The 142,836-nt window shown below is 48.7% G+C and overlaps 1 protein-coding gene, 1 long non-coding RNA gene, 1 other non-coding gene and 1 pseudogene across 6 annotated transcripts; all 4 read right to left on the bottom strand.

Moving 5' to 3' along the window:
* Positions 1 to 52,848: 52,848 nt before the first annotated feature.
* Positions 52,849 to 52,952, bottom strand: LOC115931824 (U6 spliceosomal RNA). The gene has a single exon (XR_004068268.1). It is a non-coding gene; the product is annotated as a U6 spliceosomal RNA (small nuclear RNA).
* A 28,028-nt stretch (positions 52,953 to 80,980) lies between these two features.
* Positions 80,981 to 94,971, bottom strand: TFAP2C (transcription factor AP-2 gamma). 4 transcript variants are annotated; one of them, XM_055372896.2, is made up of 7 exons: positions 94,864 to 94,971; positions 88,374 to 88,859; positions 88,208 to 88,259; positions 86,679 to 86,895; positions 85,982 to 86,100; positions 83,503 to 83,647; positions 80,981 to 82,529 (listed from the first exon to the last, which is right to left on the bottom strand). In XM_055372896.2, exons 1-7 carry the CDS (start codon positions 94,882 to 94,884, stop codon positions 82,244 to 82,246), a joined length of 1,326 nt encoding a protein of 441 aa, XP_055228871.1. In that variant the 5' UTR covers positions 94,885 to 94,971; the 3' UTR covers positions 80,981 to 82,243. The 4 variants fall into 4 exon arrangements, with proteins under 4 accessions (XP_055228871.1, XP_004062458.2, XP_063558425.1 ...); XM_004062410.5 differs by lacking the exon at positions 94,864 to 94,971 and adding an exon at positions 90,469 to 90,833; XM_063702355.1 differs by lacking the exon at positions 94,864 to 94,971 and adding an exon at positions 89,691 to 89,863.
* A 5,910-nt stretch (positions 94,972 to 100,881) lies between these two features.
* Positions 100,882 to 116,742, bottom strand: LOC101142151 (small ribosomal subunit protein eS4, X isoform-like; annotated as a pseudogene).
* A 5,359-nt stretch (positions 116,743 to 122,101) lies between these two features.
* Positions 122,102 to 140,735, bottom strand: LOC109024350 (uncharacterized). The gene is made up of 6 exons (XR_002003835.3): positions 140,686 to 140,735; positions 140,348 to 140,556; positions 138,742 to 138,904; positions 137,959 to 138,094; positions 123,163 to 123,230; positions 122,102 to 122,239 (listed from the first exon to the last, which is right to left on the bottom strand). It is a non-coding gene; the product is annotated as an uncharacterized lncRNA (long non-coding RNA).
* Positions 140,736 to 142,836: the final 2,101 nt, after the last annotated feature.

The following is a 142,836-nucleotide window of genomic DNA, read 5'->3' as shown; positions in this document are numbered from 1 at the left end:
ACAAAGCCTAGGGCCTCCCTTTATAGCACTTGTGCTGTCTTGGTTTGAGTATCAATATTAATATTATGTCTTCCTCAGCTGGGCACAGCTGCTCACGCCTGTAATCCCAGCACTTTGGGAGGCTGAGGTGGGTGGATCACCTGAGGTCAGAAGTTCGAGACCAGCCTGGCCAACACGGTGAAACCCCATCTCTGCTAAAAATACAAAAAATTAGCCAGGCATGGTGGCGCACACCTGTAGTCCCAGCTACTCAGGAGGCTGAGGCAGGAGAATTGCTTGAACCTGGGAAGGGGAGGTTGCAGTGAGCCGAGATCATGCCACTGCACTCCAGCCTAGGCGACAGTGAGACTCTGTCTCAAAAAAACCAAAAAACAAACAAAAAAACTTAATATCATGTCTTCCTTACCTTACTGATGGTATCATAGCCCCAAAAGACACACACATACCCAAGCACCACGCAGGCAGACAGGGCCGGCCTCATGGTCGTGAGACCTGGCAAGCGGCATGTGGCCCCGCATTCGTAAGGGCCCTGCACTGCATTCAATGCTCTGCTTTCTTGAAAGTCTGAATATTTGGCCTGGCGCGGTGGGTGGTTCATGCATGTAATCCCAGCACTTTGGGAGGCCAAGGCGGGCGGATCACAAGGTCAGGAGATCGAGACCATCCTGGCTAACACTGTGAAACCCCATCTCTACTAAAAATACAAAAAATTAGCCAGGCGTGGTGGCATGTGCCCATAGTCCCAGCTACTCAAGAGGCTGAGGCAGGGGAATCGCTTGAACCCGGGAGGCAGAGGTTGCAGTGAGCCGAGATTGCATCACTGCACTCCAGCCTTGGAGACTGAGCGAGACTCCGTCTCAAAAAAAAAAAAACCAAAAAAACAAGAAACAAAGAAAAACAAAAAAAAAAGAAAGAAAAGAAAGTCTTAATGTTTGAACAAGGAGCCTCACAAATCACGCGGACAGCCCTCCAGGCCACTGTGTCTTGATCATAGTGGCTGGCCCACAGCAGTGCTCAGAAAATATGGCTTGACCAACTACCCTGTCAAAAGGGAAGGCAGTCTGGGCCAAGCCCGTCCAAACTTCAATGGTGCCCAGAAGAAAAGGACATCGACTTTCAAGTCACACAACCCTGGCTTGAACCTCCGTCCCACCCTTCAAGCTTCGGGACCCCGTCTAAGCCTCTGACCAGCTCCAAGGCTCAGCTTCCTCATCTGCAAGATGGGGACAGCTATATGGTGAAGGCTGGACAAACAGTGCAGGGCTTGGGTCACAACAGGTGGCTGCCATCCTGCCACAGGTATGGAATCAGACATTTACTGCTTCACATGTCTTCTCCACTTGATTGAAATAATCAAATTGACATTTACTGGGGGCTTCTATATGCCAGACACTGTCTTAAATAGTGCACATGTGTTCACCCATTTACGTCTCACAGCAACCCACAAGGTGGAGACTATCGTTATCTCCTGTTTACAGTTTAAGAAACCCAGGCACAGAGAGGCTAGGTAAGGAGTCCAAAACACACAGCTATTAGGTTGGTGCAAGAGTAATTGCAGTTTTTGCCATTGAAAGTAATGTAAAAATCTGTTATTACTTTTGCACCAACCTAATAGAAAGTGGGTCTGGGATCTGAAGCCAGGCGCATGGGCTCCAGCCCCTCTACTCTTTTTTTATTTTTGTATTTTTTGTAGGGACAAGGTTTCTTCATGTTCTCCAGGCTGGTCTTGAACTCCTGGGCTCAAGTGATCCACCCACCTCGGCCTCCCAAAGTTCTAGGATTACAGGCGTGAGCCACTGCACCTGGCCCACCAGGCCCTATATTCTTAACCTCTGTTATGTCCCTGTTTAATGTGATGCCTAAATGATTTTCTCTCCTTCCTTTTTCTTTCTTGCATTAGAAAACTCCAATCTTTGATGAGAGGGAAGGACAGCTCCCCCTCACACCCACAAACACCCACCGAAAGGCAAACACTTTCCCTGGCCTGTAGCAGTGGCTGACCCTTGAGCACACCCCGATTCAACATCTAGAACAGGAGCCCAGGGTTTGGTTTTGAGCAACTTGGGCTTTGATGTGTATGGACCTTCCAGGTCTACAGCACAAGACACGAGGGCTGCAGAGGAGTGAAGACGGCCCGAGGGAGGCACGCAGGGTTTCCTGGATGGGCTGGTGGCTGGAATCCTATTCCAGAAAGTCCCAGATGGGCACCTCCAGGGAAGGGCTTGATGAGTGGGCCTTGACTGAGGCCCTAGGAACTCAGAGTGTTTACATCCATCAACATAAAAGCCATATGAGGCCGGGCATGGTGGCTCATGCCTGTAATCCTAACACTTTGGGAGGCCAAGGCGGGTGGATCACCTGAGGTCAGGAGTTTGAGACCAGCCTGGCCGACATGGTGAAACTCCATCTCTACTAATAATATAAAATTTAGCCAGGCATGGTGGCGCATGCCTATAATCCCAGCTACTCAGGAGGCTGAGGCAGGAGAATCGTTTGAACCCCAGGAAGTGGAGGTCATGGTGAGCCAAGATTGCGCCATTGCACTCCAGCCTGGGCAACAAGAGCAAAACTTCATCTCAAAAAAAAAAAAAAAAAGAAAGAAAAGAAAGAAAAGAAAAAGATCATATGAAGCCATGGAATAAAATGCGGTTATTGAGAATGTGGCCAACTTCCATGAATGTAAAATTAAGAGATTCCCTATAGGTTTTCTGACTCCCTCTCCCTCTTTCTGTGTGTGTGTGTTGCATGTGTGCACTGAGTGTGACCATGCTTTGCATGTGCAAAGTCAGCCCAGAACTCTCTCCCACTGACCACCCCGCCTTCTCTTGGAGAAGAACTTCCCACAACTCCCCACCTCATATGGCATATCCACTTGTTTACTGTCTGCCATCCGCCCCACTCAAATGCGGGAGCCAGAAGGCCAGAGCTTTGTCTCCTGTTCCCTTAAGGATCCCTTGTGGTAGACGTTTAATGTACATGTGCTTCTGAATGAATGAGACAGTCGGGGAATGAACAACAGAATGAACTGTCAGCACCTGGGACCTGTGTCAAACCCAAAGGGGATGGGAGATCCTGGGATGCTGAGCACGGTGGGGAGGGGAAGCCTCCCTACTTGCCCTTGAAGGGAAGACTTGAACCCCTTGGGCTGGGCCCTGGGTAGTGAGCCCCGTCACGATGCTGTGAGGGAAGAACGCTCATGCCTGACGCAGCCCTTCACACGGATAGGCCCACTTTTCAGTCCCATCAAGGCCCCTTACGGTCCTGGGTGACTGGTTGTTTTACTGCTAGAAGATTCTTCTTCCCCCAACTCCCTTAATTGCCCAGAAGCCTCTTTAGCACCTTTCCGAGTTTCAAACATCTGTGCATCCATCTGACTACACGCAGCACCAGTGCTGACAAGCTCTCGCCACCTGATGAAATCACAGCCCCGGGAGCAAAACTGGCTGAGTCTGGGCCTGGCAAAGGTGATACCTGCCTCTTGCTGGCTCCCGGAGATCCGCTGGGGGCAGAGCCTCTCGCTGAGATGGGTGCTCCTCGCAAGGGCTTGCAGTTGGCACCTGGGGCTCCAGCAGGGAGAGGCCGGGTCTCTCGCTGGTCAAGAACCTGAGCCCCCACCCCTGGAGGAGGGATTCACCCTGCATGTCGCACATCACCACCTCTCGTGCCTGCCAGCCCAGCTCCTCTCTGCACACAGGTGGCTAGACCAAGCTCCTGGCCCAAAGCAGGGCTCCACATTTGGCTTTGGGGGATGGCAACTGGCTGCTCCAAGCCTCTGTGGAGCTTGCAAAGCAGTGGCCCTGGGAGGACCCACCTCACAGATGTGTCCCTTTGGCCCAAGCAGTCAGTTGGTTACTGTTAATGGTGTTGTTACTATTAATTTATTGGCAACAATTTAAGTTGGAAGGAATTGCGCATTAACTTTGAATCACGTGGGATTAGTATTTCTGTGGGTTAAGAAATGATCAAATACTGGCAACTTTAGATGGTTATGCTAATGTAAGTTGAGATTTTTCTGCTCAGTCCTGAAAAACTGAAGACCAAGTAGCCGTGGGCTGGAGTGGGATGGCAGGTGCCTGCTGTAGACCAAAACACATTGGTTTACCCCAGGCCTCAACAGTCCCTTTTGTTCCCCAGTCTAGACTTGCTGCCTGCCAGATGCCACATATGCCAGGACAGCTTTGCTTATGGTAGAGTTCTTTCTTCCTTCCTTCCTTTTTTCTTTCTTTCTTTTTTTCTTCCTTCCTCCCTCCCTTCCTTCCTTCTTTCTTTCTCTTTCATTTCTTTTTCTTCCTTCTTTCCCTCCTTCATTTATTTTTCTTTTTTCCCTTCTTTCTTTCCTTCCTTCCCTCCTTCGTTTATTTTTCTTTCTTTCCTTTTTCCTTTCTTTCCTTCTTTCTTTCTTCCTTCCTTCCTTCTTTCCTTCCTTCCCTCCTTCATTTATTTTTCTTTCTTTCCTTTTTCCTTTCTTTCCTTTTTTCTTTCTTCCTTCCTTCCTTCTTTCTTTCCTTCCTTCCCTCCTTAATTTTTTTTCTTTCTTTCCTTTTTTCCTTTTTCTTTCTTTCCTTCTTTCTTCCTTCTCTTTCTTTCATTCTTTCCTTCCTTCCCTCCTTCCTTTATTTATTTTTCTTTCTTTCCTTTTTTCCTTTCTTTGTTTCCTTCCTTTTCCTTCCCTCCTTCCTTTATTTATTTTTCTTTCTTTCCATTTTCCCTTTCTTTCTTTTTTTATTTTCCTTTCTTTATTTTCTTCCTTCCTTTTTTCTTTTCTTTTTTTCTCTCTTTCTCCCTTCTTTCTTTTTCTTTTTTCTTTCCTTCCTTCCTTCCTTCTACTGCTTCCATTCACTGTTTATTTGTCTGGTCTTTCATCCACCCATTCATGGGTTGATTCATTCACTCATTCATTCAATAAGACATTTTGAGTGCTTCCTGCACATCAGGCGTTGTTCTTGGCACTGAGAATAAAGCATGGAACAAGACAGCAAAAACAGAAAAAAACAGATTGCAAATAGATATGAACACATAAAATGCATAGCTTGTGGCTGGTGATAAACGCTAACAGGAAAATTTCAGCAGGAAAATGGGTTAAGAGTGCTGTGGGCGGGTAAGGAAAGCCTCACTGGGAAGGTGGCGCTGGGGAAAACCTGCAGTAGGGGAGGGGTGAGCACGGGAAGAGCCCACCAGCTGGAGGGACCGGCAGAGACAAAGGCCCTGAGGCTGGAGCATGTCTGGGCGGTCCTGGTGAAGGGGAAGAGACTTTCTCACAGTGCTCTTGCCTCTGTGAAAGCCTGGGGAGGGAGGCAGAGCACTGGAGAAGAGGGCTGAGTGTCTTGGGAGAAAGGAGTGGGGGCATGTTTTCCTTCCATCACCATTTCTGTGAGCTGTCCCGCCCCCTGTCTATGCCTGTGACCCCTGCACTGTGATGATGTCTTTTAAGTGAAATAAAAGGTCCAGGAGGCTGAGAAGGAGAAGGCAGAGAAGGGTCTACTCCTTCCCCATGTCCTATCGGTAGGGATGTCACATAATTCTCCATCTAAACTGGGACCCTGTGCTGCAGAGCCCGGCCAGAGCGCAGGCCCCGTCCCCTCTCTCACTGATGCTCAAGTGGCTCCTCTGCTCTCTTCCCCTTTCTGTCCACTCTTAGCAGTCCTGGGCCTGAGATGAGCTTCAGGGGACGGGAGTTTTCTCCTTAAGAAAGGATGCAAGGATGTAGGGAGCCAAACTGTCTCCCTCACCGGCTGGAGGGGTAAAAATGAGAACCTTGCTTGTAGTGGGCAATTAGGTGAAACGCCTTTAAAATCTGGCGAGACCACTGACCCAGCAAGTCCAGTGCAAGGAACCTGTCTTAAGAAATAAATCCTTATACAAGTGTATACTCAACTTCAAGGATATTTGCCACAGCATAATTCAAAATAATGTTTAAGTGAAAATAACCTACACAGCAGGAGGGAGTTAAACACATTGTGATCTCGCTGTGTACTTGAATACAATCCTCACGCTATAGAACGCAAAATTACATGGAGACCCAAGGGCATTCTGCTGTGTAAAAAAAATCTGAAAAGGTTCTGTGATGTATAATTTCATTTATCTAACATTCTTTTGTTTGTTTTTTTGTGTGTGTGTTTGTTTTGTTTTCGTTTTTGTTTTTGAGATGGAGTCTTGCTGTATCGCCCAGGCTGGAGTGCCTTGGTACTATTTCAGCTCACTGCAACCTCCACCTCCTGGATTCAAGCTATTCTTCCATCTCAGCCTCCCAAGTAGCTGGGATTACAGGCACCTGCCATCATGCCTGGCTAATTTTTATATTTTTAGTAAAGATGGGGTTTCACCATTTGGCCAGGCTGGTCTTGAACTCCTGACCTCAGGCGATCTGCCCACCTTGGCCTTCCAAAGTGCTGGGATTACAGGCATGAGCCACTGCACTCAGCCTATCTAATATTCTTTTAGTGACAAAATTATAGAGGTGGAGAACAGATGAGTGGCTGTCAGGATGGAAAGGAATGGAAAGCGACTGTGGCTGTAGAAAGGGCAGATGAGGGGTGGATGTGATGGAGCTTGATACAAACAGCATGCTTCCGTTCACGCAGATTCACATATGCAAGCCTAATTCTCAGTGTGACGGTATTCGGATGGTATTAGGAGGTGGGGCCTTTGAGAGGTGATTAGGTCATGAAGGTGGGGCCCTCAAATTTGGGATTACAAGAGACAGCAGAGAGATGATTTTCCTTCTGGCCTTGGTGAGGACACGACCAGAGGGTGGATAGCTGCAAACCAAGGATCCAAGGTTAAGCACATTGTGATCTTGCTGGGTCATAGATACTGGGTCTGCCAGCACCTTGATCTTGGACTTCTCAGCATCCAGAACTGTGAGAAGTAGATACAGACTGCTGTATCCACCCGGTCTAGGGTGTTATTTGTTACAGCAGCCCAAACTGACTAAGACAGAACCGTCCTGCATCTTGACCTGTGGTGTGGGTCGCACCAACCTACATGTGTGATAAAATGATACAGGACTAAATACACACAAGCGCCTGCAGGAACAACTGGGGGCATCCAACTGGGTGGGAGGCTTGTATCGACGTCCACTTCCTGATTGTGATACTGCGCTCTGGTTATGCATGAACTTACCATTTGTGGAAACTTGGTGAAGAATACACGAGACACCCCCGAATTATTCTTTTCAATTGTATGTGAATCTACAAGTACCTCTAAAAAAAAAATTTTTTTTTTGTTGTTGTTGTTGTTTTTTTTTTTTGAGATGGAGTCTCACTCCATCACCCAGGCTGGAGTGCAGTGGCACGATTTTGGCTCACTGCAAGCTCCGCCCCCGCCCCCCGGGTTCACACCATTCTCCCGCCTCAGCCTCCCAAGTAGCTGGGACTACAGGCGGCTGCCACCACGCCTGGCTAATTTTTTTGTATTTTTTAAGAGACACGGGGTTTCACCGTGTTAGCCAGGATGGTCTCGATCTCCTGACCTTGTGATTCACCCGCCTCGGCCTCCCAAAGTGCTGGGATTACAGGCGTGAGCCACCGCGCCTGGCCAAAATTGTTTTTTTTTTTTGAAACAGGGTTTCACTCTGTCGCCCAAGCTGGAGTGCAATGGCTCACTGCAACCTCTGCCTCTGCTCCCGGGTTCAAGTGGTCCTCCCGCCTCAGCCTCCTGAGTAGCTGGGACTACAGGTGCACACCACCACGTCTGGCTAATTTTTGTATTTTTAATAGAGACGAGGTTTCTCCATGTTGCCCAGGCTGGCCCTGAACTCCTGCCCTCAAGTGATCCGCCCACCTCAGCTTCCCAAAGTGCTGGGATTACAAGTGTGAGCCACCATGCCTGGCCCAAAAAAAAAAATTTTTTTTTTTTTTGAGACCGAGTCTCACTCTGTCGCCCAGGCTGGAGTGCGGTGGCGCGATCTTGGCTCACTGCAACCCCTGCCTCCTGGGTTCAAGTGAATCTCCTGCCTCAGCCTCCTGAGTAGCTAGGACTACAGGCATGCACCACACCTGGCTAATTTCTGTATTTTTAGTAGAGATGGGGTTTCACCATGTTGCCCAGGCTGGTCTCAAACTCCTGGCCTCAAGTGATCTGCCCACCTTGGTTTCCCAAAGTGCTGGGATTACAGGTGTGAGCTACCGCACCGGGCCCCCAATTTTTTTTTAATATTACAAGAAGACACAGAGGGTCGTGCCCATCTACAGTATATTAGTTTGCATGTCTGGGAATATAGGGGTGAGTGGAGAGTGAACAGCAGGGTGCCCGGTGCTGGGGAGGGCTCCCGGTGGTGAGCCACGCCTGCTGCTGACCTGACAGCAGGAAGTCTCCGGTGGAGAAGCCTGCTCTGTGACTGTCTGTATATTCCACATTCCTCCCAGTGAATATGCATTCCGTTTACATAAATTAAAGAATGGCTGGGCACAGTGTCTCATGCCTGTAATCCAAGCACTTTGAGGGGCTGAGGCAGGCAGATTGCTTGAGTCCAGGAGCTCAAGACCAGCCTGGGCAACATGGCATAACCCCATCTCTACTAAAAATACAAAAGATTAGCTGGGTGTGGTGGTGCATGCCTGCAGTCACGCCTGCAGTCCCAGCTACTCTGGGGACTGAGGCAGAAGGATCGCTTGAGTCTGGGAGGTCAAGGCTGCAGTGAGCCATTATCATGCCACTGCACTCCAGCCTCGATGACAGAGTGAGACCCTGTCAAAAAAATAAAACAAAGCAAAACTTTCTTGGAAGAGAAAGAAACTCATAATCTCTGATTAAAAGGAGGAAGCATTACTTTGTGTAGACTCAAGATCCTCACCCCAGGACAAACGGTCCACCTCCTGATTTTCCAGCACCCCCAGCCTCCCAGCCATGCCCAGCTCACTCCGTTATCTGTCTATACACACCCTATCCATTCTCTGTGGCTCCGTTCAAATCATGTCTTCTCCAGGAAACCACCTCAAGCACCTGACCCCAACCAGTCTCCCAGCGCAGCATAACCCTTCCATGAGGAATTCCTCCAAGGTGCGGGTTGATCTTTTTCACCTTAGTATCCCCAATATTTATTAACACAGAGCCAGTTCCCTGTGCGGGCTCCATACATTACCATGGAAGGAAGCCCAAGTCAAGGGTAAGAGTTGGTTTGACCCCTGATTCCAACACAACAAGCTGTGGGACTGTGAACGGGCGACATCCTCTCTGATCCTCAATATCTTCATCTTTAAATTAGGGAATGATAGCTATGACTTTCGTAAAGATAACACAAGATTCAACATAATAATTTTACCTAGTAATTGCTGGAGAGTTTGGAAACAAGGCATGTTAAGTGCCCAGTGCAGTGGCTTGCTTAGTAATGCGTTGTTTTTATTACTAATAAAGAATGACTAAAAAAAGCAAGCTGTGGGTGTGGCGTGTGTAAACACACCGCCCAAGGAGCCCCTGAAACACTTGTCAGAGGCCGCATGCTGTCCCCAAGGTTGCCTGTGGGATCTGCAACCCCAGACGCAAAAGTAAAACAGCAGCAGCAGCAAGGAGGAGAGGAGGAGGGAGGGGAGGAGGAGAAGGGAGAGGAGGAGGAAGGGGAGGAGAGAGAGGAGAAGGGAAAGGAGGAGAGGAGGAGGGAGAGGAGGAGAGAGAGGGAGAGGAGGAGGAGAGGGAGGGAGAGGAGGTGGGGGAAGGAGAGGAGGATGGGGAGGGAGAGGATGGAAAGCGAGAGGAGGGGGACAGGAGAAGGAGGAGGGATAGGAGGAGGAAGAGGAGGGAGAGGAGGAGGAGGGAGAGGAAGAGGAGGGAGAGGAGGAGGAGGGAGAGGAGGAGGAGGGAGAGGAGAAGGGAGGGGAGGAGAGAGGGGAGGAGGAGGGAGAGGAGGAGGGAGAGGAAGGAGAGGAGGAAGAGGGGAAGGAGGAGGGAAAGGGGGAGGAGGAGGGAGAGGAGGAGGGAGAGGAGGAGGAGGGAGAGGAGGAGGAGGGAGAGGAGGAAAAGGAGGGAGAGGAAGAGGAGGGAGAGGGGATGGAAGGGGAGGGACAGAAAGAAAGGGAGAGGAAGGAAGACAGGAAAAGGGGGAAGAGAAGCCAGGAGGGGAGTGGGAAGAGGAAGAGGGGAGAACAAAGGAGGGGGAGGAGAAGGAGGGGAGAGGAAGAAAAGAGGTAGAGGGGAAGGGGGAAGGGGAAGAGGGGGAAGAAGGAGCGGTAGGGAAAGAGAAATAAGCCCCCATGGATCATGTGTGCGTGTCAGGCCCCTCCTCAAGGCTCCACGTGCGCCTCTTATTTAATCTTCATAAAAACCTATGAGGTGTTGGCCTCCACTCCCAAATTCACCTCATGGTCTAAGATGGCGGTCCCAGTCCTCTAAGCATCATGGCATAAATGAGGAAAGGAAAGGAGTAGGACCCTGGCCAGAAGCCCTACACATCAACCCCTGCTTACGTCCCATTGGCTGGACTTGGGCACGTGGTCTTGTGAAGCTGCAAGGGGGCCTGGAAAATGCTGTCTGTATTTGAACGATCTTGTGGCCAGCTAGAGATTGTGGGTTCTTTTGTTAAAAAGCGGAGTGTCAGCTGGGTGTGGTGGCTCACACCTGTGGGAGGTTGAGGTGGGCAGGTCTATGCACTCAGGAGTTGAAGGCCAGTCTGGGCAACACGGCGAAATCCTGTCTCTGCAAACAATACAAAAGGTAGCTGGGCATGATGGCATGCACCTATAGTCCCAGCTACTCAGGGGGCTGAGGCAGGAGGATCACTTGAGCCTGAGAGGTCAAGGCTGCAGTGAGCGGTCATCACACATCACTGCATTCCAGCCTGGGCAACAGAGCAAGACTCTGTCTAAAAAAAATAGAAAACAAAAAGCAGAATATCAGCTATTTTTATATGAGGAAACTGAGGCATGGGGAGGATAAGTGTCTTGCCCACACAGCTTGTAAGTGAAGGAGTTTGCAGGAAATAGAATAAAAGCCCCCCAAGACGTAGCAGGTCCTAATCCCCAGAACCTGTAAATGTTACCTTCTAAAAGAGGATCATTGCAGGCGTGGTTAAAGAGCTGGAGATGGGGGTGATCCTGGATTAGCCAAGGGGGCCCTAACTGCAATCACATGCATTTTAAGAAGAGGAGGGCAGAAGGAGAGATGGAGACGTGGGATTTGAAGATTGCAGTGGCCACAAGTCAAGTGACATCAAGAACCATCAGAAGCTAGGCCAGGCAAGGGGCCTCCCCTGGGGCCTCCGGAGGGAGCGCAGCCCGGCCCACACCATGATTTCAGCACAGTGATACTGACTTCAGGCTTCTGGCCTCCAGAACTGTGGGGCAATAGGTTTCTGTTGTTCTAAGCCACCAAGTTCATGTTAGTGTGTGCTAGGAGCCCCAAGAAATGCAACCAGATTCCAGGCAAACCCAGGCAGCCCAAGGTCAGCCTCTGTGGTCTTTATCTCTGAGTCGTCAGGAGCTCCGAAGGGAACTGCAATGGAGGAAACCCTCCCAGCATTTTGGGTCAGAGACCCTAGCCCTGAAGACCTGCCCCTGTCCCCGTGTCTGGCTGTGACCCCAGAGAGCAAGTGAGGAGGAGGAGGCTCATCACTGCGCCAGCGGTCCTGGCCCCTGAGCCACCGGATGCTACATTCGGCTATGTCCCCAGCAATCCCCCTGGTCCATGGGCCAGAGTGAGTGATGAGGAGGGGCCTGATTGAAGAATGAGCTCACAGGGAAGGTTATTTATTCTATGGAGGGCCGTCATCAACTTCTGAGTGGTGCCCACGCGCTGAGCCAAGAGGTTTAGGAGTGGCCAAGCGACTCCTGCAGCTCGTGGGCAAATCTCATGGGGTATCAGCAAGCTCAGGCTTTCTTCTCTCTCTTTTTAAAGAGCATTTCTTTCTTTGCCTCTGCCTATTTTCTATCATATCCTAAGCCTCACCAAATTTTATTCCCAGAAGATAAGGCTGATAAGCCACCCAGAAATCTGGGGAGTCTCCATTTTTTTCCTGTTTGAGACGAGGTCTCACTGTGTCACCCAGACTGCAGTGCAGTGGCATGATCACAGCTCACTGCAGCATTGAGCTCCTGGGCTCAACAACTCTCCTGCCTCAGCCTCCCATGAAGGTGGGACCACAGACGTGCACCCCATGTCTAATTTTTTGTTTTTTTGTTTTGTTTTGTAGAGGTGAAGTCTACGTTGCCCAGGTTGGTCTCAAACACCTGGCCTCAAGCAACCCTCCCTCCTCAGCCTCCCAAAGTTTTGAGATTGCAGGTGTGAGCCACCACACTTGGCCTGGGTAGTGTCATCACAGTCCACCTTTCACTCTGCCCCACATCCCACCCATCCTTTGGATTTTCCTTCCTCAACATCTTTCAATGCCATGCACTTTCCTCCCTCGTCACCACCCCCATCCTGGCCTAGGCATCCTCCACCTCTCTCCTGCCATCCCCATCCTGGCCTAGGCCTCCTCCACCTCTCTCCTGCCATTCCCATCCTGGCCTAGGCCTCCTCCCCCTCTCTCCTGCCTCCTAACTGTTCTCCTGATTCCAAACTGGCCTCCTTCAAGCCTTCTTCATGCTGCTAGAGTCCTTTTTGCCAAGTGAAAATCATATCTGGCCACTGTCATTGATGGAATGGTGTTCCCCCCAAAATTCATGTCCACCAGAACCTCAGAATGTGACTATTTGAAAATAGGGGCTTCCCAGACGTAACTGGTTAAGATGAGGTTATTTTGGATTAGGGCGGACACTAAACCCAATGAGTGGTGTCCTTATAAGAAGAGGAGAGGACACACAGAGATACACAAACAAAGCCCATTTGAAGATGGAGGCAGAGACGGGAGCAACACAGGTGCAAACTGAGGAATGCCAGGATGGATGGGAGCCACCAGAAGCCAGACCAGGCAAGGAAGGACTTCCCTTGGGACTTTGGAGGCAGCGTGGCTCTGCCGGCACCTTGGTTTCTGACTTGTAGCCTCCAGAAGTGTGAGAATAGATTTCTGTTGTTTTAGGGCAGCCTTAGGAGATGAACACAGTCCCCCTGACCCCCGCCCCCCAGCTTCACTCCCACCAAGCATCTGGGGGCTCTCGGGATAATGAAGAGGCTCATGTCCTTGGCTTCCAAACTCCTCTAAGTTTTGTCCCAGCTCACCAGCCCGGCCCATCCCCCACCTGCCGTCCTCCTCTCTGCTCTCTGCTTTTAGTGCCTTGATTCTTCCGTGCTCCAGGCCTCCACCGTCTATTTTCTTGATACTCCCTCTGCCTAGAATTCTCCATTGAGAGGGGTTTGCATGGCAGGGAGAGGGATGGGGACTGAGGCCACATGCCAGGTGCTTCAGTTCTCCCTTGGTCCACAGCTGCATGAACCCAGCAGAGTGAGGGCGGACCTGAAAGAGAACTTGGATCCCATTGCTCACTGATTTTTTCCAAGACCTTCTAGGTGCTTCCTGTTTCTGAGTACCCAGCCTAGTGTCCTTGACTTCACAAAGTGCATCTGAAATGCCAACCATATATGGATATTTTTTCAAGAGTGTGTCTGTTCCAGCTCCAATTTCTGAACATGACCTGTTGGGCATTTTCCATCTGGCACCTCGACAACCACATTCTGTGACTTCCAGGTCATCCCGCATCTACTTGCTTCACTTTCTCACTGTGAAAGGCCCTTTGTTGCTCCCAGGAAGTGTCACTAAAACAATGGACAGTTAATTTCACTCCTTTCCTGGGGCTGGACTCAGACCAGGAGGGAGAGGAGGCTCTGTCTCCAGTCTCCCCAGGGGAGGGAGAGAAGGGCCGTCGGGATGAGGCTGTTTCCTTCCAATAGAACGTAAGCTCCATGCAGGCTGAGGGCTCAGCTTGTTTTCTGTTGCCCCCAAAGCCCAGACCTAGAGGGTTGAGTGAATTCGTTATGGTGGACATCTCTTGTTCCATACCCATCGTCCACTCAGCTTTCTCCATGTTCCTTGGTTTCCTCAATTTGTTGACCCTTCAATTATTTTGTTCCTTAATTTCTTTGGCCCAGCCCGTGGGGCATATTGAGAGCCGGAGCCAAGCAGATCGTTCTGTTCCATGAGCTCGGGGATAAGCACGTGACCCAGTCTAACCCAAAGACTCACAAGGAGACTGACACCGGGATCCCCGGAAGGTTCTTGCTGCTCTCTTCTTCTGGAATCAGGAAGCCCATGTGGCCCTGGAGCTCCTGGCCGCCATCTTGTGAGATGGAAAAAGTGAGGCCAATACAGAGGAGAGAGAAATCTCATCCTTTTGTTCAGCTAGAGCCCTGCATCCAGCTTTCCCTAAAGCCAGATTTGATTCACCTCTGGCTTATGATTCTGTCACGTAAGTCATTAATTCTTTCCTTCAATTAGGTTTTTGGACCCATGCAGCCAAAATAGGCCTGTTGGATCTATCAGTGAATGAATGGATGGATGGATGAAGAGCTAAGCTCCAGTTCAAGCCAATGAGGATGTTCAGTGCCTGCCACACATCCACTCCATCCCTCCTGATTCCCAGCCTCCTGCCACTTCTCTGCCTCCTCCCTGCTCCTATAACACACAGGTTCCTGATCTCCCAGTGCAGACTCAAACATCCCATCCCCCAGAGTCCAGCCTCCCCCAACAGCAACTTAGCACAATGCTCTCACAAACAAAAACAATTTTCTCTCTAATAGAGATCCTAGGGGCCATTGTTAAGGTTGTACTTTTTTTTTTTTTTCACTCTACTACAAAAGTTAAAACTAAGGTTCAGCTGCCATTTAGGGAGCCCTACCTATAATACACCAAACATTGCTCTGGGCTAGTATTGCAGATGGCGAAACTGAGGCTTGAAGAAATTAAGTAACTCGCCCAAGATCACACGACTTGATCATGGGCAGAAGATCCGAAACCCCAATGCCCAGAATCTATTTTTCCATTTGAAAGACAAGTCCTCAGGCCGGGCGGGGTGGCTCACGCCTGTAATCCCAGCACTTTGGAAGGCCGAGGCGGGCGGATCACCTGAGGTTGGGAGTTCAAGACCAGCCTGACCAACATGGAGAAACCCCGTCTCTAATTTTGTATTTGTAAAAAATACAAAATTACCCAGGCGTGGTGGCGCATGCCTGTAATCCCAGCTACTCGGGAGGCTGAGGCAGGAGAATCGCTTGAACCCGGGAGGCGGAGGTTGTGGTGAGTCGAGATCGCGCCATTGCACTCCAGCCTGGCCGACAAGAACAAAACTCTTGTCTCAAAAAAAAAAAAAAAAAAGTCCTTACATGGTGGCTTCTTGATGGAGGACAGCCTGGGGCCCTTCCTGAGGCCATGCTGTCCAGGGAAATGTTCTACTCTGCTGGAAATGTCCTCCAGCAGCACTGTCCGACAGGGGTGTCACTGTGGCTCTTGAGCACTTGCACTATGACTAGTGTGACCAAGGATCTGAACATTTTAAAGTTTATTTTTATTAATTTTAATTTAGATTTCAATTACCACACGTGGCTAGTGGCTACCAAATTGGGCAATCCCACTTTACAAACTATATGTTGATCTGAATTAAGACTGAGCTTTGGCTGGGCATGGTGCCTCATGCCTGTAATTCCAGCACTTTGGGAGGCCGAGGCGGGCAGATCGCCTGAGGTCAGGGGTTTGAGGCCAGCCTGGGCAACATGGCGAAACTCCGACTCTACTAAAAATAGAAAAATTAGCTGGGCATGGTGGCAGGTGCCTGTAATTCAAGCTACTCAGGAGGCTGAGGCAGGAGAATCCTTGAAACCTAAGGTGGAAACTGCAGTGAGCCGAGATCGCACCACTGCACTCCAGCCTAGGCAACAAGAGCGAAACTCCGTCTCAAAAAAAAAAAAAAAGAAGAAGACTGAGATTTGCATAGGGAAAATAGAAACCTCAGTGTCTTGAGGAAGAAGGGGTCAATCCCAGTCCCTCATCAGATCCAGTCGTGGTAGAGTGACGGCTCATCTCTGGAAGCTCAACCTCCCTGTTTCCTCCCAGGACCTCACTCTACTCCTGGAGGGAGCCATGTTCTGTCCTGCCTGGCCCAGGCTGGGCTGTCTGTCTAGAGGAGTCTCCATCCTCTCTCCCCAGCCCATTGACCTGGCTAACTCCTACTCATCCTCAAGGTCTCAGCTGACAAATTACTCTCACCAGGAAGCTGTCTCTGTCCCCTTGGCTGGGTCCACAGAGCACACCACCCTCTCTTTTGTAACACTCAACACAATTGTAACTAACAATGTGTGAGCTGCTTGCACAGTGGCCATCTCCTCTGCTTTCCTTGGGGACAGGCACATACATGTCTGCCTTGTCCATCTCTGTATCCTGAGCACCTAGCTCAGAGCTTAATGCATATTAGATTCTCAAGAAATATTTGTCTAATGAATGAATCAGTCAATTGAGCCAAAACAATGGAAATGCCAAAAGTTAAATTCTCTGTAGTTCTTCTTGGACCTAGATCATGGGAAGATAAAGTTTTTCTTTAAAGGACCAGATACAGTGGTTCACACCTGTAATCCCAGCACTTTGGGAATCCGAGGCGGGTGGATCATGAGGTCAGGAAATCAAGACCATCCTGGCTAACATTGTGAAACCCCATCTCTATCAAAATACAAAAAAATTAGCCAGGCACGGTGGCGGGCGCCTGTAGTCCCAGCAACTTGGAAGGCTGAGGCAGCAGAACGGCGTGAACCCGGGAGGCGGAGCTTGCAGTGAGACGAAATCGCACCACTGCACTCCAGCTTGGGCAACAGAGCGAGACTCTGTCTCAAAAAAATAAAAATAAAGTACCAGCTAGTAAATATTTTAGGCTTTGTGAACTGTACAATCTCTGTCATGACTACTCAACTCTACCATTGTAAGGACAAAGCAGCCATAAACAATATATAAACAATGAGCATGGGCTGTGTTCCAATAAAACTTTATTTAGGAAAACAAGTGATGGGCCACAGGTAGTAGTTTGCCAATCTCCGGCCTGGACTTGAATGGGGAATATCAAGTGGAGGGCAGTGAGGTGGGGCCAGTGGGGAAAACCTCAAAGGCTCAAGTGCCCCGAGGACGGATGGCCAAGTGGTTCCTGTGGCTCTCCACCCTCCCAGCTCCTCCACAGAGAGAAGTGAAAGGGCACTCCCTGAGGTGAAGCTCTTTGACCAGATTTTGCGGATGCTGCACAACACTGAGGAAGGGAGTGGAGGAGACCAGGTCCCTTGGTTTGAGACTCTGGCCAGGGCACAGAACCAACTCCTAGAGCTGGGGAATTCGTGCATACAATGGAACCCATTGATGGAGAACAAGAGCTGTGTTGAAAGCTGGTGCGTTTCTTGTCATAGTTCGCCAAGGGGATGTGGTGAGCTGGGCTCTCTCCACATCCTGATGTTGCTGAAAATCTGGCGCACGGGGGCCTTCCTGTCCTCCAGAGAGCCCCCCAGCACTGCTCCGGGGTCGCGGAGCCCCCTCGGGAGTGCACGCCATCCCGTTCTGGCTGATGGAGCCAGGAGCTAGTGTGATCCAATTTTGAGAGATGCGCCAGCCATTCCCCTGGCCATTAGCAGCTCTGCCCCAGCATCCCTGGGATGTGCCTACCTAAGTGGGAGATACAGGATTTTTTTCTTTAATGCTTCCTTGGAATGGGTGTGCTTTACAGCTGTTTAACTGGTGTTGGGCTTAGTGTTGGGCAAAGAGACTTTCTCTTCCATGAAGCAGCCCTTTGTCACACAGGTATTCATGAGAGTAGCTTCCACAGTGACCCCAAATGCATCTGCCCTGAGGGAGCGAGAGGAGGGGTGGGAGGGAGGGCTTTGGAAACCTTGGCACCGGGTCTGTTGTTCACCCCACGCTCAGCCAGACATGTGCCCACCCTCACCCACTATGAAAACAGAGCTATACAAAGGATGCCCTCAGTTCTCCTGGGCCAAGAACAAGGTCTAAGGCAGGGGACTCCCCAAAATGGGTGGCAGGCAGCATCTCACGGGCCAGCTCAGAGGCTGCAGGGTTTGCAGGCAGCCTCTCTGTGTTGGAACCTTGGCTCTGCCATGTTGAAATCTTGGACAAGCACCTTAGCCTCCCAGAACGTCGTCATCCGCATTTTACAGAAAAGGAAACTAATGCTGCTGGAGCCTTTAGGAAAAACGTCGGGGATGTCCACTAAATGGGAACATTGCTATTCGAAGGGCCTTCTGTTGTCGTTGCCACTCCTGGTGAGTCAGTTTGAGTCTCAGAATGGCTGTCTCCCTGAGGAGGGCCCTGGTCACACGGGTGCAGCTTCACTGCCGTACGGCATCATGACCAGGGATTAGGCAAGTGCCAGGGAAGGACTCTGACTGGCTAAGCTTGGGTCATGGGCCTTGATATGGTTTGCCTGTGTGTCCCTATCCACATTTCATGCTGAATTGTAATTCCCAGTGTTGGGGAGGGACCTGGTGGGGGTGATTGACTCATGGGGGCAGATTTCCCCCTTTGCTGTTCTCATGATAGTGAGTGAGTTCTCATGAGGTCTGGTGGTTTAGAAGTAGGGGGTGGGGGGCAGGCGTACTGGCTCATTCCTGTAATCCCAGCACTTTGGGAGGCCGAGGCGGGCAGTTCACCTGAGGTCAGGAATTTAAGACCAACCTGACCAACATGACAAACCCTGTCTCTACTAAATATATTAAAATATTAGCTGGGCATAGTGGTGGACACCTGTAATCCCAGCTACTTGGGAGGCTGATGCAGGGGAAACTGCTTGAACCTGGGAGGCAGAGGTTGCAGTGAACCGAGATCGTGCCGCTGCACTCCAGCCTGGGCAACAGAGTGAAACTTCATCTCAAAAAATGATAATAATAATAAAGTGTGTGGCTGGGCACGGTGGCTCACACCCATAATCCCAGCACTCTACATCTACCAGGAAGCTGCCAGCCATGGTAATTATCCAGGTGACAACACAAACCAACCACGCTCACTCAGAGGTGAGCGGGGCCAGGAGGGGGTCTGTGGAGCTACCATACAAGCCACAGAGGATGCTGAGTACTCCGAGAAGTCTGATTCTTGCAGGCGGAGTTAACATTTGTGAAATATACGTGAAAAGGGAAGCAAATGAGAAGTGCTGAAGCCCCCACTGGCTGCTCTGAAAAGCCATCTTTGTATTATTTGCCGTCAGGCTCCCTGATCACTGCAGCCACCTCTGGCAGGCAGCTTTGTCACCAGTCCCCGAATCTCACTTTCTTTTTAATCCCCTTCATCAGATCACCTGTGTGCCCCATGTCAGACGCAGCCGTGGACACCAGCTCCTAGATCACCACCAAGACTTAAAGGAGAAGGAGGAAGTTGTGGAGGAGGTGGAAAATGAAAGAGATGCCCCTGCTAACAGGAATACTAATGAGGGCAATGGGGAGGAGGAGGCTGACCATGAGGTAGACAAAGAAGAGGAAGAAGGTGGAGCGCCGGGCGTGGTGGCTTACGCCTGTAATCCTAGCACTTTGGGAGGCTGAGGTGGCCGGATCATGAGGTCAGGAGATCGAGACCATCCTGGCTAAAATGGTGAAACCTCATTTCTACTAAAAATACAAAAAAATTAGCCAGGCATGGTGGCATGTGCTTGTAGTCCCAGCTACTCGGGAGGCTGAGGCAGGAGAATCACTTGAACCCAGGAGGCGGAGCTTGCAGTGAGCCAAGATCGTGTCACTGCACTTCAGCCTGGGCGACAGAGCGAGACTCTGTCCCAAAAAAAAAAAAATTAAATTAAATTAAATTAAATTAAATTAAATTAAATTAAAAAAAAAAGAAGAGGAAGAAAGTGGAGAGGAAGGGGGAGGAGGAGGAAGTTGATGGTGAGGAAGAAGATGGAGATAAAGATGAGGAAGCTGAGGCTGCTGAGGGCAAACTGGCTGCTGAAAATGATCAGGATGACAATATTGTTACCAAGAAGCAGAAGACCAATGAGGATGACCAGGCAGCCAAAAAGGAAAATTCAAACTTCAAGAAAACCTTGCCGGCTAGTCGCAATTGCTCACGCCTGTAATCCCACCGCTTTGGGAGGTTGGGGCAGGCGGATCACTTGAGGTCAGCAGTTCGAGACCAGCCTGGCCAACATGGTGAAACCCTGTCTCTACTAAAAATACAAAAATTAGCAGGGTGGCGGGTGCCTGTAGTTCTAGCTATTCGGGAGGCCGAGGCAGGAAAATTGCTTGAACCAGGGAGGCAGGGGTTGCAGAGAGCTGAGATCGTACCACTGCACTCCAGCCTGGGTGACAGAGCAAGATTCCATCTCAACAAACAAACAAAAAACTAAAGATAAGCTGGGCGTGGTGGGGCTCAAGCCTGTAATCCCAGCAGTTTGGGAGGCTGAGGCAGGCGGATCACCTGAGGTCAAGAGTTCGAGACCAGCCTGACCAACATGGAGAAACCCTGCCCCTACTAAAAATACAAAATTAGCCAGGTGAGGTGTGGTGGCACACGCCTGTAATCCCAGCTATTCGGGAGGCTGAGGCAGGAGAATCACTTGAACCCGGGAGGCGGAGGTTGCAGTGAGCCAAGATTGCGCCATTGCACTCCAGCCTGGGCAACAAGAGCGAAACTCCGTCTCAAAACAACAACAACAACAACAAAAAACTAAAGATAAACTAGGATTTTACTTGGCTGAGTTGTTCAAACAAAAAGAAAGAAAGGTGCCCTAGAACAAGATAGACTCAGGCATCCTCATTCAGGCCTGACCACACTGAGAGATGAGCAGTGAGCCCAATTGTCAAGGAGGCCAGGGTTTCAATTCAAGCCTTGCCATTCACTCACTCATTCATTCCTTCATTCAGGAAGTATTTGTTGGGGCCGGGCATGGTGGCTCACGTCTGTAATCCCAGCACTTTGGGAGGCCCAGGCAGGAGGACCACTTGAACCCAGGATTTTGAGACCAGCCTGGGCAATATGGCAAGATCCCATCTCCACAAAAAATACAAAAATTAGTCAGGCATGGTAGCACACAACTGTAGTCCCAGCTGCTTAGGAGTTTGAGGTGGAAGGATCACCTGAGCCCGGGGAGGTCAAGACTGCAGTCTGCTGTGATCATGCCACTGCACTCCAACAAGTGAGACCCTGTCTCGGAAAAAAAAAAAAAAAAATTATTGGCACCCACTGTGAGTCTGGCTCTGAGAAGATACAGTGTGGGTGAAATAGACATGGCCTTGCCTCTAAATTATGACAGTCTAGCCGGGGAGACAGTTTCTAAACAAATAAAGACACAGTATTAATATACAATTACAAAATGGAATGAACACGATCAAGAAAAAAGGGCAGGGATTGGGAGGGAACTAGAAGAGAGGCTTTAGAGAGTCAGGGAAGTCTTTTCTGAAGACCTGTCCTTTAAACTGAGAATCACAAGTGAGCCAGCGTTCACCAGGTGAGAAGCAGAGCCAAGAACGTTCCAGCAGAGGAACAGCTTGTGGCAGCTCTTCCAGTCACGTTGAGGAACAGAAAAAGAGACGACTGCAGATTCAGGGAGACCTTAAGGATCTGCAAGAGGTAAGGCTGTCATAAGAGATGCACCTGTCACCAAGTAGCACAGACGCAGAGCCAAAAGGAAAGGTTCAGAAGGTGTGAGGCGCCACCTCCTCCAAGATGTCCTTTGCTTAGACTGGGATTTCCCTGGGGCTGGGAATGTGGATGAAGGACTTGATTGCCACAGAGCTACTTTGTAATCGATGGCCTGGGCTCTGCTGGCTTGCCTGGCCCCACACTTCTCTTGCAGAGCTATCAATTCTCCCCCCACCCGAAGCAGGGCTGCAGGAGTAGGCACTTGACCCAGTTACAAGATCCTATTTCCCCTCCATGCTGATTGGCTCAAGCAGTGGGCACGTGCCGCAAGAAGAGCTAATCGGAATCTTCACTGAAATTTGATATACGATGCCAGGAGGGGGAGGGTCTCACTTTCTTAGAAGTGAGAGCTGCAAAGGACCCTGTTTCCCACGATGCAAAGAAACCCTGTCTGAGCATGAATGGGAATGAAGCCAAAACTCAAAGAGCAGAGATTCTCAGAGCTGAGTGGAGAGACAAACAGGAACATACAGGCATCATTTGAGTCCCGGATCCAGCTGTACCTGAAGGTAGAATACCCTTGGGTTTTTTTGTTTTAATGTTCATGAGATGACATATCCTTTTTTTTTCCTAAGTGGATCTGAATTTAGTTTGTCATTTAAAATCCAGACGTATATCAGAATTCAGAATGGTCCAGATTGTATATAGTACATTGCGTATGCTGTACACTATATGACCCCCCCGAGGCCTGGGAAGACACACCAGTATCAAATATGTTAATATTTCTAAAGCAGAACATACGAGTAGTTATGCCCATAGGGATAAATAGAGACTATAAAATAGCCTCATGTCAGCTTTTGCTGCCAAGTGAATTTGAACCAAGCATAAGAAGATAAGAAAAACACTCCCTGTTTGCGTAGTTTTAAAAAATGTTGCATTTGTAGCTAAAGGATTATGGACCTGAAATACAACAGAAATTCATTTGACACTTATTGAACCCCTCCCATGGGCTGGGTGCTGTGCCAGTTACTTTCCACAGATAACCTTCCGAGCCTTTACCCAGAAACTGGGTCTTCGAAAGATGAAGTGACTTTGCCAAAGTCATGCAGCCCTAAGTACCAGGTTTGTGACCTAAACCTAAGTTTGGCACCAAAGTCTGTACTTTTCTATTACCCCAGTGGTTCACAAATCCCAGTCTGCAGTGAATTGTTCACTACTCCACAGCAAAATGACAGAAATAGGGGGAAAATGGATTCTTTCAACAGATAAATTTAAAACATCAGGATTCACTTTTATTTCAAGAATGCCTGCCTGCTGTTTCGTGTTCAGATGTCCTGAACACGAAACATTTATCAACAATAAACATTTCTTCACAAAGCAAAATACCTTCATCTATTATCTTCATGAGAAACTGGTAAGGACATGTCACCGGCCCAGACGCCAGAGGGCTGATGCGGCAAACTGCAGGCAAAGACTCAGCTCCTGCTGTCTGCCATTTGTGGTCCTGATGCAGAGATGAATGGGAAATAAAGCATTGCACTCAAGCCTCAGCTGATTCCTGCAGCAGCTCCATCCAGAGCAGCTTTCTCTTTTCAGTGACATCCGTCATATTCACACCGTGCCGGTCGCAGGAGCAATTGCTGCGTCAGTTCCCTGACAGACCTGACATCTCATTTTCATGCTCAGGGCTTGCAGGATTGGTGGCACTGCCTGTCTGCCTAGTCTATCCCCAGGGTTGTCCACATCTTTTAAGAATTGTCTTGAGGCTGGGTGTGGTGGCTTATGCCTACCATCCCAGCACTTTGGGAGGAGCTCAAGAGTTTGAGACCAGCCTGGGCAACGTAGTGAGACCCTGTCTCAAAAAATAATAATAATAGGCCTGGTGCAGTGGCTCACGCCTGTAATCCCAGCATTTTGGGAGGCTGAGACAGGTGGATCACCTGAAGTCAGGAATTTTAGACTAGCCTGGCCAACATGGTGAAACCCTGTCTCTACTAAAAATACAAAAATTAGCCAGGAATGGTGGCAGGCACCTGTAATCCCAGCTACTCAGGAGGCTGAGGCAGGAGAATCGCTTGAACCTGGGAGGCAGAGGTTGCAGTGAGCCAAGATGGCGCTATTTCACTCCAGCCTGGGCAAGAAGAGTGAAACTCCATCTCAAAATAATAATAATAATAAATTTAAAAATAAATTTAAAAGCATTGTCTTGAGGATGGCATGGGATAAAATCTGTAAAGCTCCTAGCACAGCTCCCGTCAGAGAATAGTACAAAGTAAATGCTAGTTTCTCCCTCTGAAAACTGACACATAGGGTCATCTTTATAAAGAAATATTTATGAAGATTAAGTTAGATGGGATTCCAGGCCAGGCATGGTGGCTCACACCTGTAATCCCAGCACTTTGGGAGGCCGAGGCAAGCAGATCACCTGAGGTCAGGAGTTCGAGACCAGCCTGGCCAACATGGCGAAATCCCGTCTCTACTAAAAATACAAAAATTAACTGGGTGTAGTGGCAGGCGCCTGTAATCCCAGCTGCTCAGGAGGCTGAGGCACGAGAATCACTTGAACCCAGAAGGCAGAGGTTATAAGTGAGATGACATCATGCCATTGCACTCCAGCCTGGGCGACACAGCAAGACTCCATCTCAAAAAAAAAAAAAAATCTTTAATGTTAGATGAGAGTCTGTTTTTGGTATCCTTTAATACAGATTTTTTTAAAAATAAAGGCATAATCAAAACCACACTGAGATACCAATTCACACCCACTAGAATGGCTGAATTGGAAGGACTGGCAATATCCAGTCTACATGAGGGTGCAGAGCAACTGGAATGCTCGCACACTGCTGCGAGGTGAACAGATAGACCCACTTTGGAAAGTGGTGTGTCAGTACCCACTGAAGTGAGACATAGGAATCCCTGTGTCTCAACAATTCCACAATCCCAGAAGTGAGCATTTATGTGCACCAAATAGTATAAACAAAAATATTCACGGCAGTTTTATTTATGACAGCCCCAAACTGGAAATAAAGCAAACATTTATCAACAATAAAAATAAATGGTAGTATAATAATACTATGGAGTATTACATAGCTAAGTAAAAGAATGAACATACAATCACATGGATAAATCTTATAGACATAAGGTGGGACCAAAAAAGCCAGACACAAAAGGGCGCATGCTGCATGGTTTCACTTAGTTGATATCTGTGATGGTTAATTGTATGTGTCAACGTGGCTGGGCCATGGTGCCCAGATATGTAGTCAAACATTATTCTGGGTGTTTCTATGAAGGTGTTTGGATGAAATTAAAATTTAAGTCCGGGCGCGGTGGCTCATGCCTGTAATCCCAGCACTTTGGGAGGCCGAGGCAGATGGATCATGAGGTCAGGAGATCGAGACCATCCTGGCTAACATGGTGAGACCCCGTCTGTACTAAAAATACAAAAAATTAGCCAGGCATGGTGGCACACGCCTGTAGTCCCAGCTACTTGGGAGGCTGAGGCAGGAGAATGGCGTGAACCTGGGAGGCGGAGCTCGCAGTGAGCCTAGATCGTGCCACTGCACTCCAGCCTGGGCAACAGAGCCAGATGCTGTCTCAAAAAAAAAAAAAAGAAAGAAAGAAAGAAAGAAATTCACATTTAAATGGGTGGTAAGCAGATTGCCCCGCATAACCTGGGTAGGCCTCACCCAATCAGCTGAGGGCCTGAATAGAACAAAAGACTGACCTCCCCAAGTAGGGGGGGAGTCCTGCCGCAGACGGCCTTTGGGTTTGAAGGGCAGCATTGGCTCTCCCCTGGGTCTCCAGCCTGCCATTTTGAACTTGCCAACCTCCATAACCGCATGAGTGTATTTCCTTAAAATAAATAAGTTCTGGGTTGGGCACGGTGGCTCATGACTGTAATCCCAGCACTTTAGGAGGCAGAGGTGGGTGGATCACCTGAGGTCAGGAGTTTAAGACCAGCCTGGGCAACATGGCAAAACCCCGTCTCTACTAAAAATACAAAAATTAGCCGGAGGTGGTTGCGGGCACCTATAAGCGCAGCTACTTGGAAAGCTAAGGCAGGAGAATCGTTTGAACCTGGGAGGCGGAGGCTGCAGTAAGCCGAGATCGTGCCACTGCATTCAGCCTGGGCAACAGAGTGAAACTCCATCTCAAAAAAAAAAAAAAAAAAAGGAACAGGAAAAGAAAAGCGGTCTCTTCCACCTAGCAATGTAGCAGGGACAGCCTTGCAGCTGGTCAGGCCATAGCTCAGAGACACTTACTGTATCCTTTTTATGGGCCAAAGTGGCTGGTTCCTGTTCAGCATCAGGCATGCCAGTCACAAACTGTTAGGACGTTGAACTTCTCCACTGCAAATGACATGAAGGTGAAATGACTAATCACGCCTGCTGCGTGGAATTATTCTAGAAAGTAACCAGTTGGAAACCCACTCCTTGGTCAATTAGGGCTGCCCTTTAATCCTGCCCGCATTGTCAAACATCCTGTATTAATACCACATTTTCTGCAAACACAAAAGAGGAAAATCATATGATGGTGTCCAGGGCTCCTGGTTTCTGTGACAGGCGGCTTCCAGCCCCACAAGGGATGGGATGTCTCTTCCTGGCCTCCTTTGTTTCATTTCTGCAGAGGGAAAGACAGGATCCCCAACACCTCCCAAAGACTGGAAGTATCCCTGGATGGCAGCCCAGTGAGAAACACTTCTCTGGGGAGAGGTTAAGATGCTGGGGACCAAGTTCTGGAAGGACCTAGGGGACTTCACTGGGATGTAGTTACTCAAAGAAAGGAGGACGGGAATTACTGGGGATGATGACCGGGTGTCCGTTGCCTCTCCTGATGACAGCACTTGCATTTTTCTCTGGGGAACCACCTCTCCATTGCTTTCAGATAGGGACTTTCGGTCCTTACCCTCCCACCCCAAGGGGCATGTGACCTCACATGCCCAATCAGTACATTCTCTTCCAGGCTAGGGAATCCCCATGATTGGTTCATGTACGGCACCTGCCCACTGGTACTCAATTCTAGGCCCTCAGATAGAATTTTTTGGAGGAAGATTTCTTTCCACTGAGATTCTGGACTTGGAGGGTCTACATCCGACCTGGAGTCACCTCAAAGAACAGCCAGCGTGAGAGTGCAGCCAACAAAGAAAGTAGCGCCCAGAAAGGGAAAAGCCACATCTTGGAAAAAAATCATGTAAGACCCTAGATCCATCTGTGCCTGAAGCTTGTACACTCTTGGATTTTTCACACACACAAGTCAATCAACTCCACTTTTCACTTAATCTACTTTGAACTGGGGTTTCCAACACTTCCAATCAAGGAGGTTTAACAGTGATCCTGCTGGGGGCGGTGGCTCACGCCTGTAATCCCAGCACTTTGGGAGGCCGAGGCGGGCAGATCACGAGGTCAGGAGATCGAGACCATCCTGGCTAACATGGCAAAACCCTGTCTCTACTAAAAATACAAAAAAAAAAAAAAAAAATTAACCAGGCACGGTGGCGGGCACGTGCAATCCCAGCTACTCAGGAGGCTGAGGCACAAGAATTGTTTGAATCCAGGAGCCAGAGGTTACAGTGAGTGAAAATTACACCACTGCACTCCAGCCTGAGTGACATAGTGAGACTCTGTCTCAAACAAACAAACAAACAAGAAAGACAGAAAAAGAAAACCCTTTCTGTTACAATAAACAGGATCAGAGGCAGAAGAGGAATCAGCCCAGACTCTGGTTTGTGACAGAAATCTGATTCATATGTGCCTAAGAAAAAATGGATCTTTATAGCCTCCTTTAACAACCATGTCAGCTTCAGGAATGGCTGAATCCAGGTGCTCAAAGATGGCTTCAGGAATCTCCCTCCCTCCATCCCTTTCTGTCTCACACACACATTCTGTTGATCTCGCGTGTACTCTCACTGTCTTGGTCTTGCTCACACTCTCTTGCTGTACCTGTCTCTCTCTCCATCCATCCATCCACATACACATTTTGTGGATTCTTGGGTACACTCATGCACCACACAACACTGTTCCAGTCAACGACAAACCACATATACAATGGTGGTCCCATACGACTATAATGGAGCTGAAAAATTCCTATTGCCTAATGTCGTAGCTGCTGTAATGTCACAGTGCAATGCATTGCTCATGTGCTCATGCTGGGATAAAGAAACCTATTGCACGGCCAGTCTTTTGTTTGTTTGAGATGGAGTCTCACTCTGTCACCCAGGCTGGAGTGCAGTGGCATGATCTTGGCTCACTGCAACCTCCACCTTCCTGGTTCAAGTGATTCTCCTGCTTCAACCTCCTGAGTAGCTGAGATTACAGGCATGTGCCACCACGGCCAGCTAGTTTTTGTATTTTTAATAGAGATAGGGTTTCACCATTTTGGCCAGGCTGGTCTTGAACTCCTGACCTCAGGTGATCTGCCCACCTCAGCCTCCCAAAGTGTTGGGATTACAGGCATAAGCCACTGCTTCCAGCCTGAGTTATGTTTAGATACATAAATACGTTATGTTAAAATTGCCTATAGTAACGTGCTATGCGGGTTTGTAGCCTAGGAGCCACAGGCTATACCATTATGCCTAGGTGTGTAGTAAGCTATACCATCTAGATTTGTGTAAGTACATTCTATGACATTCACACAAGAAAATCACTTTAAAGGCCAGGTGTGGTGGCTCATGCCTGTAATCCCAGCACTTTGAGGGGCTGAGGCGTGTGGATCACCTAAGGTCAGGAGTTCCAAACCAGCCTGGCTAACATGGCGAAACCCCGTCTCTACAAAAATACAAAAATTGGCCAGGCATGGTGGCACACTCCTGTAGTCCCAGCTACTCGAAAGGCTGAGGTGGGAAAATCGCTTGAATCTGGGAGGCGGAGGTTGCGGTGAGCCAAGATCGCGCCATTGAGATAAAGCGAGATTCTGTCTCAAAAAAAATCGCTTAATGATGCATTTCTCAGAATGTAACCCCATCGTTAAATGCATGTCTGTACATGTTTTTCACATATTAATATCTGTGAAATTAGAATGTGATTTACAGCCAAAGACATGGTTTCACTCGTAGCCTTTTTTTCTTTCCTAATTGTACAAATCAGAGTCCTCCAGACAAACAGAGCCAATAGGATACATATAGACGTACAAGAGGAGATTGATTATAGGAATAGCTTTCAGGATTATGGAAGCCCAGAAGTCCCACAATCTGCCGTCTGCCAGCGGGAGAGCCAGGAAAGCCGGTGGTGTCATTCAGTCCAAGTCCAAAAACCTGACAACCAGGAGTTCCGATGTCCAAGGGCAGAAGATGAGCATCCCAGCTGCAGAAGATGGAACTAGTTCTCCCTCCACCATTCTGTTCTATTTGGGCCCGCAACTGATGGGAAGATGCCTGGCCACATTGGTGAGGGCAGAACTTCTTCACTCCGTCTGCTGACTCAAATGCTAAATTATTCTGGAAACACCCTCACAGACACTCCTAGAACTAATGTTTTACATGCTATCTGGGCATCCCTTAGCCCAGTCAAGTTAACACACGAAATTAACCATCACAGTTGTACATAAAATAATGAATCATATCTTACAATCAAAGGGATTTATATTTATTTCTACAGCTGGCTGCTTCTCCCTCTCACCCTTTCTCCCTCTCTCTCTCTCTCTCTCTCTCTCTCTCTCTCTCTCTCTCTCTCTCTCCTGCTTCTCTGGGTGGTGAAGGGAAAGGGAACATGGCCAGAGACGACAGTGTTAATATTTCAGGGAGAGCTTATCTCCCCAGGGTCGGCCTATAACATGACAAGGGAGGATTCTGATTGGCCCAGCACAGGCCATGTGACAATTACCATGGACTTGGGGACGAGGGCTGCAGATTACCAGGCCCAGCCCACACTCCCACCTCACAGCACCGGGTCCAAGCTTTCACAATTCACAGTCCTGGCAGAACCGCTCAGAGCACAGGAGGGCCACTGAGGTGCTGGGGGCAGGGAAAGGAGCTGGACAAACACCATCAACAAATATCTTCAGCCAACCCACACTGACGATCCTGATAATCATTCAATGCTAATGCATGTTGACATAGAAAAATGAGTGGAATCAAAGGGACGGAAATAGAAAGCACCCTCAATGCCACCGATCAGCGCCAAATACCATTAACTCTTTGGTGCATTTCTGAGTTTTCTGTGACGGTCCCTAAATGAAAAGCTAAGCTTGTTTTGCTTGCTTGCTCTCCAGATGAGCCCTACTTCCAAAGGGGCCCATTTACATTGGCTTGGGCTCTTCCACCGAGCATGTGGCCTTTGCCCAGCCTGGCAGCCTAAAACAAGAGGCAGGCAGACGGCTTTGCCAGCCTGACCCGCATGCACATGGCCCCCAGCCTGGGCTCCTTCTCAGCAACCCCATTCCTCAGCCCTCCACAATGTAGTCATGGGCTGGGAGGGGAGCTGGGGCCCCAGGTGCACCACAGACAGCTCCACTCCTTGTCTTTGTTTTGCTCTGGTGGTTGTGAGTGGGTGCATTACTGGGGGACACGTGATTGTGTGTACACACATGCAGGGGCATGCACGTGCCAGGGAGCCTGTGCAAACGTGTGAGCTTATGTGGGTGCAGGGCTGCACTCACGCCTGACCAGGGTTCTGGCTCACCTAGGCCACTTCCTGCTCTGCCACCTGCTGCCACACCCACCCCACCTGTAGAAACTGATGATATCTTTTCCCTTTCAAAGCTTTCACCTCCCAACGCATGATCTCCGTTCAGTTTCCCAACACTGAGGAGAAGATAGCCTAGGAGAAGGTGGCACAGGTGTCATTATCCCTGTTTACAAGATAAAGAATTTAAGGCCCAGAGAGCTAAATGTAAAGCCTACGGTCTTATCATACTTCTGTCACACAACCAGTTACTGCTGGAAGCGACCACTCTCTCCTGACTCCTGGGCCCGTGATCTTTTCACCAGAAAGGGGGTTCTCAGACTCATTCTCATTATGAAGCAACACATTCACTGATCCTTTCAACTAAACAAACACTTCCTGGGTGCTTCCTGGAGCTCAAGACTGGGGCCAGGTGCTTTATATGCAATATTCTGAATCCTTCCAACAGCCCAGTGACTGCATTTTGCATAAAGGAAGCTCAGAGAGGTTAGGCCATGTGCTCCAGGTCACACAGCTGCTGTAGCGGATGCTGTGGTCCTAAAGGAAGCTCAGAGAGGTTAGGCTGTGTGCTCCAGGTCACACAGCTGCTGTAGTGGATGCTGTGGTTGCACATCCACCCTTCCAGACCAGGACACTCCATTCCTGTGGCTGCTGGGAGTGGGAGCTGGCAGCTCACAGCCGAGCAACTCCCCAGGAATTGCCCTCAGCCTCAGAGTTGCCTCATCTGATCCCGTGGCCCCTTCCCTGAGGGACAGCTTGCGTCTGATGACTGGTAGATAAGTTTTGGCTTTGATTGATTGGGAACATCTCTTAAGCGCCCACCTGGCTCAGAGTTCCCATGAGGAAGGGCTGAGACCTCAGCACTGCAGCCCAGCTGCTTACCCTCCCTCACAGGTGCAGCTCTTGAGAAAACGCCCCACTAAACTGCCTGCACATAAATCTCTGATTCAAAGTTTGTTTCCCAAGGACGCAAATGCAGACAGGTAGCAGGTGCAGGACTGGGAACCCTGAGCCTGGGCCTGAGGGTCTCCAGTGTCCTGGACTCCACCACCCGACTCTGTCATCTGACCCAGATGCCAACCTAAGGCCTAACCTCTCACCTAGTGTCCCAGCTAGTGGCCGGCTCCTGCCTCCTCCACCAGGGCTGGGAACAGCCTGGCTGTTAGAGGAAGCTGTGGGCTGTCTTGGAATGTGGAGTTGCCTAAAATTCTGGCAGGAGAGCCATTCATCTTCTTGGAATCTTGACTCACCAGTCTAATTTAACCCCCTGGGGGTGGTGCGGAACCTGCCTCCCTCCTCCCTCCCACTTCTGCCCTCTCCAGCTCCACCTTGAGCCCCTCCCAGAGCTCTCCAGGTGCTAGCCCTGGACTCCCCAGCTGGGTCCTCACACGTGCTATTCCCTCTGCCAGGAATTCTCTTCCATGCACTAAAGACAGGCAGCCACAGCCTCATCCTCCGTGTTTCAGCTCAGATCTCCCTGCCTCTTCCCCAGGAAACTTTCCTGATCCTCCCAGACAAGGTCAGCAGCACCGGGGCTGCTGCTTGCCTGACATTCAACGACTTTTCACCCAAACTCCCTGCAGGGCCTGTCTGCCACGGTGGACGTCCAACTCCATAAAGGCAGGGCCCTTTTCTGTTCACTGTGACAGTTTCATGCCTAGCTCTGCAGCTAGTAGGGGCTCAATAAACACTTCCTGCCTTCATGAACACAGGACACCATCCTCTCTGGCCTTCTCTGATATTCAGGAGCTTGTCATGGAAAGGAGGGTGTTGGGGAAAAAAATTAAAAACCCTCCCAAGAAGTCAAGCATTGCTTTGGAAAGAGTCAGCCTGAGGTTTTGTGCAGCCTGGAGGAAGTCCTTCAACCCCACAGGGGCTCCATTTCCTCACCTGTAAAAGGAAAAGCGGAATCCAGTCCCCAGAGGGCTATGCGGAGACTAAACCCGGTAAGTCCACCCCAAGTCTTTGATTCAAGCTCAATTTTTTGTCTGTTTGTCTGGTTGGTTTTTTTTTGTCTTTTTTTTTTTTGAGATGGGGTCTGACTATGTTGCCCAGGCTGGAGTACAGTGACTATTCACAGGCATCATCCCATCACTGATCAGCACAGGAGTTTTGACCTGCGCCATTTCCAACTTGGGCATGTTCACCCCTCCTTAGGCAACCTGCTCCTGGGAGGTCAACATATTTGATGCTGAACTTAGTGTAGACACCAGATCAGCATAGCTAACACACTTCAGCCCAGAACTCCTGACCTCAAATGATCCTCCTGCCTCAGCCTCCCAAGTAGCTGGGAATGCAGTCACCCATCACCACGCCCAGCTCAAGTTTTATTTTAAAGTAAATCTTATAACTATTTTCAAAATGTAACAAAAATTAAAACCCATGTGTCCCCTCTCCCAGATTTAAAACACTGAAGATCAACAACGTGTTACCTGACACGGAAAGAATGAATGGTATGGGGGCACATGTTGAGACACTACGTCTGGCTGAATTTGGCTTTAATTTCCTGGTTCTCAGCGCTAACCACTGACTCCGTGGTGGAATCACCTAAGACACTCCTACTTTTTGAGACAGGGTCTCACTCTGTTGCCAGGTTGCTGTGATTATTCACGGGCACAATCACAGTGCACTGCAGCCTCCAACTCCTAGGCTTAAGCGATCCTCCCGCCTCAGCCTCCTAGTAGCTGGGGTTACAGGCATGCACCATTGTACCCAGCTGTCAGCCAAAGGCACTGTTAAAACTGCCAGTGTTGGCCGGGTGCAGTGGCTCACATCTGTAATCCCAGCACTTTGGGAGGCCGAAGCAGGCAGATCACTTGAGGTCAGGATTTTGAGACCAGCCTGGCCAACATGGTGAAACCCCGTCTCTACTAAAAATACAAAAATTAGCCAGGCATAGTAGCCTGTAATCCCAGCTACTTGGGAGGCTGAGGTAGGAGAATTGCTTGAACCCGGGAGGCAGAGGTTGCAGTGAGCCGAGATCGCACCACTGCACTCCAGCCTGGGTGACAGAGCAAGACTCAGTGCTGCTCAGGCTGTCCCACAGGGCAATTATATCAGAGTCTCTTGGGAGTAAGACATTGGAATTTCTTTACATTCCCAACGTTGGGGGACAGCAAACATTTAATCAATGTATCATCTATAATCTATCTATTGTATCTATTGAGGTGGGTGTCTTGCTACATTGCCCAGGCTGGTCTCAAACTCCTGGGCTCAAGTTACTCTTCCACCTCAGCCTCCTAAAGTGCTGGGATTACAGGCATGAGCCACTATGCTCAGAGAGAAAATGTTTTCTATAAAGGGCCAGATACTAAATATCCTAGAAGTGAACTGTCCTGTCTCCAGTGCAGCTCATCAGCTATCCCTGTGCTGCACGAAAGCAGCCATAGACAGAAGGTAAATGAGTGGCCACAGCTGTGTTCCAATAAAGCTTTATTTACAAAAACAGACTGCAGCTGGACCTTGTAGTTTGCCAGACGCGGCCCTGGGTGAGTTAAGATTGAGAACTACTATTATAAGGCAAGCATTAAAAAAAAAAACAAAAAAAAAAAAACAACAAAAAAAACCTGTTACCTGTGTGACTCAGATTCCCTCCCTTGTTTCCATCATTAAAACTAATTCGGGCTGGGCGCAGTGGCTCACGCCTGTAATCCCAGCACTTTGGGAGGCCGAAGCGGGCGGATCACGAGGTCAGGAAATCGAGACCATCCTGGCTAACACGGTGAAACCCCGTCTCTACTAAAAATACAAAAAATTGGCTGGGCGAGTTGGGGGGGCGCCTGTAGTCCCAGCTACTCGGGAGGCTGAGGCAGGAGAATGGCGTGAACCCCGGGGGGCGGAGCCTGCAGTGAGCCGAGATCGCGCCACTGAACTCCAGCCTGGGCAACAGAGCAAGACTCCATCTCAAAACAAAAAATAGAAAAGGCAAGCATAAAAAAAAAAAACCTGTTACCATTTGCAGCTACTGCCTGTGTGACTCAGATTCCCTCCCTTGTTTCCATCATTAAAACAAATTCGGAAATAAATGGGATGTTAAAGTTTGAGCAAGTCATCTCTCAATAGTGATGATATATTTCAATTCGCATGGGACAGTCCCTGTTTATACCTGTTTTCCTCACATAATTAGTAAAAGAGCCCAGTTTCACTATCAAAAAATCCTGGTGACGACGATAAATTAGTTGATCATACTATTGCAAAACTCTGTTTCAAAGTTTGTGCTACCAAAATGACCTCATCTTAATTTTCTATTAATTAATGAAATTATCAATAGAAGCAATAGAACTTAAAATAAATCAATATGAATTACTAAAAAAAATCAGAGAAGACCTCAATCGTGCAGGCAGAGAGGAAATGCTCGATGAAAAGTGGGGCAATTGAGTTGAACAGCTGTTCACACCGGCTCTTCAGATATCTGAAGACGATTATACTCAAGACCGCTGACCTTCGGGGATTTCAGTTCATGGAGGAGAGAAGACGCAGCACTGAAGCCAGAACCCCGCCTGGCTCAGCAAGGCCGAGCAGAGAGAGCATCGGTGAGGAGCACGAGCCAAGCGTGAGCTCGTGGCGCCCACTTCAGAAGCGGAGCCAAATGGCTCCATCCTCTGCCAGCTGAGAGGGCAGTCGGGACCCGGGCCAGCTTTTGGTTGGAGCCTCCAGACAGGACCCTGACTCCTGGGGCACGAGGGGGCCGCAGCTGCCAGGGTCATTTGGCAGAGACCCTGGGTCGACTGCTGCCCCAGGGGAGGCCTTTTCCTCCAAGCTGCTCAGGATCAGCACGATGGGGGTCCAGGCAGGCACATCCTGGTTGGGAGTTATTGTGTGATGGTACAGAAGAACCCTTTGGTCAGAAGAGAAGGAAACACATTTGCAGCGCTTAAACCCCGGGGGGTTCTCTGAGCAGAGAGGACTCTATCCCAGAAGCCAGAGACAGGAAGGAGAGGGACTCCACCAGTGGAGAACTGAGGAGCAAGCAGGAGGCTGGTGGTCAGCCTCTGAGGCTGGTCTCTTGTCTCTGTGTCTCTGGAGCTCTCCTCGGCTCTCTACATTCTCCCCGCATCCTCTGAGCTCCTTTTTCCTTCTTTTTTCTTTTTTTTTTTAAGAGGGTCTCGGGCCGGTCGCGGTGGCTCACGCCTGTAATCCCAGCACTTTGGGAGGCGGAGGCAGGTGGATCACAATGTCAGGAGATCGAGAGCATCCTGGCTAACACGGTGAAACCCCGTCTCTACTAAAAATACAAAAAATTAGCCAGGTGTGGTGGCGGGCGCCTGTAGTCCCAGCTACTTAGGAGGCTGAGGCAGGAGAATGGCGTGAACCCGGGAGGTGGAGGTTGCAGTGAGCCGAGATGGTGCCACTGCACTCCAGCCTGGGAGACAAAGCGAGACTCCGTCTCAAACAAACAAAAAAAAAGTAAAGAGGGTCTCACTCCATCTCTTAAAGTGGAGTGCGGTGGCACAATCATAGCTCACTGCAGCCTCAAACTCCTGAGCTCAAGCATTCACCCTCCTTCTCCCAAGTAGCTGGGACTACAGGTGTACATCACCACACCCAGCTAATTTTTTTTTTTTTTTTTTTGTGGAGACGGAGTGTCACTATGTCACCCAGTCTGGTCTAGAACTCTTGGCTTCAAGTGATCCTCCCACCTCAGCCTCTCCAAGTGTTGGGATTACAGGCATTAGCCACCTGTAGGTAGCAGGGAGCTATGGAAGAGATTTGAAGCAAGATGGACCTCTGGACCCCCACTGGCCAAACCTTAGCTTGTTTTTCCATTGGGTGATCTTGTCTATTTGTTCACATTTAAAGACGAGACTCTCAAATGCTTATTGGAAGCTCCAGCGGGGACATGGACCAGGCTTACTCTCGGGCCTCTGGGTAGGAGCTGAAGGGATTAAAGCATTTAACTGGGAATGGAACCAGGGTTGGCACCCCTAGCACTTTTTTCTTGGGCCTCTTAGTTTCTTCTGAACAGCATTGCCAGATTTTACTAATAAAAATTTGTAATTTGGGGGACATATTTATACCGAAAAAAAAAGTATGTGTTGCTTATCTGAATCCAGTGTAACAATGCACCCCGTATTTTATCCAGCAACCCTACCTGAGAAGAATCCTCCAGCCTCAGGCCCCTGGCCACCAGCATTCTGGAAGCTGAGCCAAGAAGATGCCAGCATTTCGCTGCTTTATAAGTAGACTTTCCTGCAATTCCGTTTTCAGTGCATGGCCTGCAGCCACAGTTAGGCTGGAATCTCTAAATTCAGGTTCCCCTGGTTCCAGCCTTCAGAGGAAACCCTAGTTGGTCTTTTCTCGGGATGGAAAAGGGTAGATGCCTAGCTGCCCAAAGTGATGGGGAAGATCTGGGAGTCTAACTGTCCCTTTTAAAAGCATTCAGGCCAGGCACAGTGGCTCACGTCTATAATCCCAGCACTTTGGGAGGCCTAGGAGGGTGGATCACTTGAGGTCAGGAGTTTGAGACCAGCCTGGCCAACATGGTAAAACCCCGTCTCTACTAAAAATACAAAAATTAGCCTGGCGTGGTGGCAGTTGCCTGTAATTCCAGCTACTCTGGAGGCTGAGGCAGGAGAATCTCTTAAATCCGGGAGGCAGAGGTTTCAGTGAGCTGAGATCACGCCACTGCACTCCAGCCTGAGCGACAGAATGAGACCCTGTTTCTAAATAAATAAATAAATAAATAAATAAAAATAAACCCATTGTCGTTTGTCCATCGGCTTTCCTTCTTCCAAACTTTCTGACATCTCTGAAGAGCTGTCATCTCCCCTTCCTGTTCCTGCTCTAGTGAATGTACATGTTTTCATTCCTTCACTGCCTCGTTAGTCAGGCAGGTTCAATCTGTCCCGTTGAACCAGAGGTTCCTGCCTATCTCTGTCCAGGGACTTCACTTCATCCCTCTCTGCTGCTTCTGCTCCAGTCACACACAGCACAAACACAGCCACCCGGAGCTCGCAGGACAAGCCAGCTGAGCCCCGGTCCCGTAGCCAACTGACCCAGTGTGTCCACATTCAGATTCCAGATTTCCAAAATAGAAGCTTGCGTCAGTGTCCTCTGGGTCAGGATTCTGCACCTGAGCCAGGGAGCCACAGAGAGGCAGCATCACCTGGCAATAAGAGCCCACACCTGTGGAAAGGAGGGCAGGTCTCAGAGAAGGTGTAGGCTGGGCAGACATCCCAAAAGATGTCTAATCCAGAGTCAGGAATCTTTGGAACATCATTGAATGTGAAGAGGACCATCGAACATCTTCCCTCCAACTCTCCACAACTTGGCCCTATTCTCACCTCCTCCCATGCCCACTGACGTCTTGTGAATTCCCCTTGCACACAGAGAAACATAACTGAATTACTGTTTTCTACACTTATCTAATCACCATCTCTGCAAATCCTGCCTCCCAAGCACAAATGGTTTTTAGTGTCCACGTCATTACCTTGCCTGGGCCACTGTCATCTCCTCGCTGCAATAGTCTCCTAACTGGTTTTCCTTCTCTAATCTTGTTTGCCTGCAATCCAATCTAAAAAGGCAACCCGTGTAGTGTTCTTAAAACACAGATCCGATCATTTGCTTCAAATCCACAGCTCCCTGCTGCCTATAGGAAATTGAACCAACTCCTCAACTGGCCTTCAACGTTATCCTATTTCACCCCCACGGCACCCCTCCCAGCACTCCACCTCCAGAAGACAGGATTATTTAAAATTTCCCCAACCTTCCACCAACCCACACAATTTCCTTCCATGACACTCTGCTTATAAAATCCACTCTACTGAGACATCTTTTCCTCCACGTCATCCCTTAAAACTCATTTCCAGGCCGGTCATGGTAACTCATGCCTGTAATCTCAGCACTTTGAGAGGCCGAGGCGGGCAGATCGCTTGAGGTTAGGAGTTCAAGACCAGCCTGGCCAACATGGTGAAACTCCGTCTCTACTAAAAATACAAAAAAATAGCCGGGCTTGGTGGCACGTGCCTGTCATCCCAGCTACTCGGGAGGCTGAGACAGGAGAATCACTTGAACCTGGGAGGCAGAGGTTGCAGTGAGCACAAATCGCACCACTGCACTCCAGCCTGGGTGACAGAAAAAAAAAAAAAAAAGAAAAGAAAACTTCATCTCCACATTGTCTCCCCACAAAGCCTCTCCTGACTCATGCAAATTCACACAGCACTGGGGACCCCCTGGCCTTTGATCCTGTATTATTCTGGGCTCATCTCCATCACTACACAAAGACCCCAAAACAGACTGTGTCATCCAATATGGTAAGATAAAGTATTAAGCTGCTTAATATATAAAAACTCCTACAAACCAATATTAAAACCAATATTAAAAAACAAACATTCCAATAGAAAAAGATCAAATGAGTCCAGGAGTTCAAGACCAGCCTGGGCAACATAGCAAGATCCCACCTCTACAAAAAATTTAAAATTAGCAAAGTGTGGTGGCATGCACCTGTGGTCCCAGCTAGTCTGGAGGCTGAGGTAGGAGGATTGCCTGAGCCTGGGAGGTCAAAGCTGCAATCACTCTACTGCACTGGCAACAGAGTGAGACCCTGTCTCAAAAAAAAAAAAAAAGCAAAAAAAAAAAGCTGAGCACGGTGGCTCACGCCTGTAATCTCAGCACTTTGGAGGCCAAGGCAGGTGGATCACTTGAGGTCAGAAGTTTGAGACCACCCTGGGCAACATGGTGAAACTCCATCTCTACTAAAAATATAAAAAATTAGCTGGACATGGTGGTGGGCACCTGTAGTCCCAGCTACTTGGGAGGCTGAGGCAGAAGAATCACTTGAACCCAGGAGGCAGAGGTTGCGGTAAGCCAAGATCACACCACTGCACTCCAGCCTGGGCAACAGAGCGAGACTCTGTCTCAGAAAAAAAAAAAAAAGAAAAAAAAGAGCAAAGACCAGAAACACAAACAGGCAGCTCACAAAAATAAAAACAAAAGCATGAAAAAATTCTCAACCTCATAGTCAATGTTCACGTAAACAAGAAGATGCCATTTTTACCCATTAGATTCACAAATACCAAAAAGTTTGATAATGCAGTGTTTATAAGGAGATGGGGGCCGGGTGCGGTGGCTCACGCCTGTAATCCCAGCACTTTGAGAGGCCGAGGTGGGAGGATCACCTGAGATTGGGAGTTCGAGACTAGCCTGACCAACATGGAGAAACCCCGTCACTACTAAAAATACAAAATTAGCTGGGTGTGGTGGCGCATGCCTGTAATCCCAGCTACTCGGGAGGCTGAAGCAGGAGAATCACTTGAACCTGGGAGGTAGAGGTTGTGGTGAGCCGAGATCGCACCATTGCACTCTAGCCTGGGCAACAAAAGTGAAACTCCGTCTCAAAAAAAAAAAGTAGATGGGCAAAGAGTCATATTCATGAGATTCGTTGCGATAAACATTAATACAATTTCTCAGGAGGACAATTTGGCAATAACTGTAATAGTTTTAAAAGCGTATGCCCTTTATTCCAGAACTCCTACTACTATATAATATGCATGTTTATGTGACACAATGTACATCTATTCTTCCACATGTTCAGAAAGATGAGTGAAAGGTAGGTTCTTTGCAGCATAGTTTGTATTAGCAAAAGAAAAATAATGCTGATGTTAAAGTCAATAAATTATGCTATATATGCACAATAGAATAGCACGCAACCATGGAAATAATAGAGCTATAATGGCTAACTGCTATTATTTTAAAGAAAGAAAAAAGGCAAAATGCAAAGGAGTGTGCAAAGTAAGTGCCCTTTTGTAGAAAAAAGAAGAAGCCTGTCTCATGCGCTTATATTTGTGCAGACTTTCTGGAAGGAAAGTGTTAACAGTTAACAGTGGCTGCCTCTAGGGGGAAGGATGGGGTCAGAGAGGACAACAAAGTTTACTTTCCAACAAATATAGCTCTTTGGTTCTGTTGGAATATTTTTACCATGCTAACTTTTTTTTATCTAGAGATTTTTAAAATTAAAAATAACTGGCCAGGCTTGGTGGCTCACTCCTGTAATCCCAGCACTTTGGGAGGCCAAGACGGGTGGATCACTTGAGCTCAGGAGTTCGAGACCAGCCTGGCCAACATGGTGACACCCCGTCTCTATTAAAAAATACAAAACAATTACCTGGGCATGGTGTCCCGTGCCTGTAATCCCAGCTACTCGGGAGGCTGAGGCAGGAGAATCACTTGAACTCACCATTACAGTGAACCGAGATCGCACCACTGCACTCCAGTCTGGGCAACAAGAGCAAAAACTCCTCAAAAAATAAATTAATTAAATAAAATAAAGTAAAATAATAAAATTGAAAATAACAATCCCGAGTGGAGTCCCCCAACTCCAACTGATAAATCCCTGAAAGGCAGAAACACATTCTTACTCTCTCTGGGCCACGTGTACCATTCCATGACGAGCCAGACTTTCCAAACAAATGACCCTTGCCCTAGCCAAAAGTCCTCCCTGGACACCTACGCTCCCTCAGTGCCCTGGTCCCTGCATGTCTCGGGAGCTTAAAGCCAGGAGTTGAAATGTAAACCCTTACAACTCCAACGGCTGGCACCAACAGCACCGCAGCCCCCGCCACCAGGCGCTCTCTCGGAGTTCCTGCCTGGTTCCCTTCCCCGCATCCCCGTTTCCTTGTCACGGACTGAAGCAAGTCCTGGAGTGGGGTCTGAGCAGACCCAGAGGTCATGCTCCTCTTCTGCCACTTTCAGACCATGTGTAGAAACAGAGCTTGATGTGACAAATACCTACCGAGAATAGTTCACTTCTCCAAATGTTTCCTGGGCATCCATAACACACCAGGCTCCACTCTAGGCACCGCAGTGAAATGCCTCCACACTCAGAAGCACCTGGCCTAGTGTGGAGAGTGAGAGTTTGGTCTCCCAAGTTTGTGGGGGACAGGAGAATTCAGTGAGAAAATGCACGCAGGGGGCTTCGCACTGAGCCTGTACACAGTGAACCCCCATCAAACCAGGTGGAAGGGCTTGGCGTGGTGGCTCACACCTGTAATCCCAGCACTTTGGGAGGCTGAGGCGGGTGGATCATGAGGTCAGGAGATCGAGACCATCCTGGCTAACACGGTGAAACCCTATCTCTACTAAAAATACAAAAAATTAGCCGGGCGTGGTGGTGGGCGCCTGTAGTCCCAGCTACTCAGGAGGCTGAGGCAGGAGAATGGCATCAACCTGGGAGGCAGAGCTTGCAGTGAGCCGAGATCGCGCCACTGCATTCCAGCCTGGGTGACAGAGCAAGACTCCATCTCAAAAAAAAAAAAAAAAAAAAGCAGGTGGAGTCACCACCATCACCACCAATATCCTCCTCCTTCTCCCCTGGCATCCTCCCCTCCTCCAGGCAGGAAACGTATCTTCCCTTTCCCAGTGTCTGCGGTCACAGCTCAGGGCAGAAAACAGCTCCATGTCCTCCATAATACCTGACATGCTGTTGATTCCCACGCATCAGGAAACCTGAGCAGGGATATTTTTGACATTTGATTGAGGTTATAATCGGCATTTCTGGGAGTCCATAATAATCTCATGAAGCAGCCAAGTTTACAGCTCCAATTCATGACCATCCAGCTTTCGTCTTTAATAAGCTCCTACTGTGGGCCTGGGCTGCACACTGTGGCAGATTCAGAAGTGGTGTGTGTTGGCCAGGCACGGTGTCTCACACCTGTAATCCCAGCACTTCGGGAGGCCGAGGTGGGAAGATCACTTGAGCTCAGGAGTTCAAGACCAGCCTGGCCAACATGGTGAAATTCCATCTCTACTAAAAATACAAAAATTAGCCAGGTGTGGTGGCAGGCACCTGTAGTCCCAGCTACTCGAGAGGCTGAGGCAGAAGAATCGCTTGAACCTGGGTGGCGGAGGTTGCAGTGAGCCGAGATCGCGCCATTGCACTCCAGCCTGGGCAGCAGAGCAAGACTCGGTCTCAAAAAAATAAATAAATAAATAAAAAACACGAAGTGGTGTGTGTTGTCCCCCAACAATCTGGTGATGCCACCCCCACCTTCTTACAATCTCCCCTTGGAGAGCCGAGTCCTCCACACAGGAGGCAATTAGCAAGTGATGCTGTGGTTCAGTATGTCCGAGAAGGAAAGGGCAGGGTGGGTGGGCAAGTTTAGGCAGACTTCAGGGAGTAGGGGTAAGCTTAGGGGAGGTACTCTCCATCCTCCTGCTGTACAGATTTACTAAGGCAGTAGCATGTGACCCCAAATCTGTCGTTGGGTCACATCTGTTTGTCAGTTGCAGGGTTCTCAACCTTGGCTGCCTATTGAAACCCTAGAGGAAGCTTTTTTTATTTTTTGAGACGGAGTCTCGCTCCGTCGCCCAGGCTGGAGTGCAGTGGCGCGATCTCAGTTCACTGCAAGCTCCGCCTCCCGGGTTCATGCCATTCTCCAGCCTCAGCCTCCCGAGTAGCTGGGACTACAGGCGCCCACCACCGCGCCCGGCTAATTTTTTGTATTTTTAGTAGAGACGGGGTTTCACCGTGGTCTCGATCTCCTGACCTCGTGATCCACCCGCCTCGGCCTCCCAAAGTGCTGGGATTACAGGCATGAGCCACCGCGCCTGGCCCTAGAGGAAGCTTTTTAAACCCCACTGCCCTGGGCTGCACCCCAGACCCACTCATCAGAATCTGCAGGGGTGGGGCCCAGGTATCAGGGCTTTGTAAATTTCTGCAGTTGATTCCACCATGCAGCCAAGTTTGAGAACCAGCCATCTAGCGGCATTCATGAATTTTTTTCTGAGATGGAATCTCGCTCTGTCACCCAGGCTGGAGTGCAGTGGTGCCATATCAGCTGACTGCAACCTCTGCATCCTAGGTTCAAGCAATTCTCCTGCCTCAACCTCCTGAGTAGCTGGGACTACAGGCACACTCCACCACACCCGGCTAATCTTTGTGTTTTTAGTACAGAAGGGGTTTTACCATGTTGGCCAAGCTGGTCTCAAACTCCTGACCTCAGGTGATCCACCTGCCTCAGCCTCCCAAAGTGCTGGGATTACAGGCGTGAGCCACCACACCCAGCACATGAATGTTTTTAAGTAGTATTCCAATGGCTATTTTAACTTTTATTCCAACAGTTCTATGTTTCTTTTAAGGTGAGTTAGAAAAAAAGTGTAAGTAGCACAGCTAAACTTGCACTTCATGGACATTATTAATATGGACAGGGCAACTACGCGTGAGCTTTAGTGTTGTTCCCAATCACAGGTGAGCCATCCCTTCTGGTGTGAGTTGGATGTAGTTTAAATGCTGAAAGCCTAGCCTGAGAAACATAGCGAGACCCCATCTCTACAAAAGATTTTTTTAAATTAGCCAGGGGTGGTGGCACACTCCTGTGGTCCCAGCTAGTCTGGAGTCTGAGGCGGGAGAATCACTTGAGCCCCAGGAGGCGGAGGTTACAGTGAGCTGAGATCATGCCACTGCACTCCAGCCTGGGTGACAGAGCAAGACCCTGCCTCAAAAAATTTTTAATTTCAAAAGACTCACCCCCTAGCTGCAAAAGACATCTTTCTGTCCTACTGGCTTGAACGCAGCTTACAGAAGAAAGGCTTTCTGAGAACCATTCCATCCTACCAAAGGGCCCAGTGCTCCCGGAGTGGAGGGAGCACAGGCTTTTGCCTGACCCAGCCCTCATGAAACGCCCAGCTCTGCTACTTACTGGCCAGTGCACCTGGTGATGGCTATGATGCGCTGGCCTCTGTCTTCCTCCGCGAGCAATGGAGAAGCTGGCGGGGTTACTAGGAAGCCCTCCCACAGAGCACACAGAGAAAGGGAAGGCAAACGCCTCCCCTTGTCCATGGTTAACAGTGTCTGTCCTGCACTTGTGCCTCCCAGCGGCCTCGTTCTCAGAAGGCTGACCTGTGGCCCCAGATGTCTGCGATGGGAGGGAGACACTGTGCAAAAGGAAGGCATGTTCACAAAACCTGGGACGTGCAGAGTACCCCGATGCCTTGGAGGGAGCAGGTCTGGGTGGGCCTCGGCTCTGCCCTCAGGCAGGCACCTCAGACTGACCAGATGCCTGGCTCCTGGTGCCCCTTGGCAGGAGGCCCACGCTGCCTGGGTCCCTTTTCTGGCGAGGTCAGCACCGCTCACACGCTCACGGCGTTGGCCAGGCTTCCCCGCTGTGAAGTTCCCATGCTTCCCCTGCGGGAAGGTACTTTGAGACCATGTAACCATCCCGTTGCTCTCCAACTTCACACCCACTCTATTAGTTTCTTATTTTGATTTATTTACTTTTAGTTTTTTTATTTTTTTGAGCAGCAGGGTCTCATTATGTTGCCCAGGCTGTTCTCAAACTCCTGGACTCATGTGATCCACCTGCCTCAGCCTTCCAAAGTGCTGGGATTACAGGCGTGAGCCACTACTCCTGGCCACATCCATTCTGTTTCCTTTGGCTGCCCTAACAAATCACCACAAGCTGGGTGACTTAAAACAACAGAAATTTATTCTTGCACAGCTCTGGCAGTCAGAGTCTAAAAGCAAGGTTTCAGCAGAGCTGTGCTCCCTCCAAAGGCTCGAGGGGAGAATCAGCTCCTCGCCTCTTCCAGCTCCCCGTGGCCCCGGGTGTTTGTGGTTTGCGGCTGCATCGCGCCGTCTTTGCTTCTGTGGTCCCATGGCACTCCTCGTCAAGTGTCTGTCTCTTCTATCTCTTACAAAAACGCATATCAGCTGGGCATGGTGGATCCCAGCAATTTGGGAGGCCAAGACGGGAGGATCACTCGAGCCGAAGAGTTTGAGACCAGTCTGGTCAATATAACAAGAACCTATCTCTAAAAAAAAAAAATGTTTTAAATTAGATAGGCATGATGGTGTGTGTCTCTGGTCAGAGCTACTTGGGAGGCCGAGGCAAGGGGATCACTGGAGCCCAGGAGTTCAAGGCTGGCGGCCGCTGTGAGCTATGATCACACCACTGCACTCCAGGCTGGGTGACAGAGTGAGACACTATCTCTAAAAAATAATAATAATATGTGTCAGACCAAGTGTAGTGGCTCACACTTGTAATACCAGCACTTTGAGAAGCCAAGGTGGGCAGATGGCTTGAGCTCAGGTGTTCAAGACCAGCCAGGGCAACATGGCAAAACCCCGTCTCTACCAAAAATATAAAAAAATTAGCCAGGCATGGTGGTGTGTGCCTATAGTCCCACCTACTCTGGAGGCTGAGGTGGGAGGATTGCCTGAGCCTAGGAGGTAGAGGTTGCAGCAAGCTGAGATTGCACCACTGTACTCCAGCCTGGGCAACAGAGCAAGACCCCATATCAAAAAAAAAAAAAAGAAAGAAAGAAGAAAAAGAAAAAGAAAAAAGAATAGGTGTCATTGGATTTAGGGCCACCAGTTATCCAGGATGACCTTATCTCAAGATCATTAACTTAAACACATTTACAAAGATTTTTTTTCCAAATAAGGCTGCTTTCACAAGGGCCTTATTAGGTGGTGGACGTTTCTTTCCATTCAGCCCCTGAGGCACTCACTGTGGCATTCGTTGATGATTCTTGCCTGAACTCATCATCATGATGATTTGCCAAGTGCCAAAGATTGCTTTCTAATTCCATCTCACCTTCCCAGCTGCTCATTAGCATCCTACTGTCCCTTCTCCACATTTTTAAATTGATTTACACCAGTGGGCTTTCTTCCTTTTTTTTTATTTTTTTATTTTTTGGGCTGGGGGTCTCACTATGCTGCCCCTCCTAGGCTCAGTGATCTTCCCGCCTCAGCCTCCTGAAGGGCTATAGGCAAGAGCCCCACGCCCGGCCCGTTTTCTTTCTTTTCTTTTCTTTTTTCTTTCTTTCCTTCCTTCCTTTCTTCCTTCCTTCCTTCCTTCCTTTCTTTCTGTCTCTTTCTTTCTTTCCTTTCTTTCTTTTTCTTTTTTTTAAGACTGGATTTCGACTGGGCACAGTGGCTCACACCTGTAATCCCAGCACTTTGGGAGACCAAGGCGGGCAGATCACTTGAGGTCAGGAATTCAAGACCAGCCTGGCCAACATGGCAAAACCCCATCTCTACTAAAAATACAAAACATTAGCCAGGCATGGGGGCGCACACCTGTAGTCCCCGCTACTTGGAAAGCTGAGGGATGAGAATCACTTGAACCTGGGTGGGGGGCGGAAGTTGCAGTGAGCTGAGATTGCACCACTGCACTCCAGCCTGGGTAATAGAGCAAGACTCAGTCTCAAAAAAAAAAAAAAAGAGGCCCCCCCCACCACCAACAAAAAAAAAAGAGACTGGATCTTGCCTGTCACTCAGGCTGGAGTGCAGTGGCAGGATCATAGCTCACCGCAACCTCAAACTCCTAGGCTCCAGTAATCCTCCCTCCTCAGCCTCCCACAGAGCAGGAATCACAGGCGTGCACCACCGCATCAGGCTCCCCCTTTTGTTTTTCTAAGTCATTCATTTTTGTTGTATTTTATAAAAGTCTTGGTGAGTGACAGACTGAAAATAAACAGAACTGAACCCCCACCCCTGATAGATGGCCAAGTGCTGGTCATGGATACTTGTGGTGTGGGGGTGCAGTCATCCTCAGGGTCCCCCATATTTAATTCCTGAAACCTGCATGTCTGAATTTCAACTCTAGGTAGATGGAGTTTATTGAGTGCCTACTGTGTACCTGCGAATTACCACCTCCCTCCCGGCCCCTTCCACTCCTCACTGATTCATCAAATGGGCTCCTACCTGGTCTCCACCCACCGTCTGCCTGAGAGCAGTGATCTGAAAACAAAAATCCGAAACTCTCCAGTAGCTTCCCAGTGCTCTCGGAACTAAGTCCAAACCCCACACCTCAGCCCGCAAGGCGCTGCCTGACCAAGGCCTGCCCGTTTTCTGGCCTCATCCCCACCGTCGGCTCTTTGTGCTGCCAGCCCAGTCACCCAGGCCTTCCATCTGCTTCTGACACGCACGGGCCAGGCCTTGTTCCCATCATACCTTTGCATATGCTGTTCCCTCTGCCAGGAATGCTTTTCCAACACCCTTCCCATGGCAGGTCTGTGTCATCCTTCAAGTGTCCGCTCTAATGATGCCTCTTCCAGGCAGCCCAGACAGCCTGGTCTACAGTACCCATCCCCCACCAGCATTCTCTCTATTTCCTTCCCAGAACTGTTTGGGAATTGTAAATCTCTAGGCAGGGCGGGAGCTCAGATGGGATTTTCATTTATTATGCAAATGTGTCTGCCTTTCCCTGATGGCCCAAGGATTCTCCAGCTTTTCCCAGTAGAGACTGAAAGGATGGGACCACTGAGTTCCAGCTTGGGATGCACACAGTTCATCCGAGGCAGGGAGGCTTCCTGAGCAGGGTGGCTTGGTAGTCAGTATTCCAATGGAAGTGACATGAGGAGGGGCTGGCTGGGATCCCGGCTCCCACTCACCATTTGATGATCCCATCTGGGAAAGGAGAGCACAATGGTGCCTTGCCTGGAGAGGAGTCACTGCAAGGATTCATGGTAGCAGGGCCAAAGGGCAAAGGGCATCAGTGGCTCCACCACTAGTGGCCACCATCATCACTGGACAGTCACCTCCATGGCAGGGACCAGGTCTATTCTGTTCATCACCATGTGCTATAAATGAGCCAGCACATAGTAAAGGATCAATAAATACCTTATACATGAAGGGCTGGTAAGGTGGAGGATGCAGAAACTTACTAAAAGGTGATTTCAAACCTCCAGGATCAGTCAGGATGACCGTGCGTGCTTTGCTGTGAACAGAGCAAGGGCAAAGCCTTGTCACAGGGCACACTGGAAAGCAGGAGGGAGGGGCTGATATGGGCAAAAAACATTTCAGCTGGCCAGCCACAGTGGGTCACGCCTGTAATCTCAGCACTTTGGGAGGCTGAGGAGGGGGAACACTTGAGAGCAGGAGTTCAAGACCAACCTGGCCATCATGGTGAAACCCCGTCTCTACTAAAAATACAAAAATTAGCTGGACATGGTGGCAGTGCCTGTAATCCCAGCTACTTGGGAGGCCGAGGCAGGAGAATCGCTTGAACCTAGGAGGCGGAGGTTGCAGCGAGCCAAGGTCGCGCCACTGCACCCCAGCCTGGGCAACAAGAGTGAAACTCCATCTCCAAAAAAATAAAAATAAAAAAGAGACGCAGTCTTTCCATGTTGCCCAGGCTGGTCTTGAACTCCTGGACTCAGGTGATCTTCCCGCCTAGGCCTCCCAAAATGCTGGGATTACAGGCTTGAGCCATTGTGCCCAGCCCTGACTTTTAATCTTTTTGTTTTTTTAAAAAACAACTTTATTAGCCAGGCGTGGTGGTACACACCCATAATCCAGCACTTTGGGAAGCCAAGGCAGGTGGATCGCTTGAGCTCAGGAGCTTGAGATCAGCCTGGGTAACACGGCAAAACCAGCCGGGCCTGGTGGCAGGTGCCTGGAATCCCAGCTACTCGGGAGGCTGAGGCAAAGAATCACTTGAACCTGGGAGGAAGAGGCTGCAGTGAGCCGAGATTGTGCCACTGCACTCCAGCCTGGGTGACAGAAGGAGACTCTGTCTCCAAAAAAAAAAAAAAAAAATTAGCCGGGCATGGTGGCACACTCCTGTGGTCCCAGCTACTCTGGAGGCTGAGGCAGGCTTAAACCTGGAAGGTGGAGGTTGCAGTGAGCTGAGATTGCACCACTGCACTCCAGCCTGGATGACAGAGGATTACAGAGTGAGACCCCATCTCAAAAATAAAAAAAAAATAAACTTTTTTGATGTATAATTTACATATCACAAAATTCACCCATTGTTAATGCACAATTCTGTGACTTTTAATATTTTTTGCATATGCATAACCATTATCATAATCCCATTTTTAAATATTTATATCACCCCTAGCAGGGCGTGGTGGCTCACGCCTGTAATCCCAGCACTTTGAGAAGCCGAGGCAGGTCAGGACTTCGAGACTAGCCTGGCCAACATGGTGAAACCCCGTCTCTACTAAAAATACAAAAATTAGTCAGGCGTGGTGGTGGGTGCCTGTAGTCCCAGCTCCTTGGGAGGCTGAGGCAGGAGCATTGCTTGAACCTGGGAGGCGGATGTTGCAGTGAGCAGAGATCATGCCAATGCGCTCCAGCCTGGACGACAGAGCAAGACTCTGTCTCAAAAAAAAAAAAAATTCCATCACCCAAAAAGTTTTTTCGAGTGCTGTAGTTTTAAAGCCATTCCCTTTACATTCTGATACCCGAGAGTAAACCTTGAAATCCTCCAAGGCAAAAATGTTCTCCTGAGAGACCCAAGTTAGCTCCTATTTCCATCCTTGGGAGACAGCTCTTTGGGTAGGGTGCTATTTAATTGGCATAATGGGTACTATTTAATTTGCATACTGTGCCCCCTTGCCCCATGAGATAAATAGAGGGATAGCAGTGGATGGCTGGGAGCCCCCAGAGAGACAGTGCCTGGTGATCTGGCAGAGACTATTTTATCATCTCCAAGTAAAAAATGGAGAAAAAATCTGAGACTCCAAAGAGATCCCACCTAAGATGGGGGGTCATCACTCATTGAAAAAATAACATAAACCTGGTTTTTGGGATCTTTTTTCTAGTCTCTGATGTGTCAACCAAAGCCAGTTTTTCTCAGCCTGCCAGGCTCTGGTCTCTTGAGATGTTGAATGCAATTGTGGGAAGGAGGAGGAATTGAGTGATGTCTTCAAACATATTTGAGTAACACTTGGATAAGCAAAACTGTCTTGAGTGCAGAATTTCTCAGAGCCCTCCATGTGCTGGGAAAGACTAAGAATCCCCAAAAGGGAGCTGCTGGACCAGGCAAGTCATTTTTCAGGGAAGATGGAATTGGTACCCACAGAACACCTCTCATGTCTGAGGCCTCTGGAACACAGTTACATAAGAAATAGTAGCAGAGACTCCACGTGTACAATGCCTGTTTCAAAGGCTGAGCTTGGGGCTTTGTGCTGGTTATGTCTTTAGATGACATAGCAGCCCTAGTTTTTTTGTTTGTTTGTTTTTTGAGACAGAGTTTTGCCCTTGTCACCCAGGCTGGAATGCAGTGGCGCAATCTCAGCTCACTGCAACCTCTGCCTCCAGGGTTCAAGCAATTCTCCTGCCTCAGTCTCCCAAGTAGCTGGGATTACATGCATGCACCACCACGCCTGGTCAATTTTGTATTTTTATTTTTATTTATTTATTTATTGAGACGGAGTCTCACTCTTTCACCCAGGCTGGAGTACAGTGGTGCAATCTTGGCTCACTGCAACCTCCATCTCCCAGGTTCAAGCGATTCTCCTGCCTCAGCCTCCCAAGTAGCTGGATTATAGGCATGTGCCACCACGCCTGGCCAATTTTGTATTTTTATTTTTCTTTGTGTTTATTTATTTATTGAGACGGAGTCACTCTTTCACCCAGGCTGGAGTGCAGTGGTGCAAGGTATGTGGCAGGTATGTGCCACCACACCCGGCTAATTTTTGTACTTTTAGTAGAGACAGGTTTTTGCCATGTTGGCCAGGCTGGTTTTGAACTCCTGACCTCAGGTGATCCACCCTCCTCAGCTTCCTAAAGTGGTGGGATTACAGGCGTAGCCACCGTGCCCGGCCGCAGCCCTGTTTCATAGAAGGTGATGGTCTGAAACTGGAACACCGTGGCCACTACACTAAACCATCTCCTTTGTGAGGCCATTCCTCTCAGGAGCAGGCACACAGCAAGTGCTCAAAAATTAGCAAGCACTGGCCAGGTGCAGTGGCTCACACCTGTAATCCCAGCACTTTGGAAGGCAGAGGCAGGAAGATTGCTTGAGCTCAGGAGTTTGAGAACAGCCTGGGCAACATAGCCAGACCCTATCTCTACAAAAAAATAAAAAACCAATTAGCAGGGAATGGTGGTGTGTGCCTGTGGTCCCAGCTACTCAGGAAGATAAGGCAGGAGGATCATTTGAGCCCAGCAGGTCGAGGCTACAGTGAGCATTGATTGTGCCACTGCACTCCAGCCTGGGTGACAGAATGAGACCCCACCTCAAAAAAAAAGAAAAATTAGTAAGTACTGATTTCAGTGGAAGAACAAACTATCACAGACAGACTCATTCAGCTTAGCATTTGGAAATGTGCCTAATTCTGGTTAAATAAGATGGTTCGGCCAGGCACAGTGGCTCAAGCCTGTAATCCCAGCACTTTGGGAGGTGGAGGCAGATGGATCACCTGAGGTCAAGAGTTTGAGACCGGCCTGGCCAACATGATGAAATCCTGTCTCTACTAAAAATACAAAAAAATTAGCTCGGCATGGTGGTAGGCACCTGTAATACCAGCTACTTGGGAGGCTAAGGCAGGAGAATTGCTTGAACTTGGGAGGCAGAGGTTTCAGTGAGCTGAGATCATGCCATTGTACTCCAGCCTGGGCAACAAGAGTGAAACTCCATCTCAAAAAAAAAAAAAAAAAAAAAAAAAAAAAAAGATGGTTTATGCATATAATGAAATACACAGCAACAAAAAAAAATGAGGCATTTCTTTATAGGTTGACATGGAAAGATTTTAAGATATGTCCTTAAGCAAACAAACAAAATGTATGCACAGCTGGCTTCCACTTAGATGTCTCACAAGCGACTTAGATTTAATTTATCCAAAGGGCAGCATGTTCTCTTCTTTCATAAACAGCCCTTTTGTTATTGTTGTTTGCTTTTTGTGTTTTGTTTTTGAGACAGGCTGTCACTCTGTTGCCCAGGCTGTAGTGCAGTGGCTCGATCACGGCTCACTGCAGCCTTGACTTCCTGGGCTCAAGGGATCCTCCCACCTGAGACTCCCAAGTAGCTGAGACTACAGGCGCACACCACCATGCCTGGCTAATTTTTGTATTATTTGTAGAGCCTATGTTGCCTAGGCTGGTCTCGAACTCCTGAGCTCAAACTCTAGCCTCAGCTTCCCAAAGTCCTGGGATTATAGGCGTGAGCCACCATGCCCAGTCCCAAACAGCCCTTCTGATACCCAGTCAGCCTGCCAGATGCCCAAGCAAAAACCCTGGAGCCAGCCTGGACTCTTCTTGTTCTCTTGTTCCTATTTTTCAGCAAATCCTCTTGGCTTTACCTACAAAATATATCCCAACTCTGACTGACCAATTTTCACCTTCTCCTCTACTCTTGTGTTGGCACAAGTGTATTAATTTCCCGGGGCTGCTGTAACAAATTGTCCAAAATTGATGGCTTAAAACAACAGAATCTTTCTCTCTCAGGGTTCTGGAGGCTAGAGGTCTGAAATAAAGGTATGGGCAGGGCTGCTTTCCCTCTGAAGGCTTCGGGGGAGGGCCCTTCCTGGCCTCTTCCAGCTTCTGGTGCTTCACCATCTTTTGTTTGATGATTTCTCTAGCCTCCAACTGTCTTGAGTTTCTGACCTTGACCCCCTACAGTCAATGTACAAGACAGTAGCCAAAGTGATCCTGGTGAAAATGTCAGGTCTCATCCCTGTTGTCCCAACCCTCAAAGGTCCCCACCTCATCTGGAGCAAAAGGCAGACTTCTTCCCAGGGGCCACGAGGTCCCACAGCCCTCCCAGTCCCTGCTTTGCAGGCTCAGCTGTCCCAGCTGTTCCTCCAATCTGTTGGGCACGGTCCCCGTCTCCAGGCCTTTGCACTTTGTACCCTTTTCCTAGACTTCTGTTTCTTTGACACTTGCTCCCTCCCTTCCCCTCCCCTCCATGAAACTTTCCGAAGCCCCAGAAACGCACATTCCTGCCCCTTTTAATTTTTTCTCCAAAGCACTTCTCACCCTGGGAACACTCAGTGCATTTTACATGTCCGTTGTGTGAGCTGTCTGGGTCCTCACCAGGATGAACCGCCTGAGGGCAAATCTCTTTCTGCTGTGTCCTCAGCACCCAGAACAGTGTCTGGCACACAACAGACACTCTATTGAGTTTTAAATTTTTTTAATATATTAAATTTTAAGAATACACGGAACGCTTCATGAATCTGCGTGTCGTCCTTGCACAGGGAACATACTGATCTCTGTATTGTTCCAGTGTTAGTATATGTGCTGCTGAAGCAAACACGGAGTTTAAAGAGGTGTTGAATGACTACATGAATGTACTCATGCTAGGAAACAAAATAGAGGGTGCCCAGAGCCTGAAGCCCACCACTAAAGATAGTTGGGGAGAGGGCAAGAGTGGCCCACTGACATTCCGTATGTTTTCAAAGTGTATTCATTGCCATAGGGATATTTTTCCATCTATCAGACTGTCAAGAATGCAGAATACTAGCCAGAGGCCAGGCGCAGTGGCTCACGTCTGTATTCCCAGCACTTTAGGAGGCTGAGGCAGGTGGATCATTTGAGGTCAGGAGTTCGAGACCAGCCTGACCAACATGGTGAAACCCCATCTCTACAAAAAAATACAAAAAAAGTAGCCGGATGTGGTGATGCATGCCTGTAGTCCCAGTTATTCGGGAGGCTGAGACAGGAGCATCACTTGAACCCAGGAGGCAGAGGTTGCAGTGAGCCGAGATCGCACCACTGCACACAAGCCTGGGTGACAGAGTGAGACTCTGCCTCCAAACAAAAACAAAAACAGAGTACTGGCCACGTGCGGTGGCTCATGCCTGTAATCCCAGCACTTTGGGAGGCCCAGGTGGGTGGATTGCTTGAGCCCAGGAGTTGGAGACCACCCAGGGCAACATGATGAAAGCCCATCTCTACAAAAAAATTAGCCAGGCATGGTATTGCACACCTGTAGTCCCAGCCACTTGGGAGGCTAAGGTGGGAGGATCACCTGAGCCCTGGAGGTAGAGGTTGCAGTGAGCTGAGTTCACGCCACTGCACTCCAGCCTAGGCAACAGAGGGAGACTCTGTCTCAAAAAAAAAAATTAAATTAAAATAAATTTTTGGCCGGGCGCAGTGGCTCACGCCTGTAATCCCAGCACTCTGGGAGGCCGAGGCGGGTGGATCACGAGGTCAGGAGATCGAGACCATCCTGGCTAACACGGTGAAACCCCATCTCTACTAAAAATACAACAAATTAGCTGGGCGCGGTGGCGGGCGCCTGTAGTCCCAGCTACTCGGGAGGCTGAGGCAGGAGAATGGCCTGAACCCAGGAGGCGGAGCTTGCAGTGAGCCGAGATAGTGCCACTGCACTCTGGCCTGGTGAAAGAGCGAGACTCTGTCTCAAAAAAAAAAAAAAATTTTTTTTAAAGGATTCAGAATGATAAAATTAAGAATATATTAATCTAACTTGGCAAGAGCTGGAGACCCAGCCCTTGTGTGGGGCTGCTGGAAGGCCCCACTGGGGTCAGTGTCTCTGGGGGCCAACATGCTGTGTGGGGTGAACAAAAGCCTTAGTTCTGTTCACCTAAGGCCCCTCTTGGGCTGTCAGTGACATGTCTAAGATTCTTTCCTTTTTTTTGAGACAGAGTCTCGCTCTAACACCAGGCTAAAGTGCAGCGGCATAATCTCAGCTCACTGCAACCTCCGCCTCCTGGGTTCAAGCGATTCTCCTGCCTCAGCCTCCCAAGGAGCTGGGATTACAGGCAAGCACCACCACGCCCAGCTAATTTTTGTATTTTTAGTAAAGAAGGGGTTTCACCATGTTGGCCGGGATGGTGTCGATCTCCTGACCTCGTGATCCACCCACCTTGGCCTCCCAAAGTGCTGGGATTATAGGCGTGAGCCACCACGCCCAGCATACCCAAGATTCTTAATTTGTCTTTAGTATCTTGGTCACAAAGTGACTCCCTCTGGTTGGGTCTCATTTTTGTAAACTCTCCCTGGAGGCTCCAATTCCATTTCCAGGAGTCAGAGGGTGGCCGTTGGGACCCCATCGCAGCTAGGGAACCATGGGGCTCCTGAACTGCAGTTACTAGACAGATGACGACAGTACTTCCCTGGAGGCCTATTTGGAGGATTAAAATGTAATAATGGTCGGGCATGGTGGCTCGTGCCTGTAATCCCAACACTTTGGGAGGCTGAGGCAGGCGGATAACTTGAGGTCAGGAGTTCGAGACCAGTCTGGCCAACACAATGAAACCCCGTCTCTACTAAAAATACAAAAATTAGCCAGACATGGTAGCAGGCACTTGTAATCCCAGCTACTTGGGAGGCTGAGGCAGGAGAATCACTTGAACCCAAGAGGCAAAGGTCGTAGTGAGCTGAGATCATGCCACAGCACTCCAGCCTGGGCGACAGAGTGAGACTCGGTCTCAAAAAAAAAAAGTAATAATGGATGTAAAACATTTGGCCTGGACCCTGGTGCATACTAAGTGCTTAATAAACAATATCTGGGCTGGGAGCAAGTGGTTCACGCCTATAATCCTAGCACTTTGGGAAGCCGAGGCGGGCGGATCACCTGAGGTCAGGAGTTCGAGACCAGCCTGGCCAACATGGTGAAACCCCGTCTCTACTAAAAATATAAAAATTAGCTGGGCATGGTGGTGCATGCCTGTAATCCCAGCTACTCGAGAGGCTGAGGCAGGGGAATCACTTGAGCCCAGGATGTGGAGGTTGCACTGAGCCAAGACTGCGCCACTACACTCCAGCCTGGGCAACAGAGTGAGACTCTGTCTCAAAAAAAAAAAAACAAAAAAAAATCTGTTGTTATGTTAATCCTTTTAAATAATTATTTAAATGGCATAATTTGCCACTTAAACTTTTTTTTCCCCAAATCAACTGCTTGGCTAATGACCTCCAAGGTTCCTGTCATGTTGACAGTCAATAAAGCTCTAATGAGCCTCACCCTTGGGCACAGCCCTGTCCTACCTCCTCTGGTTACTTTAACTTGGGGAATTTTTATTGTGAGCTAGACAATGCCAGCCCCACCCAGAATGCAGCTTCCCCCATCCCCTGTCCTGGTGTGTCAGGGGCAAGTGGAGGTCCCAGGCTTCAGAGCCACCGTAAAACCCATCCATCATAGGCTTTGGAGCTCCAAGACAGGCCAGCTCCAGGGAAGCACCAGCCACAGGGCCCTGCCTGAACAACTTGGGACCCATCTAAATGACACCAAGAGCATCTCCCATGGAAATTTCCTTCCCTAGGCCTCCCTGCGTGGTCTTACTTGCACACAGCTGGTTTATTGAGGCTTCTCTAACTTGGTAAACTTTGCTGAGGCCCAATCCTGGGAGTTTTACATCATCCCCTCTTGATTCCTCACCCTGCTCCTGAGCCCATCCAACTCATCAGCAAGCTCTGTCAGCTCCGCCTTCAAAATACTTCCCAGGTCTTTCTGGCCCTCCATCATGGCTCCTACCAGCCAATAAGCCACCATCTCTTGCCTCAGCGCCTGTGTGGCTTCCTACCAGGCTCCCGGCTTCCACTCTTACCCACAGTGGTTCATTCTCCATGCAAAGTGGTTTTTTGAAATGAAAGCCATGGCCAGGCGTGGTGGCTCACACCTGTAATCCTAGCACTTTGGGAGACCGAGGTGGGCAGATCACGTGACATCAGGAGTTTGAGACCAGCCTGGCCAACATGGCGAAACCCCGTCTCTACTAAAAATACAAAAATTAGTAGCGCATGGTGGCGTGAGCCTGTAATCCCAGCTACTTGGGAGGCTGAGGCACAAGAATCGCTTGAACCCGGGAGACAGAGGTTGCAGTGAGCCGAGATTGCACTGCTGCACTCCAGCCTAGGTGGCAGAGTGAGACTCCATCTCGACAGAAATAAGAATAACACATAAATGAATATGAACGCCAGTCATGTCTCTCCCTGCTTGTAACTCTGCAATGGCTTCCTACAACATCAAGAGTAGAATTTCAATCCCGTTGTAGGGCCCAGAAGACTCCAACTCCCTCCGGCCCCATCCCAGTCTACTCTTCCTCCAGCCTCCAGGACTTCTGCTCCCTGAACTTGTCCTTGATAGCCCTTCTGTCACCAGCTCTGCATCAAGGGCTCTGCTCAGCCACCAGCCCGGGTGTTGTCTCCTGGACAGAACTCCCTGAACACCCGTGGAAAGCAGCACCTCAGCCAGGCACGGTGGCACACGCCCATAATCCCAACACTTTGGGAGGCTGAGCTAGGCAGATCACTTGAGCCCAGGAAGTCAAGATCGGCCTGGGCAACACAGCAAGACCCCATCTCTACAAAAAAATAAAAAATAAAAAAATTAGCTAGGCGTGGTGGTGCACGCCTGTGGTCCCCCAGCTACTCGGGAGGCTGAGGTGGGGGGATCACTTGAGCCTGGGTGGTTGAGGCTGCAGTGAGCTATGATTGAGCCACTGCACTCCACTCTTGTCTGGGTAACTGACTCTGTCTCAAAAAAAGAAAGAAAGCAGCACTTCCAGCAGGCCCATTCATGCACACTGGGGTGTGAACAGGGCCCCGGGATGAGGGCAACACAGTGGGGTTCATTCACTAAAGTGAAATGCAATTTGGCTTTTAGGGGTCCATCCATAAGGTACTCTGTGAAACCAACCACCTGAGCAAGCAGCTCCATTTATTTATTTATTTATTTATTTATTTATTTATTTATTTATTTATTTATTGAGATGGAGTTTCACTCTGTCACCCATGCTGGAGTGCAGTGTTGCAATCTCAGCTCACTGCAACCTCTGCCTGCCAGTTTCAAGCAATTCCCCCTGCTTCAGCCTCCCAAGCAGCTGGGATTACAGGCACCTGCCACCACACCCAGCTAATTTCTGTATTTTTTAATAGAGATAAGGTTTTGCCATGTTGGCCAGGCTGGTGTTGAACCCCTGAACACAGGTGATCTCCCTGCCTCTGCCTCCCAAAGTGCTGGGATTACAGGTGTGAGCCACCATGCCCAACCAGCTTATTTATTTATTTATGAGACGGAGTCTCGCTCTGTCTCCCAGGCTGGAGTGCAGTGGAGCAATCTCAGCTCGCTGCAACCTCCCACTCCTGGGTTCAAGCAATTCTCCTGCCTCAGCCTCTCGAGGTAGCTGGGATTACAGGCGCCTGCCACCACGCCTGGCTAGTTTTTGTATTTTTAGCACAGATGGGGTTTCACCGTGTTGGCCAGGCTGGTCTTGAACTCCTGACCTCAAATTATCCACCCATCTCAGCCTCCTAAAGTGTTGGGATTACAGGCATGAGCCACTGCGCCCAGCCCAGCAGCTCCTTTATAACAGCAGGGGACAAGAAACATCATAAACCCTGTAAGGAAAAGATGAGTTATATGTGTGTCACCCTCCAGACACACAGCCGAGGACACCTTCAAAACAAGTCAGCTCTATTTGAATGGAAAGGAGCCATCCACGTGAAAACTCCAGTGAAGAGAGTGAGGTGCCAGGTGGTGTGTACCATACGCCGCTATTTGGGTTAAAAAAGTAAATACATGCAGTTGTGTGTATGTGCCTAAAATAGCTTTGCACACACCTAATTGATAATGAGGTTTGTCTCCAGCCAGGGAAGCAGGTGGCCTGGGGGCAAGCGTGGGAGGGAAACGCACTCCTCTCCGTGGTGCCATTTGCTGCATTTGTTTGTTTGTTTGTTTTTTGAGACAGAGTCTTGCTCTGTCGCCCAGCCTGGGTGACAGAGAAAGACTCCAACTAAAAAAATTAATACAAAATAAATAAATTTAAAAAGTTTTTTTCTTAAAAAGATTCATTCCGCCAGGCGCGGTGGCTCACACCTGTAATCCCAGCATTTGGGAGGCTGAGGCAGGCAGATCACGAGGTCAGGAGTTCAAGACCAGCCTGGCCAAGATGGTGAAACCCCCATCTCTACTGAAAATACAAAAATTAGCCAGGTGTGGTGGCAGGTGCCTGTAATCTCAGCTACTCGGGAGGCTGAGGCAGGGAATTGCTTGAACCCAGAAGGCGCAGGTTGCAGTGAGCCAAGATCACGCCACTGCACTCCAGCCTGAGTGACAGAGCACGACTCTGTCTCAGAAAAAAAAAAAAATGTCTATAACAGTGGCTGGCACATGCCAAGTGCTCAAGAATGTAAGCTCTTTCATTCGAGGGCACCATAGCTTATGGCAGGCATCATAGCTTATAGCTGGCATTGAGCTCACTGTTTAAACACGACCCCTGGAAGTAGCCAGGTCTACTCTTGAAGCTGACTCTGCCCTATACCAGCTGGGTGAGCTTCGACAACTCGCTGACCTCTGGCCAAGCCTCCAGTGCCTCATCTGTAAAACGGGCTAACATAGGGTTACTGGGAGAATTAAATGACATAATGCAGGTATGTTTTCTGTTCTTCTGTAGATTCTCTTATAATAGCACTGATTGTTATTTTTTAGTGTTTTAACTCTACCTAATTTCTCTAGGTTTGAAAGCAGGTTTTGTTTTGACCACACACGAGTTAAAACCTTCAAAGTGGACGAAATGATACACAGTTGAGTCCAGGCATGGTGGCTCCCGTGTGTCATCTCAGCACTTTGGGAGGCCAAGGTGGGAGGATTGCTTGAACCCAGGAGTTTGAGACCAGCCTGGGCAACACAGTGAGACTCTATCTCAAAATATGTAAAAAAAATTAATTTAATTTAAAAAAGTAAAAGAGACAAAGTGAAAGGTCAGCCTGCCTGCCATCCATGACCCTCTGCCCCCAGTCTCAGTCCCACATTCCCGCCCCAGAGGTAACCTCTTAGTGGGTGATTGTCTAGCCTCCTTAAAGATATTCTAAGTAGAAACAGGCATGTTACCTGCAGTACTTTTTTTTTTTTTTTTTTTTTTTGAGACTGAGTCTTACTCTGTCGCCCAGGCTGGAGTGCAGTGGTGCGATCTCAGCTCACTGCAACCTCCGCCTCCTGGGCTCAAGCATTTCTCCGCCTTAGCCTCCCGAGTAGCTAGGATTACAGGTGTGCACTAGCATGCCGGGCTAATCTTTTGTATTTTTTTATTTTTTAGTAGAGATGGGGTTTCACCGTGTCAGCCAGGACGGTCTCAATCTCCTGACCTTGTGATCCGCCCGCCTCAGCCTCCCAAAGTGTTGGGATTACAGGCTTGAGCCACCACGCCCGGCCTACCTGCAGTACTTTTGTCAAAAATAAAGACATTGGCCAGGCACGGTGGCTCACTCCTGTAATCCCAGCACTTTGGAAGTCGAAGGTGGGAGGATTGCTTTTTGCTCAGGAGTTCAAGACCAGCCTGGCCAACATGGTGAAACCCCATCTCTACTAAAAATACAGCCAGGTGTGGTGGCGCTTGCCTGTAATCCCAGGAACTCAGGAGGCTGAGGCACGAGAATTACTTGAACCCAGGAGGCGGAGGTTGCAGTGAGCCGAGGTTGCACCACTGCACTCCAGCCTGGGTGACAGAGTGAGACTCTATATTGAAAAAATAATAATAAATAAACATGTTAAAAAGTAAAACAATTAAAATGATATTGTGACACCTTAAGTCATTCTGTCATTGGCTAGAATTAGTTAGCATCAACAAATAGAAAAAACAATAATTAAAAAGAAAGAGTTGAGAAAATTCTGCCTTCTTGAAGATTTTCTTAAATGGTTGGTGCTTTCCACCACTGAATTTTTTTTCTGTCTTGTGGGAGAAGACTACTCATGGATATCAGCAGTAGAATACTGTCTTCTGCTTGCAGAAAATTAGTATTCCTGGGCCTAAGAAGAAAAGAAACAGGAGAGAATGAAGCCCCCCATGGCTCAGAGTGCGGTGGGTGCTGTGGGGAAGGGGCGGTTCCCTCCAAGTGGGCTGAGGACAAGAGCAGGGATGAGAGGGGGCTCTGGGCCAGGGGCTGTCACACCTGTATAAGGACACCCTTCACCTCACAAGGCCCCTCCCTTTCTCCTTCTATCTCCCAGCTGGAAAAGTAAAGGGAAGAAATACAGGAACTCCTGCAAGTTTACCTGAATCTACTGCAACATTGATCGGATGGAAATCAAGCTGAAAAACCCGATGGAAAATTGCCTCAGGTGAGAAACCACAGCACCAAATCCAAACTTACAAAACAATTGTGGCCAGCGATGGCTCACACCTGTAACCCCAGCACTTTGGGAGGCTAAGGCATACAGATTACCTGAGGTCAGGAGTTTGAGACCAGCTTGGCTAACATGGTGAAACCCCGTCTCTACTAAAAATACAAAAATTAGCCAGGTGTGGTGGTGGACACCTGTAGTCCCAGCTACTTGGGAGGCTGAGGCAGGAGAATCGCTTGAACCTGGGAGGCGGAGGTTGCAGTGAGCCAAGATGGCGCCACTGTAGTCCAGCCTGGGCAACAGAGCAAGACTCCACCTCAAAAAAAAAAAAAAATTGCATCAGGGTGCAGCTGTTTTCCTCTCCCAGAATCTTTGCACAGGCTACCTTTATTCATTATATAAACATTACGTGAATTCTTTTTTTAATTATGAAAGTAACATGTATTTGTTTTTTAAATTCTTAGGCTATATAAAATAATATCAGTAAAAAGTGATGTGGTAATCCACCATGCAAAGTCAGTTCTGTTCATGGGGCCAGGCACAGTGACTCACACCTGTAATCCTAACACTTCAGGAGGCTGAGGTGGGTGGATCACCTGAAGTCAGGAGTTTGAGACTGGCCTGGCCAACATGGCGAAAACCCATCTCTACTAAAAATACAAAAATTAGCCAGGCGTGGTGGTAGGCAACTATAATCCCAGATACTCAGGAGGCTGAGATAAGAGAATCGCTTGAACCCGGGAACTGGAGGTTGCAGTGAGTGGAGATCATGCCACTGCACTCCAGCCTGAGCAACAGAGTGAGACTCCATCTCAAAAAAAAAAAAAAAAGAAAAAGAAAAAGTCCGGGTGCAGTGGCTCACGCCTGTAATCCCAGCACTTTGGGAGGCTGAGGCGGGTGGATCACTTGAGGTTAGGAGTTGGAGACCAGCCTGGCCAACATGGTGAAACACCATCTCTACTAAAAATACAAAAAAATTAGCCAGGCATGGTGGTGCTCGCCTATAATCCCAGTTACTTGGGAGGCTGAGGCAGGATAATCATTTGAACCCCGAAGGCAGAGGTTGCAATAAGCCGAAATCATGCCACTGTACTCCAGCCCAGGTGACAGAGCAAGACTTTGTCTCAAAAAAAAAAAAAAAAAAAAAAAATTAGCTGGGCGTGGTGGTGTGCACCTGTAGTCCCAGCTACTGGGGAGGCTTCGCCAAGAAAATCACTTGAACTCGGGAGGTGGAGGTTGCAGTAAGCCGAGATTGCACCACTGCACTCCAGCCTGGGTGACAGAGTGAGACTCTGTCTCAAAAAATAAAAAAATAAAAAAAAAAGCCTCCAGATTTTTTTCTGTGTTTGTGACAGCATTTCTCAACCTCTGGACTGACATTTGAGGTTGGATAATTCTTTGTTGTGGGGAGATGTCCTGTGCATGGGTGGATGGGTAGCATCTCCCTATTACTTAATAGTTGCAGCCCCCAACCTCCACCCCTCACCAAAGTTATGACATTGCCAAATGTCATCTAGGGGGAAATTCCATCCTCTCTCAGAGCCCTCATGCTCAAAGGTTGACTTCCTCCTGGTTCATGAAATAGGAACCACTGGGTCAAGCTGTGGGTAAAGTGCCCCCACCCCCCGACCCCCACCCTTCTCCCAAGGGGAGATAGAAGAGAAAGAGGTGAATTGGTGGGAAGAGGACTGGGGCCTATGAACAGAGTAATGACACAGTTCCTTGCTGCCATTATCGCCATCTGCATTTTGGAAGAAATCCATCGGCCCCACCATATCCTCCTCCAAGGCATTTGACCAAAGAGGCTGGCCAGCCATCCTGACTGAAGGAACATAAATTGGCGGCTCTCCCTCTGTCATCACCAAGACCCAGGAGAACTGCCGAGTGCCAGAAGCTGCTATAAATAGTTTACAACCGCTTGAAAAGTGCTAGAGGTGTCTCCCGTCCACCTGGCAGCAAGTTCCATCAGGTCCATCCGCAAAACATGCTGGCACCCGGCTCCCCTCTGCCACTCCAGCCTACCCCCCAACCTCCTTGGATCACTACCGGAGCCTCGTAACTGGCCTCCCTGCCTCCACACTAACCTATTTCTCCCACAGCAGAGGGAACTGTCTGTTTAAAAGCCAAGTTAGATTTTATTTTTTCCTTGCTTAAAACCAAACATCAACTGGAATAAAATCCAAGCCTCATGCGTTGACTCTGAGCACACCGTGTCTCCTGGGCTTCCCCACCTCTCATGCCTTACTATAATTCTGGCCTTGTCTCTATTCCTGAGCATCTTTCCTCCCGGCCCACTTATGGCTGGCTCACTCCCATTATTCAGGGCTTAAAAAAAATGCCCCCTCTTTTGAGAAGCCTTCCCTGACCACTCTCGCTAAGGGACTCCCTGCCATCTCTTTCGCCACCACCTCCTCATCGCAAAACCTCATTTTATTTGCATCGTGGTACTTCGCATGCCAGAAACTTCCCTCCTGCCTGACGTCTTCGGCTTCCCCGACTAGGAGGAAGGTCTGGGGAGCTTCTTGGAGGCTTGTCTGCTCTTCCACTGACCAGCCTAGAAGCCTGGATGCCCTAAAACAAGCCCTTGCCAGGTGATTATTAATGAAATGACTTAATGAAGGCTTAGAAGGTAAGTCCCAGATTTGAAACCTTAGCACCTACAGGATCCTTCAGTTGGGCATCAATTTGGTCTTGTAAAAGACTCTGTAAGTTCTAAGAGTTTTCTGTAAAATAATGGCCTCCGACCATGTCATTACAGGGCTGAGGGAGGGAGAGGGAACTTGCAGTCTGGAGCTGATCCCAGTGCATCAGAGTAAACTGCAGCTACTGATAGAGAGGATGCTGGTGAGGTCCCCTAACTCAGGACAGATGCTGGCAGGGGTGGGCAGGGCATTGGCACTAAATAAGAGCAAGGCCAGCTCTTAGCCCAACTGCCAGTTTCCTGAGCCATTTAAGGCACAATTCTCCTGATACCTTGCAAATCCTTCTGGCAAGAGACGGGTTAATAATACTAGCAGCTACTATGTGCAGAGCACCCACCAGCAGCCGGCCAGATGCTGCATGCTCTGTAGCCACCACCATCTCATCTGTCTTCCCAACATCCTCACAGGGGGATGACTAAGATCCTCAGTTTAGACACGAGGCAATTGGCTCAGAAAAGTGAAGAAACTTGCCTAAAGCCACACAGCTAGGAAGTGACTGAGTCCCACCTCCACCAGCCAGCCCAGCTGCCTGGAGAGGCAGATGAGCTCTCAACCTCATCCCTCAAACTCAGCCGTGTCTGACTTGGGAATGTTCAAGATCCTAAGTCCCTTTGCAGCTCTACGCTTTTGTATTTGCACCTAAAATGGGACTAACATTTCCTATGATGCTCAAATTTCATTTATTCTTGCAACTGTTTTATTAATTACTTAGCAACCACTCTGTGCCAAGTAGTACTCTAGGCCAGGGGCCAGAAAGCTTGATCTGCCACCCGTCTGTGGATGAGACCGTGTGAGTTATTTTCACAGCACGCTCTACAGAGATTCAAATATCCCCCTGTCCCCACCAAAAATGTTTTTAACCTGTGATCTCACCATGGGGCAGGTTTTTTATTGTCTCATTAACCAGAAGTAACTTAGGCCAGGGCTTAGCAAACCTTATTTGGCCCATCACCTGTTTTTTGCACAGCTCACAAGCTGAGAATGGTTTTTACTCTTATTTTTTCCTTTTTTTAAAAGTGGGTCTCACTTTGTCGCTCAGGCTGGAGTGCAGTGGCATGATCATAGTTTATTCCAGCCTCACACTCCTCAGCTCAAGTGATCCTTCCTCCTCAGCCTCCAAAGTACCTGAGACTACAGGCATGCACCACTATACCCAGCTTATTTTGTTTACTTTTTGTAGACAAGGTCTTACTATGTTGCCCAGGCTGGTCTTGACCACTGGGCTCAAGTGATTGTCCTACCTTGGCCTCCCAAAGTGCTGGGATTTAAAGGCGTGATGCATTTTTTAATGGTTGAAAAAAAGCATTGAAAGACTATTTCATGACAGGTGAAAATTATGTGAAATTTACATTCTTAGCATCTGTGGATAAAGTTTTACTGGGTACAGCCATGCCCATTTTTTTGCATATGGTCTAAGGTTGCACTAGACCACCTGGCCTCTAAAAGCTGCAAATATATATATATATACTTTTTTTTTTTTTTTTTTTGAGACAGACTCACTGTCACCCAGGCTGGAGTGCAATGGTGTGATCTCAGCTCACTGCAACCTCCACCTCCTGGGTTCAAGAAATTCTCCTGCCTCAGCCTCCCGAGTAGCTGGGGTTACAGGTGCCTGCCACCACACCTGGATAATTTTTATATTTTTAGTAGAGACAGGGTTTCACCATGTTGGCCAGGATGGTCTCAAACTCCTTACCTCCAGTGATCCACCTGCCTCGGCCTCCGAAAGTGTTGGGATTACAGGCATGAGACACTGTCCCCAGCTACATATGTATATTTTTGAGACAGGTTCATGGTTTGTCACCCAGGCTAAAGTTCAGTGGTGTGATCACAGTTCACTGTAACCTCCTCTTCCCAGTCCTCCCACTTCAGCCTCCAAAGTAGCTAGGACTACAGGCATGCACCACCACACTCAACTAATTTTTTTTTTTTTTTTTTTTTTTGAGAGATGGGGTCTCATCATGTTGCCCAGGCCAGTCTTGAACTCCTGGACTCAAGCATTCCTTCTGCCTCAGCCTCCCAAAGTGCTGGGATTACAGGCCTGAGCCACCATGCCCAGCCCAAAGCCTCAAATATTTACCATCTGGCCCTTTACAAGAATAGCTTGCCACCCTTGGTTCTGGATCTTGTTGACATGCTGGTGACATAGGGCACCCCACATGGAGCTTACACTCTAGTCCAGGAACAGCCCATACAAATGTCAAAAGCTGAGGCAGACCATTCCAGATCCTGGTCTCTGCAGTGAAGATAGGAGACAGCAACTTGGGAGCTGCTGTAGCCCGGAGGGTCTCTGAGGGGCTGTGTTCCAGCTCAGAGCTGCAGGAAGAGTTAGGCACAGGGGCTTCCAGAAAGAATCTTTGAGGCAGGGGGACAGCAGATGCAAGATTCTGAGACAGGACCACGCATGATTCCACTATCAGCAGCAAGATGCAAGGCTGGCGTGGAATGGACAGGGGACCACTTGTAAGTAGGCCAGGTAAGGAGACTGGAACTTTCTTCTGAGCAGAATGAGACATGATTGCATGGTGTTAGGCAGTGGCATGACAAATCCTGGCTCCATTTCAACAGGATCCCTCAGGCTGCCTGATGGGAAAGGCCATATACATTGGGATATGGCCAGACAGGAGATGCTGGTGACGTAGAGGAAGACAATGTGTGTGTGTGGGGAGGAGGAGACAGTTGCACTCAGTGTGATCTGGATGTGGGGCCAGCAGCAATGGCTGATGCCTCCAATCTGGGCTCTCAAGAGGCCCAAATGAGGGAGCCACAGACTGATGACGACTGAAAGCCACACACAGAGGCCACCTAACACTCTAGTTTGCTGGGTCCTTTCACCTTCTCCATCTCACTCTCATGAGCCCCCCAAGGACCAGCAGATGGTCCTCGCAGACCCAACTGATAGAAAATGCCAGACCTGCCTAAGTTTCCAAGGGCGCCAAGGGTGATGCAGACTGTGACCCACCTCTCCATCAACCAAGGAGCAATTCTTATCATTGTTCTGCCTAAAACAAATCCTTTTGCTTTTATTCGATTCCTTTTGTTTTCTTCCTCAGATACCACACCGTCTCCCCTTTCTGTCCTGTTATTATTTGATCCTCTCAATAACTTTGCAAGGGGCCAGGTGTGGTGGCTCACACCTGTAATGCCAGCACTTTCGGAGGCCGAGGCAGGCGGATCACCTGAGGTCAGGAGTTTGAGACCAGCCTGACCAACATGGCGAAATCCCCTTCTCCACTGAAAATACAAAAGTTAGCCAGGTGTGGTGGCGGGTGCCTGTAGTCCCAGCTACTCAGGAGGCTGAGGCAGGAGAATCACTTGAACCCGGAAGACAGAGATTGCAGTGAGCTGAGATCGCACCACTGAACTTCCGAGATTGTGCCACTACATCCTAGCCTGGGTGACAGAGAGAGACTCTGTCTCAAAACAAACAAACAAAAAACTTTGCAAGGTAGGTAGGTGCCATGTTATCCATAAACTCAAAAAAAAAAAAAAATAAGCAGAGATAAATGTGTAGCAGTGAGAGGTGCAGACTCGCTCAGTCATGAAGCTGTCAAGTGACAGAGCCAAGGCTTAACCCCAGGCCGGGTTCTTTGATGCCAAAGTGAAAGTTGATTCTCATCAACCTCAACCTGGCAAGGGTGAGAAGAGAAGGAACAAGAAAAAGGGAGAGGCTGGTTCCCAGGATCCAGAACCACATCAAAATCCCCAAGGCAACAAGATGAATTTCAGACCATGGGGAAAGAAAGATGGTAACCCAACTATTCCTTTTCTATTTCCCCATCCACAACCCAAGCTCCCAGGGTGGAAAAAAGGCAGGAGATAAAAATGCCAACCACAGAACATTTGACTCACATCCCACTCTGAGGTATTTCCCCAGAACAGAGGAAAGAATGCTAGGCGTGGTGGCTTACTCCTGTAATCCCAGTGCTTTGGGAGGCTGAGTCAGAAGGATCACTTGAGACCAGGAGTTCAAGACCAGCCTGGGCAACATAGTGAGACCCTGTCTCTATAAAAATAAAAATAAAAAATCAGCCAGGCATGGTGGTGCGCACCTGTACTCCCAGCTACTCGGGAGCTGAGGTGGGAGGATTGCTTGAGCCCAGGAGGGAGAGGCTGCAGTAAGCCACGATCACATCACTGGATTCCAGCCTGGGTGGCAGAGGGAGACCCTGTCTCAAAAAGGAAAAAAAAATAAAAAGGCCGGGCATGGTGGCTCATACCTGTAATCCCAGCACTTTGGGAGACTAAGGCAGGCGGATCACTTGAGGTCAGGAGTTTGAGGCCAGCCTGGTCAACCTGGTGAAACCTCATCTCTAAGAAAAATACAAAAATTAGCCAGGCGTGGTGGCAGGAACCTGTAATCCCAGCTACTCAGGAGGTTGAGGCAGGAGAATCACTTGGGCCTAGGAGGTGGAGGTTGCAGTGAGCCAAGATTGCACCACTGCACTCTAGCCTGGGAAACAGAGCAAGACTCCTCAAAAAAAAAAAAAAGGGCCAGGTACGGTGGTTCACGCCTGTAATCCCAGCACTTTGGGAAGCCGAGGCAGGTAGATCACCTGAGGTCAGGAGTTTGAGACCAGCCTGGCCAACATGGTGAAACCCTGTCTCTACTAAAAATACAGAAATTAGCCAGGTGTGGTGGTGCATGCCTGTAATCCCAGCTACTCAGGAGGCTGAGGCAGGAGAATTGCTGAGGCGGAGGTTGCAGTGAGCCACGATCCCGCCATTGCACTCCAGCCTGGGCGACAGAACAAGACTCTGTCTCAAAAAAGAAAAAAAAAAAAGGCCAGGTGCGGTGGCTCACGACTGTAATCCCAGCACTTTGGGAGGCCGAGGCAGGTGGATCACGAGGTCGGGAGATCGAGACCATCCTGGCTAACACGGTGAAACCCCATCTCTACTAAAAAAATTAGCCAGGCATGGTGGCAGGCACCTGTAGTCCCAGCTACTCGGGAGGCTGAGGCAGGAGAATGGCGTGAACCCAGGAGGTGGAGCGTGCAGTGAGCCAAGATCGCACCATTGCACTCCAGCCTGGGCGACAGAGCGAGACTCCATCTCAAAAAAAAAAAAAAAAAGGAAGAAGAAGAAGAAGGAGGAGGAGGAGGAGGAGGAGAAGAAGAAGAAGAAGAAGAAGAAGAAGAAGAAGAAGAAGAAGAAGAAGAAGAAGAAGAAGAAGAAGAAGGAGAAGAAGAAGAAAGCACATCTACACAGAGATGCACACAGGAATTCTCAGCAGCTGTATTTGTAAAAGACAACAACTGGAGAACTGGAGACAACCCAAATGTCTATCAACTGGGGATTAGATAAACAAATTGTGGCATAGCTGCATAGCTGTACAACGGAGTAGTGCTTGCCAATAAAAAGAACAAACTTCAGATACAAGCAACAGCATGGAGATCTCAACTGCATTGTGCTGAGTGAAAGCAGCCAGACAAAATAAAAATAATGCATTATCTCTTTTTCTGTATGCTTCTATTTATGTACAATTCTACGAATGCAAATGAATCCAAAGTGGCAGGAAGCAGGTCAGTAGTTGGCTGGGGGCAGAGTTGTGAGGAGGGGTGGAAGGAAGGATGATAAAAGAAACACAAGGGAACTACATTTCGGGGCAACGGGTGTGTCCATTATGTTGACTATGGTGATGGTTTCATAAAACACTAAATTGTGGCTGGGCGTGATTGCTCACACCTGTAATCCCAGCACTTCGGGAGGCCGGGGCAGGAGGATTCCTTGAGCTCAAGGGTTCGAAACCAACCTGGGCAATACAGGGAGATACCTGTACAGGGAGATACCCTGACACAAATACAGGGAGATACCCTGATACAAAAAAATCAAACAATTAGTGGGTGTAACGGTACACGCCTGTAGCCCCTGGTGCTCAGGAGGCTGAGGCAGGAAGATTACTTGAACCCAAGAGGTCAAGGCTGCAGTGAGCTGTGATCACATCATGAAATACCAGCCTGGGTGCCACAGTAAGACTCTGTCTCAAAACAAAACAAGACAAAAACACTAAATTGTGTATTTATTCTTTTTTTTTTTTTTTTTTACCATTGTCTCTCTTTTTCTTTTTTCTTTTCTTTCTTTTTTTGAGACAGAGTCTTGCTGTTGTCACCCAGGAGTATAGTGGCACGATCTCGGCTCACTGTGCAACCTCCACCTCCCAGTTCAAGTGATTCTCCTGTCTCAGCTTCTTAAGTAGCTAAGATTATACAGGTGTGCACCACCATGCCCAACTAATTTGTTGGGTTTTTTGTTTTGTTTTTGTTTTTGAGACAGAGTCCCGCTCTGTCACCCAGGCTGGAGTACAGTGGCACGATGTCGGCTCACTTCAACCTCCGCCTCCCGGGTTCAAGCGACTCTTCTACCTCAGCCTCCTGAGTAGCTGGGATTACAGGAGCGTGTCACCACACTCAGCTAGTTTTTGTATTTTTAGTAGAGACGGGGTTTCACCATGTTGGTCAGACTGGTCTCAAATTCCTGACCTCATGATCCGCCCACCTCGGCCTCCCAAAGTGCTGGGATCACAGGCATGAGCCACCATGCCAGACCAGCCCAGCCCAGCCCAGCCCAGGCTGGTCTCGAACCCTTGACCTCAGGTAATCCACCCACCTCGGCCTCTCAAAGTGCTGCGATTACAGGCATCACCACAGCAGGCCTCTTTTTTCTTTATTTTTAATTTTTATTTTTAGAGATAGTCTTGCTCTGTTGCCCAGGCTGGAGTACAGTGTGGTGATCATAACTCACTGCAGCCTCCAACTCTTGGGCTCAAGCGATCCTCCCACCTCAGCCTCCTGAGTAGCTGGGGCTATAGTAGTCATGCCCCATCACATCCGGCTAATTTTTTTTCTTTTTTTTTTAAGACCGTACCCGTATCCATTAGGTTTTTAAAGCTTTTCCTTGCTGTCAATCTCGGCTCACTGCAACCTTTGCCTCCCAGGTTCAAGCAATCCTCCTGCCTCAGCCCCCCGAGTAGCTGGGATTACAGGTGCTCACCACCATGCCCAGCTAATTTTTGTATTTTTGGTAGAGACGGGGTTTTGCCATGTTGCTTGGGCTGGTCTTGAACTCCTGGCTCAAGTGATCCACCCACCTCGGCCTCCAAAAGTGCTGTGATTACAGGCGTGAGCAACTGCACCCAGCCCGGCTAATTTTTGAAAATATTTTTCTTAGAGATGGGTCTTGTGTAGGAAGAATGGATGGATGAGCAAGGAATTGACAATGGGCCAACTGGATGGAAGAATGCCCACGGAGGGTACAGCAGTTAGTAAGCACCCGGTAAACAAAAGTACTATATGTCATGTTTACAATGGACGTCACATAAATAACATCTATCAGTGTATGTATATACAGTATGTCACGACACTGTATGACATATACAGTACATATCACTACATATACAATATATGTCACTATAGATCATGTTTACAACATACCTCATGATTTAAAGTGGCACAATGCCTAGCAGATAGTAAACCTTCAGTAAATAAAACCTATTACTACTAGGTTTTGGGGGGCTTTTTTGAGACAGAGTCTCGCTCTTTTGCTCAGGCTGGAGGGCAGTGGCGCGATTTTGGCTCACTGCAACCTCCACCTCCCAGGTTCAAGCGATTCTCCTGCCTCAGCCTCCCAAGTAGCTGGGACTACAGGTACCTGCCACCACACCCGGCTAACTTTTTGTATTTTAGTAGAGACAGGGTTTCTCCTCGTTGCCCGGGCTGGTCTCAAACTCCCGAGCTCAGGCAATGTGCCCGCCTCCACCCCGCAACGTGCTAGAATTACAGGCGGGAGCCACCGCGCCTGGCCATTACTGACTTTTTTAAACCTCCTAAAATGACTTTTAAAAATACATTAAGTAAAAAAGCACAGTGTAGGCCAGGCGGGCGGTGGCTCATGCCTTTAATCCCAGCACTTTGGGAGGCCGTGAGCTCAGGAGTTCAAGAGCAGCCCGGGCAACATGGAGAAACCCCATCTCTACAAAACATAAAATAGTTAGCTGGGCATGGTGGCATCTGCCTGTAGTCCCAGCTTCTCGGGAGGCTGAGGTCGGAGGATCAGTTGAGCCTGGGAGGCGGAGGTTGCAGTGAGCAGAGATTGTACCACCACATGCCAGCCTGGGCGACAGAGTGAGAGACCCTGTCCCCTCCAAAAAAAAAAAAGCATAGTGTAAAATATATACCATATGCTACCATTTGTGGAAAAAAAAAAGAAAAATACATATGTTGTTACATTTTCATAAAATGTCTCTGAGAGGAGACACAAGGAATCAGAAACAGTTGCCTCGGGAGAATGCAGCTGGGACGCTGGGGCAGTGGAAGACTTTTCAGTGGCTCCTTGTGAATTTGGAGCCCTAAGAACATAATTTTTAATTTTTATTTTATTTATTTTAGAGACAGGGTCAATCTCTGTCACACAAGCTGGAATGCAGCGGCACGATCATAACTCACTGCAGCCTCAACTCCCGGGCTCAAGCCATCCTCCCACCTCAGCCTCCAAAGTAGCTGGGACTACAGGCAGGCGCCACCATGCCAAGCTAATTTTTTAATTTTTTATAGAGATGGGGTCTTGTTATGTTGCCCAGGCTGGTCTTGAACTCCTAGGCTCAAGTGAGGAGGCCTGAACTCCACCTCAGCCTCCCAAAGTGCTGGGATTACAGGTGTGAGCCACCATGTCCAGCCAGTAATACCTGCAATTTTTTTTTTCAAAAAATAAAACTCTTGACACACAGTAAATTCTCTGTTGATGGAAGCTATTATGGTATGATGATGATAATGATTATCATTATTGTCATATCAAATCCTCATCTTCCCTAAGGAAGCCGGTTCCTTGGGGACCATGAGCCACAAGTAGTGTGAGTCCTGATGTGCAGCAGGACCTACTCTAGCAGCTGATCCCCACGTCACAGTGGCCACAGGCATCCCATCGCATCAAATACTGAGGGAAAGACATGTCCCTGGGAGAGAACTACCAAAGACAGCACAGGAAGATGGCAAGAAATAGCTCTCATTCCTTCCCTCTGGCAGCCAGAGGTACCAGGACATGGAATACCCACCTCTTTCTTTCAGCATCACTTTCTACAAAAAGCTTTAAAAACCTAATGGAGTCCGGTGTGGTGCCTCATGCCTGTAATCTCAACTCTTTGGGAGGTCAAGGCAGGAGGATGACTTGAGCCCAGGAGGTGAAGACCAGCCTGGGCAACCTAGTGAAACTCATCTATAAAAAATAAGCAAAATTAGCCCAGATGTAACGGTGCATGCCTGTAGTCCCAGCTACTCAGGAGGATGAGGCAGGAGGATCACTTGTGCCCAGGAGGTCGAGGCTGCAGTGAGCCAAGATTGCACCGTGGCACTCCAGTCTCAGCGACAGAGCAAGACCCTGTCTCAAGAAACCTAAACCAACATCGGTTCCATGTCACTGGCCTAGGCAGGGTTTAACATAAGGGATCTTGTAATGTGGTCTCATAACAGCCTCAAAGGTGTTAGGTCCAGGTGTCACACAGCCTCAATTCCCTCTTGCCTTCCTGGGTGCCAGCATGCCTTGGACAGGGGAGGTGAAACTGTAGCTGTTCCAACAGGAGGGCTGAGGTAACCCCTGAGGTTTAGATGTATAATCTTCATAGGTCAATAGGAATTTGGCTAAAAAGCACACACAGTAGGTTCAGGCAGACCTTTGCATCAGTCAAGGCTCAGCTCAGATGTCACCTCTTCCACGAAGCTGCAATGACTGCACCTGTCTGAAATGAGCTGCCCTGGTCACTACCTGTTTTATTTTCTTCCAAGTACTATTGCTATCTAAAATGCTCTTTGGGGACCAGGCACAGTGGCTCACGCCTGTAATCCCAGCACTTTGGGAGGCCAAGGCAGGTGGATCACCTGAGGTAAAGAGTTCGAGACCCATCCTGGCCAACATGGTGAAACCCCATCTTTACCAAAAATACAAAATATTAGCCGGGCATGGTGGCATGTGCCTTTAATGCCAGCTACTCGGGAGGCTGAGGCAGGAGAATCACTTGAACCCAGGAGGCAGAGGTTGCAGTGAGCTAAGATCACGCCATTGCACTCCAGCCTGGGCAACAGAGCAAGACCCCGTCTCAATAAATAAAATAAAATGCTCTTTATCGTCTGGCTCCACCACTAGACCGAGCTCCCTGCCAGCAGGGCCAGACTCTACCCAGTTCACATCTATGCCCCCATGCTTAGAACACAGCCCAGCCTCGAGGAGGTATTCAATAAACATTTGTTGAATAAATGGAAACACAACCAGCAAGACTTCACCCCTCCTTGCCCCTCCAAAGTGAAGAAGTACAGAGAAAGTTGTGCTCAGTGCTCGAGAGAAATGGACGGAGCTGGAATTACACACACACAACCCAGTCTATTCAGCATCCAGTGGCTGAGTGCTCCTTTCAAAACACAAGATTCGGAAGTTTCTGTGGCCCAAACCCCACTGGCTTCCCCATGTCCCTGGGGGTAAGATCCAGAGTCTGCGTCCTTCCCACATCTGCTGTTCACCCCACCCTCCCCACTCCAGCCACAGGGTCCTTTCTGCTCTCCCATGAAAATACCCAGCACACCCCCACCTCAGGGCCTTTGCACATGCCCCTCCCTCTCTGGGATTCCCTCCTTAAGTATCTGCACCGCATGCCCTCTCATCTTCCGGCTTTGGCTCAAGTTTGTGTGTGTGTTCTCACCTGGAACATTTATTTTCTCCAACCATTTGTTAAGAACAGATTCTAGAAACCAAGGCACAGCGGGACTCACTGAGAGACCTGGAGATCCTAAGTTTGGAAAAGATGGGAGGTTTGAAGGAAGCAGGATAGCAGCCTAAAAATACATGAAGGGGCAGGGTGCAGGAGTTAAGGCCTGTAATCCCAGCACCTGGGGAGGCCGAGGTGAAATTCTTTCTGGTGGGCCGGCCCCAATCCACACATGGCCCTGAGCCCTGAAGAGGCTCTGGAAAAGGAACTGCCCATAGACCCCACCCCATAGCCCAGGCTCAGCTGTATGATTCAATGTGGGTGCTTACTGGGCATTGAGCTAGTGCATGGAGAGACCCTAAAGCACAAGACAGACATAGCCCTGGCCCTCATGAGCTCAGGGTCTACTGAAGAAGCCAGGCTGTTTGTTTTGTTTTGTTGTTTTTTTCTGTTTGTTTTGAGATGGAGTCTCGCTCTGTCACCCAGGCTGGAGTGCGGTGGCGCGATCTCGGCTCACTGCAAGTTCCGCCTCCTGGGTTCAGGCCAGTCTCCTGCCTCAGCCTCCTGAGTAGCTAGGACTACAGGCGCCCGCCACAACACCCGGCTAATTTTTGTATTTTTTTTTTTTTTTTAGTAGAGACGGGGTTTCACTGTGTTAGCCAGGACGGTCTCGATCTCCTGACCTCATGATCCGCCCACCTCGGCCTTCCAAAGTGCTGGGATTACAGGCGTGAGCCACCGCGCCCGGCCCAGACTGTTTGTTTTTGGGATAGGGTCTCGCTCTGTTACCCAGGCTGGAGTGCAGTGGCATCATCACAGCTTACTGCAGCCTCAACCTCCTGGGCTCAAGGGATCCTTTCACCTCAGTCTCCTAAGTGGCTAGGCAGGTGGATCACTTGAGCCCAGGAGTTCAAAACCAGCTTGAGCAATATGGAGAAATGCTGTCTGTACACAAAATTTTAAAATTAGCCAGGCATGGTGGTGCACACTTGTGGTCCCAGCTACTTGGGAGGCTGAAGTGTGAGGATCCCTTGAGCCTGGGAGGTCGAGGCTACATTGAGCTAGGATTATACTTCTGTACTCCAGCCGGGGTGACACAGCAAGACCCTGTCTCATTAAAAAAGCAGATATGGATTTATTGTCTCACACCTCTAGAGACTAGAAATCCAAAATCCAAATCTCAGCAGGGCCGTGCTCCTTCTGAAATCTGGAGGGGAGAATCCTTCCTTGCTTCTTCCAGCTTCTGGTGGTAGCTGGCAATCCTTAATGTTCCGTGGTTTTTAGATGCATCCCCCTACTCTCCACTTCCCCTGTCACACAGCATTACCCCATCTGTGTCGTCTCTTTTTTTTTTTTTTTTTTTTTTTTGAGATGGAATCTCGCTCTGTTGCCCAGGCTGGAGTGCAGTGGCGCAATCTCGGTTCACTGCAAGCTCCGCCTCCCGGGGTCACGCCATTCTCCTGCCTCAGCCTCCCAAGTAGCTGGGACTACAGGCACCCGCCACCACTCCCGGCTAATTTTTTGTATTTTTAGTAGAGACGGGGTTTCACTGCGTTAGCCAAGATGATCTTGATCTCCTGACCTCGAGATCCGCCCGCCTCAGCCTCCCAAAGTGCTGGGATTACAGGCGTGAGCCACCACACCCGGCTTATTTATTTACCTTTTTTTGAGTTGGAATTTCACTCTTGTTGCCCCGGCTGGAGTGCAATGGCACGATCTTCGCACAACCTCCGCCTCCCGGGTTCAAGTGATTCTCCTACCTCAGCCTCCCGAGTAGCTGGGATTACAGGCGTGCACCACCACGCCCGGCTAATTTTGTATTTTTAGTAGAGACAGGGTTTCTCCATGCTGGTCAGGCTGTCTGAAAGAACTCCCGACCTCAGGTGATCCGCCCACCTCAGCCTCCCAAAGTGCTGGCATTAAAGGCGTGAGCCACCACGCCCAGCATCTTCTGATGGAGTCTCACTCTGTCGCCCAGGCTGGAGTGCAATGGCACGATCTCAGCTCACTGCAACCTCCACCTCCCGGGTTCAAGTGATTCTCCCACCTCAGCCTCCCAAGTAGCTAGGATTAGGCACTCACCATCACGCCCAGCTAAGTTTTGTATTTTGAGTAGAGACGTGGTTTCACCATGTTAGCCAGGTTGGTCTTGAACTCCTGACCTCAGGTGATACGCCCACCTCGGCCTCCTAAATTGCTGGCATTACAGGCGTGAGCCACCGCACCCAGGCTCTTATTCTCTTCTTATATGAACATGTCTTACTGGATGAAGGCCTACCCTACTCCAGTAGGACCTTGGCTCAAATTACCTGCACCAACCGTATTTCCAGTTAAGGTCACATTCTGAGGTACTGGGAATTTAGGACTTGAACAAATCTTTTGGGGGCAGCATTCAACCCACAACAACTATGAAGTCCCAAATGCTTTCCAGCCTCAGCAAAGGCCAGATGCCAAGGTATCCTCTTCAACTCACCCACGTTCACATTCTTTTAGGGAGTGTCACTCCTGAAGGCCAAGATCTTCCTGGAAAACGTTGAGAAGCCACAGTAACACCACATGTGTCTTGAAACACACACACACATACGGACTTGACCTCGTAAACATTCCTTGGACAGGACCCTGGAATTATGCCTTTCAATTCTATTTGGTTTCCATGCTTTTCTTCTACCCATTTCCCCCATCTAGATGTTATCCAAAAGAAGTCGGGAAATTACAGCGTTTATGTCTGTGCCAAAAATAATTGAGCGTTCCATGCAACTATGGGCTCTAACGTAAGAGTTACTTTTTGTAAAGCCAAAGGTCAAGTTTGTTTCTGCAGAAGATCATGTTACTAGCAGACAGAGACCTTCAAGGTATGATCTGCCTTGTATCAATATGGACCTTGCACATGACAGCAGACTGTATCGGCAAACCTGGGAGGGGTGAGGTTTTGATGGCTCCAAGCATCATCAAGACTCCCAGGGTGGTGACCTGTAGATTTCAGAAAAGCAAATGAGGACTACTAATATGGAAGAGAAACCCACGGTATACTGAAATCTGAAAAAGTTAAGTCAACAATTACCATTATCAGCTGGATGCAGTGGCTCACGTCTGTAATCCCAACACTTTGGGAGGCCAAGAAGGGCAGATCACCTGAGGTCAAGAGTTCAAGACCAGCCTGACGAACATGGTGAAACCCTGTCTCTACTAAAAATACAAAAATTAGCTGGGCATGGTGATGCATGCCTGTAATCCCAGCTACTTGGGAGACTGAGGCAGGAGAATCGCTTGAACCCGGGAGGCAGAGGCTGCAGTGAGCCAAGATTGTGCCATTGCACTCTAGCCTGGGCAACAAGGGTGAAACTCCATCTCAGGAAAAAAAAAAAAAAAAAAAAATTACCACTATCATCCAAGAGCAAGATCTACTCCTGGGAAGAGCGTATCCAAGCATTGCAACATCAAAATGCCAAAAGGAAACCCTTTATCTCTAAACAAGGGGAAAACTCGTACTGCCCACTGAGCTTAGCTGGCCAGGGAGGACTTTGCTAAGGGTCCCGACTTCACTCCATCACCTGTCAAACACAAGCAAAAGAATCTCAGGGCTGTTCTTCCCCTTTGTGGCAACAGCAGCTGCTTCCAGGTTCTTCACCTACTTGCTAAGGAAGGCAAATTAAACTGCCACCCCATGATACCCCCTACCAACTTGCAAAAGGAAAAGACTGGAAAATGTTCAGAAGTCCTCGGAAGTAACAGCAACCTCCTTAATAATGCACAGCAGCCAACGTTTCCCCAGGGAATCTCAATGGGCTCCAGAAACCCAACCACTGCCAAATCATCAGAGAAGTTTCTCTTTGTTTCTCACCCACCCATGACCCTACCTTGTTTTGTTTTTTAACATTCAAATATAAGAACCTTTGGTCTCAGAGCTTACTGACACTAGACCCCCAAAAAGAAAAGAATGACGGCCACTGCATGGAATCATTTCAATGAGAAACAGACCAGTCATCCCTTTTCTAACCCACAACTTAAATTGTGCACACATGGAAGGTAAGACAACCAAGAACTGCTATTGAAAACACTCTCTCTGCCCTTTCAGGAAATCTATAGGTGCCCCTATCTGCAGGGCCCGGGGCACCTTCCAAGTGCCAGGTACCCAGATGGCCAAAGTACCTAGTCAACAGATGGGCAATCCCGCCGACAGTCTCTCTCACATAAGTGGAATTCTAGGCAGTATATACCTTCAGACAACTGATGGGGTTTCTTTCAGTGCAACCAGGGAAAAAAAGGAAGCATATCTTCATTTCTTCTGTCAGAGGGCCAAGACATCAGTGATATCATGTGCCTCCACAGCCAGTGTGCCGCAACAGCACAGGGCAAGGGGAAAAGGGAGGGTGATTCCCACTAGCATGGGGCTTGAAACAAAACCCACCCTGGGCCACGAGAAGCAAGGGTCCACCAACCTAATGCCAAAGGGCACTGCATCCTTATTTCACAAGTAAGCAAGAGTTTCCAGAAAAATCTGCAAGGGAGGGCTGGGCGCGGTAGCTCTCGCCCGTAATCCCAGTACTTTGGGAGGCCGAGGCAGGTGGATCACGAGGTCAGATCGAGACCATCCTGGCTAACATGGTGAAACCCCGCCTCTACTAAAAAATACAAAAAATTAGCTGGGTGTGGTGGCGGGCGACTGTAGTCCCAGCTACTCGGGAGGCTGAGGCAGGAGAATGGCGTGAACCCAGGAGGCGGAGCTTGTAGTGAGCTGAGATCATGCCATTGCACTCCAGCCTGGGCAATAGAGCGAGACTCCATCTCAAAAAAAAAGAAAGAAAAAAAAATCTGCAAGGGAGCTAATGTTTCAGTAGGATCCTCTTGAGGGGACCTGGTTTTTGGCTACAGCATCAGCTCAGGTGTTGGAAAGAAAAACTCATTATCGTGCATCAGACTCAAGAGCTCAGTGGCAGTCCCCAGACTTCCAGTGGGGATGTGGAGAAAGAACCCAGCAAGTAAGAAGCACTGCTTGGGCGGGCGCGGTGGCTCACGCCTGTTGTCCCAGCACTTTGGGAGGCCGAGGCAGGTGGATCACGAGGTCAGGAGATCAAGACCATCCTGGCTAACAGGGTGAAACCCTGTCTCTACTAAAAACACACAAAAAAATTAGCCGGGCGTGGTGGCAGGCGCCTGTAGTCCCAGCTACTCAGGAGGCTGAGGCAGGAGAATGGCATGAACCCGGGAGGCATAGCTTGCAGTGAGCCGAGATCGAGCCACTGCACTCCAGCCTGGGCAATAGAGCGAGACTCCATCTCAAAAAAAAAAAAAAAAAAATGCACTGCTTCTGATTCCCTTCAATCCTTGGTTGACTTTGGGGTGTTTCCAGAACACTGACTGCGTTGCAATTCAGCACAGCTCCTAAAAGCCAGACTCTGGTCCAAAAGCAAGTTAAGATGCTGATAACAGAATAGCCCTTTTTCCTTCAGCCCTTTGCCCCCATAACTTCCTCTTAACACTCAACATTTCAAGCCTTGATTGAGAGATAACTGCCAACCTAAGATCTCTTTTCACCGCTCCAAAGCAAAGCAATTGTGATCTTGTCATATCAACCAGATAAATCCAACTTAATGGGAATGCTTGGTGGCCAAGGACAAGATGCCAAGAGCAAAGCACTGGGTTGGCAGAGTTTAAGTTACTTAATAACATCCAACGCCAACATTAAGTCAGGAATCGTTGGGCATTTGGTAGAGAATTATGAATTAAAGATTATAAAACTGGCATTGAAGCAACGGTCTTATCCAATGGGGAAAATCCTACGGCTCCCAGTTCCCTTTGAAGCCAGGCCACACATGGCAAACTCTAAACACGTCGCTTCCTGGAGGAGATGCCAGGCTGCTTCAACTCGAGATCAAGTACCCGCCATGTGCATCACAAACATCCAGCAAGTACATAACCCCTGCCAGACTCCTCTGCTCCTGGAGTAGCACAAAGACTCAATCTCTGGTTTCCCCTGCAGGCAGACGAAATGAAGAGGATGTCTTGGGTGGATGAGCACGATCTCATTTCCAAAGAGAACTTAGATGAATGGAAAACACTGGCATGCTGCACGTCCACTCCTTGCATTCGACTGAATGCCAAGTCCTCCTAAGAAACACCTGCCCAGCCCGGCGCAGTGGCTCACACCTGTAATCCCAGCACTTTGGGAGGCCAAGTCGAGTGCATCACCTGAGGTCAGGAGTTCGAGACCAGCCTGGCCAACAGGGTTAAGTAGAAACCCTGTCTCTACTTAAAATACAAAAATTAGCCAGGTGTGGTGGTACGAACCTGTAATCCCAGCTACTTGGGAGGCTGAGGCAGGAGAATCGCTTGAACCCGGGAGGTGGAGGTTGCAGTGAGCCGAGATTATGCCATTGCACTCCAGCCTGGGGGCCAAGAGTGAGACTTCATCTTAAGGAAAAAAAAAAAAAATAAAGAAACATCTGCCCAAAGAACACCCATAATCATTTCACTTCCATTCTTGACCACTGTACAGTATGCTGAGTACAGTATGCCAGTGTACCTGTCCTCAATACAGTAACCTTCCATGAGACATTGTTCCCAAAACATTGGCCCCTCTTAATGTCAATAAACTGTCCCTCAGACATTTCCCAACACCTCCGGGGTGGGGAGGATGATTCTATCCCTCTGCAGTTGAGAGACACTGATGACAGCATAAGGCCTGGGGTAGCCGAACAGTCTCGCTAGGGAGAAAAGATGAAACTTCAGGTTCCTCCCCAACAGCACACAAAACTTGCCTGCTCAGGGCATTAACTAAGCCACAGTCAAGCCATAAATCAGCTCTGCCCTAATTCCATTCACCCAAAAGACTTTAAAACAAAAGCAAAAACAAAAACCTATAGCCAGACTTTCAGATTCTAACAAGAATACCTTTATTATACATGTATCATACACACAACAATTATTTGGGGAACATTTACAGGCAGAGAGTTCAATTCCAAATCTCCATTTCACCCACACACACTGTACTGCACACTCACCTTAGGGTTCAGCCCAACAGGAACGAGACAAAGTTATTGCTTTCTGAACAGAGAGTTTCAATTAAATAGAATCTTCCAAGCCAAGAACAGAGCCCAGCATCCTCTTAATTCTTAATACCCTGTATATATATGAATAAAACCTTATGATGTGTTATAGATTACCCCATCACCATTAAAAGTTAATATTAAAATTGGATCCCATGTCTCAAAAAAGTCGTAAGAAGTACACCAGTATTTACAGACCCCATTAAATTACGCATAAATAAAATCTGTACACTCAACGCACTGTTTCTTAAAATACAGAACCTCCACGGGGACTTGGGGGTGACAAGCAGCAACAAATTGCTTCGTGCCTACCCTTTTCAAGTTTACTCGAAACATCTGAAATAAATATGCAAATAAAGCTTCAGTACCTTAAAGGAACATGTCATTTCAAAGAGTCTCCCATTTGAAGAGTTAACTTTCAAAGTTAAAAAAAAAAAAAAAGGAGAAAAAAAATCAATCAGCAGGCTTCGTTTCTACAAGTTTCCTAAAACCAGAAGGCCCCCTTTGAACACGGGGTTTAGAGTGTTTCAGATACCACTTATTAACTAGTTGCTAAGCAGACAGAACCTTTGCCTCCTACCAGAGGACTTGATCTCCGAAGAAGCTAGATACACACTTTTCTTTTTTTCAAGGTAAATATTTAGCGGACACAAAAACCAGCCATTACCTTAACACTGAAAAAAAAGGTATTGTTGATCTGTTGATCTAGAGCACATCAATTTGACATTTCAATGGCTAAGTGTGTGGGTCTGTTGGCCCAGGGAATGTATTTAAAAGATTCTAAAACTTGTAGCACCACTTTCAGAGAAGGAAAGAATGGGGTTCAAAAAAAAAAGCTTAATGAATAAAGAGCCAGTACTTGTCACCTTCTGATAATAGGTCCAAAGTTAGGAGATAGCTCAGCGCTAGAGAAACAACTAAGGAGTCCAGGGGCGGGTGATGCAGAACCAGTGAAGGCTCTTTAAATAGTAAGGTAGGTAACAAACTCTTCCCCCAGGCCAGGAGGGGTTCCCAGTCTGTGCGGTGGAGAAGGATTTTTGCAGTCCTGTTCCTTCCCTACTCTCCGAACCTTTCTTCGTCCCAATTTTATTTCCTGTGCTTCTCCATTTTCTCCAGGGTTTTGTTAGAATCAGCTGGACTCTGGTCTCCAGGGTTCATGTAGGATTTGTCTATGACAATCAGGGCTTCTTTGATGTAGTTCTGCAGGGCAGACACCGCGGCACAGATGGCCTGGCTGCCAAACCCGTGGGTAATCAGGCTGAAATGAGACAAGCAGTTCTGTATGTTCGTCTCCAAGACTGGGGCGAGCCTGCTGGTCCCATGGGGTGTCCGGTCTTGGCTGAGAAGTTCTGTGAATTCTTTACACAGTTGCCTGTGAAGACAGTCAGTTGACTCGATGAGTTCCATCTAGCTCCTTACAGGTCAAGAGCACAGAACCAACTACCCTGAGGCTGGCGCCCGGGAGGCAAGCACAACTGCTTCAACCCGAGGAAGGAGAATTTAATACTAATAGCCAACTGCTGCGCTTAGCAACTATTCTGCGCCAGGCTCTGAGTTAAGCTGTTTTAAAGCACTATCTTATTTAATCCTCACTGCAATTAGAAAAGACAACAGGATTAACTTAACCCCAGCTAACTGGCCAAGGTCACCAGGACTGGTAAAAGTAATGGGGCCTGGATTCCAACCCATGAGCTTAAGGGACAGTTTACCTTGGTACAAGTTGGTTCCAATAAACAAATTCCGTGAGGAACCGGGAGAAGGAAGCATCCCCCTGAAACTCTGACTCCTGACACAGCCTGGTTCACTGCGCTCTCTTTTACCCCATTTCCTGGCTCGACTAGTTCTGCTTCATTTACCATCATTTTAAAATCAACTTACTGTTGGTTTCTATGAGAAAACCCACAGCTGCATTAAGTCGTTTTTGAGACAGTTAATTTGCCCACAAATCCACCCTGATCTTTACATTTGAAAGACAAAAGTCTTGCTATCAGGAGGTAGAAGGCACACAATCTCTCTTTACTGGTTGTGACAAAACAAATCGGGTTTTCAACACATTTTTGTAAGACATGCAAACACAATAATGAAAGGGCAGCTCAACTACTTTGAGTTGAATAACTAAGCAGCTCAAAAGTACTCATGGCTGAGTCATGCACTCTTCTAAATCATACAAAAAGTTAATGTATTTGACTTTGTAAAAGAAGCTCCCTTGCCATTTTCTTTTGCTCCACCCTAATTTATTTCAAGAATATTTCTTTGTTGAGCCATCGGGACTGTGGAGGGGGAATCTTCTCAACCTCAAGGTCTAGAGCATTGAGTCATCATCAAATTCAAGTTCAGATACTTACTGGGCCGCCAATAGCATGTTCTTCCTAGCTGCCATCTCATTTCGTCCTCCAAGATGAGGTCTGGTTAAATATTCTGCCACTGGTTTACTAGGAAATTCGGCTTCACAGACATAGGCAAAGTCCCTAGCCAAATGAACAGCTTCACCTAGAATAATCAGCAACAGCTTTTAGGATGGCTGTGGTCACTGAGGCCAAACTGCCCTTTTCCTCTCTCTCTTTTTTGACACGGAGTCTCGCTCTGTTGCCCAGGCTGGAGTGCAGTGGCCCGATCTCCGCTCACTGCAACCTCCACCTCCGGAATTCAAGCAATTCTCGTGCCTCAGCCCCTGAATAGCTGGGATTACAGACATGCACCACCATACCCAGCTAATTTTTGTATTTTTAGTAGATACAGGGTTTTGCCACATTGGCCAGCTGGTCTTGAGCTCCTGGTCTCAACCAATGGCTCATGCCAGGGATTACAGACATGAGCCACAGCACCCAGCCCCCATTTTCTCTCTTTCTAGTAGTATTCATTGTCTACCAGTCACACATTGCATGCAAGAATGAAATCATATACAGGGCAGACAACTCAGCTGGTAGGTAGAACTTTCTAGGGATTCTCAGTAGGTCCTCCACCCCAGGAATAGAGGGTGGAGATCACACAATGTGAGCAGAAAAGACCCTGAAACTTCTAACTGCACAGTCAAGTCAGCCCTCTGTATCTGTGGGTTCAGAATCTGTATTCATCCAAACTCAGACTGAAAAGATTCAGGGGGGAAATAATGAATGGTTGTGTCTGTACTGAACATACACAGACTTTTGCCATTATTCCCTGAGCAATACAATGTAACAACTATTTACATAGCATTTACATGGTATTAGATATTATAAGTGATGCAGAGATGATTTAAACTATACGGAAGGATGTGTGTAGGTTATATACAAATATAACATTTTGAACATCCTCAGGTTTTGGTATGGGACCTGGAACCAGTGCCCCATGGATACTGAGATGAGTAAACTTGAAAAATGTTTACCAGTCCTCTGCTCAACAGATAATCAAACATACCCATGTTTTCTCTTTATATTAAGTAGTATCATTTTGGGGAAGTAGGAAAATTAAGGGCTATAAACATGTTTGACAAAAGCAAACTAGTCACTTCTCTATAAAATGATGACAACATCTGACAGCTTACTTTTTTTTTTTTTAATAGTGCCTTTTTACTGAAGGGGCAGATCTCTAGAATGTTTCTTTTAAAAAAGATGGGAGGGATGTGTTTCCTAAAAACCAGTTTGGAGCACCCTTTTCCCTGTCCGAGTCAGTGGAAAGCTAAGGGAGGCAACCAAGAGAGTTTCTCCCACCCGAGAGGTACCTTCCCTGGCTCCAGGGTGCAGGACTGGTGAGCTTTGCAAAAACCCAGATGGTGGAGGGGCCCCCTGGGTTGACTGAAGCAGCCTTGGAGAGCCATTGTTCTGGAGCACACTTTCTTATTCAATCACCCTGCCTGGCTAGCAAGAAACCCCAGCAGAACCGCCGATTCTACAGGCAGGACAGCTGTTCTCAGACAGGCAGCTCCTTTCTCCTTGCCCTGACCTCCAAAGGCACTCGTAAAAGGTAAAGCAGGGACTCTGCCAAGTCTCTTTGAGCACCACGTCACGCCATCAGAGCAAGGAAAGAAAGTCTTCAAAAGAGGGTACTGCCACGGGGAGCCCGTTTCTCCTTGGCTTCCCCTGCCCATAGTGAGAGCCCTAAGCCTCTCTCAGCGTCCAACTCTTCCTGGGAGCAGTAACAACATGCTTTGTTTTGTTTTTAAAAAATTATTTTACTTTCCCTTCAGCTCCTTTTAAAGGTTGTGTTGCATTCTTGGCTACTGTCCAGGTTGGGGTAAAGGGGCCCCCCATTCAAGAAACTGAAATGCTATGTCCTACTATCTTAGCACTGGCGAGAGGAACTTGTGCGTGGGCCAGGGGTTCGATTAGTTTTTTTCTTTGGATGGGAGGGAAGAATAGAATTGTGAATCGGGCCAGTCGTATTGTATACAAGAGGTTCTCTTCACTGACCACAATCCCCAGCTACAAAATAACCCACAGCTACAAAAAACAGAAGCAGTACTTCTGCTCACCAGTAAGTAACCAGCTTTTATTCAAGGTGTACCAAATGATCAGCTGTTATCTTTCAAAAAAACTGGTTCATTTAACAGGAAATGCCAACACCCCTAGAGTGTGATTTCTTAGGTTAGGAAAACCAGTTTCTTTCCAACATTGATTCTCTGGGGAATACAGAAGAGCCTACCTGAGCAACCAGATACTTAAATGTTAACTTATTCGATAAAATTAACTGTGATTCATTCCAATAAACTTAGAGAACAATTCCAATTGCTTTCATCTCTACTTGCAACCAAGTTTTAAGAGTTGTTTTCCAATTTTTCTGCAAGAAGTATTAAAGACACAGGCACAAATTAAAAACATCACGAACCAAAAACAAAACCCCACTGACCTTCTACTAAGGATGTCAGGAGAGTCACATGAGCGGCTTTCCGTCTCCCAGCCGGAAGATTCAACCCAATCTTGTCCAACTTCTCCCGCAAGGACCGGCCTCCATTTTTCGATTTGGCTCTAAGAAAAAGAAAAATTGACTCTGGCTACTCTCAAAAACAAAAACACACACACACACATTTTAAAAATTCTAAACTCCTAAAGTGCTGCTGTCAAAGCTGAAATCCATCAAAGACTATCTACATCACGTGAACCATAATGAAAAGTGATAGCAGGGTCCTCTTTTAGTTAGTCCCCGTAAGATACGAAATCAATTTTTCCTAGCATCAAACTCTGCATCACAGAATATTTCAAATTGTATGGGAGCAGATAAATTTTCACTTGTGAAACTACAATGGCCCCACAAAAACTCCCTGGGGAACAAACCCAGGGTGCTCCCCCCACCTCCCCTCAATACAGATGCTATCACTTCATACATGGGATCAAATTCTAACCAAGTGAGAATTTGTGAGCGTCGTTTTAGCACTTCCTCCCACATTTGGCACTTTCTAAAGGAGAAGAAATGTACTAAAACTCTAACCCGATTAGAATTCAGTGTTAGGCATAAAGTCACATAAATGTTAAAAATACCTCCTGGGCCTCTGATACACTCACCTTCAACTACCCAACCACTATGCCTAGAATTGTGCCCCAAGTACCTTCTGAGAACACCTCCCAGTAATGAGGCATTTAAGCATTCAGGTGGGGACAGTCGCCTCTGTACTTCAGCCACTGTCACTTTGTATTTAGACGTAGAGCTGAGGAGTGACAATCTTCCAGGGACTGAGCAGAAGACCTCAGTGGGGTTCATTACGGCCCCCACCAGCTCCTTCTGACAGGGGAGGTTCAGAGGGTTCTTGGTCATGGAAATGGGACCTGTGAATGAAGGTCAGAGCTGGCAGTCACAAGAGCTCTCTCTGAGCTAAAGAGACCTTTTCAAAACCATTAACCAAAGCTGAAAGTGATCTTTAGACAAGCATCGTTGCACACCCCACGATCAACTGCAGGCTGACTTTATTTAAAAAAATAAATAAATAAGAGTCTCACTCTGTGGCCCAGGCTGGAGTGCAGTGGTGTGATCTCTGCTCACTGCAGCCTCAGCCTGCGGGCTCAAGTGATTCTCCAGCAGGTGCCCACCACTACATCCAGCTAATTTTTTGTATTTTTAGTAGAGATGGAGTTTCACCATGTTAGCCAGGCTGGTCTCAAACTCCTGACCTCAAGTGATCTGCCCACCTTGGCCTCCCAAAGTGCTGGGATTAGAGGTGTCAGCCACTGCACCTGGCCATGGCTGACTTTTTAAAAAAGCCCCCTACTTCAGAGACAAATCTAATCTGAAATTCACAAGTTAACACCTTGGGAAGTTAATTAGTGAAGATCCAAAGCTTGGAGGGTTTCTTTTTTTTTTTTTTTTTCCTAGCAGCTGCTGAAAACTATTTAATTAGAACATTTGTTTTCAGAAGACTGCTTCAATACTAAATAAACGGTGAGTTTTTTCCCCACTCAAGAACAACCAAAATCATAGGACACATTAAGATTCTTTCCAAAATTTTTCAGTGCAGTTGATCACAGTAAATTTAATCATCCAAACTAATACGTTCTAAGTTTACTGAAAATTTGTAGTCTTTTCTGAGTTTTTCCTTAAAATCCATTTTTCCTCCATCCTCAATCCATTTAAGCAGTTCAACTAACAGACTGAAACTACCTTCAATTTAGGCCTACTCTATTTCCCAAAACAGTCAAAATGGTAACCCTGGTAATCCTGTCAGTTAAGTAACTTAATTTCATAAACCACTCACTCACCAAGTAATCCAATTTGCCAAATCCCCTCCTCCCCATCCTGCAAAACTCTCCCTCTGACAGATCATTCCAAGCTCTGTTCCTTTTAGAGGTATTCATTTGGTAGGCCAAATTGCTTCAAAACTTTTCTTGCAGGTCAGAATTAAGGAGGTTTTCCATACTGCCAAAAAACTAGGCAGTAACAACTCCGGAGATGAAGAGACAGCGCCTAGGAGGTCGGAGGGAAATCCCCTTCTGTCACTCCTAAAATCTAGCTTCCATGAATCCCTTTCAGTCCCTTCTACCACAAATGTCCCACGCTGGCCACCAAATACCCCCAACCTTGCCAGTCAACTTCACAAGCCCAGATCGTGTGACCAGAGGAAGACGATGCCACCTTGCTATTTACCTTTGCGAATGACTGTCTGATCGTGCAGCAACAGGTGCTGGTCGTCGACATTCTGGGGGAGAGAGGACAAAATTCCCTTAAGTTCGGGGGAGCCTAGAGGAGTGCGGGGTTGGGGCAGAAGGCCGTAGGGCGAACAGGTCCGGCCAGGAGCCGCAGCGCCGCTCACCTGCACCTCGTCCATCTGGTGAGGCATGTCGTGGAGCCCCAGGTTCTCGGCCAGGCCCGCGGCATCCAGGGCGTGTGCGTGGGGCAGCAGCAGGTCGGAGCGGCGGTAGGCATCCCTGCGGGCGCTCACCGCGCCCGCCTCCAGCCCGGAGAGGTGGGGCAGCAGGCCGGCAGGGCGCCCGTGGTGCGAGGGCAGCCCCGCTCCCTCCTGGCTCTGGCGGCCCGGCCAGGCCTGCTGCTGGCTGCCTGTGGGCGCCGGCTGGTGCAGGGGGTTGATGGCGGCGGCGTACGCTTCCCCCAGATGCGAGTAGGGGTCGGCCGACTGGGAGTAGGCCAGCTGCTGGTAGGGAGGGGGAAAGTAGGGTGGCGGCTGATATTCGGCGACTCCAGTGTGGGAGAGGGGTGGCGCGGGGCTGTAGAGGTGCTGCCCGGCGGAGGAGAGGTGGGGGACTCGCGGATTCCCATTGCTGCTCCCGTCGTGGCGATCCTGGAGGGAAAAAAAAAACAGGAGACCCCGTTAGTGCGAAACCCCGCTACTGCGAACTGGCCGGCATCGCCGGGCTACGCGGAGGGCCCCAGGAGACCAACCCCACCCGGCCCGGCGGGGCTTGCCCAGGGTCGGAAGGTACCCGGGGGCAATGCGCCCCGAGGATTTCGTTGTAAGCAGAGAGTGCGGGGAGGGAGGAGAGTCTGGTGAAAGACCTGGGGGAACGAGTTCTCAAAGCCCGGCAGCGAAGGTCTAGGCGCTGCTCCCAAGCCCGAGGCGCTTGGAGGCGCCAAGTCCGAACCCTGGGTCTTGGGCCAGAAAAGCCCGGGGCCGGAGCCCGGGGCGAAGGAGCCGGAGCCCGGGGCGAAGAAGCCGGACGCCCGGTGCAGAGCGATCTCGTGGAGCCCGCCCATGACGCAGGTACTGCTGGAGGTGGCAGCGCGGCAGGCGCGGATAGAGTGCGCGGCGCGGGAAATGCGCACCTCCCCCGCCCCCGGGACCCTCCCTTCCACGCCCTCGGGACAAAGACCTCCGAGAGGGCGGCGCTCGCAAAGCAGGGCCCGCCACCCTGCGCCGCCCTGGGGAGTGAAGAGGGAGGGCGCGCACAGGGCGGCCCTCCCTGCTGGCCGGGCCCAGCCGGGGGGAGTAGTAAGTGGGGGCGCCCTGCACTGCCAAGGGCAGTGTTCTCGCACGTCGGGGCGCAGAGGCGGCATGAAGGACCCTGGAAATTGGGCAGCCTTGCCCGCGCACGTTCCCTCGCCCCTGGGCGGCCCGACTTAGTTTCTAAAGGATGCGTCCCCATCTGCCCAGGGGTCTCGGGGCGCCAGGAACCTGGAGGAACATGGCGCTGTCGCCTCCTGGCGGAAGCGCCCGGGCCTGCGGGCAGGGGCAGCCCTCCAGGGCCCGGAGGCGCAGTGAACTCCCGCGAGTCCGTGGCCCGAGCTCCGCGCTCCCGGCGCCCCGGAGCTCGCCTAGCGCTGCCTGCGTCTTCTTCCTCTTCCCGCTCGCCGCCTCCTTCCCTCCCACTCTCCGAAACTCTAGCTCAACCTGTCCGACAGGCTGGAGCACTCGCGAGCGCTTACGGCCCCATCTGGCCTCGGGCACCCCCCGCCCCACTCCCCAGCCCCCACTTCTTTTGAAAGCCAAACTTCGGTTGTTTTCGTGCTTCCCCGAGGAGGTAGCGGGGCAGGTGACAAGCCGGCCTTGGAGGAGTATCCGCCAAGGTGTCGCTAGCAGGTAGCCTCATCTGACCCCTTTGGACGGAGACTTCGTGCGTAAAAGCCACGTCTGAGGGTTGCAGACGGGGCACTTTTCCGAGAAAAACGGGAAGCAGGGCTGTTTGCCGCTTAGGAAAGCGCCCGGTAAGCTGTGTGGGTGGGATTTGCCATTCTCTTTCCAGGCCTCGTTCCCGAGGGGAGGCTATTTAGGAAAAGGCCCTATACAGGAAAGGGGCCCCGCAGAAATGGACTAAGGGGTGTCCGGAGAAGTGGATCCCGTCCCACCGAGAGGCCAGGGCTCCTGTGCCCTCGTCCCCGACCTCGGTCCAGTGGCCCCTGCCTCCCGGACTGTCCTCGGCGGGGCGGGGCTGCACCCCGGAGCCCCAGCTCACCTCGCAGTCCTCTTCGTACTTGACATTATCGGTTATTTTCCACAACATGGCGTCCGGCGTCCCCCAAAACAGTCGCCAGTTAAATCCAGGATCCCCCCAGCCCCCAAGCGGTAAATCCAAAATCGGGGTCACGGTGACCAGGCGTCTGCCGCCGCCCCCGCCGCGCGCGGGCCTTGCTGTCCGGGTCACTGGACGCGCATCGGCGGCTCTGCGAGCGTAGATGCTGCCGCCGCGAGTGTCAGGACCGCTGCCGCGAACGGGGAAAGCCGCGCCCGAACTGTGTGTCCTGGCGATAGCCGGGGGACCCGAGCGCCTTAATGAGAAAGAAATTATCATAACTCCTCCCCGGGGGCCGGCGCGGAGGCCCAGGCGCCGGGCGGGGCGGCCCCCAGCCAGTCCCAGCCTAGCTCCGCCCCGCACCCGGGCCTGGCGCAGCGCCGAGCCCCACGCTGTGAGGGACGAAGAGCGGAGTCAGTGGGCGGTGCCTCGTTGACAGCCGAAGACCTGCGAGGCCTGGGTCCCCCGACGCGCCTTCCTTCTGTCACCTCCACCGTAAACACACCTGAGATTGGCAGAGCTGGGGGAAGGGATCCAAATACTGAAACCCACCCCTCTTTCGCCTAAACGGCCTTCACTCGTTCCTCCAAAAAACGGATGTCACCTGGAGTTAAGAAACTGCGTATTTGGGGAGCGACTCAACAACCGGGGTCTCATCTCCTAAAAACACATCCCATCCCACCTACACCCCACTGAGGCTTAAGGTCTGAGCTGGGATCATGCAGCTGGAGCCCCAGTGCGCCAGAGACGCCCAGTTCCCTCCGTGGGCACAGCGCGGTCCCGGCCCCCGGCCGGGAGGAGAGAAACGGACTCCTGGGGAGTCTGCCCCAAGGGCCGCAGAGGCAGCAGACGGTCCTACCCGCCCAGGAGTTGCGGACAGCGGCGTCTCGCCGCTGTCGCCCGAAGTGGCATCTCCCGCGGCTGGCTGAGGCCAGGGGGAACCCGCGTGCACTGGACCAGCCCAGCGGCCCGGCCCTGCCCTGCCCTGCGGAACGCCGGCTCTGCAGCTGCCTCTGGCGGGCCGGTCACTCAGAAGCCTCTACTCGCCCTGGGAAAGAAGCGCCGGGCAGGAATAAAACCCGAGCGCCACGGGTAAGGTGAGGGTGAGGAGGTGCAGGAAGCGGGGGAGAGCGTGCAGAGAGCTCTCGACTGGAGAAGTAGACACCCAGGTCCCACATGTTTAGACAGAAAACGAAACTTCCACACAAACGCTGCTTCCCTCTCCCCTTCGGTACTTGCCACCCAAACTTGAAAGCAAAGTGCAATACTAATTTTTAAAATTTAAACTAACGAAATTCTTTGGCCCAGTTATTATGCAGCAATTGACTTTCATTGTAAGGGGAACATCGCTAATTCTCGAGGGCGTATTTGTTGGGACGCCCCAACTGGCTCCCTGGGCTGGATTTAAACATTCTGTGGGGATTAGAGGAGAAGACTATTTCTATTTGATACTGAATACGATTTTGCAATAATCAATGCCTATCAGTACGGTGTCCGCACCTGGAGTAGACAGGACTCTCCCATCCACAGAATGGCGGCATCCACTGCCTCGCTGTTCCTTCTCGGGTTCGTTTGAATTTTAGCATTTATTTAGACCCAGGTGGGCCTAAAAGAAAATAATAATAATAGGCGTCCTCCAGGGGAAACTTTCCCCCGGCCTTAGACAGCAGCCAAATCCCAGGTGATTTTCCGACCGGACGCGAGAACAAAATCTGGAAGTTGAAACCACTGAGACTTTTCGGCCAAGCATATCTGCAGGGCTTTGCACTAAGGAGAACAGTGCATAAAAAGACACACAGGATCCTGACACTTCGGTCCCAAAACAGGCTTCTGGGGGTAAAATAAGTTACCGCAGAAGCAGCGCTCCTGGTATTAGCGGCGGGGGAGGGGGACACCTGCCAGAAGCAGAAATTAGACCCAGGCCCGCAGGCACTCCAGAGCACAGGTCCAGGAAGATGGGTCCTAGACTCGCCAGAGGTGCGGCGCCTCCTTCGGGCGCCTGGGACTCCCTGACGGGTGCCGCTGGGCTGTCCGACATTCTGGGCCTTCTAGCCCTCGGTTTTATTCTCTGACCCGGCCTGAGGCGCAGCTTGAACAAGCTGTCTCGTCTGTGCTGGCAAGTTTACCTCCTGCACGCTGGGGCCCGGAATGGGCAAGAAGGTGCTCATCCCCCATCCCAGGCCCTGGCTCTCCTTTCCCACAGCAACACTAGCCAAAGCTGCCCGGAGGAACGGATATGCCTCCCCGCCTGGGAGCGTCTACGCAGGAGGCGAAGGGAGCCGATGGGCACTGAGGGCTCGCGCAGCACCGTGCCGTGGGCCCAAAGGACCCAGAGGGGATCCGGAACCGCTTGGCAAAGGCCATTCATTCCCAAGGAGCTTCCCTGGACCCCGGCGCTGCCCCCTTTCCAGTGGGTAAGCGTTCGAACTGGAGCGCAACCTCCGCGCCCTGTGTACGGAAGGCAGCTAGAACAAATCCTCTGTCTTCTCGGCACGGGAGACCCTTCCCGAATACGCACATTCTCGGCTTCTGGGCCGGCACCCAGGCACGCGCGCGCCCTTGTGAGGAAGGCTCAACCCTTCCTTGACTTCAACTTTTCTGCTCAGCAGAGCCGGGAACCGAAGGCTCCAGCATCCAGGACAGCCTCCCTCCAACGTCCCCGCCCCTTGCCCACGTGAAGACGCGGACTGCGTGGCCGCGCTCAAGACAGCCGGCGCCGGCAGAAGGGGACCCCTTTGGAACCCCGGAGGCCTCGCAGCCGCCTGGAGAAGAGGATGGAAGGTTGTAGGGGGTTCCCCTCTACCGCCCCCTAGGGAGCCTAAACTCACTTACTCCCTGGAAGCCCTGGACCCACGCCCCTATGAAACCGCAAACCAGGCCTCTGCAACAACGGGAGCGCCCTAACAGCGCGCCACTTCCAAAGAGGCGCGAGGTGGTGCCTTTGGAAACAGGGCTCCCGGCCCCAGGCCTGAGTCATCCGCCACCCCTGCCCCCACCCCAGACGGAAGAAGGCGGCCAGGCGGGTAGAGCAAGATTCGGGCAGATCTGCGACTCCTCTTCCCGCCCCAGGGAGGGGACTCCCGAGCAGAAGATGGAGGCCCCCGAGCGCTTTCGCAGACTCCGCGCCACGCGCCGGACGTTTGTCCCGCCTCTCGGGACACGTGAGCGCCGGTAGGGACCTCAGTAAGTGGCAGACCCGCCAGGATCAAGCGAGGTGGAAAGGCCGGGGCCTGCGGCAAACCCAGGAGGAGGGGGCATTCACGCCCGCCACCCTCCCTTCGCGACACTGGCACCCACTGGACCGACACTGGCGTCAAAGGGCACCCTGAACTATCTATGTCCAGTAAGGGCACGCCCTGGGGCACCACAGACATCAAGTCACAGCCACTCCAAAATAATTACAAAAATGATTATCGTAAATAACAGATTGCTTTAATAGGGCGCGAAGCGGCCGCCGCATACAGACGCCTCTGGTCTCAGTCCCACCAGATTCAGTTCACTGCTCGCTTCTTTGCGCTCCGCGTCAGGCCGCATGCTCTTCGTTTAGAACCTTTTGAGCCTTAACTCTTCCTCGCAAACAACTCCTTTTTTCAAACAGGCAAAGTGAGGCGAGGAGCTGAGGGGCTCACAGGTTCCCAAGCTTCCGAGGAGGGCCCGGGTCCGCGTCATGCCCGGCCCGCCAAACGAGACTTCGTGGGCACAGTCTCTAACCTGACAACCACCTGTCCCATTTCACAGCAGGCAAAAGTGAATTTTTAGTCGCCCAACTACCTGAAAGCCACAAAGGTGCCTAGGGTTGAAGGCCACTTTCCTAGCGGTTCTACTAGGGAGCCCGTTAGAGACATGCCTGACTCTCCCCCTGCCCTGCCCCGGGGGGGACCCCCGTCCGCCGGAGGCCTCACACGCTTGGCCGTGGGATGGTAGACTCCTGTCACCTCTCCACTAACATCCCGGAGCCCATCCGTACGCACCCTAACCGCTCGGAGCGCAGGCCCGAGGACTAAGGCGGTAGCCTCGTGTCCCCTGAGGCCTTCTCCGCTCCGTGTCCTGGGTCGCCATACACTTCCAGGCTAAGCCCGGCGGCTTTAACTCAGAACTTGGTCGCCTCCAGGCGTGGAGCAGGCCACTGTTGGCAGACGCTGCGCGGACCCGTCTTCCTGCGCCAGTACTGGGCGACAGGCAGCCCGGGCAGCACCCAGGAGCCACCCTGCACGGCCCCAGGCGCCCGTCCCACCCAGCGCCACCCCTCGCCCTTCGCAGCGAATCCTCCCGCAGCCTCTCCTCTCTGCTAGCCCCCGGGGTCGCACCTGCCCTCCACACAGACACCTCTTTTCTCACCCGTAGGAACTGGAAGCTCATGGTGCCAGCTCTCCAACCCTCTGTGAGTTGAGGAGTTTAAGAGTAGGAGAGACGTAGAAAAAGAGTTCCCCGAGGGCCGAGTCGTGTGCGGTAAACACACGCTTCCAGCGTTTATTTAATTAACGGGAGGGGGAGGGGAAGGGGGGAAATTCACAGCCAAAACGAGCTATCGCGATTGGAAGACTGGCAGGAAAGGTCCTGGTTACTCCTCCCCTGCCCTCCTCCCCTTGGAAACTATAAACTCTGCATTTGAAAAGGGTATACCCTAGGGTTTTAAATTATCTTTACATATGTATATGACAAGCGGTACGTAGGACTCCTTCAGTCAGAAATTATTTTAAATGTAGCCTACCTCTTACTGGCAAGGGATTTTTTTTTAGTTGGTTAGTTTCTAAGACCAAAAGTATTAACATTTCTGGGAATTCTCAGCCTTCATGTCACATCACAGGTTTCCGGGTTCAGCTGAAATTGAACCAGGGGTAGTGAATTCTTGGGGTAGGGGAAGAAAGGGAGTGGGGTTTGGGGTCTTCCTTAAGTGCCAGAGAGATTGGGTTGCACATTACATGCTAATTTGCCTTAAAGAAAGGGGCAAAGTACATGGAAGGAAGGAAGGAAGGAAGGAAGGAAGGAAGGAAGGAAGGAAGGAAGGAAGGAAGGAAGGAAGGTAGGCAGGCAAGCAAAAACTAAGAGCCCAGTAAAATAGAATAAGAAGACTGTAAACACAGAAATAAATGCTGATGGTTGACTCTACCATCAGTTTAAACATCCCGGGACCCACTGTGATCACCCAGGCCAGGCAGGAGAAATCAGACCTGTACAGAAGCTGCTTCTCATCATCTGAGTTCTTGCTGGTTTTCACACAAAACCTGCCCAGGCAACCCAAACAGCTTCCTTCCAAGAGAGGTGAGTTGAAAACTTATCCAAGATTGCTCTACATATGCCTTAGAAGAAATAAAAAAGCAGCAGCAGGCAAGCAGAGTTCCACCCACCTGCTGGTAACCTCTCCCAGAGTTTCCCAGTGCCCCAGTAGCCTTCAAAGGCAGTGTTTTGTTTTATTTTATTTATTTATTTATTTATTTTTTTTGAGATGGAGTCTCGCTCTTGTTGCCCAGGCTGGAGTGCAATGGCGCGATCTTGGCTCACCGTAACCTCCGCCTCCTGGGTTCAAGCGATTCTCCTGCCTCAGCCTCCAGAGTAACTGGGATTACAGGCATGCACCACCACGCCCGAGCCCGGCTAATTTTTGTATTTTTACTAGAGATGAGGGTTCTCCTGTTGGTCAGGCTGGTCTCGAACTCCCGACCTCAGGTGATCTGCCTGCCTCGACCTCCCAAAGTGCTGGGATTACAGGCGTGAGCCACCGCGCCCGGCAAAGGCAGTGTTTTAAATGCACAAAGAGGCTGGGCGTGTGACTCACGCCTGTAATCCTAACATTTTGGGAGGCCGAGGCAGGCAGATTACCTGAGGTCGGGAGTTCAAGACCAGCCTGGCCAACATGGTGAAATGTCTCTACTGTCTCTACTAAAAATACAAAAAATTAGCCGAGTGCCGTGGCACGCACCTGTAATTCCAGCTACTCTGCAGTGACACATGCCTGTAATCCCAGCTACTCCGGAGGCTGAGGCAGGAGAATCGCTTGAACCCAGGAGGCAGAGTTTGCAGTGAGCCAAGATCATCCCATTGCACTCCAGCCTGGGCGACAGAGCTAGACTCGGTCTCAAAAAAAAAGAATGGAATGTGCATTTTTACGGTGCACAAAACAAAAAGTGACTTCAGCACAACGACACTTTCATGGAAAAGGGTTTAAACATTCATCCCTGGCTACTTCTTGGGCCAAAAAATAGGCAGAATACAAAAATGCAGGGAAAATAAGTCTTCATTGGAGGCCTGACTAGGATTTTGATCACTAATAGTCTAAGAGCGACACATGCCATTCTGTATGTCCCTGCTACAGGAGTAACTGAAAGGTACACCCAGGCAGGAGGATGGGGTGGGGGGAGGGGAGGTGTAGAGAGAAAGCCAACTTTTTACTTATTTACGGTTGGGTTTTGGTTTTTGTTTTTTCTTATTGCGGGGGTTGCAATTAATATATCCTGTTATAATTATTTCTCAAAATAAGCACAATGATCACTGTTAACATCCTGATTTTATTTAAAAATTTAATCCAGAAAGGAAGATTTTTATTGTTGTTGTAGTTACATGTGATACAATCACAGCAGCAGCAATAAAGAAACACGTAACACAGCGGGCCGGGTGCGGTGGTTCACGCCTGTAATCCCAGCACTTTTTGGAGGCCGAGGTGGGTGGATCACAAGGTCAGGAGATCGAGACCATCCTGGCTAACACGGCGAAACCCTGTCTCTACTAAAAATACAAAAAAATTAGCCGGTTGTGGTGGTGGGTGCCTGTGGTCCCAGCTACTCGGGAGGCTGAGGCAGGAGAATGGCATGAACCCAGGAGGCAGAGCTTGCAGTGAGCCGAGATGGCGACACTGCACTCCAGCCTGGGTGACAGAGCGAGACCCCTTCTCAAAAAAAAAAGAAAAAAAATACATGGAACATAGTATCAACTTTTTTTTTTTTCTTTTTTGAGACAGAGTCTCAGTCTGTTACCCAGGCTGGAGTGCAGTGGTGCCATCTCAGCTCACTGCAATCTCCGCCTCCTGGGTTCACGCAATTCTCCACCCTCAGCCTCCTGAGTAGCTGGGACTATAGGAGCCCGCCACCACAACCGGCTAATTTTTGTATTGTTAGTAGAGATGGGGTTTCACCATGTTGGCCAGGCTAGTCTCAAACTCCTGACCTCAAAGTGATTCACCCACCTCGGCTTCCCAAAGTGCTGGGATTACAGGCGTGAGCCACTGCTCCTGGCCAATATCTACTTTTACAATTTAAAAAACCAAAGTATGCCATAACCATTGTTAATGCCCAAATATATTACCTGTCTTCAGAAACTGGAGCACCTTTTCCTGTCACAATACATGAGGATGAAAAATTGGCACTTCGACAAGGTTCCAACCTCCCCAGGGTCCCTTTCCTCGAGATAACACCCACTGGAAGGGTCTGCAAGAAAGCTGGAGCAACACCTTTTTGGGACAGTTCTTTCTCCTTTGTCCACTTTTTAAACTCCCATGAGCCAGACTGCGGTATCTTAACTTTCTCTCCCTCATCTTCCTCACGTGGCACACAAACGTGGGCTTCCCTAGACCCAGTGCCAAGCTCCTGAGTCCTGCATGTAAGAACTCATTTCAGTGGAGCTGCAGGCCCAAAAACAACAGCAATGTGATAAAGGCCAAAATGTCACCATGGCAACCCAGAGATCCAGAGGGGAACTCTAGCCAGCAAAAATCAACACCAAATTAAAACCAGAACCTCAAAGAAAGAAAAAATATTATTCTTTAGATCTACTCTGTATACTCTGTAGTATAAAATAAATATCAATCTCCAAGCCCTTTTCAGTACCAGATACACCAATCAAAAAATTTTAGAGACCGTATATATATATATATTTTCACCTGCACTGAATAAAATCTTTTTTTAATTATTTTTATTTTTTAGATGCAGTTTCGCTCTTGTTGCCCAGGCTGGAGTGCAATGGCGTGATCTTGGCTTACTGCAACCTTCGCCTCCCAGGTTCAAGCGATTCTCCTGCCTCAGCCTCCCGAGTAGCTGGAACTACAGGCACGTGCCACCACACTTGGCTAATTTTTTGTATTTTTAGTAGAGACAGGGTTTCACCGTGTTAGCCAGGATGGTCTCGATCTCTTGACCTTGTGATCTGCCCGTCTCAGCCTCCCAAATGCTGGGATCACAGGCATGAGCCACCGTGCCAGGCCAACATTTCCTTTCCTTAAGAAACTTAGATATGCTTGGCCGGGGCCGGGCACGGTGGCGGGCGCTTGTAGTCCCAGCTTACTCGGGAGGCTGAGGCAGGAAAATGGCATGAACTCGGGAGGCGGAGCTTGCAGTGAGCCAAGATCGCACCATTGCACTCTAGCCTGGGCGACTGATTGAGACTCCGTCTCAAAAAATAAAAAAAAGAGAAAAGATATGCTTGGCCGGGCACGGTGGCTCATGCCTGTAATCCCAGCACTTTGGGAGGCCAAGGCAGGCAGATCACAAGGTCAAGAGATCAAGAACATCCTGGCCAACATGATGAAACCCCATCTCTACTAAAAATCCAAAAATTAGCCGGACATGGTGGCGGATGCCTGTAGTCCCAGCTACTCGGGAGGCTGAGGCAGGAGAATCTCTTGAACCCGGGAGGCGGAGATTGCAGTGAGCCAAGATCACACCACTGCACTCCAGCCTGGCAACAGAGTGAGACTCCGTCTCAAAAAAAAGAAAGAAAAAAAAAGAAACCTAGATATGCTCAAAAGCGATTCATAACACTTCCCTACCCTAATTTATCCTACGAGGCAATAATGCGTTTTCATTTTGGTTAAAGATGTCCTACTGCTGCGTAAACAGATCTGTTACGCCCTCGTCCAATGTCATTTATTTGCCATTTGGAAAGTTCTTATCCATTAAAATCCTGCACTTAGCCTGGGCAACATGGCAAAACCCCATCTCTACAAAAAATACAAAAATGAGCTGGGTGTGGTGGCATGTGCCTGTGGTCCCAGCTACACAGGAGGCTGAGGTGGGAGGATCACTTGACCCCAGGAGATTGAGGCTGCAGTGAGCCATGACTATGCCACTGCACTCCGGCCTGGGTGACAGAGAGACCCTGTCTCAAAACACAAAACAAAACAAAAAAAATCCTGCACTCAGCACAAAGCAGTGGCTCTCAAATAAGGCCCCAGATGAAGAGCATCCCGTGGGAACTTGTTAGAACTCCCCATTCTCAGGCCCCACCTCAGACCCCTTGGAATCAGAAGATCTGTAAGTGGAGCCCGGCAGCTTGTGCCTTGACCAGCTCTCCAGGTGATTCTGGAACACACTGAAGTTTGAGACCCACTGGCATAAATGATTGCTATGAAAACAAGGGTGATATTATTTATTCTCCTATTCATATGTGAGACTTTAAAACTGTGTACACTGAATCAAACCTGCGTGTTCCAAAACTATAACTGTATAGAATAGGGATTTCTTTATCCCTCACTGTGACTCAGATCTGTGAACCCTTTTTGTGCTGAAGGATGTTCTTTAATCTTATCACAAATTAGGCTTTTAAACAATAACTTTACCCTACTCAACACCACTCATTAAGACCTTGACTTTGTTTTAAATAAATAGTTTTTGGCTGGGTGCGGTGGCTCATGCCTGTAATCCCAGCACGTTGGGAGGCCAAGGCAGGTGGATCACTTGAGGTCAGGAGTTCGAGACCAGTCTGGCCAACATGGTAAAACCCCATCTCCACTAAAAATACAAAACTTAGCCAGATGTGGTGGTATGTGCCTGTAGTCCCAGCTACTTGGGAAGCTGAGGCAGGAGAATCACTTGAACCCGGGAGGTGGAGGTTGCAGTGAGCCGAGATTGCGCCACTGCACTCCAGCCTGGGTGACAGAGCCAGACTCTGTCTCAAAAAACAAAACAAAACAATAGTGCCTATCTCATAGGGTTGAAGATTAAAGGAGAAAATGTAGGTAGAGTGTTTAGACAGTAATAGCAAAAATAAGTATTCGAGCATAACCGTTACTATTGTCATTGAGATTCTCTTCATTCTCATAGCATAGGGGCTCTCTGACCCAGACTGAATCCTATTTATGAGGCTGACCATCCCCCACACCCCCAGGCCTCCAGGGTCAGGTGCCCCAGCCCTACACTGAACCACCTCCCTGCACCCCTCATCAGCCAGGTCCACCTCCTAGGTCCATCTGCCAGGTCAGTGGTCCATCTGCCAGGTCAGTAGTCCTCAGGTGAATCGGCAAATGAGAGGAGCTTAAGACACTCATTCCTTCATTCAACAGTCGGGACCTCTGCTAGGCTGTCAACGAGCAGGAAACCTGCCTTCTTGCAGCTTCTAGTCCAGGAGGGCATGCACTCATTTATCCAGTCAGCAGTTTTTTTCAGGGCCTACTTTGTGGTAGGCTCTATTGCGGGTGCTGGGATACAGAACAGGAACAAAACTGATGACATCCCCAGACTCATGAAGCTTATGTTGACCTGGAGGAGGTAAGCAGTAAGGAAACTGTTACAGGCAGGGCACAGTGGCTCATGCCTGTAATCCCAGCACTTTGGGAGGCCGAGGCAGGCGGATCACCTGAGGTCAGGAGTTCGAGACCAGCCTGGCCAACATGGTGAAACCCTGTCTCTACTAAAAATAAAAAAAAAGTTAGCCGGGCGTGGCAGCAGGTGCCTGTAATCCCAGCTACTTGGGAGGCTGAAACAGGAGAATCGCTTGAACCTGGGAGGCGGATGTTGCAGTGAGTCAAGATCGCACCACTGCACTCCAGCCTGGACAACAAGAGTGAAACTCCGTCTCAAAAAAAAAAACAGAAAACAGTTTAATGGGGGGGGGAAAAAAAGAGGAAGGAAGGAAAGAAGGGAGAGCAAGAGGGAAGAAATGCTGAGAGGACAAAGGCTTCAGCAGAGGCCAGGGAGCCACGTGGCTGTGCGTGTCTGTAACACAGCCTGGGGAGGGGCTAGGCTAGCTAGGAGTTCCCAACAGCTGGACTGCACCGTCAGGCTCGACTGAACAGCTGACTTTGGAACTGGGGAGGATGGAAGAAGGAGATCCTAACACGAAGCTAAGGGGCAGGAAAGGGAAGGGTGTGGCAGGTCCTGGTGTACCCAGAGACAGAGAGCTCATCTTCTGAAAGGGGCTCCATTGTCCACAGGAACTGGGAGCTGAGATGCACCCGTTACTCAACTCATGCTAGCTCCAGAGTATTTGGCCCAGAGTAGATGTTTAGGAAAGAAAATGCTGTTCCATCCTTTGATAATCTCACCAGGTGGTGAGTGGATTTCCTCATTCACTCAGCAGGCAGTTTGCCAGCCCCTTTCCTGTGCCAGGGGACAGTGGCAAAAGAGAGGTTAAGTCCCTGCCCTCGAGAAGCATTGAAAGGAAGACCAGAAGCACCATGTACATAAAACCCTCAGGCCAGACAGTGCTAGGAAGAAAGGCCAAGGGCTGGGAAACCACGGGGAGAGAGGGCATTACAAAGAGGTGCTCAGGTAAAGGAGACAGTCTTTAGTGGAGACTTGAATGCTCAAAAGGCAAGCACAGGCTGGCGCCGTGGCTCACGCCTGGAATCCCAGCACTTTGAGAGGTCGAGGCAGATGGATCACAAGGTCAGGAGTTCGAGACCAGCCTGGCCAATATGGGGATACCCTGTCTCTACTAAAAATACAAAAATTAGCCGGGCATGGTGGTGGGCGCCGGCAGTCCCAGGTACTCAGGAGGCTGAGGCAGGAGAATCACTTGAACCCAGGAAGCGGGGGTTGCAGTGAGCCCAGATCGCGCCACTGCACTCCAGCCTGGGTGACAGAGTGAGACTCTGTCTCAAAAATAAAATAAAATAAAAAGGCAATCACAAAGGAAGTAGACAAAATAGAATAGTCTCCAATTTCCCCACACTCCCATTCACAGAGATAAAAACTACTAGAACACAGAAGTATAATTCTACATTTTTTCTAGTCATAATCTGTATGATTTATGATATAGAAAACATAACAAATGTTACGTTAAAGCTATAACATTAAACATAATTTTTTTTTTCTTTAAGACAGGGTCTCGCTCTGTCACCCAGGCTGGAGTGCAGTGGCGTGATCTCAGCTCACGGCAAACTCCACCTCCTGGGTTCAAGCGATTCTCCTGCCTCAGCCTCCCAAGTAGCTGGGATTACAGGCACATGCCACCACGCCCAGCTAATTTTTGTATGGTTTGGTAGACACGGGGTTTCACCACATTGGCCAGTCTGGTCTCAAATTCCTGACCTCAAGTGATCTGTCCACCCTCTTCGGCCTCCCAGAGTGCTGGGATTACAGGCGTGAGCCACTGTGCCCGGCTAAAACAATAATTTTTGTTTGTTTCTTGACACAGGGTCTCGTTTTGTCACTCAGGCTGGCGTGCAATGGTGCAGTCACAGCTCTGCAGCTTCCAACTCCCCAGGCTCAGGTGATCCTCCCACCTCAGCTTCCCGAGCAGCTGGGTCTACAGGTGCATGCCACCTTGCCCGGTTGATTTTTGTATTTTATGCAGAGAGGGGGTTTCCCCCATGGTGCCCAGGCTGGTTTCCAACTCCTGGGCTCAAATGATCCACCTGCATTGGCCTCCCGAAGTGCTGGGATTACAGGCATGAGCTATCACATCTGGCTCATAATGAATTGTATTTTTTTTTTTTTTTTTTTTTTTGAGACAGAGTTTTGCTCTTGTTGCCCAGTCTGGAGTGCAATGGCATGATCTTGGCTCACTGCAACCTCCGCCTCCCGGGTTCAAGCAATTCTCCTGCTTCCTGGGTAGCTGGGATTATAGGAATGTACCAACACACCTGGCTAATTTTTGTATTTTTAGTAGAGATGGGGTTTCTCCATGTTGGTCAGGCTGGTCTCGAACTCCCGACCTCAGGTGATCCTCCCGCCTCAGCCTCCCAAAGTGCTGGGATTACAGACATGAGCCACCGCACCCCGCCAAATTCTTTTTTAATAACAATAGTGGAGTCATCAGCCTGGGCAACATAGCAACATAAATTTTTTTTTTTCTTTGAGACGGAGTTTTCGCTCTTGTTGCTCAGGCTGGAGTGCAGTGCCGTGATCTCATCTTAAAAAAAAAAAAAAAGATAATAACTGCCATGTTAGGATGTTAGGATTTTTTTTGTTATGTTATTATTATTATTATTATTTCAAAGAAGAGGTCACAGTATGTTGCCCAGGCTGGTTTTGAACCCCTGGCCCTCGAGCAGTTCTCCCACTTCAGCCTCCCAAAGTGACAGGATTCCAGGTGGGGACCACTGAGCCTGGCCTTTTTTTTTTTTTTTTCACTTTTGTTAGGCTTTTTTCATATGCCGCATGGCTAACAGGCCTACCACATGTTCCTCACCAGCCCTCTGCATGTACTAGTTCATTTAATCCTTGTATGAACCCTGTGAGGTAGGAAGGATTATATGTTCATTTTGCATTTGAAGGAACCAGGGAACATAGTGGTTTAGTAACTCACCCTCCAGGGCCAGGCAGGTGTCAAAAATGTGTGAACACTAGGTGCTGAGCACACACCCTAACAAGTTGAGTCAAGTTGCCTTTTAAAGTAACCTGTGGCACAAACAAACACATCCACAGGCTATTTAGGGCCTGGGGGCTGCCAGGGTAAGGCTGTAGGAGACTACAGTCTCTAAAAGGTCCCACTCCCTCATCTTCCCTACAGCAATGCAGGAAAAGTGCTAAATCCAGATGTTGTAGGGAGGAGAGTTACTTTACCAGTCCTCAATTTTTTGCCAACAAGATACTACACTCCAAAACAAAGTGCACATTTGATATGCATTTTTTTTTCTTTTTTTGAGACAGAGTCACACACTGTCGCCCAGGCTGAAGTGCAATGGCGCAATCTCGGCTCATGGCAACCTCCATCTCCCGGGTTCAAGCAATTCTGCCTCAGCCTCCTGAGTAGTTTGGATTGTAGGTGCCCACCATCACGCCCGGCTAATTTTTTTATTTTTAGCAGAGACAGGGTTTCGCCATGTTGGTCAGGCTGGTCTCAAACTCCTGACCTCAGGTGATTTGCCCACCTCAGCCTCCCAAAGTGCTGGGATTACAGGGAAGAGCCATGGCACCTGGCCTGGAAATGTCACCTTTAATCATATAATGAGCTGACCTCTATCCATGTGCCTTCTTCTGCACCCTCTTACCTGTTTAGTTGATTCTTTTCCTATGATTCTGTCCCACTGAGTCTATTCCTATGTTGATGCCAGACTGTTTTGATTATTGTAGCTTTCAGCCTTGTTTCAATTTCTGCCTCATCTCCGTGGTTCAAGTCTTCCAGTAAGGTTATAGAACCAATGTATCCTGTTCTTCCCCACCTTCCAACACATAAACAAATCTTGCTCTAATTTTGTGTGGAATTACTCAGAATGGGTAGATTTAAAGACTGGATATCTTTCTACTAATGAGGCTGAGATAAGGTCTTTTTTCAGTCTAGAAAGGGCAAGCCCTGGGGCAGAACTCTTATATTAAAGCAGTAGCTCAACCAAGGTGATTTAGTGCCCCCGACCCCCCAGGGGACATTCAGCTAGGTTTGGGGATATTTTTTGGTTGTCATGACTAGGGAGGGTGCCCCTGGCATCTAGTGGGTAGAGGCCAGCGTTGCTGCTCCACATCCTACAAGCACAGTCCCCACAACAAAGCATTATCTGGTCCAAAATGTCAACAGTGCTGAGGTTGAGAAACTGTGGGTTATCAAATCAAAATCCAGACAGGTGGCCCAGAGGATGGCCACAAGGGTATAGAGTTCTCAAATGACTTACCTGTGCTTCTGGCCTAAGGCTTCTTCTGACTTCTTTCAACGAAGGCAGCACAGGACACAGTGTGGGAGTGCCCAGGCTTCCCGCCCTGAGTGAGGCTGAGCAGCATGCCAGGGTCAGGTCCGAGTTGTTAGGATCAGTCTCCCTTTCCTCTTAGGTACCCTCTACAATGGTTAGAATCACAACGACCTCCAAAAATTAGCCTTTTCCATATATGGATATATATTTACTTTCTTTCGTTCTTTTTTTTTTTTTTTGAGACGGAGTCTCGCTCTGTCGCCCAGGCTGGAGTGCAGTGGTGCAATCTCAGCTCACTGCAACCTCCGCCTCCCAGGTTCAAGCAATTCTCCTGCCTCAGCCTCTGGAGTAGCTAGAACTACAGGCGCATGCCGCCACGCCCAGTTAATTTTTTGTATTTTTAGTAAAGACGGGATTTCACCGTGTTAGCCAGGATGGTCTGGATCTCCTGACCTCGTGATCCGCTTGCCGCAGCCTCTCAAAGTGTTGGGATTACAGGCGTGAGCCACCGCGCCCGGCCTTACTTTCTTTCTTTCTTTTTTTTTTTTTTTTTGAGATGGAGTTTTGCTCTTGTTGCCCAGGCTGGGTCTCAGCTAACTGCAACCTCTGCCTCCTGGGTTTCAGTGATTCTCCTGCCTCAGCCTCCTGAGTAGCTGGGATTACAGGCACCTGCCACCACGCCCAGCTAATTTTTGTATTTGTAGTAGAGACGGGATATCACCATGTTGGCCAGGATGGTCTCGAACTCCTGACCTCAGGTGATCCACCTGCCTCGGCCTCCCACAGTGCTGGGATTACAGGCATGAGCCACCGTGCCCAGCTGCTTACTTTCTTTTTTAACATTTTAAATCAACCTTATAGAGATCTAGTTTACAAAGTATAAAATGCACAGATTGACTGGGTGCAGTGGCTCGCTCCTGTAATCCTAACACTTTGGGAAGCTGAGGTGGGTGAATCACTTGAGGCCAGGAGTTCAAGACCAGCCTGGCCAACATGGTGAAACTCTGTCTCTACTTAAAATAGAAAAATTAGCCAGCCATGGTGGTGGGCGCTTGTAATCCCAGCTACTCAGGAGGCCGAGGCAGGAGAATCGCTTGAACCTGGGAGGCGGAGGTTGCAGTGAGTCAAGATCGCACCATTGCACTCCAGCCTGGGTGACAGAGCGAGACTCCATCTCAAACAATAAAATAAATAAAATAAAATAAATAAAATAAAATAAAATATAATATAAAATAAAATAAAATGCACAGATTAAGTGTTGGGTTTATAGGTGTGAGCCACCATGCCTGGCCCAGAATAATGTTTGATGAATGTCTGGGCACCACGTGTGCCTTCATCTTGACACCTAAGGTGAAACATCATAATGTCCAAGTGAAGACTTGGGGGATCCCTATGAAGATCTCTGGAGTCCTTGGTGGAACAGGTGAAACTTCTGAGCTTGGGCACCTAATTCCACCAGGAAGACTTTAAGCCAGGCCACAGAGGAGGGCAGGAGGGCTGAGTGGCATCAATAATGAGGCTGAGACCCTGCCTGGGCACCGACTCTGTGCCAGGCACAGTGCATTATGATTTCTGGGCATTGATCTAGATAAGATCCTCCTCACATCCCTGAGATGGAAACATGGGTTTTGACTATTTCACCCACAGGGGAGTTGGAAGACTGTCCAAGGCCCCAGAGCCAAACCTCAAACCTTGGGTCCAGAGCTTGGTACTAATCAGGATGCCCTCCCGCCTCCCACAGGAAGGGGAAGACCTCTTGCATGTGAAAGGTGGGGTTCAGCTTAACCCGTAATGAGCATTAGTGAAAGATTTGTTCCTCTGGGGCTTGCTGGGCATGGAACAGGCACCGCCAGGAGTTCAGGGATGCGAATGCCCAGCCCTGCACAGCAGGAACCCCACCTGACCTGGGCTCTGTGCACGAGGTCATCTGAGCTTCACGATGCCCTGCGAAATGGGTCCTTTGCATATTTCTATTTACAGATGAAGAAACTGAGGCTCAGGGAGGTTAGGAGGGAACTTTCAAACTTTGTCAGTGTCAGAGCCAGCAAGGCCTCAAGTGCAACCAGGACCGAGGCAGCTGGCTCCATGTGAGGCGGCACTGACCTGGGGTCCCAGGGCTCCAGGTTCAACCCACCTTCATCCCTCACTGGAGGCGACCTAACCGCTCCATGCCTCAGTTTCCACACTTTTAAAATAAAAATGATAGCCGGGCGTGGTGGCTCATACCTGTAATCTCAGCACTTTGGGAGGCTGAGGTGGGTGGATCACTTGAGGCCAAGAGTTCGAGACCAGCCTGGCCAACATGGTGAAACCCCATCTCTACTAAAAAAAAAAAAATAACAAAAATTAGCGGGACAGGGTGACACCCGCCTGCAATTCCAACTACTTGGGAGGCTGAGGCAGGAGAATCACTTGAACCCAAGAGGCGGAGGTTGCAGTGAGCCGAAATCGAGCCACTGCACTTCAGCCTGGGTGACAGAGCAAGACTCTGTCTCAAAAAAAAAAAAAAAATGAAAATGATAGTCTCAACCTCTTGGGATCTGGGGGAGAGATAAGTGAAAAGTAATGTCTGCAGAGCGCTTGGGGGGCTTGGAAAGCCGGACCCTTCATCCTAACAAAGGCCTCATTCAGGCTGTGCCCAGGGTCTGCATGTGTCTGTGGCATGAGCACCCGGGAAGGCCTAAGTGGTCCCCTCTCAGGCCAGGTGTTGAATCACATGCATCACCTTTCAGACTGGCCACCCAGGTCTGCCCAGGTCCCTCCATGCTGGGATTCTCCACCTCTGCCCCAGTTGTCAGTCTGGTACTACTCATGCATTCATTCCACAGATTCCCAGGCCGTGTGCTGGGGAGCTGACAGTCAACCAAAGAGGCCAAAATCTGGCTGGTGTGATGGCTCACGCCTGTAATCCCAACAATTTGGGAGGCTGAGGAGGGAGGATCGCTTGAGCCCAGGAGTTCCAGAGCAGCCTGGGCAACATAAGAAGACTCAGTCTTTACAAATAATAGAAACATTAGCTAGGCATGGTGGCACGCGCCTGTGCTCCCAGCTACCCAGGAGGCCGAGGTGGGAGAATTACTTGAGCCTGGGAGGTCAAGGCTGCAGTGAGCCATGATTGTGCAGCTGCACCCCAGCCTGGGCGACAGCGAGACCCTGTCTCAAAGAAAAAAAAAAAAAAAAGAGGCCAAAAATCCCCGTCTTCAGGGGGCTTCCCATCAGCAGTGGGAGATAAACCTTCGCACTTGGTGGACAGTTCCATAACCAGCCCAGCATTTACAGAGGTGATACAGGAGGGTGCTATAGGAGGCTACGGGTGGTCTGGTCCAGTCCAGGGGTGAGAGAGCTTCGCAGCAATCCTGAGGGTCTTGAAGGATGGAGAAGATTCTTAGAAGAAGCAGGGGGAGGGGAAGGGATAGCAAGGCCCTGGGGCACCCAGAGCGCAGCCAGAATTGGAGCACTAAGGGTGGGGTCAGGAGCTGGTTCTTTCAGTCCACAAACATCCATCCTCTTATCTACCTTGCTCAACAAAGCATTTGGACCACAGCGAGTGTTTAGTAAATACAATGCTTTTCTTAAGCTGCATGGGCGGTGGATAAGACTTTCTTGTTCCTGTAACAGATACACTCCGAGCACCTCCCAGATGCCAGGCCTGGCTTGGAGACCCCGGGGAACAAAAGCAACAAAGCCCCTGATCTCACAAAGCTTACCATGATTGGGGAGGATAAACCACCACAAACAAATACTTAGGACACTGTCAGGCAGCACTCGGAAGGAAAGAGAAGAGGCATGGTGTCTTACAGGTCACAGCAAGTCCTCTCTGTGAAGGTGACTCCCCACTGCACACTTCGGAACCCCAGAGGCAGATGTTTAGAGATGTCCCCTTTAGGGCCAGGCAGGCGGCTCAAGCGAGATTCTCACACCAGGTGCTAAACCACTTGCTTTAAGATTAAACTATTCCCCTGCTTGATTGCAATACATTTTAATATAGCCTGTGGCCCAAGCAAAAGCCACCCCACAGGCTGTTTAGGACCTAAGGGCTGTGAGCATTTGGGAAGTTCAATGCTACAGAATGTAATGGATCCATCCCCCATAGTATCTATAGGACTTACAGAATCATACAGGTACATGCTATAGGGTAAATGCAAGAAAGGAGGGTGTAGTGTCCAAGAGTTTTTAGCTAATGCTACATTTAGGTTCTCAAATGCTCCCATCAATTGAATTAGACCCCTGCCGACAGCGAAGAAGAGAGCCTGTGTCCTGGTAAGTTCACCTGCAATGGATGTTCCACTTGGTACACTATAACGAGTAGGAACTCCCTAGCTTCTCCACAGAAATAACCAGGATTAAGAAGTCTGTAGCCCTTGAGTCCTTTTTCTATATACTGTATTTAAGTACATATTTCTGCACACAGCTTTTTTAAAGAAGATCTTACTGCTCTTTTACATGAATTTGCCAAGCAACATTCTTGGCCCTTCTTCGACATTATCTACAGCTATGTCTCATTTTCTGTTTGTTTGTCATTTTAGCATCTGCACGCCCTGATGGTAGAAATGGTATGGTGATGACAACTCTTCTGGTATTTACTGTATTTACCTGTATTCCTTCTTCAGTGAACTACCTGTTTAAGCTCTTTGCTCATGTTACCATTGCACTATCTTTTTAGTGTTCTTTCTCTTTTTCTTCTTCTTCTTCTTCTTCTTATTATTATTCTAAAATGGAGTCTCACTCTGTTGCGCAGGCTAGAGTGCAGTGATGCAATCTCTGCTCACTGCAACCTCTGTCTCCAGGGTCTGGTCTAAGTGATTCTCCCGCTTCAGCCTCCGAGCAGCTGAGATTACACGTGTGGACCACCAAGTCCGGCTAATTTTTGTATTTTTCTTTATTTTATTTTTTTTTTTTGAGAACGTCTTGCTCTGTCACCCAGGCTGGAGTGCAGTGGCACGATCTCAGCTCACTGCAACCTCCGCGTCCCAGGTTCAAGCAATTCTCCTGCCTCAGCCTCCTGAGTAGCTGTGATTACAGACATGCACCACCACACCTGGCTAATTTTTGTATTTTTAGTAGAGACGAGGGTTCACCATTTTGGCCAGGCTGGTCTTGAACTCCCAACCTCAGGTGATCTGTCTGCCTTGGCCTCCCAAAGTGCTGAGATTGCAGGCATGAGCTACCACACCCGGCTTAATTTTTGGATTTTTCATAGAGATGGGGTTTGGCCATGTTGGCCAGGCTGGTCTCGAACTCCTGGCCTCAAGCGATCTGCCCACCTCGGCCTCCCAAAGTGCTGGGATTACAGGCATGAGCCACTGCTCCCAGCCTTTTTATTATGATGTTTAAATGGTGCTCTACATATTTAAAGAAACTTCTCTAGTAACCAACTATAGAAATTATCCCTGAAAGTGTAGTTTCTTTTTTTTTTTCTTTTTTGAGACGGGGTCATGCTCTGTCACCCAGGTTCAATCACTCAATCGGGGCTCACTGCAGCCTCCATTTCCTGGGCTCAAGCGATCCTCCCACCTCAGCCCGGTGAGTAGCTGGGACCGCAGGAGCATGCGAGCACACCCAGCTAATTTTTGTATTTTTTTGTAGTGATGGGGGTCTCACCGTGCTGCCCAGGCTGGTCTCAAACTCCTGGCCTTAAGTGATCCTCCTGCCTAGGCCTCCCAAGCTGTTGGTATTATGGGCATGAGCCACCGCACCTGGCCCAGTCTTCTTTTTATTAGTCTTGTATCAAGCATTCTCATAGAATTTGTTTTTTAGGTTTGGGTCTTGAGCCCGTGTGGAACTGTGGAATGTGCGTCTATATGTGTTTGGGGTTTGAGGAGGAAGCCTCATGTTACTGTTTCCAAATGAATAGACTTCCAGTCGATTGGCCTAATAGCATTTACTTAAAAATCCCTCCCATTCGAAGTGCTGTCTTCATCATTTCCCTGATTCCTGCATATTCTTGGATCCTTGCTGGACTCTGCCATGCTGTGGGTGAAACCATCTATTGGACACAGATACCAGAGGGAGCGCAAAGGCCTTCGCCTTGTTTCTCTGCCTCCTGTCACCGACTCCACCCTCCACAAGAACTTTACAATCTCTTGGATTTCTTCAACTCTACACGATTCCCTCCTCCGCCAAAAAAATGTTTTTCCTTTAATTTTGAGCAGAATTACTCTTAATTTGTAGATGCCTTTTGAGAGATCTGAGATCTTTACATGAATGGAGCTGGTCCCTTTTAGGTATAGCTGGAACAACAACAAAAAAAGCCAGCTCTTTGGTGCAGAGCCCGGGGGCTAAAAAAAATAAAATTCCAGACAGGTGACCGAAGGATGGCCACAAGGGCATAGAGTCCTCAAATGACTCACCTGCGGCTCTGGCCAAAGGCTTCTTCCGGATTCTTCTGCTCAGGGCAAGGGTGTGGCAGCACCAGGCTCCCAGCCCTGAGGTGAGGTTGGAGCAGCACCCAGGATAGGGTGCAATTTATTTTCAGTGAAAGAATTGTAGCCTCATTCCACATAGGAACTCTTCCCATGGGTAGGAATCAGATGTATTAAAAAACAATCGCTAATCAGGTATTGATCACTTTTAGGCACTCTCATTGTTTGAAAAATCATAGTAGCTTTCATTCAACAAGTATTTCTCCTACTCCTTCTGTGTCCTAAGGGTGGGTATACGGCAGTGTGTGTGTGATGATTACTTCCTGGCCTGGGAGAAAAGCAATGAGCAAATAAGTAGTAAGATGCATGGCCCAGCATCTGGAGACAGGGCCACAGGGCAAAGTAAAGCCAGAGGGGGAGGACACCTTAGGCGCTAGAACCATTTCTTTTTCTTTTCTTTTCTTTTATTGAGACTGAGTCTTGCTTGCTCTATCACCCAGGCTAGAGTGCAGTGGTGCGATCTCGGCTCACTGCAACCTCCACCTCCCAGGTTCAAGAGATTCTCATGCCTCAGTCTCCCTAGTAGCTGAGATTACAGGCAGGTGCTACTATTCCCAGCTAATATTTGTACTTTTAGTAGAGACGGAGTTTCACCGTGTTGGCCAGCTTGTCTCCAACTCCTGACCTTAGGTGATCCACCCACCTCAGCCTCCTGAAGTGCAAGGATTACGGGCGTGAGCCACCGCACCTGGCTCTGCTGGTGCAATTTCAATAGGCTTGTTGGGGAGGCCTCGCACAACTCATATGTTAACAATCACAACCTGGGATTACTTTATTTCTTTATCATTTATTAGCTTCTTGTCTGTATCTTGCACTAGAATAGGAGCCTGTCAACGGCAGTGACCTCATCTGTCCCCATAGGCCTGGTTGACGTTTAACACATGGTGGGCTCTCACTGCTGGTGGGAAGACTCAGTGAAGCTGCTATCAACCAGCAAGATCCAGGCCTCAAGAAAAAGTAGATTAATTCAGAGAGGACCAGCCACTGCCTTCCACACAGTGGAGATAGCCAACCTCAAACTTTAATGATCCATTGGTTTTGGTCCAGCGGTAGTTCAGTTCCACTGGATCTGGGGCCCTGGGCCTGGGATTTTGCATTTCTAGCAAGCTCCAGGGTGGTTTGGTGGCCCTGCCCGGGAATCACACTTTGAGCACAGCCCTTGAAGACATTCATTTAAGTGCTTTACAATGTCTGCCAAGTTTCCAAAGCTTTCCAGCTCTTCCTCTGGTCTCATTTAAAAGCACAGAATTGAAAAGGGGACCTGCTGTTAGATGGTAAGAAATTATTATTCATTTATTATTATTTTTTTTTGAGATGAAGTCTCACTCACTCTGTTGCCCGGGCTGGAGTGCAGTGGCATGATCTCTGCTCACTGCAACCTCCCCCTCTCAGGTTTGAGCAATTTTCCTGTCTCAGCCTCCCCAAGTGCTGTGATTACAGATGGGAGTCACAGAATTAATAAGTGCCTGGCTTATTTATTTATTTTGAGATAGGGTCTCACTCTGTCACTCAGGCTGGAGTGCAGTGGCACAATCATGGCTCACTGCAGCCTCAACCTCCTGGGCTCAAGCAATCCTCCCACCTCAGCCTCCCAAGTAACTGAGACCACAGCCTTCCACCACCACGCTGCGCTAATTTGTGTGTGTGTGTGTGTGTGTGTGTGTGTGTGTGTGTGTGTAGATGGGGGTCTCACTCTGTTGTCCAGGCTGGTCTCAAATTCCTTGTTTCAAGCCATTCCCCTGTCTTGGCCTCCCAAAGTGCTAAGATTACAGGCACAAGCCACCGCACCCAGCCCAGAAATTTTTATTAACGTGTACTGGGAGTGACGATCACACTGGGGGTTAGAAAAACAAACAAGCAAGAATGCCTTTATCTGCTTAGATGGACACTGATATATTTCTGGGTAGAATGATATGAGGTCGGGGTGTGTTTTACAATACTGAGAAAGGAGGGACGGATGGAGGAGAGGGATGGGTGAACCCAAGCGGCAGAAAATGTGGCAATTGGGACCCCCATGGGTAGGCCAGGCACAGTGGCTTACGTCTGTAGTCCAAGCGCTTTGAGAGGCTGAGGCAGGAGGATTGATTGAGCCCAACAGTTCCAGACCAGCTTAGGCTGTTCTCTACAAGACCCCATCTTTACAGGAAATTTAAAAATTAACCAGCCATGGTGGCGTGTGCCTGTGGTCCCAGCTACACGAGAGGCTGAGGCAGGAGGATTGCTCAAACCCAGGAGGTTGAGGCTGTAGCAAGCAGCGTTTGTGCCACTGCACTCCAGCCTGGGTGACAAAGCGAGACCCTGTCTCAATTTATAAAAAAGAAAAAGGGCCAGGCATGGTGGCTTACACCTGTAATCTCAGAACTTTGGGAGGCCCAGGCAGGTGGATCACTTGAGGTCGGGGCTTCAACACCAGCCTGGCAAACATGGTGAAACCCCGTCTCCAGTAAAAATACAAAAATTAGCCGGGCATGAGGCATGTCTGTAATCCCAGCTAATCCAGAGGTTGAGGCAGGAGAATAACTTGAACCCAGGAGGCGGAGGTTGCAGTGAGCAGAGATCGTGCCACTGCACTCCAACCTGGACAATAGAGGGAGACTCTGTCTCAAAAAAAAAAAAAAAAAAAGAAGAAGAAGAAAAAGAAACAGGATCAAGCACAATAGCTGCTGCTCTTATTCTAATTAACATCAATATTACTTAAAGGGCAGGGTTGGGTGCAGTAGCTCCCACTTGTAATCCCAGCACTTGGGAGGCCTAGGCAGGCAGGAAGAATGCTTGAACCCAGGAGTTCAACCTGGGCAACATAGTGAGACTCCATCTTTACATACAATTTTAAAATAATAAAAATTGGCCGGGTGCAGTGGCTCATTCCTGTAATCCCAGCACTTTGGGAGGCCGAGGCGGGCAGACCACTTGAGGTCGGGAGTTCGAGACCAGCCTGACCAACATGGAGAAACCATGTCTCTACTAAAAATACAAAATTAGCCGGGCGTGGTGGCGCATGCTTGTAATCCCAGCTACTCGGGAGGCTGAGGCAGGAGAATCGCTTGAATTTGGGAGGCAGAGGTTGCGGTGAGCCGCTATTGTGCCATTGTACTCCAGCCTGGGTAACAAGAGCGAAACTCTGCCTTAAAAAAAAAAATAATAATAATAATAATTAAGGCCTGGTGGTCAACTGCTGTGCCTGTACACTATGTGTAGAAGGGTTTCGGATCAGACTCAGAGGTACTCATTTTGTGGGTCATCGTCTTCTCTTTCCTTTCTTTCTTCCTTTCTTTCCTTTTTTTTCCCCCCCATTGGAGGGATGGTTTAATTTCTTTCTCCTCCCGTGACCACACCCAATGCATAGCCATCAAAATTCGCTGCAGAAAACCCTTGCTATTAGCATTTTCTCTTAACAACAATATTTACTTACAAAGGAACAATTCCAGATCTAAGGGAACATTGTTTATGGTGGCTGCCTGGAAGTGGGGAAGGCAGGTGAGTGGTGGGTGGGTAAAGACAGAGACTTGCATTTTTTTCCACTTGATAACTTTGTTAGCTTTTGGTATTAATGTATTTTTAAAATCCAGGAAGGCATACGTATATTTTGGTTATAAAATACTCTTAAAATATGTATACGTGTATTGCTATGGAACACATAAATGTCCATCTTCCTGGCTTTTTCCCAGAATTGAACATTATTCTTGAGGTTAATAGGACATTTCTCTCAGACTCTGCCCTGGTAGGTGCTCTTCCCTTACCAACAAGTAGGAATTGCCTCGCTTCTCCCCAGAAGGAAACATGGTAAATATCCTGTAAGTCCCTTTTCTATATATTTAAGTACATATATCTGCATGCAGCTTTTTTTTTTTTTTTTTTTTTGAGGTAGAGTCTCGCTCTGTCACCCTGGCTGGAGTGCGGTGGCACCATCTCGGCTCACTGCAACCTCCACTTCCCGAGTTCAAGTGATTCTCCTGCCTCAGCCCCCTCTCGTAGCTGGGATTACAAGTGCCCGCCACCACATCCGGCTAATTTTTGTATTTTGTAGTAGAGATGAGGGTTCACCATGTTGGCCAGGCTGGTCTTGAACTCCTGACCTCAGGTGATCCACCCGCCTCGGCCTCCCAAAGTGCTGGGATTACAGGCATAAGCCACCACGCCTGGCCTCACATACAGCTTTTATAACAAGGATCTTATTCTTTGCAATTTTATATAAATCTACCACCTAGCAATATTCTTGTCCATTCTTCTGCATCATTATTTATGCCTGTATCTCATTTTGTTCTCTACTAGCCTTTTCCTCTAGTTTTGTTAAGCTGAAACTGACAAATAAAAGTTATGTATATTTACAATGTACAACATGTTTTGATATATGTATAATACAATTGTGGAGGCTGGGCACGGTGGCTCACGTCTTCTTTCTCCTTTGGGAAAAAAATATATATACACACATACATATATAAATATATATACATATATACACACATATATAAATATATATACATATATACACACATATAAATATATATACATATATACACACATATATATAAATATATACACACACACACACACACACACACGTATATATATATTTGAAGGATTCCTTTTGTGCCCACAAAGATTTTTCTCAGTTTGCACAAACTTGTACTTGGCCTCCTCAGGTGTAATACGATGTACAGCAAAGCGACCCTTGGTGTCATAGATCAGACGGAAATTCTCTCCCGACTTGTCAATGCTGTTGACATCCATGAATCCAGCAGAGTAGGTTATATCAGTACGCACCTTGCCATTGATCTTAATGAACCGCTGCATGCAAATCTTCTTTACTTCATTTCCAGTGAGGACATACTTAAGTCTGTTCCTTAGGAAAATGATGAGGGGGAGACACTCTCTCAAATTGTGGGGACTGGTGGATGGACGAGGAGCAAACACACCGGTCAATTTATTCAGCATCCAATGCTTTGGAGCTGCTACCTGCTTCAGATGCTTCTTGGGACCACGAGCCATGGCTGCATTAGGCAAGGAAAGAGGACCTCCGTCTTCTGGTGTGCGTAGAAATTGGGGCCCTAATTTTTATATTTTGCAGAGTCAGGGTCTCCCTATGTTGCCCAGGCCAGTCTTGAACTCCTGGGCTCAAGCTATCCTCCCACCTCAGCCTCCCAAAGTGCTGGGATTACAGGCATGAGCCACTGTGCCCTGTCTTTTCTCTTTTTTTTGTAAATACAGAAAAGGTCTTGCTCTGTTTCCCAGGCTGGAGTACAGTGGCACAATCATAGTTCACTGCAGCCTCCAACTACTAGGCTCAAAAGATCCTCCCACCTCAGTCCCCCAAGTATCTGGAATTACAGGCTTGAGCCACCACGCCCAGCATGCATTTTTTAACATCTGGGGAAAAGTCCACCTTAAGGAATGTAAGTTAGTTGATACATAAAAACAATAATTTTCTCCTGTGGTAGGAGACCGAGATTTGTAGGATATGTTATTCTAGTAAACAAGAAAATATTCCAGGAGAATTTAGAATTTTCATTTTATCAGGTGGCAGCAAATCTATGAGACACTCCCACTCCCCAGGTGTGGTGATTAAGGGAAAGTCTTGTAAGCCTGAATAGCCCATCCAGGAGACAGGTAACAAAAGCACTGGCACATAAACCATAACCAAGACAACCCAGGGCATGGGCATGATTTCTGCTTCCTGGGTCTAGCTTATTTACATTTTTATTTTTATTTTTATCTTTAGACACGGAGCCTCCTGTCACCCAGGCTGGAGCGTAGTGGCACAATCTCGCTCACTGCAACCTCCGCCTCCCGGATTCAAGTGATTCTCCTGCCTCAGCCTCCCGAGTAGCTGGGACTACAGGCGCGTGCCCTCACGCTCGGCTAATTTTTTTGTATTTTTAGTAAAGACGGAGTTTCACCATATTGGCCAGGTTGGTCTTGAGCTCCTGACCTCATGATCTGCCCGCCTCAGCCTCCCAAAATTCTGGGATTACAGGCATGAGCCACCACACTGGCCGGGTCTAGCTTATTGAAAGGTGGCTTGGTACCAATGTTTAAATAAAAGCAACCAAAATGAGGACTGCTCTGTTACTCACAGACTCTGGGTTACTCAGGCACAGGGTCACAGCACCTACACAGATAATTGATGGAAGCAGAGGCTTTTCTGTTACTGGAATGCACACCATGTTGCTGGACTTGCGAACATCTTTAGAGGATTCTGTACTAGACATTTGGAGACTGAGCCTGTCTGTGATCAAAAGCCCTCTGGCACATAATTATTCGCATGTCTTTTCTTCTTTTTTTTTTTTTGAGATGGAGTCTTGCTCTGTCGCCCAGGCTGGAGTGCAATGGTGCAATCTCGGCTCACTGCAACCTCCACCTCCCAGGTTCAAGCAATTCTCCTGCCTCAGCTGGAGTAGCTGGGATTATAGGTGGGTGCCACCATGCCCGGGTAATTTTTGTATTTTTAGTAGATGTGGGGTTTTACCATGTTGGCCAGGCTGGTCTCAAACTCCTGACCTCAGGTGATCCGCCTGCCTTGGCCTCCCAAAGTGCTGAGATTACAGGCGTGAGCCACTGCACCCAGCCTTTTTTTTCTTCCCCCTTTTGAAACTGAGCTTCACTCTTGTCACCCAGGCTGGAGTGCAATGGCGCAATCTCGGCTCACTGCAACCTCCGCCTCCCAGGTTCATGCAATTCTCCTGTCTCAGCCTCCTGAGTAGCTAGGATTACAGGCACCCACCACCACGCCCAGATACTTTTTGTATTTTTAGTAGAGACGGGGTTTTGCCGTGTTGGCCAGGCTGGTCTCAAACTCCTGATCTCAGGTGATCCACCCACCTCAGCCTCCCAAAGTGCTGGGATTACAGGCATGAGCCACTAGGCCCGAAATTAGTATGTCTTAACCCTTTCCTAGACACCAGGCAGTAGGATAAGGGTTTTCCTGTAAATCCACAAACATCCATTGAGCACCTACCATACACTCTCACAATTACAGGCATTGGGCATAGAGCAGTGAACAAAATAGACCTAGTGCCCAACACTTTGGAGTTTCTGGTCTACTGGGGACACAGCAATCAAATATCTATGTGGTATTGCATGCCTTAGTCGTGGCTACTCAGAAGGCTGAGTGGGGAGGATCACTTGAGCCCAGGAGGTTGAGGCTGCAGGGAGCCATGATTGTGCCGCTGCACTCCAGCCTAGGTGACAAAGTGAGACCCTGACTCAAATATATATATATACACATACATATATATATAAAATATGTGATATATATAATATATAAAATAAATACATATATTTATACTATATATATATACACACACCATATATATACACATATATGTGCTACAACATGTGAAAGAGTGATGGAGGAGGGAAGATATTCCAAATAAAAGAAACAGCATGTGTCTTGCTATGCAACTTTAACTTGAGGAATTTCACCTACTCCCTAGCAGTATGATTTTGGATTAGACAGCCACTCATGACCTCATTTTTTTCATCAATAAAGTACTAACAATCACAGCGCATTGCTAGCCCCAAAGGTGCATCATTTCTAGCTAATGAACAGGGACCACCCAGAACCCTGGGGAAATGATTGCAACCCCCCTTCGCTGCTCCTAAGGCCCTGCATGCTCCCCAGCACCCCAGCTGGGCTCTTGCTCCTTAATCCTGCTGCAAACCCTAACCCAGAGCTTTGTCTCTGGGAAGTGCGGTTAGGGGAGGTGGGAAATTAAACTCTCTAGGTGTTGTCTCAACATCATTTACCAGAAGCACGTGTCCTCTTCATAATAATACCAATTTTAATTAAGTGATCTGGTACTGGTATAGGGTAATCAGAAAACTTAATAAAATAGAATAAGGTGTTTAGAATTCCATCCACATATATATGGGGGTTTGGTAAATGGTAAAAGGTATTATTTCCCATCAGTGGAGAAATAACAAGTTATTCAATAAATGACATTAAGGAGAAGCATTTTGGGGAAATTTTTAATTCCTTATTCCAAAAAAGATTACAGTTGTCCCTCAGTATCCATGGGGGATTGGTTCCAGGACTCTCCTCAGGCACCAAAATCCATGGATGTTCAAGTCCCTTGCATAAAATGATGTAGTATTTGCATGTAACCAACCATACATCCTTCTGTATACAGTTAAGATTCTTAGAAACTTTGACTTAAAGGGAAAGGATGTATAAACAAAACCAATTTGTTTTCTCATCAATGATATAATGAAACAATGTTAAATGAAAGAATGTTGGCCAGGCACAGTGGCTCATGCCTGCAATCCCAGCACTTTAAGAGGCTGAGGCGAGCAGATCACCTGAGGTCAGGAGTTCCAGACCAGCCTGGCCAACATGGTGAAATCCCATCTCTACTAAAAAATACAATAATTAGCTGGGCATGATGGTGGACACCTGTAATCCCAACTACTTGGGAGGCTGAGGCAGGAGAATCGCTTGAACCCGGCAGGCGGAGGTTGCAGTGAGCCAAGATCACACCACTGCACTCCAGCTTGGGTGACAGAGCAAGACTCCATCTCAAAAAAAAAAAAAAAAAAAAAAAAAAAATGTTATTTGAGGACCTGCTGTGCAGTCTTTAGCTTTAATACCTAATACAATGTAAATGCTATGTAAATAGTTGTTATACTGTATTGTTTAGAGAATAATAACAAAAACTGTCCATGTTCAGTACAAACACAACCATCCTTTTTTATTTCTAGTAATTTCCACCTGCAGTTGCTTGAATCCATGAATGAGGACCCCATGGATATGGAGGGCTGGCTGTTAGATACAGCAAAGAGCTAAAGGTATAAAAATATATTAGGAAGAAAAAGTGTTTAAGGCCAGGTGCAGTGGCTCATGCCTGTAATCGCAGCGCTTTGGGTGGCCAAGGCAGGAGGATTGCTTGAGCTCAGGAGTTTGAGACTAGCCTGGGCAACATGGTGAGATCCTATCTCTACGAGAAATAAAAATAATTAGCCAGGCATGATGGCTCACACGTGTAGTCCCAGCTACCGGGGAGGCAGAGGTGGGAGAATTATTTGAGTCCAAAAGGTTGAAGCTGCACTGAGCTATGATCACACCACTGTACTCTAGCCTGGGTGACAGGGTGAGATCCTGCCTCTTAAATTAAAAAAAAAAAAAAAAAGGTTTAGTAATACACATGATTTTAACACCAAGACTTGAAGAAAGAGGTTGACAAAATTTATTACATAAACATTTAAAATATGAAATATTTCAGATATGAAAACATGGGAGGAATAATAGAATAGCCACACGTGTACTGCCTCCCATTACAGAAGTAAAACATTATAGCAAGTTACCACCCAGGCAAGCACAATTTGGAATATTTCCTTCTGTGCATGTTTTCATTCTGCTTTTTCCCTGGTAGGTATCCATGAATCATAGGTAGGTACAAAACTCAATATAGATTTCTTTTTAAAATTTTTTTTAATTTTTATATTTATTTATTTATTTTTTTGAGACAGTCTTGCTCTGTCATCCAGGCTGGAGAGCAGTGGTGCAATCCTGGCTTACTACAACCTCCACCTTCTGGGTTCAAGCGATTCTCCTGCCTCAGCCTCCCGAGTAGCAGCTGGGATTACAGGCGCCCACCACCACACCCGGCTAATTTTTTTTTTTTTTTTTTTTTGAGATGGAGGAGTCTCACTCTGTCGCCCAGGCTGGAGTGCAATGGCGCAATCTCGGCTCACTGCAACCTCCGCCTCCCGGGTACAAGCGATTCTCCTGGCTCAGCCTCCCGAGTAGCTAGGACTACGAGTGCGTGCCACTGTGCCCGGCTAATTTTTGTATTTTTAGTACAGATGGGGTTTCACCGTGTTAGCCAGGATGGTCGCGATCTCCTGACCTCATGATCCACTCACCTCAGCCTCCCAAAGTGCTGGGATTACAGGCGTGAGCTACTGCACCCGGCCTAGATTCTAGTACCTAAATTTTTCCACCCAAGGATACATCCTGGGGATCCTTCTAGGTTGAGACACGTAGCTCTACAACACACAAATGCAAAACTGCGACAGGAGCAGGCAATGATGGGGTACACAGCGCCCACCTAGCTAAATTCTCTCAGTGTCACCCTCAATTCTCACCTGGACCTGACCCTCTGGGGGGTTCAAGCTCTTCTCCCTATGACGCATGTGGTAATTGGGGCACAAGAGAATCCACTGTTGTGTCTAAACCATGGGGCTCTGAAGAACCCACAGTGAGAGGGAAAAAAGCCGAGATTGGCCAGAATCTGGCGGCTCTCCAGGTGAGCGATTGAAAACGCAGATCCCCTGTGGAAATAACAAAGGGCAACATCAGCCCACGAAATTCAGATCATGCCTCAGAAAAGGTCCTTCCCCTTTCCGTCTGGGAATTGGCTCATTTACCCCAATTGATGGCCTTCCTAAACTCTAGAACATTGGTTCTCACAGAGCGATTCTCTTTGAGTGGTTCTCTTTGTTGCAACGTCAACATCTCCTGGGAAATAGTAGAAATGCAAATCAGGCCTTCTGTCCCCGGTTCTTCTCCAGTCAGGAAAAGCTGGGTGGGTGGGCGGGGAAGAAAAGAACAAAAAATAACTTTAAAAAGAAATGCAAATTACAGGGTCCCACTCTAGAACTCCTGAATTAGAAAGTCCCGGTGGGGGATGGGCACAGTGGCTCATGCCTGTAATCTCAGCACTTTAGGAGGCCGAGGCAGGTGGATGACTTGAGGTCAGGAGTTCAAGACCAGCCAGGCCAACATGGCGAAACCTCGTTTCTACTAAAAATACAAAAATTAGCTGGGCATGGTGGCAGACGTCTGTAGTCCCAGCTACTCAGGAGGCCAATGCAGGAGAATCGCTTGAACTCAGAAGGTGGAGGCTGCAGTGAGCCAAGATCGTGCCACTGCACTCCAGCCTGGGCAACAGACTGAGACTTGGTCTCAAAAAAAAAAAAAAAAAAAAAAAATGAAGAGGCCAGGCGCAGTGGCTTATGGCTGTAATCCCACCACTTTGGGAGGCTGGGGCTGGTGAATCACCTGAGGTCAGGAGTTCGAGACCAGCCTGGCCAACATGGCGAAACCCTGTCTCTACTAAAAATACAAAAATTAGCCATGCGTGGTGGCACACGCCTGTAGTCCCAGCTACTCTGGAGGCTGAGGCAGGAGAACTGCTTGAACCTGGGAGGTGGCAGTTGCAGTGAGCTGAGATCACGCCATTGCACTCCAGCCTGGGAGACAGAGCGAGACTCAGCCTCAAGGAGAAAAAAGAAAGAAAGAAAGAAAGTCGCGATAGGGTCTGCCTTCCTCCAGGAAATTCAGATGGGAGCTCCAGCTGGCAACTGCCGTGAATTTAAGATGCTCAGGGTCTTCTCTTTCTGCCAGTGCTCAGCAGTGCGCGGCAGATCATAACTGATATGAATAAGCAGTAGGTGCTCAACAAATACTGTGAATAATTCTGTAAATATTTTCTAAATGCTCACCACGTGCTAGGTCTTTGCATGATGTCCCATGTCCTGGGCATCTGGAGGTAAAGTCCAGTGGGGGAAACCTGTAGGGAAAGGAGCCCTTTTGGAAGCCAGCTCTGATGGTGAGACCTTGACCCCAGCTGAGCACAAACGGGAACAAGGGGTGGGGTTGGATATGTACATGGGGAGAAGAAGATGTAGGTGCAATTTCTGCTGCTCTTCAGGGCCTGTGCTAATGTGTTTGGACTTACGTATAATAAAATAACTTGTTTTGTTTTTCTTTTTGTTTTGAGACAGGGTCTCTCTTTGTCACCCAGGCTAAAGGGCCATGCTGGTATCGTAGCTCACTGTAGCCTCAATCTCCCAGACTCAAGCAATCCTCCTGCCTCAGCCTCCCCAGTAGCTGGGACCATAGGTGTGCATTACCATACCTGGCTAACTTTTAAAATTTTTTGTAGAGATGGGATCTGGCTATGTTGCCCAGGCTAGTCTTGAATTCCTGTGCTCAAGGAATCCTCCTGCCTCAGCCTCCCTAAGAGCTGGGATTCCAGGTGTGAGCCACTGCACCCCGCCTAGTTTTTTAATTATAAAAACAAGACATCTGCACGGCCCAGAAGACAAACAAAAACAGGGCAGAAGGACCAAAAATAGAAATTGATTTCTCCATTCCCCCAGCAATTCATCCGAATTTTAACTTATTTTTTATTTTTAAAATTTCTTTTATTTTTTATTTTTTTGAGACGAAGACTCACTCTGTCGCCCAGGTTGGAGTGCAGTGGCACGATCTCCACTCACTGCAACCTCTGCCTCCCAGGTTCAAGCTCTTTTTGTATTTTTACTAGAAACAGGGTTTCACCATGGTGGCCAAGCTGGTCTCGAAGTCCTGACCTCGGGTGATCCACCCACCTCAGCCTCCCAAAGTACTGGGATTACAGGCATGAGCCATCATGCCCAGTCCATCCTCATTTTTATACTATTATTTTTAAAATTTTGAAGTCTTACTGATTTGCAAAATAAATGGCCCCACATTGTGTAGCGTGCCCGTGGCTGGAAGGCCTACTTTAGAAACCAAGTTCATAGAGTTTCCTCACCCAAACATGCTTCTGTAGTGACTCAAGTACAGGAGTGTTAAAATGTCCTTCTTTGGAACTTCATATAAAGGCAAGCCACAGGGCTTTGAGTAAAACAAATCTAAGACAAGAAGGCCGGGCGCAGTTGCTCTCACCTGTAATCCCAGCACTTTGGGAGGCCAAGGTGGGAGGATTGCTTGATCCCAGAAGTTCCAGACAAGCCTGGGCAACATGGTGAAACCCTGTCTCTGCAAAATCTACAAAAATTAGCTGGGCGTGGTGGTGTGTGTCAGCAGTCCCAGCTACTCGGGAGGCTGAGGCAGGAGAATCGTTTGAACGCAGGAGGCAGAGGTTGCAGTGAGCCAAGACTGTGCCACTGCACTCTAGCCTGGGTAACAGAGCAAGAGTCCGTCTCCAAAAAAAAAAAAGAAAAAGAAAAAAGTTCTGGAAAAAGTTTCAAAAGGGTATATCATGCATCCACGAAGATGGCTACGACCAAAACTGTCAGGCCTCTGAGCCCAAGCTAAGCCATCTTATCCCCTGTGTGACCTGCACGTATACAAGACTCAGGCCGCCTGCACCCAGGTGATTAAAAAGTTTTATTGCTCACACAAAGCGTGTTTGGTGGTCTCTTCACACGGACGCGCGTGACAAAAACCACGAGAAGTGTTGACGAGAATGACAGACATGGGGATTATGATGCCACAAGCATGGGTACATTTTTCTAGGGAAAAAGGGCCGGAGCCAGAGTGACCATGTGGTTTATCACAGAAGGAAAGGGGGCGCAGTTAGTAATTTCCCCAGTTCATGAGACACCAACCAGGTGGATCCCAGGAAACCCTGACGTCGATCGTCCTACTCCAGTGATTCTCAACCACAGGTGGGGATGGGATGGGCAATTTGCACTTCAGGGGATATCTGGGTCTGGAGACGTTTTTGGTCGTCAGAACTGGGAGGGGGTGATACATGTATCTAATGGGTAGAGGCCAAGGAGGCTTCTGTATACCCTGCAATGCACAGGGCAGCCTCCCAGAACCAAGAATGACCCAGACCCCAAAGTCAGCAGCGCAGAGGCTGAGAGATCTCCTGGTAGTCAGTCCTGTCACTGGATTCAGACCAGAGCTGAGGCTGAATTTTCAGGCTATTTTTTGGCAGGGGGATGTCGGAATGAAATTTTAACTTATTTCTCCTGCTGCCCAGCTCTGGAAAAACCATCTTAAAGTGACCAAGGAAGCACTTGAACTATTAACACCACCATTTGCTTACAATGGAATTGTAACCTGCTTAACGTTATTACCTTTTTGTTCAACTTTTGCTTGTTTTAATGCAGTAAGTGTGTGTCTTCTAAAATGATCTCAATATTATCTAAATACAATCTGTTTAAAATGCCAAAGAGGTAACAGATTTAAGTACTTTGCATTTTTAGGCCCTTGTCTAGGCAGTTATATGAGTATCTATCTCTGTGCAAGCATACATAATGTTAACGTTTGCTTTGTTCTCTAATGCCAAATCCTTGATACCATCTTCAGCTCAGCCTCCTTATTTTTGACACCTGAGAGGCATTCCATTGTATGGATAGACCCTGATGTGTAAGTCAGCAACCCCTCTCTCCTCAATAGACCCTTAGGTTATTCCAGTTTTTCCTGCTTTTACAAAGAGAGATAAAAGAAGTATCCTCTGCACACCTGCTGGTTGCATGTTTTTAAAGATGAGGTTCCTGGAGTTCAAACTGCTGAGTCATGGGGTCTGTACAGATTTTAAATCTTGTTAAAAACTCTTCTATAGTGATTGAAGTTTTAATACCAGGACCATATATTACCTTCATCTAAATACACAAATATGTGTGGGTTAATATCCTCCTGGAACTAGGAGACCCCCGCAGTAAAGACCAAGGCATAGCATTATAATATAGTAACTGTTAAGAGGAGGCACTGTTTTTCATCGTGTCCAAAAAAATCCTATCTAATTCAAGGGAGATAATCTTGTGAGGGCCAAGCCCAAAGTATGGTAATTACAAAAAAAAAAAACAAAAACAAAAAACCTTTTTGCTGGGGGACATTTGGAGCCAGGCCCTAGCCAGGCATATAAACCATACCTGAGAGTGCCCAGTGCATGGCCAGAATTTCTCCCCGCTCTTATGTCTGCCCAGCTGTGGGAGATGGATGTTTATCAAATACAGTGACAATGATGAATGATCTCTTCCTCACCAATTTTTTTTTTTTTTTTTGAGACAGAGTCTCGCTCTGTCACCAGGCTGGAGTGCAGTGGCGTGATGGCTCACTGCAACTTCTGCCTCCCGGGTTCAAGCAATTCTCCTGCCTCAGCCTCCTGAGCAGCTGGGACTACAGGCGCACGCCACCACGCCCAGCTAATTTTTGTATTTTTAGTAGAGATGGGGTTTCAACAGGTTGGCCAAGCTGGTCTTGAACTCCTGACCACCTCAGCCTCCCAAAGTGCTGAGATTGCAGGCGTGAGCCACTGAGCCTGGTGGAAGACAGGTTTAATTTAAAAATAACATAAATGGGCCGGGCACGGTGGCTTAGCCCTGTGATCACAGCACTTTGGGACGCTGAGGTGGGTGGATTGCTTGAGGCCAGGAGTTGAGACCAGCCTAAGCAACATGGTAAAACCCTGTCTCTACAAAAAATACAAAAATTAGCTGGGCATGGTGATGCATGCCTATAGTTCCAATTACTTGGGAGGCTTGAGGAGTAGGATTGCTTGAGCCTAGGAAGTTGAGGCTGCAGTGAACCGATCACTGCACTCCAGCCTGGGCAACAGAGCAAGATTCTGTCTCAATTAAAAACATCAAAATCGAAACAAATCACACAAATATATAGTTACAAAGTCTGGCATTGTGTTGAGTTGTTCCAGGCAGAAGGATAGCACCTGGTCTGCTATGCAGCTTTAGCTTGGAGAATTCTTCCCAATTAGCCGTGCAGCCCTAAGCATGTCACCTAAGCTCACTGATCCATCCCCTTTCACCTATTGAGTCAAAGTAATAAGCATAGTGTCACCATATTGGAACTGTGCCCATATAATTCATCGTCTAAGGAAGGACTCTTTGGGGAATAATAAAAGGACATGGTCGGACGTGGTGGTTCCTGCCTGTAATCCCAGCACTTTGGGAGGCCAAGGGGGTTGGATCACGAGGTCAGGAGTTCAAGACCAGCCTGGCCAAGATGCTGAAACCCCGTCTCTACTAAAAATACAAAAATTAGCCAGGTGTGGTGGCATGCATCTGTTATCCTAGCTACTCGGGAGGCTCAGGCAGGAGAACTGCTTGAACCCTGGGCGGCGGAGTTTGCAGTAAACCGAGATTGCACCACTGTACTCCAGCCTAAGCGACAGAGCAAGATTCTGCCTCAAAAAAATAAAAAATAAAAAAGGACACTACTAACAATGATAACAATGACAGGGGGCCAGGTGCACTGGTTCACACCTGTAATCCCAGCAATTTGGGAGGCTGAGGCAGGTGGATCACTTGAGCCCGGGAGTTCAAGACCAGCCTGGCCAACATGGTGAAACCCCGTCTCTAGTAAAGATACAAAAAAAAAAAAAAAAAGGCCTGGTGCAGTGGCTCATGCCTGTAATCTCAGCACTTTGGGAGGCTGAGGCAGGCAGATCATGAGGTCAAGAGATCGAGACCATCCTGGCCAACATGGTGAAACCCCATCTCTACTAAAAATACAAAAATTAGCTGGGCGTGATGGCGTGTGCCTGTAGTCCCAACTACTCAGGAGGCTGAGGCAGGAGAATCACTTGAACTCGGGAGGCCGAGGCTGCAGTGAGCCAAGTTCGCACCACTGCACTCCAACCTGGCAACAGCGCGAAACTCTGTCTCAAAAAAAATAAAAATAAAAAATTAACTGGGCATGGTGGCATACACCTGTAATCCCAGCCACTAGACAGGCTAAGGCAGGAGAATCGCTTGAACCTGAGAGGCAGAGGTTGCAGTGAGCTGAGATTGCGCCACTGCACTCCAGTCTGGCGATAGAGCAAGACTCTGTCTTAAAACAAAACAAAACAAAAACAATGACAGGGAAGCATGGTCCCCTTACTCATGTGGGCACACAGTGTGCACACTCCTACACACTCAAAGTGGGAAGCATTATCCTGATTTTACAGATGAAGACATGGAGACTCACCCAGAGAACTTACCTGCCTATTCACTTGGCAAGTAGGTGGAGGAGCCCGGATTTTTATCCGAGACTTTTTGACTCCAAAATCCAAGAGGGGAGTTACTGCGCCATACTGAGATTAAGTTGAAATACCTGCCTTGTAGGGTTGTTGTAATTGTCAAAATGTATTCAAAATTGCCTGGCCTGTAGGAGGTGCTCTAAAAAATGGAAATTATGGCCTGGCACGGTGGCTCACGCTTGTAATCCCAGCATTTTGGTAGGCCAAAGCAGGTGCATCACAAGGTCAGGAGATCGAGACCATCCTGTCCAACATGGTGAAACTCCATCTCTACTAAAAATACAAAAAATTAGCTGGGCATGGTGGCATGTGCCTGTAATCCTAGCTACTTGGGAGGCTGAGGCAGGAGAATCACTGGAACCAGGGAGTCGGAGGTTACAGTGAGCCGAGATCGCACCACTGCACTCCAGCGTGGTGACAGAGTGAGACTCAGTCTCAAAAAAATACTATTATTGTAATTAGCAAGGGCTAAAACCAACATAATCCTTGAGTTAAGCAATATCAAGACAGGCAAAAGTCATTTCACTTCTTGCTCCAAAAAAATACCTGCTCTGGAAGATAAGATTATGCATCAGATGTGAGTTCAAAACCCTGTCTTCCTGGGCCCCCCATTCCAAAGCTCTTATGTCAGAAACTCCCCAATCGCAACCAGTTTCCTGCCTTGCAAGACTTGCTTTAAAATCACCCAGCCAGGGCCCTAAAAACCCATAAATACCATTCCCTAATTTCCCTAATTTGAATCTGTTGACGTGGTGTTCTCCTTTACTGCAGGAAGTCCAAATAACCTAGTTTTGCTCGATCAACAGGTTTTTCAGGTGGAATTAAGCAAATGGAATTAAAGTCTATGAAGGCATTCAAAAATGTTTTTTGTTATTAGTCTACAAAATAGAAACAGCCAAATGTGGTAGAACCAATAATAGCCCCCAAAAGCTGTCCACATCCAAATCCTTGCAACCTATGGATATATTACCTAACATGGCGAAGGGATCTTACAGATAGGAGTAAATTAAGGATCTTGAGATAGAAAGATTATCCCAGATTATCTGGGCAGGCCCAATGTAATCACAGGGCGCCTTCCAGAAGGGAGAGGCAGGAGGATCTGAGTCAGAGGAGGAGAGCTGAAGATGGAAGCAGAGGCTGGAGTGATGTCTGGAAAGATGGAGGTGACCACCAGGAGCCAAGGAATGCAGGCGGCTTTTAAAAGCTGGAAATGGGGCCGGGCATGGTGGCTCACGCCTGTAATCCCAGCACTTTGGGAGGCTGAGGCGGGCGGATCACGAGGTCAGGAGATCCAGACCATCCTGGCTAACAAGGTAAAACCCCGTCTCTACTAAAAATACACACAAAAAAACTGGAAATGGCAAGGAAATGGATCCTCCTCTAAAACCCCAGAAGGAATATAGTCCCACCAATCCTTTTTTTTTTTTTCTTTTGAGATGGAGTCTTGCTCTGTTGCTAGGCTGGAGTGCAGTGGCATGATCTCAGCTCACTGTAACCTCCGCCTCCCAGGTTCAAGCAATTCCCCTGCCTCAGCCTCCCAAGTAGCTGGGACTACAGGCACGTGCCACCATGCCCAGCTAAGTTTTTTATTTTAGTAGAGACTGGGTTTCACCATGTTGGCCAGGATGGTCTCCATCTCCTGACCTCGTGATCCGCCCGCCTCAGCCTCCCAAAGTGCTGGGATTACAGGCGCCCGGTCCCACCAATCCATTTTAAACCTCTGCCTTCTAGAAATGTAAGAGAATAAATCTGTGTTGTTTGTGCTTATTTGTTGAAGCAGCAATAGAAACGAATATACTAAATATTCAAGAGAAAGAAACTATCTGAAGGTTGCCAATAGAAAGCAGTGGTGAAGCCCACAGTCTCGAAGCTAGGTTACCTGGGTTCAGATCGCTTCCCTGCCACACCCAGGCTGGGTAACAATGGTTGAGTTATTAAAGTATCTCTCTGAGCTTCACTGTTTCCATTTATAGAATCAGGATGATACAGTAACTGCCTTGCAATATTGTGGTGAAACAATGAGATCTAATTGTATAAAGAGCTCAGTGCGGTGCCTGGCACATAGTAGGTGCTCAGCACATCTCAGCACGGAGGTTAGGCATGGAGGAGCTGGGGCACATTCCTCACTCATTTTCTTGGGAAAGAGCAGGAGTGATTGGGATAACCAGGCTAATCTCAGCCATGCCATTGCTATATGTCACTGGGCACATAATTCATCCTTCTGACATTTTATTCCTTAACTTACACAATAAATTGTATATCCTGCAAGGATTATTTCCATGGATACATTGCATCTACATCTAAGCAGCCGTAAATATGCTATAAAATGTTTTTCATGAGCATGAAGCAAGGGGCAGGATACATGCCAGAGAACTGGAAGCAGTTCATTCTCCCTTCCTCCTCCTCCTCCTCCTAATCCTCCCCCAACCCCCCATCACTTCTGCATTGTTCTATGGATTGCATAAAACTTCTAGGAGAAGGAGAAAGACAGGAATGGCACTCTAGATAGCAGCAAGAACAACGAGAAAGTTCATGGGGTGGTGAGGAGGGTGGACTTTGTGATGGGCTTGAAAATAAGCTCTAAAGACCAGCCGGGCGCAGTGGCTCACACCTGTAATCCCTGCACTTTGGGAGGCCGAGGCGGATCACCTGAGGTGAGGAGTTCAAGGCCAGCCTGGCCAACAAGATGAAACCCCATCTCTACTAAAAATACAAAAAATTAGCTAGGCGTGGTGGCACATGCCTGTAATCCCAGTTACTCAGTAGGCTGAGGCAGGAGAATCACTTGAACTCGGGAGGCAGAGATTGCAGTGAGCTGAGATCGTGCCACAGGAACAAAACTCCTTCTCAAAAAAAAAAAAAATAATAATAAAATAAAATAAAAAATAGGCTGGGCACAGTGGCTCACACCTGTAATCCCAGCACTTTGGGAGGCTGAGGTGGGTGAATCACCTGATGTCAGGAGTTTGAGACCAGCCTGGCCAACATGGTGAAACCCCATCTCTACAAAAAATACAAAAAAATTAGCCGGGGGTGGCGGCGCACGTCTGTAATCCCAGCCACTCCAGAGGCTGGAGCAGGAGAATCACTTGAACCCAGGAGGTGGAGGTTGCAGTGAGCTGAGATTGCATCATTGTACTCCAGCCTGAGCAACAAGAGCAAGACTCCATCTCAAAAATAAATAAATAAGTAAGTAAATAAAATAAAATGAAAAATGAGCTCCAAAGACCTAACAGAGAAAGGGAATTCTATAAAGTAGCCTGCCTCTCTCTGTCCCCCGGCCCCCACTCCTTTTTTTTTTTTTTTTTTTTTCAGACAGAGCCTTGCTCTGTCACCCAGGCTGGAGTGCAATGGCCCCATCTCACACACTGCAACCTCTGCTTCCCAGGTTCAAGTGATTCTCCTGCCCAGCTTCCCGAGTAGCTGCGATTACAGGCACACGCTACCACACTCAGCTAATTTTTTAGTAGAGACAGGGTTTCACCATGTTGGCCAGGCTGATGTTGAACTCCTGACCTCAGGTGATCCATCTGCCTTCGCCTCCCAAAGTGCTGGGATTACAGGCGTAAGCCATCGTGCCTGGCCCATGTCCCTTCCTCCTTCACACACACACACACACACACACACACACACACAGAGCCCTGTCTCTAGATAAGATATTTATTTATTTATTTAATTTTTTGAGGCAGAGTCTCTCTCTGTCGCCCAGGCTGGAGTGCAATGGCGTGATCTCGGCTCATTGCGACCTCCACCTCCTGGGTCCAAGTGATTCTCCTGCCTCAGCCTCCCGAGTAGCTGGGATTACAGGTGTGTGCACTACCATGCCCGGCTAATTTTTGTATTATTAGTAGAGACAGAGTTTTACCATGTTGACCAGGTTGGTCTCGAACTTCTGACATCAGGTGATCCACCCACCTCGGCCTCCCAAGTGCTGGGATTACAGGCATGAGCCACCAACACCTGGCTCTTTTTTTTTTTTTTTGAGACAGAGTCTCTCCCTCTGTCGCCAGGCTGGAGTGCAGTGGCGCGATCTCGGCTGACTGCAACCTCCAGCTCCCGGGTTCAAGCAGTTCTCTGCCTGAGCCTCCCTAGTAGCTGGGATTACAGGTACCCACCACCACGCCCGGCTAATTTTTTGTATTTTTAGTAGAGACGGGGTTTCACCATCTTGGCCAGGCCGATCTTGAATTCCTGACCTCGTGATCCACTTGCCTATGCCTCCCAAAGTGCTGGGATTACAGGCGTGAGCCACCGCGCCCGGCCTCTTTTTTTTTCTTTTTTTTTAAATTTACTTATTCAGGCCGGGCGCGGTGGCTCACGCCTGTAATCCCAGCACTTTGGGAGGCCAACGCAGGCGGATCACCAGGTCAGGAGATCGAGACCATCCTGGCTAACACGGTGAAACCCTGTCTCTACTAAAAATACAAAAAAATTAGCCAGGTGTGGTGCAGGCGCCTGTAGTCCCAGCTACTCAGGAGGCTGAGGCAGGAGAATGGCATGAACCCAGGAGGCGGAGCTTGCAGTGAGCCGAGATTGCACCACTGCACTCCAGCCTGGGCGACAGAGCGAGAATCCGTCTCAAAAAACAAACAAACAAACAAACAAACAAAATAGCTACCCCATAAGTCACATGAAGTCCCACTTGGAGAAATAAAAGTAAATAAAGACGAGATTTAAAACAGGAAAAAAGCTGGGATTTGAGCCTTAAGCACATTCTCTGCTGCACCAGCTCCCCAGGTGGGCGACTGGAAATGTGGACCCACCCCATGAAGGACAATGGTAACATCAGCCCAGGAAAGAGCTGGAATTCAGTGTGGGCCTCAGAAAAGATTCTTGCTTCTCTCTGCTGGGAATTGACCCATTTGCCCTAATTCATTGTCTTCTCAAACTCCAAAACGGTGGCTCTCAAATGCAAATGTGGACCAGAACCACCCAGAGAAATTGTTAAGCCATGGATTGCTAGGATCAACCCTTAGAGTTTCTGATTCAGTGGGTCTGGGGTGAGGCCCAGGAATTTTGGGATGCTGCTCGGGTGGGGAGTGCACTTTGAGAACCCCTGGTCTAGAATGTAGGGTTTGCAGAACTCAGCACGGTGCCTGGCAGTCATCATAAATCCAACCATCACTGGGTCCTCAATTATGACTGGGTATAACTCCTCCCACTGACAATTCCTAACCGCCCACGGTCTGCCAGGGTCTTTGCCCAACACTAGGGACCCTGCTGCTCAACATATAAAGGAAAAGGAGGGGGAAGGTCTGTCTTGGGGAAAATCAGAGTCTCATGAAGAGAGCCGTCAGCAAGGGAACCCCGACAGTACAAGCCCAGCTTAGAGAGTGGAGCTTGACCTTGGTTGAGGGCAACTGGGGTGCAGATGGCCAAAGTCGGGGAATGATGCAGAATAAGCAGTGGGAGAGATGAAGATCATACAAAAAGCAATAAGCAATTCCTTGGTCACTTGTATTTCCACGCACATTAGTTATCTATTGTGTAAACAAATTACCCAAAACCTAGTGGCTTTTTTTTTTTTTTTTTTTTTTGAGACAGAGTCTTGCTCCGTTGCCCAGGCTGGAGTGCAGTGGTGCGATCTCGGCTCACTGCAACCTCCACCTCCCAGGTTCAAGCAATTCTCCTGCCTCAGCCTCCTGAGTAGCTGAGATTACAGGCGCCCGCCACCTTGACCAGCTAATTTTTTTGTATTTTTAGTAGAGACGGGGTTTCACCATGTTGGTCAGGCTGGTCTCAAATTTCTAGCTTCAAGGGATTATCCCGCCTTGACCTCTCAAAGGTCTGGTTTCTTTTAGTGGAAGGTGGTGTTTAGAAACAAAGATCTGACTACTAAGTGTGCTCATTACTACTGGGGTATGGGTGTGAGTGTGTACACATTTACATTGATTGTTTTATATATTTATATGGAAAAACACATTCATATTAATTCTTCCCATTCCAAAAAGCTCCCCAGGATTCATTCTAGCATTTCCTCCTTCCATAATTGGACTTTTTTTTTCTCTGAAAGTAAGAAACTTGAGCCGGATGTGGTGGCTCATGCCTCTAATCCCAGCACTTTGGGAGGCCAAGGCGGGCAGATCACAAGGTCAGGAGATCAAGACCATCCTGGCTAACACGGTGAAACCCCGTCTTTACTAAAAATACAAAAAAAAAAAAAATTAGCCAGGCGTGGTGGTGGGCGCCTGTAGTCCCAGCAACTCAGGAGGCTGAGGCAGGAGAATGGCATGAACTCAGGAGGCAGAGCTTGCAGTGAGCTGAGATCGCGCCACTACACTTTAGCCTGGGCAACAGAGTGAGACTCTGTCTCTTAAAAAAAAAAAGAAAGTAAGAAACTTGGATCCCTGAAATCCTCCATATATTGACTCATTTTCTCCATCACCCTGTGTGCAGCAAATCTCCTCAATTACTGGGCCACTGGATCTCCCAGGCACCCTGACAATATGAGCACCAGCTCCCTGCCAGGTTGCTGCCCCACCCTGTCCCAGGGACTGACTTCCACAGAGGGCACACAAAATATATGTTTTCCATATTTAGTTCCATTTGGCTTAATGATACTTTATGTAGTATTTTTGAACTGTGTTCCTAAGCAATACTGGCCATGGTGTTTGTTTCTCTCCTCTCTGGTATTGTACTAAGATGAATCTAGCCTCACTAAATGAGATGGGTGCTGGGTGAGGTGGCTCACACCTGTAATCCCAGCACTTTGGGAGGCTAAGGTGGGTGGGTCACATGAGCCCAGAAGTTGGAGACCAGCCTGACCAACATGGTGAAGCCCCATCTCTACTAAAAATACAAAAATTAGCCAGATGTGGTGGCATATGCCTGTAATTCCAGCTACTTGGGAGACTAAAGCAGGAGAATTGCTTGACACCAGAAGGCAGAGGTTGCAGTGAGCCAAGATCACGCTACTGCACTACAGCCTGGGTGACAGAGTGACACTCAGTCTCAAAAGAAAAACAAATGAGATGGGGAGTGAAATGGTTTGACTTTGTGTCCCCATCCAAATCTCATCTCAAATTGTAATCCCCACATGTGAAGGGAGAAACTGGTAATCCCCACGTGTCAGGGGAGGAGGAAATTGGATCATGGCTGTGGCTTCCCCCATGCTGTTCTCAGGAGATCTGATGGTTTTCTAAGTGTTTGACAGTTCCTCCTTCACACACGCTCTCTCTCGCCTTCTGCCATGTAGGATGTGTCTGCTTCCCCTTCTGCCATGTTTGTAAGTTTCCTGAGGCATCCCAAGCCATGTGGAACTGTGAGTCAGTTAAATCTCTTTCCTTTATAAATTATCCAGTCTCAGGGAAGTTCTTTTTTTTTTTTTTGAGATGGAATTTTGCTCTGTTGCCCAGGCTGGAGTGCAATGGCGTGATCTTGGCTCACTGCAATCTCCGCCTCCTGGGTTCAAGTGATTCTCCTGCCTCAGCCTCCCGAGTAGCTGGGATTACAGGCATGGGCCACCATGTCTGGCTAATTTTGTATTTTTAGTACAGACAGGGTTTCTCCATGTTGGTCAGGCTGGTCTCAAACTCCCGACCTCAGGTGATCCGCTTGCCTCAGCCTCCCAAAGTGCTAGGATTACAGGCGTGAGCCACCGCGCCCGGCCAGAGAGGTTGTTTATAGCAGTGTGAAAACAGACTAGCACAGGGAGTTTTCTCTCATTTTTTATTCTCTGGAAAAATACAAGGATTATCTGTTTTTTATTTGTTAGGACTTTCTTGCAAAATCACAGAGGTTTTGTAGAGTCTATTGGCTGCATGTAAAACTACTGATTCAATATAATGAATGCAGGTGTACTGCAGTCCTCAAAAGTGATTTTGGTAGGTTGTGTTTTCCCAGGAAATTGTCGTTTTCTTCTAAATTTTCAAATTCATTGATATATAGCTGCTTCAAAGTGTTCTCTTATCTCTGTGTATTTACTTTTCAGAGACAGGGTCGCCCTCTGTCACCCACACTGGAGTGCAGTGACATGATCACAGCTCACTGCAGCCTCAAACTCCTAGTCTCAAGTGATCCTCCTGTGTCAGTCTCCCAAGTAGCTGGGATTAGAGGCACGTGCCAGTGTGCTTGGCTTGTCCTTTTATTTTTTAAACTCTACCATGTCTGTAGTGCTTCTGTTTTCATTCATAAAATGTATGCATTTTCTTTTTTTTCCATAAATAATATCTTAGTTATTTGTCTTAGTTATTAGTCTTAGTTATTTGTCTTCATTTTCAAAGAGCCAACTTCTGGTTTTGTTGATACTCTGAGTGCATTCTAATTAATTTCTACTATTATTTTTATCATTCTCTTTCATTTTCTTTGGATTTACTCTGGTGTCCTTTTCTAATTTGTTGAGTTGAACCTTTAACTCATTATTTTTTAGTCTTTCTTCCTGATTATATGTGTGCATTTATTTAAGGCCATATATTTTCTCTTAGGTACAACCTTACCTGCCTCCCATGCATTTAACTAGGTAGGGTTTTCATTGTCCTTCAGTTCTAGGTATTTTCCCACTTACATTGTGATTTCCTCTTTGATCGTGACTTATTTAGAGGCTTGTCTTTAAACTTCCAAATGTATAGAATGTTTTTGGATTCTTGATATAGCTTTACATAAAAACATAATAAAGTTTGAATCACAAGAACAAATTGAACTATATTCAGCTGGCAAAACTCAGTCATACATTTTAAAACATTTTATAGCAAAGAAAATGTTGGCTGGGCACGCTACTCACGCTTGTAATCCAAGCACTTTGGGAGGCCAAGGCGGGCAGATCACCTGAGGTCAGGAGTTTGACACCAGCCCGGCCAACATGGTGAAACCCTGTCTCTACTAAAAATACAAAAATTAGCTGGGCATGGTGGTGCATGCCTGTAATCCCAGCTACTTGGGAGGCTGAGGGGGGAAAATCACTTGAACCCAGGAGGCAGAGGTTGCAGTGAGCTGAGATCACACCATTGCACTCCAGCCTGGGCAACAGAGCAAGATTCTGTCTCAAACAAAACAAAACAAAAAGAAGAAAACCTTTCAGATGTGTGCAGCAGGTGCATTTTGTTATGGTTTACAGGTTGTGGGGTGTCAGTAAGTAAAGTATGAATGTGTAGATCCTACAAAGATCTTCAACTGATCTTGAGGGGTTGGAAATAAGTCTAAGGCAGACACGAGTTACTGTGGGAGATAAAAGATGACCCCTGGTTCCAAAGAACCTAGAAACAATGTGGACAGGAAAGAAAACAGCTAAGTTCATCATCCTTTATCCCCTCACTTCTCCATCCACGGAGAACTGTTTTCCCAGGTCCAGCCTGCCTTCTGTGAAAGGATTCCTCTTTTTTCACATACCCAGGCCTAGTTAGAAATGCTCCCGAGGGAGTGTCCACAGGGGTTGGGGCGCAGGGAGGGATGCCCCAGGCTGGTCTCTTCGAGTGGATGCCAGGTAGTCCCGCAGTCAGACACTCGGGAGGGCCAGCCAGTGGTCGGCGTCGGGTTGTGGACCTGCATCTGCCGGGGATCCAGGCCTAGGTAGCCTCTCAGTGATGTTTCCCCCCAACCCACCCACCTTGTTCTTTTTGACGCTCTCAGGGGCTCCTGGAGCAGACTTTTTGTTCTGAATTAAATGGTGGGTTTTGCCAGCATCCGTCAGGGCTGGGGTATTTCCAGCAAGGGATGCCCCGACTCCTCTTCCCACGGGTGTACTGTGGACGGAGAAGACACAGCCCAGGTGCAATCAGGTCTCTTCCCCTCACACTGGAGCCACTGGGCCTTCCCTCCTCCATTTCTACAGCAGGGAGGGGTGGGAGCAGCTGTGGGATGGGGGTGGCTACCCCAAATAACTGCAGTGATAACAATAATATAAATGAAACAAAATTAGGCAAGGCTGTGTTCAAAGAGAGAAGGAAAAGACCCTTATTTGGGCCCTAACCGTGCCAAGGTTCTGAAGCAGGAGCTTCGGCTGCTTGAATAAACCCTGTGGGTGCCCAGTGCCCACTGTCCTGAATCCTTCATTTCCCTTGCCAAAAAGCAATGTGTGAGGGTCGTTGGTTCTCTCTAGAACACAGAGAAGTAAACTCTGAAGACGGCCCTCCTAAAGATCTGTCCTTTCTTACACCCTTTATTAACCCTCCTGAGAAGCTCAAAGGTTCTTGTAATGCCACACGGGACCAGCTGTGAGCGCAGAGTCTGGAGGCCAGTGGAGACAGGGCAAGTCCTCACCCACCCCTCCCAGCCTTGCGCATGTCACGTCACCTCCCTGAGCCTCAGAGTCCTCATTTGCAAAATGGAAATAAACCTCCCTGCAAGGCTGCTGGGATGATGAAATGAAGTAAGGTTATAAAATACATACCTCTGTGGTCACACTATGAAAATGAGCTCTTTGGTCAGAAGAAGCTCTTTGGACAGATGGCCACGACCTCAGACACACAGTTCCCCAGTAGGGAGCAGCTACTGAAAATTGCTGAGTGACCCCGGGCCGGGCCCCACCTCTTTCAAGATCTCAGCTTCCTCTCCTGTAAAGCAAAAAATTGCTGGGCGAGAGCTCCACTAAATTCCTGAAATTCTGTACACCTGGGACATGACCTGGAGCACACAGCCCGCTCACAGGCTCTCTGGATGCCTGTTCATCAGCAGGAAGAAGGAGCTGGGCTTCCAAAGCACCATGGCTTCTGTCCTCACTGGCCGTTTCTGAATCTCATTCTGGGGTGCCTGCCTGGCACCTCCGGCCCTAACACTGTCCAGCCTTCCGCTGGAGCTAGAGCCTTGGGCTCACTGCTGACCTGGGGAGTGGAAGTCCTGCATTTTGAACAGAGCCTTGAGAAGTCTTGCTTTCTTTCTTTAATTATTATTATTTTTTTGAGACAGGGTTTCGCTCTTGTTGCCCAGGCTGGAGTACAATGGCACAATCTCAGCTCACCACAACCTCCGCCTCCCGGGTTCAAGTGATTCTCCTGCCACAGCCTCCCAAGTAGCTGGGACTACAGGCATGCACCACTATGCCCAGCTAATTTTGTGTTTTTAGTAGACACAGGGCTTCTCCATGTTGGTCAGGCTGGTCTCGAACTCCCGACCGGTGATCTGCTTGCCTTGGCCTCCCAGAGTGCTGGGATTACAGGCGTGAGCCACTGTGCCTGGCCCGAGAAATCTTGCTTTCTACCTTCTTTTCTCTGAGCCTCAGTTTCTTCCTCCCTAAGATAAGGTGGTTAGACATTTACTTATTTATTATAATTTTTTTTTTTTTAATAGAAATGGAGGTCTCACCATGATGCCCAGACTGGTCTCAAACTCCTGGCCTTGAGCAATCCTCTCCCAAAGTGCTGGGATTACAAGTGTGAGCCACTGTACCCAGCCCCTATTTTTTTTGTTTGTTTGTTTGTTTGAAACAGAGTCTCACTCTGTCACCCAGGCTGGAGTGCAGTGGTGCGATCTCGGCTCACTGCAATCTCTGCCTCCCGGGTTCAAGCAATTCTCCTGCCTCAGCCTCTTGAGTAGCTGGGACTTCAGGCACACGACGCCACACTCAGCTAATTTTTTTTTTTTTTTTAGAGATGGGGTTTCACCATATTGCCCAGGCTGGTCTCAAACTCCTGAGCTCAGGCAACCTGCCCGCCTCGGCCTCCCAAAATGCTGGAATTACAGGCTTGAGCCACTGCGCCTGACCTTTTATTTATTTATTTATTTTGAGACAGAGTCTCACTCTGTCGCCAGGCTGGAGTTCATTGGTGCGATCTCAGCTCACTACAACCTCCGCCTCCTGGGTTCCTGCCATTCTCCTGCCTCAGCCTCCCAAGTAGCTAGGATTACAGGTGCCTGCCACCATGCCTGGCTAATTTTTTGTATTTTTAGTAGAGACGGGGTTTCACCGTGTTAGCCAGGATGGTCTCGATCTCCTGACCTCGTGATCCGCCCGCCTCGGCCTCCCAAAGTGCTGGGATTACAGGCGTGAGCCACTGCACCGGGCCGACAGCTGCCATTTCTTACTGGGTCTTCACTGTGAGAGATGAGTGTGTTGCTGTCCCCATGAGTTGGATACAGAACCCGAATCCTCTTTGGTCATATGGCTGGGAGTGCAGGAACCGGGACTTGAACTCAGGCCTGTAGACCCTGAACTTTGGTGGGAGGAGAGACCTGGGTCCAAATCCTGTCTCCACAAGTACACGGAGCCCTGGGAAAGCAAGATGGGAGATGTGCAGTCCTTAGGTTTGGCCACATGATGGCAAGCTGACCCCAGGCATGTGCTCCTAGGCCTTGCCATTAAAGAGGCACAAATGTGTGTTGACTCCCCAGCCCATACCTTTTTTTCTCTCTCCAGTCCTGAATCTGGTTTTGCAGGGATTGCAATGATCTAAATAAAATAAAATAAAAATAAAATAAAATAAATAAAATAAAATAGATCAGGGATTATGTTAAAGTCTCCCGGGACTTCTCATCATATTGAGAATAAAATCAACAAATCCAGGTAAGACCTGGCCCCTGCACACCCTTCCTCCTCCACGTTCTTCCATCCTGCAGGCAGCCTGCCTGCTCCGGGACAACTGTGGGTGAGCAATGGCTCAGCTGGCTCAACTGATAAATTTGGAGGTTGGGCCCTGGGTGGTCCGGGGATTCTCCCATCCTGCCATCCTATAGTTCCACGATTTGGAGACTGAGAGTCTTGTGTATGCTGATAAAATTAACCGCTCCAGGCCAATAACATGAAACTTGAAGCTCTGGTTTGAGAGTGATTTCATTCGTTCATTCATTTATTCATCAAAGTCTTTTTTTTTTTTTTTGAGACTGAGTTTTGCTCTCGTCGCCCAGGCTGGAGTGCAATGGCGTGATCTTGGCTCACTGCAACCTCCGTCTCCTGGGTCCAAGCAATTCTCCTGCCTCAGTCTCCCAAGTAGCTGGGACTACAGGCATGCCCCACCATGCCCAGCTAATTTTTTTTTTTTGTTTTTTTTTTTTTTTGAGACGGAGTTTTGCTCTTGTTGCCCAGGCTGGAGTGCAATGGCGCAGTCTCGGCTTACTGCAACTTCCGCCTCCCAGGTTCAAGCGATTTTCCTGCCTCAGCCTCCTGAGTAGCTGGGACTACAGGCATGTGCCACCACATCTGGCTAATTTTGTATTTTTAGTGGAGATGGGATTTCTCCATGTTAGTCAGGCTGGTCTCGAACTCCTGACCTCAGGTGATCTGCCCACCTCAGCCTCCTAAAGCGTTGGGATTACAGGCGTGAGGCACCCCGCCTGGCCTAATTTTTGCATTTTTAGTAGAGATGGGGTTTCACTATGTTGGCCAGGCTGGTCTTGAACTCCTGACCTCAGGTGATTCACCTGCCTCGGCCTCCCAAAGTTCTGGGATTACAGGCGTGAGCCACCACGCCCAGCCATTTATTCATCAAATATTGATCTATCTCCTCCTCTGTGCCCAGCACTTGGGATACCATTAATAGTGGTGCAGAAAGATGTCAAGAGGAGGTCACAGCCACACTCCAGCTCCAGCCGTGTCCTCAGGCCACCCCAAATAACTGTAATGATAACAATAACATAAATGAAACAAAATTAGGCAAGGCTGTGTTCAAACTTCAGGAGATGGGTTATGATTTAATTTGTGAAAGGCAGAAGCCAATTCTGTCATCTATCATTGGAATAACTGACCACTCATAGAAGAAGGAGGAGGAAGAAGGAGGAGGAGGAGGAGGAGGAGGAGGAGGGCAAGGGGCAGGGGAAGAGGAAGGGAGGAAGAGGACGACACCAGGTGTGAGCCACCACCCAGCACTTTGAGAGGCTGAGGTGGGTGGATCGCTTGAGGTCTGGGGGTGGCACTGGAGGTGGGAGAGGCAGGGAGGGGCTGGCTGGGAAGGGCTGTGTAAACCAAGTTAAGGAGGTTAGCTTCACCTGAAGAGCAATAGGGAGCGTGAAATGGTTTTAAGCAAGGGACTGGCTTGATTTGATTTTTATTCTAGAAAGATCTCAATGGCAGCAGCGTGAAAAATGGGGGCTATCGATCACTTAGGAGGCTGTGACAGTGTCCAGGCAGGAGCTGATGGTGGCCTGGCCTAGGGTGGCAATGTGAGGATGAAAAAAGTGAGGTCTGAGGAGGGGAAGGTTTAGGGAGGAGGAGGAGGGAATCAAGCTTGGCGGCCAGGCACCAGGTGGAAGGGCGGCACCAGTGCCGGCTCCAAGGGAGACAGGGAGCAAACCAATGTGGAAAGCCCTGGACAGTCTGATTTAGGAAACACTAAGTGTGGAATGCCCAAGAGACAGAACAGGGGTATCCAGCAGGCCACGGACATGTGAGTTGACGGCAAGACCAGAGATGCAATATGGGAGTCTCAGCTTCTAGATTATGTTAAAAACCTTGTCCATGGATGAGACCATCCCATGAGAGTCTAGCTACAGGGGGACCCAGGGCTTAGCCATGCAGAAAGCCAACATTCAGAGAACAGAAAGAGGAAAAGTTGGA

Source organism: Gorilla gorilla, chromosome 21, assembly GCF_029281585.2.
Source record: "Gorilla gorilla gorilla isolate KB3781 chromosome 21, NHGRI_mGorGor1-v2.1_pri, whole genome shotgun sequence".
NCBI classification, from domain to species: domain Eukaryota; kingdom Metazoa; phylum Chordata; class Mammalia; order Primates; family Hominidae; genus Gorilla; species Gorilla gorilla.
Note: the sequence above shows the minus strand (reverse complement) of the source record. Positions and strands in the feature narration are given on the sequence as shown.

Bases quoted from the DNA above. Each gene is read 5' to 3' on its own strand.
- TFAP2C (XM_055372895.2), bottom strand. From the start codon at position 89,572: ATGCCGCCTCTGCGCCCCGACGTGCGAGAACACTGCCCTTGGCAGTGC. The intron at 86,101-86,678 runs GTACTTGGGGCA...TCTTTTTCTTAG, and splicing joins CTGGGAGGTGTTCTCAGAAG to AGCCAAATCGAAAAATGGAG. The intron at 82,530-83,502 runs GTAAGTATCTGA...CTGTCTTCACAG, and splicing joins AACATGCTATTGGCGGCCCA to GCAACTGTGTAAAGAATTCA.